Below are 144,179 nucleotides of genomic sequence, written 5' to 3'. Positions count from 1 at the left end.
TGAACGAACAGCACAACTTGCCAAAGCAATGCAGGTTGTAGCAACAGGCAGTGCTTGACCTGCCTCAGGAGTAAAACGTAAAGTGTTAGTTTCTTCCTCACCAAACAGCAAAGGACCAGATCCCCAGCTGTATTCCTGCACTGATTTCACCCATTTATACCTGCTGAAAACCTGCTCCTCTCTCTCTTTTTATAACAACAACCAAAGAAAACCTGGTCAAATACTTCTGTGCTACTGTTGTTTGACAATATATTTGAGGAGGGATTTTCAAGTCAGCCATTGCAGATACTACACTGAAGGAAAATGCAAATAAAACCTATTTCTTAGCATGTGCAGGTGACAATTATTGCACAGCAACATTTCTCTTGGCTTCAGAAGGCAGTTTGTCAAATCAAGGACTTCATCTTCCCATTTTAAATTAGCAGTAGATAATTAGGAACCGCCCACAATTAAATATTAATGTTAAAAAATAAATAAATCCCAGCACTTCCCTGCTTAGACAGTAAGAAGGCTTTGCATCAAAAAACACAGAACACATGAGAATGTGAATAGTAAAAAGCTCATAACAAAGAAGGATAAACTCTTCTTTGTGTGCTTACAGCATTCATTTCTTTCTCTGTAACTGAGAACCTATACAAACAAATGGGATAAAAAGACAACATATACCTCGATATCAGCTGTAATCTGCCAATTCTTCAGCCAAACCTACTGGAACACAAAGGAAAGGGGCAAGGTTTACACAAGGTGCACACTGAGTCAGTTCTTGTCTCAACAAAACTGCTCCTCAGCTCCTATAGCTGCAGCAGGACAAGTCTAGGTAGGACTAACAAAACCACTTGCCCGGCTCTAGCAGTATTTCAGCCCAGCTCCTCGCTCATCCTCAGAGTTCACTTGAGACTGTGACTCACTGTAGGTGAATCCTTTTCCGGCTACACTAGCAGCAATTTCAAGCCCTGCATCATCAAAATTCCTGAGCATCCTGCAGCGTGGGAGGCATGGATCTTTGGCTGCAGAGCACACGGCATGCACAAGGTAGTTTCAGTATCTGAAGAGAAAAACAACTGAGCAAGAAGCATCTGAGCCTGTCTCCAGTGCACATGGCAGGACTTGGACTCTGTAGGGCCATCATTCACTCTGGTTTGTACTCCCTGAGCTTGTGCCACAGAGGATGCTTATGTTCACAGGTATGTGCCCACAGCCTGCTTGCAGCCATAGCAGGGGTAGGGCTGCCAGGTGGCTGGAAATCCTGGGCAAATGGGCAAATGCTCCAAATTCCTCCTTAAGAAGTATTCTAGGCAGGGGAAGAGAATCAGCCACACAGAACCATCTTTGTATGGCCTTATGTCCTTTGTGGGAGTCCCCTCCTGGAGCTAGGTACCTCCTCTCAGAATTCCTACCTCCAAAAAGTACTGAAGAATTCCGCAAGCAGCTCTAGATCAATCTCACCGGAGGGCAGGGGGAGACCCTTGTTCCATTGTAGTCGAACACAGAGAACTGTTAGATTGAAAAAAGAACTCTTTCTCCCTGACCTCATTGCAAACCCTTGGAAAAGCTCCCTTCCTGCGACTTTACATGCCTGGAGTGGGGGAATGGAAATGCAACATTGTTTCAGTGCATCACAGCGACTGTGTTCGTAGCAAAGTTATTTTGAGAAGAAAAAACAATTCAGGCTAAGAAAGGTTTAGCAAAATAACAGCAGCAATTCATGTAACAGTAACAATTTAGAGCAAAAGTGCAAGATCATACCTGTTTCTGGCTCTGACACTTCAGGCAGCATTCACTAACAAGAGAAATTGTGATAGAATTACTGAACTAACATTGCTTTCATTCATTTTATGGGCCAAAATTATTGTCTCAAACCCTTCTGAAGCACCCAGATGCTCAGGGTACTTTGCAGTACTGTCATCCCACTCTGGGTGGATTTTCCACCACCAGGGAGAAGCCAGCCAGGCTTGTCTCAGTCAGTGATGCTGGCTTCAGCCTGGTGAGCTTGATGATTTGGCTTTGGATAATGGACCAGGCTTGCTTATGGCGCCATCTCACCCACCTGAGTGTCTCCAGAAGTCCTTAGAAATCAGTCACACAGCAGCTTAATGGAACAGTGGACATTCATTCATGATGGCAGCTTTCCTGCACAATTCAAGAGCTATAAGGAGGTAATTATTCACGGGTTTTTCTGTGTGACAAAACTATTTAGAAGGAATTGCAATTGGAGAAACACAACTGAGGGAGGAGTGCCCTCCTTTAATTCCCCAGCAAAATGGAGTCACCACCCAGCATCATTCTAAGCCTCCTTATTTCTCATTAACCTTAGCATTTCCTTTCTTGCCCCTCAAAAAGCACAATTACTGACAGTATCTCTCCTGCTCTAATGCCTCACTGCAGCATACACCTTTTCTTTTGACCCTCTCTCTTGAGCCAGATTCAAGCCTCTGGTAGGCTTCATGCAGACACCTCTGTAAGAAAAGAAGCACCATTTAGGAGACAGGCAGAAGAGTTATCAAATAAACTTTCCATTTTATTTACAGTTCAGGAGCCTTGTAGAATGACACACACTTATGGTTTGGGATCACTAGCAATTATTGTAAAGGTGAAAGCAGATACTGCAAATTTAACAAGCCTTTTGTATGAACTAATTGCATTAGAATACATTAGTAAGGGTGCACATTGTAGGTTTTATGTTTCATTGGAAAGGTCATCCTAGATTCTGGTTGAATAGTGAAAGAGAGGAAACCATATTAGCAGTTTATCCAGCAAGTGTCTCTAGGATGAATTTCCTTCAGGTCATTTGCATTATTTGATTGTAGCTGAATAGTTCTCCCTCTGCTAAGCAAGTAGGGGAAGACCTACAGTGACAATAGGGGAAGTTCAAAGTCTTTGAGCCTTATTAGAAGGCTCATTTCCTGCACACATTTTCATGCGCTCATTTCCCAGAACTAGGCTAGCAGCTGTATAATCAGGACAGCAACTTTACATGCCTCCTGTAAAATATGAACCTCCCGGGGAAAGCTGCTGTTGGTTTTCAGGAGGCAAGAGGGTTCCTGCTTCTTCAGAGGTGTGACACCCTGCTATGCCACACCACAAAGCCCCCCTTTCTGGTCCCTCTGCAAATGATTTGTGCCAGTTCCTGCCCCACTTCAGCTACCTTGGGTGTCTCTAAAACACTGTGTTGGGGACAGTCGCTGCAGCAGCTTTGCCAGCCCCCAGGGCTCTAGTGGCTTTGCAAGCCTAGGGGTGGTGGCAGCCCTGTAGAGGCCGCAGAGGGCAGAGGGTGGTAGCAATAGAGCAAACATTTGGGGAAGAGAGAGGGAGAGGACAGCCCCCAGGTCCTGAAGGGTGGAGAAGCTGAGCCCAGTAAGGCACAAAGTTTTCATTCAAAGAGAAGACTCCTCTTCCCAGTCAGGCGGAACTTCTGGGAAACCATCTTCCAGTGCTGCTGCATCCTGTGGCTGCAGGAAGGGGGTTAAGTGTCAGCCAGAGAAGGGCAGAGACTGTGTCCATCCAGACATTGTTGGTCTGACAGTATAAAATCTTGTGATTACTCCATGAATACCCATCAGGATTTCCAGAGTGGCTGGTGTCCACTAGTTTTACTGAGCCGTGTATTTCAACCAACCCTTCAGAAAACCTCACTGTGTAAAAATCAAGAGGTGGCATTCTGCTAGGCTGGGCAGCACTAGCAAGGTTAGAAGAAAAGCTAAACTGATGTTAAAATTGCTCCCATCCTCCCCAAGCCTCTCTCTATTGTGTAAGTGGCACAGAAAACACAGCCCCCTCTGGGAGGCTGCAGTGGCATTTACGCTATCGCCGGCCACCTTTGCTCTGAAAGGAGGTGGCTTCTACCCATCTGCCACTCCCAGAAGATGTAAAAGAGAGGAGCATATGGTTTTGAGAAAATGAAAGGTCCTGGTATCTCAGCTTGGTAAAGCTATTGACTTACTGTCTGACCTCTGGCAAGACACGTGCCCTCCATCTGCCTGGCTCAGGCTGGCTGCAAGACAAGCAGAAGAGACTCTAGCGCAGAGATGCTGAGTTTGAGTTTAGCTTGTCAGAGCAGCTGGTCACCCCTTTGATGTTGACAAGCTACATTAAGGCCCATTTCAGCCAGCTCGTAGAAGCTGGGTTCTCTCACCCCACAAATTCAAACCAACTGTAAGGCTCCCAACAACTTCCCAAGCCCAGGAGCACAAGGAGTGCAAAACTATGCATAGCATGACTACTGCAAGGGTGAGCTGGGATCCCCTGGGCCCCACTGCACCTCTTTCCTCAGCTCCACATCCCATTCTCCAGCTGCTGAAGCCCCACAGGCTCTCTGCATCTGCTGGGACTGCACACTCCCTCCTTGCCTATGGCTCCTTTATACAAATGCTTGCACTCAACCACAGCCAAGGGAGCGAATCAATCCATTCTGCATTGCACGTCACCTCTGGCAAGGTTAAAACTTCGGTTCAGCAAAGCCCTTGTGCACTTGGCCATGGGGACTTGTCCTGTGCTGCAGTGCATTGTGTAGGAGAGCTCTGAGCATGCAGAGGATGACCAAGCCCCATCAGAAACCAGAGGCACCTCAGCCTTCCAGATCCCAGACACCAAAATCGTAACATGGGAATAGCCAATATTGTCCATCCTTCATTAAAGCTGCATAGCAGCCCAAACAATAATTTTTACATACTCCACATTAAAAACATAATAGCTCAAATCTTAGTGTCCCATAATTTGCATATTGAATTCCAGGGAGGATATTTGATGGAGTATGTGCCACAGCTCCTCTATGTACGTACTCTATCCAGAGGACATGACAATCTAGCATAACATGAGGTAAGTCCTAATAATAGCCATATTTTAAAGCCCATTTTAAATATTTAAATATACAATCTGAAATAAAAATGGAGTGTGAAACATCCATATTAATAATATTATCATCAACCATTATTAAAGTCAAAGGCTTGGGTTTACAACCCTGCTACAGTCCCATTAATAACTTTATCCTGACAAATGCACCCAGGACCTATATTTCCTTCTTCTTCATCATCCACTTTATCATTTCTTTTCATAGGGAGCTAAAAGCTGCAAGTTCTAGAGGAGGGGTAAAAGTTTCAATATCCCATCAGGTCCCATACCCTGAAGCTGCTCCTGGTCCCTTCTTTGTGCCACTGAAAGAAGCCTGAAAAACTCCATTACTCAGCCACCCACCATTTTCTTTTCCCCCATCCTACACAAATACGCGTTTTCACTGTCCTCCAAGTTTCCCGATAATTAATAGCCATGAAACTTACATCTGGAACCTGAAAAATATTTTTAAGCACCTTCCTCCAACATGACTGATGCCTACCACCTCCATCACCCCTCTCCTTGTTTACTTCACCCCTCTTAGATCCTGGTGTTTCTCTCCAATTCAGGAGGAATGGGAAGGGACAGTGTTCCTGACTGCTATGAATATGATGTGGATGAGGAAGAAAGGAAGAAAGGTGATATGTGGGTTAAATATTCATTATAGCAACGTCTTTACACAGCAAAAAAGTAAATATAGAATTTTTAACAATTCTGTATTTTTTGTGTTTTGAAAGGTCACGAAAATACATTGAAATACATCAAATCAATAACAAGAACTTCAAACTACTCTCGGAAAACACTAAATAGCTACATATAAGAATGATAAGCATTGGAAAGAACTTCATATAAAATCATTTCTCACTTCAGTACCCTCTCATGGTCTGATGGAAAGATTTTTCTGCTCTGGAAGAAAATTATTTGTTTGTAATATCAGTCTAATACTATTAGTTATATCGATTCATGTTAGACTACAGACCGGTGAAGTTTTCAAGGCTTTAGCATTACACAGCTTATGAAAACCCCTCACAGGAGCTTTGGCCTGGGCAAGGTGCAGAGCAGGGTCCCCCATATGGTGTATGGATTATGTTTAATCAAGTCACATAATCATTACTATAAAGTGTCTCGATTGGTTGAAATAATTTTATTAATACATCAAAATCTTGAGCGTGTTTCCTTGAACTACTCTACAATTCTTTTTCTCCTACTATTCTCATATTTTTAAGAATTTAAAATTCAACACAATTGCACCAAAGTCAAAATCAGAGCCTACTTTTAGCTGGTACCCTTTCAATAAAGAGTCTTGGTCTAATCTTCCCAATGATACCAAAAGGTTTGGAACAGGCCACAGAATCATAGAGTGGTTTGGGTTGGAAGGCACCTTTAAGGATCATCTAGACCATATGGTTCCCACCTAGTTCTTAAAACTCATCTATTTCTCAGTCCAGTTCGTTTGAATAAATACAAAATTCTTGGTTTACTCAAGCACCTGGAAAATGCTTGCACAGGACAGTCCAGCACATAATCATTCTCCTCCTTATATAAAGGATAAATGCTGCATGGGGCTTCTGTTTGCCAAACCTCCATGACTTTTCCAAAGCCTCCTATGGTATCACTACAACAAATTTGCTTCTTGGGAAGATCCCTTAGCCCTTATGTCCCAGTGATGCATGAACTCCAAGGACTGGACATATTTTGCAGGGGGTCTGCAAAGGAGGATTACTTTCACCTCACAATTCATAAACATAAAAGCTTATCTCCTGTGTATCTGCTTCTCTGAAGTGTTTACTGCCTTGGTTTGTATTAAAAGAGCAATAATAATAAAATGCCTTAAAATAAAAAACAAAGATTCCTTAAAGTCTAGAAGATTAACAAAATAGAAACACTATTTAAGGTGATGGATCATGTAAGGTAATCACTAAACTCTCAGACTGTAAAATAGGATTACACACCATTTCTTCTTTTTTATTATTATTTTCTTTCTTGGACACTGCAGTATCAACTGCTGTAGTCCTAAATTTAGCCAAACACTGCAATTATCAGATGTGTTCAGTTGCAAAAGCTTTTGTCACTTTTGTGGTTGTCTGACGCTGTACAGTTCAGTCATAAAAGGGCAAATGACAGGCGGGTGTAGGAAATGAATTTTCTTCTTCTTCCTCACATACCGGGGAAGGCCCCCTGCTGTAATATGGAAAATCTTTTATGCAAAAGAGCACAGCAACTTACAGCACACAATCACTGTGCAGACTTTTGTTGGGGTATTTTTTCACAATTCGGCAAAGAAAAGGGAAGAAAAGGCGGCCTTAAAATCAAAGTTAAAAGTTCAAATTTGCTTTTAGCATTGGGGTATATTTATATGTTTAGGGATCTGGTAATTAATAGGCAATAAATAAATGCTCCTTCTAAGTATGAACATTCCTTCTTTGAGCGATGCTGCTTTTCTGGTGATCCCGAGGCCACAGCAGCAGAGTTTTTCACACACAGCTGAAGCAAGGTGAGAGGCAGAGAGGGATGCTGAGTCCAGCAGGGAGCAGGCAGGGCCACCCCACGTTGTCTAACAGGACAACAAAGAGAAGGCTTTCTATTTAGTATTTATACTGGTATTTCTGAGCATAATGCAAACAAAAATCTGGGAAAACATAGAAAAATAACCTTCCTGCAGGTTTTAAGTAAAACTGCCTTTGGATTAAATAATCTCTACTTCTCTCAACAGAAGGGACTTTAACACCTTCTGGCAATAAAATAATTCTTAAAGAGAGGGCAAATTTAGCATTTGCCATTTTAAAGTCCTGGTGTGAAATGGAGTTACAGCAAATAGGCATCACTCACATTATCCACAGTGCTTCCAAATGAAAACAGGTATGGCATAAAGGTTTATTATTTGCCAAAAGATACACTTTGGCTCGTGATCACTGCTTAGCTATATGAACCACAGCTGGCAACTTGGAAGTAAAAAAAGGCCTGCTCCTTACACGGAGGCTGGCAGTGGCCACTGTGGCAAATTTTCTGGGGTTTCTCAAGTCAGTGACTCTTCAGCTGAAGGGAAATTGGCCAAAACCTCAGGGGCACAGCAGTGCCTCCTGGGCTGGCCTTGCAGACTGTGCTCTCTCAAGGATCTTCACAGGCTCCTGTCCTGGTCAGGGTGCAGACCCTGAAAAGAGAGGAAACAGAGGGAAAGTAGAGGTTTTACACCCCCAAACTTCCTACACCTCCCATCAAGCATTGGCAAAGCATTTCCAGATCAAATGTGGGGTCACTTTCAGCTTAACTTCTTTCAATCTTAATAAAAAATAATACCTTTTTTTTTCAAAACATCTGTTTACTTGGCAATGTTTTTTCCAGGAAAAGCTAATGTTTTGCTTCTAAAAATCTTTTTTTAGTTAAGAGCCCACATTTCTAATGAAAAACAGTCTCAATGAACAACCTCTTTGAATTACTCACAGAAAACTGAATAAATACCAACAGCAAGACATTTTAAGAAGGAATATTTCATTCCTTAGGCAAAAAAGTAGCCCTTCAATAACCAATGGCTAAAATACAGCAGAACTGGTCCCAGTGAGTGCAAATCAGCTACTGATTTCAATGAACCTGTGTCAGTTTACCCCAGGTGAAGTTCTGGCCCACTGAGCTCAGAGAAACAAAATGTCACCTTTACTTTCTAAACACTCTTTCTCAAATCATATTCCCCTTGTAATAATGTGCAGCGAGTGTTTAGCTCAACATGCCTCTTACAGTTTCTGTTTGGGAGATGATTTTTCTTTTTAATTTCTCTGTCAGGCACACTTATTGAAGCGCACACACTTTAGACAGATGCAATCTGCAAAAAAGGTTTGAAAGACAGTGATTTATTTATGAAATTCCTGGTTGAGAGGGTGAGGTAAGCTACACAAAAATTTTTAAGCTTCTCACTAATGTAAGGCATATGTGTTATATATGTAAAACATAGGGAGGGAAAACATTTAGAATATCTGGGCACAAAACCTTCACCAGGTAGAACTGCAGTGGGAGAAAAGGGACAGCAAGTGAAGAAAAAACCTGTAAGGACAAGTTCTGCTCTGCCTCTAATTTCACTCTGTTACCTCAGGGCCAGCAGCATTTATTACATGGGCCTTATACATACATCAAGGTTTTGTTCTTGTGTGTTTTATGCTGTGTAGTTGACACAGCGATCGAACCTGAAGCTCCATGATGGGAGTTTAAGTTCACTAAAAGCATAAATTCACGAAAAGTCCCTGCACTAATGTGTTTCTTCTAACTAAACTCTTCTCCATGCCAAAATCCTTTGCTCCAGCTGGAAGATGTTTTAACTTGCAGATGCCTTCCAACAAAGTGGGCACACCAGAGTCCAAGGTGTGCACTGGGGACACAATTATTTGGCTGTGCAATTTGACAGCTGCCAGTGCCAGTGGCCTGGGGTAAATGTGCTCTCCCTCCACAAGGTTGCTCTTCTCGGCACTGTGGAAGGTGGGAGGACGTGCAGACACACCCCAGCAGTGCCACTCTGCAGCATTTTAAGAGGGATTTCTCCAAGTCCATCTCCTAGCACTGAACGCACTGCATCACGGCTGGCTGAAAAGGAGGTGCATCCCAACCCCTGAGGAGGAGGAGACTGGGAGGAGCCAGTGGGAGCATGCTCCCTTGCCGTGCCAAGCCGTGAATCGCCAGATTGTCCATGCTTACTGAAATGAAGTAGTTGAAGGACGCCCACGTGGAGAGGAAAAACACCTGTTTCATGCAGGTTGCAGCTAAAAGGTGCAACAAAGCAGCCTGAATTATGTGAGGGAGAATGATGTAAGGAAGAGCTACAGGAACTGGGGTTAGAGAGATTCTTCTGGAGGCTAGAGTTAGCCAGGGATATATCCAAACATCTTTTGAAAGCACATCCAAAGAAAAGAGATTTTTAAATTGTTTAATGGTCCTAGCTGTAAGCAGGTGGCAATTTTTGCAGGCTTTTCAGCTGAAATGGCATTGAGAATTGTGGAGGTGAGGTGGCAGTGGCTGAACAAGCTGGCTCAGAAAGGACTGCCCCTGCACAGAGGCAGGACCATCAGACTGCTGACACTGCCAATCAGGAGCTGCTAAAGTAAGGCACAACAGCGATCAGGAAGGTATTGGAGCTGCTCTCTATCTTATGGAGGAGAGTTGCATTCAGTAAGGTGGAGAGTGGGGCTTTGGTGGAGAGATTCAAGGTGTGAGGTGAAAGGGAGAAATGCAATGTGAAGGACCTGTCAGAAAGATGATCCTAACAGGGATAACTGGGATACATGGCCAAAGGCAGAGGTCACTCTTACCACACAAGGGAGAAAATCTGTATTCGTTGTAAAATCATGCTCTGCTCCACCATCTTGTCCATCTTCCTGGCGCATAGTATGGAAAACAACGTCAAACTCCATGGGTACAACACCAGCCCAGCACCACACAGGGCACCAGTACCAGGATAATGCAGAGCTGGCAGTGGAGAAATCAAGCCAAAAAAGATCCAAGCAACTGTCTTAACAGTGGGCAAGCCCTTGAGTTACCCGACCCTGCTCCAGTGGTGAGGAGCAAGATCCTTTCTGCCCTCCAAAGGGAAGAGCAGTGACTGAGGAGGCTGCCAGTAGCTCCCCACCAGTGAAAAGGGTTAGAAAAGGAGTCCTCACCTGCAGTGTAAGAGCTATCGCTGGCAAGATCAGAGCTGAGGAAATTAAAGTTTCAGACTAGATAAACTGTATTTCTGGTGTCTTCTTTTTCTCCCTGAGGGGTGGGAGAGTTAGATGGAGGGCAAGGTGAGGAGATGCTGAGTGTTGAGAGTTGCTATGTGGATGTATAAAGGAAAAGATGACATTAATCAAGATGGGAGATGAGAAGAGTTTTGGCAGTGCCCACAGTGTAAAACTGAAAAGGAAGATATGGCAAGCATTAGAGAGGACCCCAAGGGGATGGGACTGGGGGTGGAAAGGAGATGAGAGAAGAGGCACGGAGAGATACCAGATGCACAAGATAACAACCTAGTAGAATTTTGCCAAGAATAAAGGCTTCTGAGCCATCACTTTGAACTCACATGTCCACCCTCTACTAGTAAAACCATCAGACAGACAAGAATTAAGAGGAGAGAAATCAGTCGCCTGCAAACAGCTCGCTGAAGATATGACATTCCTGAAGAAAAATGTACACAAGCCTAAGCAGCTTACAAGAGCGAGCTATCTCACCCAGCTCACCCCCCACGAACACTATTAAATCCATGAGAATCAGAACAAGGAAATTGTCAGGGAAAGGCTGCGATTAGCCAGGGTCTTGACTAGAAAAATAGTTTATGAATTGTCATAAAAATTGAAAGCTCAACCTCACATTAGCTGCTGCAGTGTCTCTGCTCCCACCTACAGTACAGTTCGTCTCCCTCTACCTTCATCACTGACTGTGCCAGTACAAGGGGGAAATCTTCTGAATGTTTCCCCAAAATTAAATGCTGAAACAGCATATCATTATTTTTGATATTCAAATCTATTATTAATAAGCTATACACTACAAAAAGATTCTGAACATGAGTGATACATCTCATAATTCTGACCTATTAACAGAAGTACATGAGTCTCCCTGGACCAAAAAAATAGTTGTTAAAAAAGATGAATCGCTTACTCAAATCAAAATAACATGACAGTTCCATGAAAGATTTCAAAATAAAAGTTAATAAGTTAATGGATTCATTTTACTGCTCCTAAGACGCAAACAGAAAATGCTGAACAGTCAGTCATCTTATTAAATAATATGAATCAACACCTCCATCATGTTTGTATTAAGCAACAGGCACTAATACTCTCTCTGATGGTGTATTAGGGTGAGCATGTCAGTAAGAGGGCAGAGCCAAAGCACATTCTGAATCTTCTTTAGTGTCAGTGACCAGATACTTAAAATTTTGTCATATATGTAAGTATTATCCTGAATGCAGGGGCAGAAGCATTGCCCCAGCTGAGGACCACCCTTTAAGCCAGCAAAACCTTCCTAATTTACAATTGCTCCTACTCCACGTGGTTTGTGTGAGACTCACCTTAGCAACTGGCCTGTTACCTGCCATGCATCACAATGCTGGGAGCTCCCTTCTCCTAAACGCCTCTCCCACGAGAGAGGGCACTTCCCTCCAAGAATACCCAATAGCTTCCGATGGAGCCCAGGCAAGTGTCTTGAGCCAGACTGCTGGCTTTTCAGTAGTGAAAGTGAGGGGAGAGGAATATCATGCTCAACGTGCACTAGAGGAAAATGTTTCTGAAAATTTTGATTTAAAAAAAGTAGGTTTTTTTCCAGTATGAGTAGAATAAAAATAAAATGGCATTTCCCTGACATAACAATAATTCTTCTGGGTTCTTACAAGTGCTGAATCCCTTGTAGAAGTATTCCTAATGAGAGAGAAGATACTTGGGAAGAACATTGCCCTTAGGGAGTGGTGGAGGGGCTTTCTCCAGCCCCATGGAAGTCCTGTTCAGTTTTGGCTGCATTATGTGGGCTTGATAACCAAAGTCTTTATATGCACAGGAGTTACTTTAATAGGAATGAGGGGTAACAAAATTTTCCATTTGAAAGTGGATTGCCTTGTACAGGCATAAGGGATTTCACTGCCTGCTCAGAATAGATAGATGGGAGGGTTTTAATGTAAGAAATCAGGTGGTCAAAGGACAGGAAACAAGTGACTTGTGGCTCCTGCCATTTAAGCCTGAAAGGGGCACGTGAAGAGGCATTAATTTCAGCCATGCTGGGCTGAAGGGTAAGGACTATTCACACAAGTAAGGCTTTGGAGGACTGGGCTTGTAAACCCCAGCTGCTTAAACAAAAGTCTGAGGCACCTTTTTTCAACCAGACCTAAGTCTGGTTTTCTAAAGGACCTCTCCCTCTTAAGTCACTTAGGATATATCTACCCCTTCCATGTTGGATAATAGAGGGACTGTGCCTGGGCTGGTGGGGGAGGAGGGATGAGGGAGACTGTCAGTGAATGGGGCTGTGGGCTCAGCAGGACCTCCACAGGCTGCTGGTGCAGGGCTGGATGTACTGGCACAGGCAGGGTGCTGGGGCCTGCTCACCATCCCACATTTTTCATTCCCTCAGGCACTTTCAAAACTGCTACCTTAAGCCTGCAGCAGGATTTCAGCAGAGGTCTCTTAGGCTTTAAGCAGCTTCTAACTGTATTCATGTGCTTTATCCCTTGAGTAGGATAAACAGGTTAGCAATTAACTCTGGTTTTCTGACCTCTAGCTGGATAACCAGATCTCTAATTATATTTTCAGTGGCAATGAATCTCATGAGTTGTGTGACACTATCTGAAAGTTTCCACTCCCATGTAACATCTGCAGCTCTATGTGGAAATTGGCAGCAAGAAATTATTGGCAAAACAGAAACCAAATTTTTCCCCTCCTTGGTACTTCTGCCTCCTCAGCACTTCCAATCCTTCCACTGTGTTGCTTGGAAAATATTTACCCTAATATGTAATTCCTGCTATGCCAGACAGGTCATATTGAAAAACAAAAGATTCTGAGAAGTATTTTATTCAAAATTCCATTTTTTAATAGGATCCTTCTGGTAGGCAATATTCACAGGAGTCAAGAAATTAGAGGCAATGATGAGCCCCATGCCTTGATAGGTTATTTTCTATTGTTTCTCAATAGAACACTATTTTGCGAGAGAGGGTGTTTTTTAGTGCTACAAAAATACTATTTATAAAAAAGAAAAGAAAAAAAAGAAGAAAAAATGTAATGTAGCACTTACTGTAGAAGCACAAGTGACCTTCGGAAAGGTGATATGATTGGAGGGACAGCTCTGGAACTGGCAGAGCACACCCCAGGAACAAAGTATTTAGGTGGCCTAATGCCAGGAGCTAACAGTGACAAAGCAGAGCAATTTGGAAAATCAGCTTGCTGTCATCCTTTATGCATGTAACTCTTGAAATAAAACACTGATCTAATATAAAGGAAGTATATGGATTTACTCTGACAGCAATGCCAAGCGTTTATTCTAATCAAGTGCCACACATATTCTCACTTTAAAAGGAGTAAAATAGACAGCAGATTAGCTATGTTCACATCTTCAGAATGAGTGGTCTTTGCACTAATTTTTCCATGTGGATTCCTACTACCTGTACAGAAGATTCATGTCTGTGTCTGAGCCCACCTCTTACTTCACTGCCCATACAAATTATCCTTTCTGAAGACAGATGTGAAAGAACTGTTGAAGGTCTGCATCAAACCAGAAGAAAAATAAACTCCTACTTACTTACATAGAACATGATAATTTATTGTAATAAAAGCTGGTTTGGACTCACACCACAATCACTTCTGCACTTCAGGCTTCTCTGCTGCAAAGACTGTTTTGGAGAGCTGTGCCAAATTTCCCTGTCATTAGGACAAATGGGCAGTCAGACACTGGTAGATTCCTTCTCAAGAAGGTGGAAACTAAAGTAAGATGTGCACACCATCAGATAATAACCTACAGAAGTAAAAGCCAAGAGAAGAAAATACAGTTCACACATCAGCCGGAAAGCTAATTATACAGGTCTAGAGGACCATGACAAAGTCATATTTTAATTCTCTATGCAAAAGACAGAGGTGAGCCGATTAGTTCCTGCTTAGATCTTTCCCTTCTCAGTGGCTTCCTAGTTTCTCACAACTTGCCACCAATTCTGTTCAGCAGAATTTTCAGTGAGACAAGTCCCCAGTACCACAAGAACCACTTCATGTTAGGGTGGCCAGAAAGGCTTCTCCCAGGATGCCATGTTCTGTTATGTTAATCTACCCCAGTTTGAATTCCCCGTCTGGCTGTTGGCCTCTAGCCCTTGTCACTCCCCCAGAGCTCCCCACTGGTCCCTGTTCCCTAGTCCTGCCTTTTCCCCACCCCCAGATAAAACTGTGAGTTTTGGGATCATGTTGGTATTGGCCTCTGCAACCTTGGACAGTGTAGCAGCAATAAATGCTCCTGCTGGAACGCACACAAAGGCCCTTCTCGACTCTTTGCTACCGACTGTAACACTGAACCCACCCGTGCTTCTGTGGGGGCACGCGGGACCCACGGAGCCGGGCAGGGACAGTATTAGGAATGTAGCACAGAAATGATGAGATGCATTCAAAGGGATACACACCTGAAGCAGTATTCAGTAAGAGAGAAAGAGAGAGAAGATCAACTGAAATTTTAATTGGTCTTATCTTTTAAAATAGGAGACTAAATTTTTTCATGGAAAATTTTCTGACAAGGACTTAAAAGAATAGGCTTAAGCATCCAAATAAACTTTGTGGAGGATATACCTAGAAGTCACTGTACCCAGAACAACTTAGCAAGGTATAAACTGTGCTGCATGAGGCCAGACTTAGCAGAAGGACAAAAGCACCTATAAACTTCATGTCTATTCCTGTGTTGAGCATCCAGCCTGTCCAGTGCCTGCTCGGCTCACACAGCACAGCTGGAGCTATGTAGTTGCTCTTCTGCAACATGCAGACAGGGACAGAGAGATAGCCACAAGAGGAACAAGAATACAGGAATGAAATTGTTGCAGATCACAGATTCAGGGCACAAAACACTCCGAGTCCTCTAAATAAAGGTCTGAAAGAAAAAAAAATACTATACTGTATAATTTATACCTCAGAGAACAAAAAGATGGGGATGATTCTGTTCTTTAGATGCCTGAAAGACTCCAAATCAGTCAAGAACAAATAGGTAGGCAGGCTATTCCGAGCTGAGCTTGAAGGGTAATGTGCAAAAAGAGTTGTTTCATGACTGAGCCTGCCCCACAAGTGTGTTCTCATCCTCTATAACCTGCTTCTAAGCTAAAAAAAGACTAGACATCCTTTCTGTTTCTAGAAGTTCTGCCCTGTTTTTTCTTGGAAGAGGTTATAAAGGCTGAATTCTGCAACTACCTGGCCAACCACAAATACTTTTTTGGTGGTAAAGCAAAGACAGGAGATCCAGTGGTTGCTGTTGAATAGCCAACAGTAACAGTGTATGCTCTCCCGAGTGCATTCTTCTCCAAGAAGCTTTGCTGTTTCCCTGTTCCTAAAGTGGAAAATAATTGCTTCATGAGAGTGTTGGCTTTTTACTGGCAAGTGATATATATACACCAATATTCAGATAGTCTGAAAATTAATACTATTCTCTTTGGCAGTTTTAGAGATTTGTTTTTCCCCTTTACAGTTTATGTGTTAGTTTCTGCAATCCCATTAACAAATCTTCTAGAAAACTAAAAGTGATCCACACACAGTTTAAAGCTACTAAGGAAAAGTGGCACTTGTCCACTGACATGGTCCAAAGATGCCATCACACCTAGTCACACTTTTAACACATAATAAAACAACACTTCACACATTTATGGAGGGGAATAAAACCAATCTGTTACTGGTGCCTTTTAGTTTGGTTTAGTTTGCTCAGAAAATCATGACTTAATAAGAGCCCTCCTCACAGAAAGCATGCAAGTCTGAATTAGAAGTGTGAAACTGAATTTATGAAATAACCTTGGCAGTAAATAATAGCACACCTCAAACCAGGATTCATCACACACCTGTGTGGTAGGGAATGGAAGTCAGCTTCATCCCACTGAGAGTATCAATCACTCCCAGGATGCAAATTCCGTGAGATACAGAAAGATTACTTTACATAATCTGCAGAAAGCATTTGAATCAATGTAATAAAAGCTTCAGCACAGCGTTGTACAGCCTACAAGTGTCCTTATGAGCACCCTTATTTCATCATTTTACATATGAACATAAGTATGGTATGTAGACAGATGAACTAGCCTGTAGCTGCAAACATATTAGGCTTCACTCGAAGATTTATTCAAAGCTTTCAGTAATGACTCTTCATCAGAAGAAGCCTCACCTTCCTTCAAATTAGCAGCAAAAGTCCTGTGACCTTCACTCAGGGTGGGTGTCCTACCCTAAATGTATTTTGAGTGCTCCGCTTCTTTCTGACAACCACTGGCATTTCTGAGTGGTGCCCAAAGGAAGCTCAGCCAGCAGGACACACAGCACCATTCATGTGTGTGTACCATCCTGGCTGGGACTGCTGTTTTGGAAGTGTTCCCTCGGGACAGAGATCACTTCGTGGACTGCAGCTCTCCATAGGCCTGCCTCTGTCTATTCGAGTATAGACACCCAAAGGAAACATCTGCATTTCCAAGCAGCCCAGAGTCCACTAGCAAAGCTCTTCTGGATATCCAGCCCCTGAGTGAGATATATAAAGTCAAATTCTTTTAAAACACCTGTCCCAAGATGTTGGCCAAACCCTTCTAAACCCCTGTCCTTGGTGGCCATGCCACGTGCCAGGGAAGAGGGAGCCAGCACAGCAGAGTCAGTCCAGACAGCCACCGCTCCCTGTGGTCTGTGTGGCAGGCACAAAGTTAGCCAGGCATTTTTCTGGGAAGGCAAACCCCACAGCCAGAAGGAAACAGCCTGTCTTATTTTTAACTTCTACTACATAATATAATACTTGGGTTCCATTTACTGCACATACAGTCTCCTAAATACTCTGTTATTTGGTAAAACTGTGTATCAGAGCAAATCCCTGGATCACGTATATTGCAAGGGATTTCTGACACCAGGATTCCTTAGGAAAAAAATGCATATGAAATGCACAGCAGAAAAAAAAATGAAGGTCGCATCTTCATTCTCATGTTTCTCTACTGTCATCAAAGTATAAACACATAAACATAAAAACATAAATCTTATAGCTCATTTTATGTGCTTTTTTAATAGATTAAAAAGAACTGTTTACCTTCAGTTTCTTATTTTATTCCTTTTGAAAGGAGATTAGTATAAAAAAGTTTTAAAATTAGGTATTCCACTGCCACTTCTTTTCTATTGCACTATTTATTAAGTCTTTGAGACTGCAGAAGAGGGATGCAAATGACGCTTTATTCCATAAGTCTTCGGGTCAAACTCAGCTGCCTACCATGCTGATCAGATTTCCTTTTTTTAGTTTTGGCAAGGACTAGATATAACCCATCTTCATATTAGATTTTGCAATGTAATCCTTGTTATCTAAGCCCACCTACACCTGTCAGCATACAGCTTTCAATTTTTCTTGTAATTTCTTTCTTTTTTTCTTTTTTTTTTTTTTTTTTTAGATTCACACATAGAATCCCTACCCAAACTGATATATAGAACATCAAGGCAAGACATAATAAACTTGTTTGCAGCAGTTTGGCAAAGCCTGAGAGGAAGCATGGAGCCAGAGAGCTGAGGAGGTCCAGGTCCTGCAGTCACATCCAGAGTTAATTGAAGTCACTGCCAGCCTCAGTATAGCAGAACTGGAAGTCTCTATTCAGAAAGAAAAAAAAAAAAAGAAAAACACCTTAAAGACGTGCTTAATTCAGGGCACATCGGATCACCAGCATCACCCACCTGCTGGAAATCAGGCCCACATCTAAACCTTGAGAGCAGATCAGCTCTCATTGCTACTACATTGCCATTCGGGGGGGCTGGGGAGGGTATGTGGAGGCTGCACCCCAGAGCACAACAGCAACATTCACGGCAGCCTTCATTCCCTCCCTGCAATAATTCTTCTTCCTGTATTCTACAGAATAGTCATTTAATATTTGTTTCTAGGTAATTAATTTTGGAAATGCTCTTCATTAAAATTGAACAGATCACCATGTGTTCTGCATGTACTGCAGGCACCCAGGTAACCTGGGGCTTGCGCTGTGCAAAGCTGGAGACAGAGGAGCAATAGGTAGGACGGAGAGAATGCAGATTTATTAGATTGTTTTTAAAGTGTGAATGAACTGACAAACCTAATTTTCCTCGGTGCAGCAATGGCTCATCTCTACTTAAAAATTAGTAGATGCTGAACAGTGTTGAATATTCAGTGTGCAACCAAGACTTTGGTCTTTGCTGTGCCCTCACTGGAAATTATTAAGCTTATAAGGCCAGAAGAATAATAAACCTCTGTTCCCAAGAGTTACATTCCCTCTGCCCACCTCAAACTGTCATTTTGGAGCTTGACTAAAAAGTGATCGAGGAGACAAACAGCTGTCAAACCAGGGCCCGGGCTATGAGGCTCCTGCAGCTGCTCCTTGCCCGTTCTCATGGACAAGTAGGACCATCAGAAACTTCTCTCCATCCTATTCCAGCAACCTCATGTCTTGGAGGACCAGGAAGGTCAGGGTGAGCACCAGCCATCATGGCAGGCAGCAATATTGTATTAACCAGTGTCCATGGCTCATCTACACTTAAGAAGTTTGGGATACCTGATGAGGATAACTCATTGCACAGTGCTGTTCTCTATTCTCCCCAACAAATTAAAAAGGTGAGGGTTTCTTCACTTCCAGCCAGAAGACTGAGTATAATGAGCTTGTGTTCCAGCAAATAACAGGTCAGATTTCCTACCCTGATGAGGACTAGTAGTGTTCCACTCACATTATAAAGGAGGCTTTGGAATAAAAATAATACACACACAATGTATAGTTATTATCTATAATTGCCATATACAATTAAAACCTAAAAAGAATTTGGTCATTTGATCAATTCCTCCCAAGAGGTCACTCCACTTTGGATGTCCAATCTTAGTCAACTGAGCCCACATATGTGATCACACAAGCACATTTTAACTTATATATACAAGAGAAGAAACTTAATTCTGACATTCTGTAACTTTTGAAGGCTCAATTATTCAACCTTCATACCCCTCAAACAGATGGAGTTCAGGAGGAGGAAAACTTTATGACTTGTTTTAAAATAAATGTATCACTGGGTAGGAGAATTAAGTCCTCCACTCATAATTAAGTCTGTGACATCATTCGTTGCTTGAAATAATGGCAGTAACAGGCTGTTATCTTTGAAGTGCTGCTCACCAGAGGTGTATTAGAGCATGGGTGTACAGGAGCATCTTCAAGACTACTGCATCCACTGCTACTTGCAAGTCAGGACACAAATGCAGAGAGGTGGCACTCTTGGATCCTGCTGAGGATCCCTTAGGGAGCTACAAGCCCTTTGGCCTCTTTCCCTCAATCCCCCTTCAGCGTCATATTCCATCCTACTTTGGGCCCTGATGTTTCCCTCATCCTCTTAATTTCATCCTGATCTTCCACCTTCCCCCTCTTTTCCCTTGTCTGAACCCCCATTCTCCCACCATCTTTCCACACTTCTGGTAGTTCTCCCCCTCTCAGTACTCCAGCCTCCTGCCATAAGATGAAACACATAAGATCACAAGAGAGCGACACTTACTGGCAGTTCCCCTACCCAGAAACACAGAAATAGAACACCATCACAAACAGGGGTTGCAGGGAAACCTCCCCCAACCTTTGGGTTGGGGTTCTCTTTCTCCATCCACAGCCTGGTCGTGACCAGATCAGGGGAGAAGGTTCAGTCTGATAAAGGTACAAAGAGCCTGCAAGGACTGTGTCTGGCCCAGGACAGACAACCAACTGTAAACTCACATTTTCAGGAATATCAGAGTTTGGTAAAAGGCACTGCAAAATTCTGCACTTCTGTACCAAATCTTGTGCTAGACTTTCACAATGAAATAATAGTGATTTTTTTTTTTTAGGGTGTTCAAGTGTATCAGTTTCCCTTAATTTCATTCTCTGAAACCATAGAACCATGAAACTGACTGCTTCCAGGTTAGTTTGCCTTGAGTCAGAGATTAGCCAAAAAAAGCTCTTTAATTTTTATAAGTTTGAAAGAGCTATAAACAATACTGCCAGTCCTGAGCATTAAGAAAGTACAAATCAGGCCATGCACAAAAAGCCTTATAGATTAGCTGTAAAAGTGAGAACTGTATTTTTTTTTTTAAATAGCAGTAGAAGCAGACACCTGCCATTGAGGTGCTTTAGCTTTCTCATTGCATTTGCAAGGTTGCCCTTGCAAACTTTGCAACTTTACAAACTCAAGAAGCTTTTCATTTGAAATGAAAGATAGGCTGCTTATATTTTCACTTGTCTCCTGGATCTTGATCTGGATGAAAACATCAAGCACCGAAACACTCAAATCAAGACAGATGGCACAACTATACAAGCAAGAGGAAGCAGAATTTTGTGATGAAAAGCATCAAGGAACATATCTATAGGTGATATCACCAGTGTGTCTATCACGCTCCTCGTATCTCTTATGATAAAATTCCAGCCAATGAATCTCAACTCTGTGGTTGGTTATGTGCTCCTTTCCAGTGATTTGGATGAGATTTCACTACATGACAAAACAAGTGATTTAGGGGTAGCAGTACTCAGTACAGTAAGAAGAGAGTTCAGCTTCTTGCCCTGATCTTCTTCTTTCCTTGAATCATGTCTATTTTTTTACCTAAAGCCATAATAAAAAAGAGCTCTACCATTTCTAAACCAGCAGCAACCCTAACAAGTCCCAGTCAAGCACAGGGGACCGTGGCTGAGGCAGCAGCTTACATGAGCAATGCCTGAGAGGGTCAGACTCTTTTGGGGCAAGGCTCCACATAGATGTGTGCATCAGTGAGCACATCTGTGTGCAGCCCCAAGCACTCCAGGAGCTCCCCAGCACCCCAGGCTACAGTGAGGAGAAGAAGCACACCTGTCTACCACGTTTGCAAGAAAGGATGCTGAAGAGCTTGCTGTAAAAGCTGCTTCCAGATATATCACACTTGGCTGCCCTGGGAAGCAGGGTGAAACTCAGTGGAAGAGGGGCTACAAAGGGATGTCTCCTGGGTTTGCCCCTCTACAGTCCCAGTCTCCATCACACTGGCTGCTGTGGGCACTTCTGCCTCTGCTGACCCTTCTCCCAAAAAGTGAACCTATGCATAGCACTGTATGTGCTGACTTGATGCCCTGGGGATTTGTTGAGAGGAAAAAACAGATATGAAAAAGGCAATTAAGTGGATGCTTGTTCCTGTACTTCTGTATTCCTGTAGCTTCCAGAAGAGCTTCCTGAATATGTACCTAACCCCTTGACAGCTTTTTAAACAGCACACTGACTATGGCAATGCAAGGATGATGCTAACATATCCAGAACTTCCCGGGACATATTTGTGTGGAACTGATAGCACTGTCAGCAAGATATGGGACAAGGCTCCGTTAATAAACTGGGCTACATGGGCATAGAGATGGAAAAAAATATGCAAAAAGTAGAAGGCAAGAATCCCAAGCCTTCTTATTTTTAAAAAGGGGAACATTTCAAAGTGAGTATCAGGCACCTGTTGTTATGTGCTAATGGAGAAATCTTTCCACCAGATCCACAGGGCAGGTCTGAGATAAGCAGCTGGAGAATGATAAGTTATCTCTGTTGCGATTCAGGAAATATAGATGCTTCAGATGCTAATGGTGTGTCAGCAGGGAACCAGACACACAGTGAACTGGGGTTAAGTAAGCCTAGGAAGGTGTTTATTCATGTATAACATTTGCAGAGAAGGTGACTCCCTACCTCGCTCCTGCCTGCCCAGAGGAACTGCTTATAACCAGAAGTACACTCAGAGAAGTCAAGCAGAAAGGTCAGGCAGGGCGAGAGGTGAATCCCAGCCATGACAGCCCTCCCATGAGCACTGGCACTCCCCAGCTCTGCACATGTCCTGGGAAGGACAGGGGTCTGGCCACCTGCACCTGCCAACCACGGCACCTCGGCATAACCCAGGCAGGCTCCGGTGCCGGTGCCGGCAGAGGGGCACTGCCAGCGCTGAGGGACCGTAAATGTGCTGCAGCTCAGAAGAATTAGAGGTCACTTGTGCATCCTTTGGCACTGGGCTGGATCGAGTGTAGCTAAACTATTCCCAGCAGACATTTGTCCAATCTATTTTCAAAATCCTCCCACTGTCACTCTAGGCAATCTATTCTTGTGCTTTCCAACTGAAAGTTAGAAAGCTGTTCTTAATGTCTAATCTAAATCATAAGTCAACTTTAAAAATGACAAGTATGGTTAAAAGTTTTAAGATTTTTCCTAATAATAAATGTGATTTTCATTTTATTTCTCTGTTGGTTTCTGCACATTCAGGGTACTTTCAAATCACTTTTTAAAACATCCCTCTAGAATCATGATGTATAGAAACCGTATTTATTATTTTTCACAAGAGCTGAGATTGTCATTTAATTACATAAATCCAAGAGTAGGAGATTTAAGGAGGAAAAAAATTGCAATAAAGTCCTGAGAGAGATGCCAACACTTAATTTAGCTGTAAAAGGTTTTTGGGATTTTTTTTTTTATCTGTATGCCTCACAGACCCATTGCCCAAAAATGTTCTGAAATGATAGCAATGTCAAGCAGAAAAGATATCTCACCCATAACTAATAGAGAAAAATATCTCGGGTGTAGGAGACATATTCCTATGTATTTGGATACATATTCCTTCCTTTACCACTCATCAAAATCCCTTCTAACTATCCCAATCATGTGAACACTGTCTTTCAGTAGATAGTTTGCAAGACCCCATTCAAACCAGTTAATAGCAAAAGAGGTAGTTTCCTCCTGCCTCACTGAAGATGAACCCTTAGAAAACTGCCACTTTTCTCTGGTGCTTGAATTCCAAAACATTTCTCAAAAAAACCTGGACTCACTTCCTGATTCAAGCTTTTTGGAAATGCAGCTAAGGTTGCTAGCAACCCTGATTCAAATGCAGAAACACAATAAAAACACAAACCGGAGCTCTGATCTTTTACATCAACAGCACCAGACATGAGGGAAAACTACACTGGCTCAACTTTCTAGATACACATGGCTGGGCACTGATTCATCCCTGGAGACAAACATGCTCAAAATTTACATCCTCAAAGCTTGTTATTTATCACTGGAAATACCCAGCTTTTTAACTAGGGTGTCACATTAATTTTGTTTAACTTTACATCCGTGGCATAGTCAGCTGTATCTGAGTGAGTTACCCTAGGCACTGCACTTCCTCCCAGAGCAGACACAGAAGCACAGCAGATGAGCTGTGCCTCCCCTTGGCTGCCAATGGCTCCTGCACTGCAGACATCTGAAGTTAGGCCACATTATTGTCACCCTCACTGCCTGCATCCTTCTCTCCAGAGCTACCCAGGGAAGAGAAGAGAGCAATTCCTGCTAAGAGACAAGTGTCTGTCTCTCCTTACCATTTCCTGTCAGCCAGCTCAGGCCAGCCAGCCTGCCCTTTTCAAGGTGCCTGCTTATCAGGATTGTAATTGTGATAACGTGGAGTGCACTTTCGGGCTCTGAATTCCCTTGGAAAGCCAGGTATCTAAAAATTAGGTATTGTAACCCTGAGTTTCAGACCCCTTCTATGTATCTAGCCTGAAGGCATTGCTAGTCTCTCTTCTGTACCTTCAGCAAATGCAAGGGAGGGAAGAGGGCTTCTGGGTGTCCTAAGCTGTTTATCTTTTTCTTTTACCACATCACACTGGACCTATATGTAGGATGTGCCTTTTTCGTTATGGATATAACACATTATCTACAAATTACATTGAAATCAAGAAGCAGTGTCTATGGTCTTGTCTTTTGCAGGCTAATCTAAGACAGTAAAAACAGTCGAATGAAATGTCCAGGAGAGTTTCACTCCTAGAAAAGAAGAACAACCATTCATACTCATTGTGTCAACCATGCACTTAGAATGTGAAGGCATGTAATTTCCAAATGGCCCCAATTTCCACCTTCAGCATTCCTACAGGGCATATAGCATCAAGCTGGATGATCTCAGCCATGCCTGGAAGGGCTAGTTCTGCTGTGCTATGCGCTGCATCTGAAGCCAGTCCCTCTCAACCTGTTCCCCGCTCCTTAGACTTTTTTCTTTGCCCCACTGTAGATTAAAATCTACAAGATGAAAATTTTTGTCCCCATTTCCAAAGCGCTGTGTGGTGATAGAAAATCTGGGCCTTATTGATGCAATCTAGCAACATTATAACCAAAAACTTGTAACTGGAAGTATCACACAACTATAACAAGGGGCAGCTCTCTCATTCCCGCCTGTAATGACCAGGACACGTTCAGATAGGAAGCAAAGAAAGAGTGAAGTCTTCATCTCTCACCCTTAAGACCAAAGCAGGCAGATTTTTTAATGAATGCATTTATCTTTTTCAGCAGCTATAAATATGGACCTCTTTCTAAATAATGCATGAGCACTGGATGTTGACCAGGCTTTTCTGGATAGTTACTGGATAAATATGTTGATATAGTATAAAAATGCCTGTAAGAAAAATGAAGAAAGGAAATAATGGGGGGGTGGGGGTGGCAGTACAAGAAGCCCTGCAATAAATTTGTGAGAGCTGGTAGAAGACACTACACCCAAATTGTCCTTGAGTAGTCCAGCCTAACCATGGCTCACCATCCCAAAAGGTTTGAACCAGCAATGCCAAAACTCTGGAGCAAAAGGACTAAATCAGAGACCCTTTTGGTGGCATGAAGATCTTTTATTTTGAGCAGAGATCAAGTTGTCGTGAAGCCACGGCAGGGAAAACACACTGACACAGGGTCCCCCAGGATTGCTGGTGCCAAACACAGAAGCTACTGTCAGCTCACAAAATGCTTTACTGACATGCCAAAAATAAAAATTCTGTATTGCCAACTACCCTTACCACACAGCCCAAAACCTGCCATATGGCCGAAAGTACGACAATGGATTTTGCCATTCCTCGGGTTTGGGTGTGAATTGACAATGAGTCTAACATATAAATTACATCATCTTTTAACTTTTTGTGATATATAACATCAGACAGCTTTGTCTGGGACAATCCATCATGAACTAGTCTTGTTGACATTCTGGATTCTCTCTTCTGACCTTGTCCTTTCAGCACAGGCATAATTGTGCTTATGATAATTTTATTCCCAGTTAGGCAGTGATTTTGCACACCTTTGAGTTACAGAATAACTAAGAAGCCTGTTCTCTGTACGACTGCTGAAACAAGGCACCTTGAACCAATTTATGCTGAAGCGCAGTCCGGTAGTGTAGCAGTAAATAAAAGTGGATAAACTCACCTCTCTCAGTGCGCATAAGTAGGTTAACTCTCTTTAGTCCTGTTTACTGTTGACTATACCACAGGTGCACTCTCAGCTGGGGGCTCCCCACTGAGGAAGCACCAACCATATGTTTGCGCAGCAGAAAGTGGAGGGGGGAGATGTAGGACCCAGTCTTCACGGTGTGAAGGGTCTAGCAGGCAAAGGGAAGGAATCCAAGCTCATTTCTTCCACCCAGCTCACGTGCAGAGAGACTCCCATTTCAGCCGCGGAGCTCTAGGCTCAGTTATCATCACTAATTTTTCTGTACTTGCATATCATCATGGGGGTTTAGGGATTTTTTTAGAAATGTAACACTTTAGCAATCATCTACGGTGATGGGCAAATCTTTTTTGTTGAAGGATCGGCTGTTCGGTGTCACTTTAGTGGGAATATACAATTATTATGGTACATGAATTATTTGAGCTGTTCCCTATGAAGACTGATTGCCTTTCATGAGCCGTGTGTGGGAGCAGCAGAGAAATCCCTGCTGTTCCAACTGGTGTCGGCACCCCCAGACAGTCAAGCATAGCTGCAGAAGTGCAACTGTCTCGTCACCTGTAGCAGTGCCTGAGTCATGGTCCCTGCCCACCCTGCACTCAGAGCAAGGGAGTGATTTAGCTTGTTTCAAACCACTGGATTCACACAAATGTGAGAAAATAAGTTGGACTGCAAATACTTAAAATTAAACTTTGTTCTGTCACTCACCACAGCAGAGAGAAAGGGGCATCCCACCACATCCATGTCTGCATTTTCAGTGAAGAAATGGTTATGTCAGCTGTAGCCTCCTCTCAATATGAAATGTCTGGACCAATTACTAGATTGCTATAACAAATAGGCTATTGCACTCCCACTGTGATAAACTTGGTAACCAGAGTGCTGGTGTGTTTTAGTTGAAGACCACTACCACCCAGTCACTTCTGCCCTCTTCAACACCTTTTTCAGCCCCTTCAGCTCTGCCACTGAAGCTGACAGGAAGATATGCAGGAACACACATCAGCTTGACCAGAGGCAGAAAGTTCATTCCTAAAGAATCAGTTGTTCTAAAGCTGGAAAGAGTGGCAAACTGCAGGCTGCTACGTTTTTAGCTGCATGCCACAATATTCTTTTGTGTGGTTTCTGGATCTGCTTCTGTTACATGTGTTTTTCAACTGTTTCTGGTGGAGGTTCTTGTTACTGAAGTGTGGATATTTTGTTGAAGATGCTGTTCAAGTTTGCAGACTGCTTGTGTGCTACAAGCTAACTTTTACTGCCCTCAGTGCCTCTGGTCCCCCGTCTATCCAACTGTATTTGCCATCAAATTTAAAATAAAAGGTATTTTTTATTTATTGGAAAGATTAACTCCCTGGGGAGTAATGACTTGTTTTTAGCATTGGTTTGACTGCTTGGCCTAGGCTTCAGACCTGAAGGAGAGCTGCTACTGGAGATCAGGGCTGAAGAACAAGACAATTAACTCTTATCTCCTCCACAGCCTCCTCACCTACTCCATTTCTGGAAGCTGTTACTTAACATAGCATTAAACATAAATGGTTATCAATCCAGTCCAGAAAGTGGGCACAAGACAGTAATAGACAAGAAATTGATGTTTTTGACAAATACTGAAGCTCATGGAGGAGCAGTAACACTGCAATAACAGAAACTGAGTTTCAATTGAGTTGAAAAATCAATTATCTGGTACTATAGAATGAAGTGAGAACAAGAAAACATTTTATGATGTTATGATTCCTCTTCCTCACAGTTTTTCGAGGTGGGGAGGGGGTTGCTATGAGTTTTGCATTTAACTATGAGGCTACCAAAGGCCACCTCAGCTCTGCTGCCCAGTTGCTCTCCCAAAACAGCCTCTGGGTAGTAACATTTGTCCTAGTCGGGCTTCCTTGGACTTTTCTTCGGGAGCTTTCCTGGAGGCTCAGTACAAAGGCAGACACAACGAAGAACCATCGAGGCACAACCAGCATCCCACCACCAGGCCGGGGATGCTGCCGGGACAACGGAGCCGACATGGTCGCCTGCCCCCGGCATCCTCCGCCCCGAGGGTGAACACCCACGCATCCGCCCCCCACATGCTACACCCCCCCCCCTTTTTTTTTTTTTTTTTTGTCTTCTATTTATTTTTCCCCTGCAGAAGTCGAGGGTAAAACCCTGAAACCCGAAGCCGTGAAACCGAGCTGCTTGGCCCCGCCGGTGGCACGGCCCCGTCACACACGCCCGTGTCCGCTGCGTGGCCCGGGCGCCGCCGGGATGGGAAGGGAGGCGGGGGAGTGGGGAGGGGACGGGGGCGCGGGCGAGCGCAAGCAGCAGGCTGCTGCCCGGGGTGACCGTGACCCGTGGGTTATGCGTGGGTGACCGCGGGGCTGGAGGGGTGAAGGAGCAAGGGAGAGGGGGTTTCTCATGGGCAGGAAAAGGCAGGATCCCGTGTGCCTGCGTGGAGGAGGGAGGGAGAACCGCTGAGGTTTTATTCTTGAGAGAAGCAATTAAACTCAAATTAGTTGCACTCACGAGGTGGAAAGACAGCCCCATCTCTCTGGCCTTTCTCCTCGGGGCGGCCGACGGGGGCAGCCTCTGGGGCAGTGTGGGTGCCCGGGCCGCTCCTCAGAGCATTCCGGGGCGGCGGGCGAGGCGCCCCCGCATCTCCCTCCGCACCCGCGCACCCTCGGCTCTCCCCCGCCCCGCCCGGCCTCGCTCGCCACCCCATCCGGGGCGGTGGGTGAGGGAAATTCAAGTTAAAAAAGGGCTGACCCAAAGCTGCTCCCCGGCCCCGGTCCCAGTCCGCGGTGAGCCCCCGGGGTTCGGGAGGAGTGGGACGGGGCCGGGAGCTCTCTGTGAGGCCGCTGGGTGCCGGCGACCGAACAAGTCCGGTCTCCCCAGCCTGCATTTTAATCCTGAAATCTGGAAATGGAAATTGTTTGATGTATGAGGAGACGTTATCTAATTAGGGCGTAAGAAATTTAATCTTTCCAGCAGGCAGGTCATATAATTAATGTTAATTTAACGCTCAAATTCTCAGTCATTAATTTTTATTCTCTTAAATGTAGTTTGGCAGGGCCCCCTGATCCATGGCAATGGATTTTACTGAATGTAAGAGCACACTTGGTCTTTGGAGTGAATTACTGGAGCCCTTCCTATCCCAATAACAAGATCACATCATGTATGCATTATTAAGCCATGTAATTGAATGGTCCATAGTTTGCATATCAGACTATTAAAGTAATGTGTTTTGCTTTTCTTCCAACACGTAATGTTAAAGCCTTTGCGAATATTTGGTGATTCTGATAATTATCACCAAATTACTACAAATGTTCTCTTCATTAACGTGATTTCTCTCAAGCATTTTTAAAAAAATGTGAATAATGCATTAAGTGGTGGCTTGTAAAGTGTTTTTTAAAATAAAACTTGTCGACTACAATTCGAAAATTAGAAAAGAAGAAAAAGAGAGAAAGAGAGAAAGAGAGAAAAAGAAAGAAAGGAAGAAAGAAAGGGGAGAGAATTAACAGTTGCACAGAAAGAAAACAATTCTCCTCTAAGATTGGAAAAGACGACTTTCCTTTTTTCCCTATTTCAGATAAGTGACTATACACCTTAAAAGTTTCACTTCATCGGGAGCAAAAGTGCATGCAATCTAAAGAACTGTCGATTGCAGATGATACAGAACAGATGGAGGCACAAAGTTGGAGCTTTTCCCTTTACAGGGGATAGATGGGGACATAGGCAGACAGACAGAGAGATTGATTTGAAAAGATACTGACCTCTCTCCTTCAGCTGCAATTTAACTTGTCCTGGGGGAAAAAAAGAAAAAAAAAAAAAAGAAAAGAAAATCTCACAAGTGAGACCTGCCTCCTCCCCTGTCGGCCTCCTGCCTTCCCCCGCCCCAAGTTCGCACTGTCATCTGAACAAACTGCTGCGCCGATCTCAGAAGGTGAATAATTCTCAATTAACTAAGTAACTAACTTTCTTTGTGCAATCTTGAGTCACTCACTTAACTAAATCTTAAGCCTTCGAGACCCTTCATTATTGCCTTCCCCCGCCACACTATTTTCAAAGTTCAATAGCAAGGCAACAAAAAACACTGCTGCAAAATAAGAGTCTCTTTTAAAATTAAAGAGCTGCTCATTTGCATCGGAAGAAGTTATTTTTTCCCCTGCTTTGAATTATTTAGGCACCAAAAAAAAAAAAAAAAAAAGAAAAAGAAAATTAAAGGACACCCCACAAAGCCTCCCGCAGTCCGTGTCAGGATCAGTGTCACGGATGCTCTGCGGGGTGCGAAGCCACAGTGACCAAGTGGGTAGGCGCTGGATCAGGTGTGCTGTTGGGCTGTGCGACTCGGGGCATCCCGCCGGGCTGGCAGGTTGCTGCTCCGCAGCCAGCAGCGCTCGGACCCCGCCGGGCCGGGCCCGCCGCTCCCCGCGGCCGGGCGGCGGAGAGTGCGCGGCGGCGGGCGCGGGGCGGGGCGGGCGAGGCGGCCGCCCCGCGGGGCCGGGGCCGGGGCCGGGGCAGGGGCCGCGAAGGCTCCGAGCCCCACCGGGAGCCCGGGTCGGTCTGCGGCCCACTCTTATTTTGGTTGGGAGCGGGCAGCGCTGCCGGCTGGAGCCGGGAGAGCGAAGGGAGCCGAACTGTGCTCCTCTGTTTGGTTTAGGGTCGGGTATTTTTTTCTTTCCCTCTCCCTCCTCTCTCTCTCCCCTTCCCTCCTCACTATAGCAACCAACGCCAGCCTGACAAAAATGCACCCTCTGTGGACAATGGCCCAGCCTTCCTGCTCGCCTCGCTCCTCTTCTTCCTCGCCAAGCAAAAGAAAGTTTCCAGCCCCCCCGGCCCGTTCTCGCCTCTCCTCCCGAGGCAAGTTCCTGTGCAAATCCCGCTCAGCCCCGCCGGGACCGTGCCGACCCCCACGTGGGAGGCTGAGGGCGGGGGGACACAGAAGTCGCCCCCCAGCCGGGGCCCCGATTCCCCAACCCGCCTTGGCAGCGGGCTGGCAGAACGCCCCTGAGCCACCGCCAGCCCCGCGTCCGTGTGCGGGGCCGCCCTGCGCGGCCAGGGCCGGAGCGGTGCTGCCCGCTGCCCCAGCAGGGCTCAGCTGCCGGCTCCTGGGTTCGCCTCTTTTCTGGAGAAAAACAGCATCCCCCAGTCTGGAGCGCTCCGCACCGGGGGGACGGAGCGGGGCAGTGGCGACCGAGAGCCTTCTAAGAAGGCGCTTCTCAGAGTGAGGAGCGGGAGTCGTGCCCAAAAGTGCCCCGAAAGTTGTAAGAGGGGAGGGAGGATCACGTCGCCTGGTAAAGCCGGGGCACCATTTATGTGAGCTCTTCCCGGGGATGTCTGCTTGTCTCCATCAGGCACGAGCACTGACAAAACAAACAAAAAAGCAACTGTTAGATTTGTCACAGAAAGCCGGGCACTTCTTTTTTTTTTTTTTCCCTTTCTTCTCTTCTCTTTTCTTTTTTTTTTCTTTCCCTTTCTTCTCTTCTCTTTTCTTTTTTTTTTCTTTTTTTTTTTTTTCTCTTTTTTTTTTTTTTTTTTTTCTAAAATCTGTTGCTGTGTTTCGTCCTGCACAACTCTCCGAACAGAGCAGGCTTTGGAAAGACCTTTGTGAGACCGCTTTCCCGAGCCAGAGAGGCTGAATCGCCTCCCCTCTCCTTCCAATTCACCTGCTTTTCACGCCAACAGAAACGCCCTTCCAGCTCCAGCACGGGGCGGTCATTTCCCAGCCAGGCTTTTGAACACTAAATTGCAAACTCCGTTGCACCAATCGCATCTGGGTCTGTCTCCGAGAATTCAATAAACAAGCTGTATTAACTCCAACCAGAATTTATCTCATAGACTGATGGAATTCGTCTTTTTTTTTTTTTTTCCTTTTGCTTCTTCTGCTTCTTTTTCCCCCAAGGCCTCATATTCACCACTCAAAATTTAGCAGCCTGCCTTTGATAAATTACTCAAAGTAATCCCTGCAACAGCTAAGTCTGACTGGTTGACGTTGCGTTAGAAGTCTTCATAGCGGTATCTGTCTATAAAATATTCACTTGCGGACTACAAAGGGTGGATCATTTTTAATGACAAGATTCAGAACTGGAGGATGAAGGGAAAAGATTAATATCCGTGAATTCAAATAATTTAATTTCAAATACTGAACTTAGAACATTATATCCCACTAGTTTAAACACTGATGCAGATAAAATACCAGATTCTCAGATGAATGAAGCGGCCGGAAGAATAGAGTTGTGGGGAATGTTGGAAATGAACATTAATACAAACTTTACAGGAACTTTTTTTTTTAATTCTACACCTTTCTACGTTCTGTCTTCTGGGATAATCAGTATTCTAGCAGGGCAAAATGTGCATGATATTACATGTGCACGTATGTATATCTATATACTCAGGGAGAGAGATTTTATTTTCTCTAGAGATAGGCGGAGAAATCTATTTAGATGGCAGATTTTAATTTCAATGGGTAATGTGAGCTTGTGCAATCAAAGTTATCAATTTCTGTCCTTTTTGTTTAGATTTCTTAGTTAAATGTGTTTGTTATATCTACCCCGAGGAGAAGCAACTTGAAAGTGTAGCTTTTGAGTCATCTTATAAATACATCCCTGAGGCTGCAGTTCTTGCCGCTTTAAGCAGTTTTCATTAAAGCAGCCAGCTGCCTCTTTGTGTAGACTGGATTTTTTTAAAGCAATCACTTGTGAAGCCCCGGCCTCAGTTTTGTCTCTCCGCAGGCCCTTAAAGTTGAAGTTTCATTCATGTCTTGGGTCTCTCCGCCGAATCAGACTCCTCGGAGCAGCACTGGAAAGAGCCACACGAAAGCACAGGCTTGAATACCTCATAGAGAAAGGTTAAAAAGGAAGCAGAGATCAAAACAATCCCATCTCACAAAAGGTGCATTAAATGCGCCCCAGCAATAAGCACAAATCTTCCAAGTTGGCCTTTAAAGCGAGCACCAGGAGTCTCACGTTTATTGCACCCAGCAATTCTCTGAGCGACTCTCCGCGTCTTTGCACTCCTGCCGCATTTCCTCCTAAAACAACATCTAATGGGTAGATAATAGACACGCGGAAAGGAGGCGCGGGGATTTCTCCCCCTCCTCCTTTCCTTTTAGCTGCGTGAGTCTATCTCAAGGTTTGGAGAGCAGAGTTTAAAAAAAAAAAAAGCTTTTCACCTCTAAACACAACAGGCATATGCAAATATATATTCCCCACCCTAGAGCCGCACGCATCCAAACGCACATAGGAGCGCGCGTTTGGGGACCATTCCCCCAGCCCCCCGAGCCGGGGAGGCTGACGAGCAGCGGCTGGAAGCCGAGGCTCGCTAGGAACGAGCCGTGCTCGTTTTGTTGCTGGAAATGCAGCTTTCTCTCCGGCACGCACGGAGTTGAAACAACAGGGAGCCCAACATCTCGTCAGCCGGAGCCCGCCGCGGCAGCTGGGGGCGGGTGGCGGGCAGGGGACCCCTAGGTGGGGAGCTGGGGGGGCCGGCGGGGGGTGGCCAGAGGACTCCCGCAACCCGCCCGCGTCCTTCTGGATGCACCTGATGTGTATGCAGCACCTCGCCTCCCAGCCAGGAGTCAGCTCCAGTTAAGTGGCGCTCTATGTATTTTATAGCGAATATTCTCGAGTAGCTGCACTGCAATGAAGGAGATATCAAGGAGGCCTGTCAGTTCAAAGCTTTTGGGGTTGTTTGAAAATCTTCTTCACGTCAAAGTAAGCAGCCCTAGTATTTGAACAGCTGCTTTGAACAGTGAAAAGGGCTGAGCTGAATCAAAACACTGCAGTGTCTGCCCAAGACACCGCATCACCTTCAACCTGCTTTTATGCGAGCAGAGAAAAGGAAAGAAAGGCTGGTGAGACCTCTAATCCCGCGGGGTCAGCTCCGCCAGAAAGGGGCCGCATGACTGTCTCTTTTACATCCCGAGTGGCCTGGACCTGAGCGGCGACCAGAGCCGGAGCCCGCGGCGGACAGCGGCGAGGCGACAAGACCGGCGGTCGGGCGCTCGCTCCCCGCTCCCCGGCGCTCCTCTCCACGGGGGGAGATAGGAGCGGAGGATGCTTAAGGAGCGGTATTAATGACAGGGCTAACAATGATGGGGAGGACGAGGAGGTGGAGTCTGCGGCGGCTCTGAATGCACCGTCCTCGCTGCTCCCAGCTGCGCCTCCATAGGCGTGCGCTCCGCCGGGGAGGGGGCAGGAGGGACGGCGGGGGGCTCTGCCGGGGAGACGGGGTTTTGTCCGCCTCCTAAGGCCGCGGTGCTACTTCGGTAACTGTGATTACCGTCAGGCCGTGAGATCTGCCGCTGGGGCGGCGGGGGTGAGAGGCACACAGGACGGTGCCCGCAGTAGGCAGCACCTGCCAGAGGGCCGGGCGGGACAGAGACGGCCGGGGAGGGTCAGGAAATGCACGACTGGGCAGGCTGGAGCAGGCCTGGAGGGGTTTTTCCCCCCAGAGAAGTGTTGGTTGAATCTCGCTGACCCCGTGTCCCTTCTCCTGGTCGCGGCAAGCCGCGAGGAGCGCGGTGCCGCCGGCACTCCACGGGGACGAGCTGCCCGTGGGGCGTGCACTCGCCGTGCGGCCGGGCCACAAGGGAGGTCCCTCTGACGACCACCGGGGTAGGTCCGTGCTCGGCGAGCTGGAGGCGCCCGCGCGAAAACCTCGCTCTGAAAACGACGCGTGGCGTGGCCCGTCGTGTCTCGTCCACGCACGAACTTTTGGCAGCGGACCTGGAGGCGGGCTGGCTGGAAAGCCGCCCCCGGCAGAACTTCGGTGGCCCCAGGAACGGGGCGGGAGGGCTGGCCCGGGCGCAGAGAGCGGGGCGGCTCTCCCAGGACGGTCCCCGCGATGCCTTTGCAGAAGCCTGCTGCGGACTTGCCCTGTTGTTTTGTTTCAATTCACTGGTCTACACCTAATTGGGAGGAGAGAGACGAGAAAATGAGCATCAAATTATAAAATTCCTGGGTGCCCAGTTGTTTACACACGGGAAACAAAAGACAGAGCTTCACTTCACAGGCACTGACTTCCCTCTCCACAACCCTCGCAGAACAGGCAGTATTGTTCTTCCCTTCGCCTGCACCTCGAAGAAATGGGGAAAAAAAACCAAAACAAACCTTAGGAAGAATCTCCACTCTTTCATGGACAAAGTTTGCGCCCTCCCCTCCTCCTCTCCTTCTCCTCCTCCTCCTCCTCTCTCCCTCCCCTCCCCACCCCCCGGCAGAAGGAGCTCTTGATACGCCGCTAAACTAACGAAACGAGGTAACTCCTGCTGCGCCCCTTGTCTCAGGGCACTGGATATCCTGTTTATGCTGCTGCTGTGTATATGTTTATGTGCAGGAGCCCATCCCCCTCTCCTCCACACCCCCACACAGAGGAATATTTCTAGGCAAGGAGCCTTTCCAGCGCTCACGTTAAATACGATGATTTATAAACAACTCGCTGAAGAAAGCTGTTTCTTGTTAGTAGTAATAAATTCCCCGGTCCGCCCTATTGTGTTATTTCGATGAAGATAGCGGGAGCCTGCGACGCACACCTACCCCCGTGAGCAGTTTATTTTCGAGACAAAGCTATGAGGCTTTCAGCTCAAAAATGGGCAGCGAACTCTTTTCGCGTCGGCCAGGCTGGCGCTGCTCATTCCTAGGAAATCCGAATCCAGTTCCAGGGTCTCCTTCCTTCCTGTCCGGGCCGCAACTTCTTTCTTTTTCCCTATCCCCCTCTTTTTTCTCTTTTTTTTTTTTTTTTTTTTTTTTTCCTTTCTCCACCACCCTCTCATCCCCATTTTCCGCATCCGTGCAGAGTCGCCAGCGCCGCTCAGGCGGTCCCGCAGGCATCCCGTCCCCACGGGACGAGACAAGCGGAAAAAAACCACCTCCGCAGTGCCGAGGTGCGAAGCCCCGACATCCCCGGAGGAGAGGTGTGCTCCGGCGACCACCGGGTGCCGGGAGAAGGGCAGAGCCGGCGAACAGGCAGGGGGCCGCCCGCTCCCCGCCCCCGGGGGCGCGGCGCTCCCCGGCCGCTCCGGCGGGGCTGGCTGCGAGGCGGCGCTGAGAAAGTTGGGGGCGGGCAGGCGGGCACCCCCCGGCCCGCAGCACCCACTTCGGGGCGGCGCGGCCGCGCTCCGCGCAGAGACGCGCGTCGGGGCGCGAGCAACAGGAGCCGGCGGGCGGACCGGCGGCGGCGGCGGCAGCAGCATCCTCCCGCCGGTGGTGCGGGGCGGGCCGGGGCGGGGCCGTCGGCGGCGGCGCGCCCCTGCGCTCCCCCCGCCCCGCGGCCGCCGCTCCCCCGCGCCCCGTTCCCCCTCGGAGTTGGGTTCCAGCGGGGGCGGGCCGGGGGCGGGGCCGGGGGCGGGGCGCGGCCGGCGGGGAGCGCCAATGGCGGGCGGCGGCGGCGGCGGTCGCCGGGAGCGCCGGCGTCCGTCAGGGCGCGGGGAGCCAATGGCGAGCGGCGGCGGGGCGGGGCGGCCGCGCGTGCCTTCGCAGTGGGCCCCGCCGCGCGGGCCGGGGGGGCGCGGGCGCCGCGCGGCGCCCGAGGCGAAAAAGTAGCTGTCAAATGCGCGGCGCCTTTAACCGGCGCGATCAGTGCGGCTCGGCGAGTCATGGCGACCGCAGCCTCCAACCACTACAGCCTGCTCGCCTCCGGCTCCCCCATGGTGCACGCCGAGCCGCCCGGCGGCATGCAGCCCGGCGGCGGCTACCGCGACGCCGGCGCCCTGGTGCAGGCGGACTACGCGCTGCAGAGCAACGGGCACCCGCTGAGCCACGCTCACCAGTGGATCGCGGCGCTGTCCCACGGCGGCCCCGGCGGTGGCGGCGGCGGCGGCGGCGGCGGGGGCGGCGGCGGCGGCGGCGGCGGCGAGGCGCCTTGGTCGGCGGGCGCGCTGGGCCAGCCCGACATCAAGCCGGCGGTGGTGCAGGCGGGCGGGCGCGGCGACGAGCTGCCGCCGCCGCCGCAGCACCCGCCGCCGGGGCGGGCGCCGCACCTGGTGCACCACGGCGGCGGCGGCGGAGGGCACCACGCGGCGGCGGCGGCGGCGGCGGCGGCGGCGGCGTGGCGGGCGGGCGGCGCGGCGCACCTGCCGCCCGGCATGGCCGCGGCCAACGGCGCGCAGGCGGGGCTGCTCTACTCGCAGCCGCCCGGCTTCACCGTCAACGGGATGCTCGGCGCCGGGCAGCCGGGGCTGCACCACCACGGCCTGCGCGACGCCCACGAAGAGCCGCCGCCGGGGCCGCCGCACCACGGCCCCGAGCACCCGCCGCCGCCCCACGGCCCCCACCCCGGGGCGGCCGGGCCGGCACCGTCCGCCGCCGCCGCCGCGCCCCCCGGGCCGCCGCCGCACCACGACCCGCACTCCGACGAGGACACGCCGACCTCGGACGACCTGGAGCAGTTCGCCAAGCAGTTCAAGCAGCGGCGCATCAAACTGGGATTTACCCAAGCGGACGTGGGGCTGGCGCTGGGCACCCTCTACGGCAACGTCTTCTCGCAGACCACCATCTGCCGCTTCGAGGCCCTGCAGCTCAGCTTCAAGAACATGTGCAAGCTGAAGCCTTTGTTGAACAAGTGGTTGGAGGAGGCGGACTCCTCCTCGGGCAGCCCCACCAGCATAGACAAGATCGCGGCGCAGGGCCGCAAGCGGAAAAAGCGCACCTCCATCGAGGTGAGCGTCAAGGGCGCGCTGGAGAGCCACTTCCTCAAGTGCCCCAAGCCCTCCGCCCAGGAGATCACCTCGCTCGCGGACAGCCTACAGCTGGAGAAGGAGGTGGTGAGAGTGTGGTTTTGTAACAGGAGACAGAAAGAGAAGCGCATGACTCCCCCGGGAGGGACGCTGCCGGGCGCCGAGGACGTGTACGGGGCCAGCAGGGACACGCCGCCGCACCACGGGGTGCAGACCCCCGTGCAGTGAACTCGCGGCGGGGGCGCCCGGCCCCTCCTCCTCCTCCTCTCCTCCTCCTCCTCCTCCTCTCCTTCCCCAACTTTTGATTGTCCTCCTTTTTTTCTTTTTTATTTCTTTTTTTTTAATTTTATTTTCTCCTATCTTAAAAAAAAAAAGACAAAAAATCAAAAAAACGAACAAACGCGAAAAAAAGAAAAGAAAACAAAAAGCGAGCGAGCGAGAGGGCAAGCGCGAATCACAGCGGACAGACAGATAGACAGACAAAGCACCTGCACCACACTGTCCCATAGACGGTAGGAGGTGTGATGCTGTATTTTGACCTTTCCAGGCGAGTGCCCGTGCACGGGAGTGGAGTGGGTACCGCGCACGGGCAGGCAGGCGGGCACCGGCAGGGCAGCGGCAGGCACCGGCAGGGCAGCGGCAGGCACCGGCAGGGCAGGCGCAGGGCGAAGCGGTTCGCACAAAACTCCCTCGCTCTCTGGCCAAAACATACGGCGCTGCCCTGCCGGAGAGGGGGCGGAGGAAAAGGGGGGGCACAGCCACCGCGGGTCCTCTCCGCAGCCCCCTCCCGCCACACAAAGGCAGATTGCATTGTGGAATGTCGCTCGGTGTTGGCACATGCTGCTGTGTTTATTTTCTGTGGATCCCCTGTATGAATATATGTTAAAAAAAAAAAAAAAAGGAAGAAAACCGAAAAGCTATCCCTTTTGATGTAGACAGTATTTAACCGTACCAATTTGCACTGCAAGAAAATCGAAGTTTACATAAGCAAAATGTTTATTTTTTCTTTTTTCCCCCCTTCCTTTCCGACCTTAATTTTGCAAATGACTTGCATTTTCCACAGTGAGCGTTAGTCAACCAGTGACCGGTCTACAATATGTTACTGTGTTCTAGCCTTTGCTTTATGTGTATATGTGAACTTTTGTTATAAACAAGTATTCTTAAATACGTGTAATGCTTATTTTCTCCTTTTACCATAGCAAAAAGGATTAGTATATGTGTGTGTATGTATACATATGCATGCGTGCATAGACATACATACGTACACATATATATAATCTCTCTATATACACATATATATGCACCTCAGCTTCCATTCTCCAGAGATGTGACTCTCGTAATTGTTTAATATATGCCTTCAATGGCAAGAGTCGAGTTTGGAGAAGGGAGAATAATGCAAATCAACAAAGTAAACTTCATTTTCAGGCAGTGTGTCTGGGGGTCGAGGCGCAACCAAAGGGGGAGGAAAAAATATGTGCAGCCCTTCCAGATTGTGTCAGTGCGGGCAAGCAAGGCCTGGTGTGGGGAAGGCGGAGAGGGAACAACATGTTTCCAGAGTTTTCCCAGAGAAAGTGGCATTTCCTTGAGAGGGAAAGGGGATTATTTAGCTTCCCCACCACCGCCCCCTCAGCGCCCTTTCCTTCCCCTCCTCCCCCCGCGGCTCCCCTGCATGCCTTTGGCATCCCCAGTCTTGTCGCCCAGGCCGATATCAGCCTCCAAACTTTCTTGTATTGAGAAGTTTTACGTCAAGGCAGAGCCAGGGAGAGCCTGAGGAGCTGCTGGGCCCGAGGTGGGGGTCGGGTGCTTACACCTGCCTGTAAACACTCGCTGCCCCCTCCTCTCCACAGAGACTGTGTGCATTTCTTTTTCACTTTACTTTTCATATTTATTTTATTTTCTATTTGTATCCAGCCCCTCTCCCTCCCCATCCTCCCCTTGTCCTTTGGTCAGATTGCGGTATAATTTATTGAAGGAAAGGACCAGTTTTAACTTGGGCAGCCTTGTGTCTTTCACTGGGGAATGAAATGAAGTGGGAAAAAATGCCATTTTTCAATCCGTGTTTCCTCCCCCCCCCCCCCCTTTGCTAATAGTTTTAAAGTGCATTTCGTGACATTATCTTGATGAGAAATGGTTAACTTTCCAAAATAAAAAAAAGAGAAAAACCCACGGGGACAAAAAGAAAAAAAAAGGAAAACAAAAAGGAAAACAAAAAGCTCTGAAGGGAAGCAGAGGAGCGGGACCTCGGAGCAGCGCATGTATGTGCGTGTGTCTGCGTGCGTGTTTGTGTACTTATGCACACACACAGCTATGCATATACATTAGAGGAACTTTATGATAGTTATAAATTCATAAAGGGATCATTTAGTCAGCACAAACGGGTGCTATAGAGACAAAGCATTTTTATAATCTAAAAGTTTACTTAGTTGAGTGTTGGACAATTATGGAGAAAAAACAGTGGAGCATTCTCTCGCAGAACTCTCCTATAAATATTGCATTCAGTAGCTAAGGCTTTAGAATATGTTTCTCATTGTCTTTTAAAATGCCTGTGACACTGGGTTTTCTTTCCTTCTTTCTTTCTCCCTTTCTTGCTTGCTTGCTTGCTTTCTTTCTTTCTTCTTGGTAAGACAGTTGATGATTTCTAAGAGGCACATGCATTAGCCTTTTTCCTGGTTTTCCAACAATTGTTAAAAAGATACGGGCACCAAGCTTTTCTCTTTTCTTTCTTTTTTTTTTTTTTTTTGGGGGGGGGGTGTTTGGTTTTTTTTTGTTTGTTTGTTTGTTTGTTTGTTTATGTGTTGAGCTGCTTGTTATTTAAAGTGTTGAGGACTAGCGCCTAGTGAAGTGAATCAGATCAGGGCAGATCCAGTGGTAAAGGGAGGAAATGAACTTTCAGACACTTATTAATATGTGTGTAAGGTCAGAAAACGGAGTCGAGAGGGTGTTTGAAAAAGCCTCAAACTCCAAATAGGTTTACTTAAAAAAAAGTTACCACGCAAACCTTACCACTATGTATATATGTTTAATATTTGTCTTTTGAAATGCAGAAATAGTTTCAATGTTTTCTTTGTCTATTTTACTTTTTTTTTTTTTTAAATGCTACCCAGGGAAATATTTTCATATCATTTTTAAGTGGCCTGCCTCAATGTATATTTATTTCTTTTAAAGCAAACAGGTTCTGGAAACTGTTTTTCTGTAGCTTTAAATGAGTAGGTGAACAAAATCTATATGGGATGTAATTTTTTTTTTGGTTCAGTCTCTTTAAAAATACTTTGTTTTGGTACATTTGGATGTGCTTGTGGGGAAAAATAAAAACGCAGAGATCCTTATATATTTATGTTAAAGTAATATTTTATTATCTACATAAAACAGAAATGCACAATACCTTCATAGTTTCTTCTAATTATTGAAATATCGTTATTTTATTTTTAGAGATAGCACAGATTTGCATAGTTCTTAAGATTTGGAGGGAGAAGACTTATACTGAGTTGAGTTCTGTGTAAAAGAACCACCGTTCCTTTATATTTCGTGGAATTTTTGGAATAAATTTGATGCCTATACCGAGAGGTTCCACGCTCATAACTTTCAGGGTCTTGAAGGAGAGCTTCGGGAGCTGTGTTCATTGTGTCTCTCTGCAGATGAACCACAGCCGTGTGTTTTGGAGCATTGATTTCTGTGCGGATAGGGCTGTCCTGCCTTTGATGCTGGTGGGGAGATCTGCTCCTCAAGTTTGTTGCATGTTCTGGCGGAAGGCATGGGGGAGAAGAGATTCGAGTCTTCTCGGTCTCTTTTTATAATTTAACATCTGACTCCTTAAAAAAAAAAAAAAAAAAAGAGAGAGAGAGAGAGAGAAAGAAAAAAAGCAAAACAAAAAGGCGGGGCTTAATGATGGGAGTACCGTTTTCAGGAGGAAGGAAGAATGCGGCTGCCCAGCGGGGCTGCGCACCCCCGGGCCGGGCCGGGCCCCGGGCCCCGCGGCTGTGGCCCCGGTTTCACGTTAGGCGTCTGCGGCTCCGTGCGTGTGACGAGCCGGTCGGTGTTCCCGGACGGGTACCGGCTGGGGACCCGCGGGGCTGGCGCGCTGACAAGCGACATCCAACTGCGCAGTGTTCGCACACGCGGTGGTGTGTTCGGGTCCTTCTTGGCTTGCTCAGTTTCCTAAGTGCGATATCCTGCTCTTCTCCCCCCTTCCCCTCCTTTACGATAGTTTCTGGGCTTATTAGATTTAATCATCTTTTCTAACTTCTAGTCAATATTACACTCATCCCGAACAGATTCAGCTAAATGATCTTATCAATAGTTTCGAAGAGAAGTGACAGAAAGAAGAAGTGTTTTGTGACCGCAGACGTGCTGACGGGTAAAATGTTGAAGCTGGGTATGGATTTAAAAGTCCTTGGTCAATAGCCCGCGGAACGGGCTGCGGAAAGCGAGCAGCCTCTGCCCTCTGCAGGACACTCGGGTGGGCGCCCAGGGAATATTTCGCCTTTGACGACAGGGCCCCGTTCTCGGGGAGCGTTCCCGTGTCGGGTGGACAGGAGATGACTTGGATGGATGGTGCCTCGCTCGGCGGGGCAGGCCCGGCGCCGCGGGGGTGGCCGCCTCAGCCGGTGGCGGGGTGGCGCGGCCGGCCGCTGTTCGGGGCCGGGCCGTCCCCGGCGGGGGTCCCTGCGCTGCTCCTCCGGGACTCTTTGCCCAGCAGGAGACTGAGCTTAGGGGAGCGACTTCGCTCGTCCTTCCGGACTGGTTGTGGGGAGGCCGGCTGGTTCGGGGGTCATTCTTTTTATCTCCTTCGTTTTCGCTTCTAAGAGAAAGGAGAGGGGGAAATGGAGCAGCTATAGGATGCTCCTTCTGCAGGTGGCTGTCAGGGTGCGCGGCAGCTTCTCGGGCTCCCTGGCTCTCATTTCCAGTAGGGACACTGTCGTAGGTCAGATGTCAACAACAAAAGCCCTATTTCCTCGGTTTGCTCTCTCTCTGGTGGAGGCCGAAACTGGAAGGCGAAGGGAGACTGCATATCCTCAAGTCTTCCAGTCTTGATTATTACCCCCAGTGTGGCCAGCCCCGCATGGGCGAGAGGCAGTAGTCGGTGCTGCCCGACCCGGGGAGCTCCCGCCGCCGCCCAGCTGCGCCGTCTCTCTTGAGGGTGGGCAGTGGGGGCCGGAGTTTGAAAAGAGAGAAACGGAGGAAGGGGAAATAATCCCACAAATCCCCCAGGCTGCGGGGCAAGCCGGGATGGTGTCTGGCCAGGTGATCTCTCGGGCCGGGCAGCCTGTGAGAGCCCCGGCGGGGCCAGAGGCTCCGGTTGGCCCCGGCTCCGCCCCGCCGTGTCTCTCTCCGTCGGGCTTTGTTGGCGGCAGTTCGGGGTTCCCCCTGTGCCCCCTTCTCCAGTGCCCCGGCTTCCGAGAGCGCTTGTGACTGTCGCGGGGCCGCGGGGGTACGGCGGGACTGTTCCGGCTGCCTGCGCCTTCCCGGTCTCCGGCCTCAGACCCGGCCCCAGCTTGGGGCTGCTCCCTGCCCTCCGGCTGATCCGATGGGGGGAAATCCTCTCCCCCGGCTGCCTACCCCTGCTTGCCGGGCGGCCCCAGGCCTCGGGGTTGTCCCAAGACGCGTTGTTGGTTTAGTGGCTCTTTGTTGCGGTGCCGTCGGTGAGGGGGGAAGAGGACGAATGTCCCGGCCGGCGAGGGGAGGCTACGGCCTCCGGTGGGTGATGAGGCGCGGTGGACAGCGGTCACTGGCGGGCGGGAGAACTGGGCTTAGTCCGGCTTAAACCTCTGGCCTTAGGTAGAGCACTGGCGGAGGGTGGCGGGCACGGAGAGTCCCCCCAGCCCGAGCTTGCGGAGCAGAGAGTGGGGATGGGGAAGGAAGGAAATTGCCTGCGGCCTCTTGGCAGTGGATGGGGCAGCCGCGGCCTTCTGCTGCCTCCAGAACGGAGGCTGGACGTAGGGGTCTGTCCTGGGGATCGTGGCTCTCCCGCCTCCCCTGCTCCTGCGGGCGGCTGTCTATTTATTGTGCGTTTCGGAAGGGACGCAGCCTGGGCTGCCTCTCTGGCTTTAAATCTCGAGACGGAAAAGATAAAAAAACAAATTTTCAGAGTTGCAGAGGCTAAATTGGCACTCTGTGCTCGGGCTGCCGTCGGGGATGTAGGAAGATGCTCCGCGGAAGTGAGTTTGCCCCCGGCTCGCACGGGCGATGCTGGGGGAGTGGGCACTTCTCCGGGGAAAATTAGTTAGAGCAAAGGCAAAGCGTGCTTTAGCAGAAATAGTAAAACAAATAGCAAGGACTCGTCCTCAGACCCGACTTCTCATCAAACTATAAACCAAACAAGTGGGCTTTTCAGCAGGCTGAAAGCTGCAGCGCGTGGATTCTCACGCCCCAGTCGGCCTCAGCCCGTGGCCTGGCCCACGCTGTGGGTCTCTTCCTTCGAAGAGCTTATCTCTCCCGGCCAACTCCCTGTAAATACCTCCGAAACTCAGCCAAGTGTCCCGAGTATGCCGGGATTTCGCGCAGGGCCCCCGGGGCCGGGAAGGCCGCCTGTGCCGGCGCGGAGACCCTTCCCCCGCAACCCCGGCTCCGCAGCGGCCCAGCGCCAGCGCCGCCAGACCCGAGCATCCCCGCGGGACGCAGGCATCCCATCCTGCCCTCCTGTCGGCAGGCAAAGAGAGAGAGGGATGAGGCAAGGACAGTGGCAACGGAGCGGCCGAAACTGTGCCAGCGTTGCCGGGAGGAGCGGCGGGTCGGCGGCGGGCGCTGCTCCTCGGCCGGGGCCCGGGCGGCGGGGGAGGGGGTCCGGGACCCTTCCGCCCCACGGAGGCGGCGGGTTTGGCCCGTGTCTGTCTGGCCTCGTCCGTGCCCCCGCCGGGGCACAGCCGCTGCCGGCCCAGAGCAGGAGCTCTTCTTCCCTCCGTGAGTGGGGATAAAGGGCGTGGGGCCGCCCGGGGAACCCCATGGCTTCTACGGCAGGGCCGTCCCAGCGCCGGGCTCCAGCTCCCGCCCGGCTGCAGCTCTCCCGGCGGTCTCGCACCGTCCCGCCCGGCCGGGCTGAGCTGTACCTCTCCCTGTGTCCCTGGGCCTGTCCGCACAGATGACATTTTTAAGGATTAAAAAGAGCAGGCCGGTAGGAAGCTGGCGGCCGGTGTTTCTCCCCCCCCCCCCCTCCTTGCACGACGGTAAATCCTGGCAGGCAGAGGTAGCTCGTAAAAGTGATGACGAGACCACTCTCCCCCTCCTCTTCCCCGTCCCGTCTCCTCCCGTCCCGGGAGTTTAAGAGGCGCTCGTCTAAAAGTTAGGACTTGTTTTTAGCCAGCCTGACTCATTCATTAATTCTCTTTCCCTCCTTGATTCATTCATGTCTACAGTCATTCATTGCCAAGTCCATGGAGGCATCAGCTCCTTGGTCAGTAGGGGAGACGTACAAACAAGGATGGTGCTATTTATTTCCCTCTGCCTGTGGATTTCTAAGACGTTCAAGCAGGCACAATCATTAAACTAATTTGTATTTGATTGTTTGGGCGGACGGGGGTGAATTTTATTGCAGTAAGCATTCAAGCACGCACGCATCGCTGATTACCAGTATACATTAAATAAAGTTGTTTGTACACATTGTCTTACCACATATAGGCAGTCTTATTATTCTAATTACTCTAATTAGTGCATTGAAATGTTTTCTACTTGATTTGAGGAGACAGTGATTAGTTCTATTACTTCTTTTAACTCTTATTTCATGGAAAACTGTTGATGCATGTTCCAATTACCTTGTTTTTCTCTTTAATACAGCGTGGGCCAAAATTATTATGAAATGATATCGTTGGCGGGTAGAAACATCCATCTATTTTCCCTTTTTAAAAGAACTTCAATTTTATTATACTCCCCCCACACCAGATAGAACACCCCCAAAGCGTTCACAAGTAATTATTTCTAGCCAAAGCAGCACGTTTCTCCTTTACAATTTCTTCTGCTAGTGCTTTAGTACTTTATATATTTTTTTTTCTTAAAAAGAGAGAAAAAAAGAGTCTGACATATACTTCACGCAAAGCTATTTGATAAGTTTTAAATTAAGGTTACTATTAATTGATAGGATCAGTTCATCAAACATGTTACTTCGATAGGGAATTGTAATTAAAACCTTAATCCCGTTTGAGACTTAGTTTTATCTTAAACACTTTCTTGAGGGATTTTTCCCCCCTTTTCCTTGGCGGTTGGTGCTTGAAGCACGGTGGGGGTACAGAGCGGAACCCAGACCCCACCTGAACAGGGAGGTTATTTCGTTATCAAAATACCCATCTTCGCTTTTGAGCCAGTTGAGGTTTCGTGTCGAGTTTTGGAATGTGTGTGTGTGTGTGTGTTGGCCTTTTGTGTTGATGTGGCGGCCACTTAAACCCAGACGGTGACAAAGCGGGAGGCGAGGATGGAATCTCGCCTTCCTTTCACGTTACAGACAGGGAGACTGGCTATTTCTCGGTTATAAAAATACTGCTATTTTGTTGGCGTTTCCCCCTTCCTCTTCACGTTAGTTTGTTAAATAAATACGAAGGGATGGGGGAAAAATAAAGAAGGGGGGGGAAAAAAAAGGAAGAAACGCAAACCATCCTTTAAATTCTTAGAAGTCCAGGTCTGGAGGGAAATCTATAGAGTTACATAGGTAAATACTGGGCCTAGGCTGCTTATACTTTTAATATTTAAACTGGGATTATAGGGGATCTAGAGACGCCTTCCTAACCTTTGCCAATTGCCTGTGCGAGGAGAAATCCCGCAAGATGCACAAAGGGGTGAGACGGCTTCCCACTGCCTCTGACAAACGACTCCGCCGCTGGTGTGGCTGGGGACCGACTTTCCCCCAGGGTCGACGTTGGCGGGGGACAGGCAGCGCTGGCTTTGGGGGGTGTTTGTAGGTGGGGGTCCTGTTTCTCCTTCCCGCGGAGCCTGGTCTCACCCCTCTCCGTGGACCGGGCTCAGCACTGGCAGGGCTGCGATCCGAGGAAGGCGCCACGGGCCCGGGGCCGGGATTGGGGCCGGGAGCGGGACTGGGGCCGGGAGCGGGACTGGGGCCAGGACTGGGGCCGGGACTGGGGCCGGGACTGGGGCCGGGACTGGGGCCGGGATTGGGGCCGGGATTGGGGCCGGGAGCGGGGCCGGGAGCGGGGCCGGGAGCGGGGCCGGGGCCGCGCGTGGAGTGCGGGCGCCCCCCAGTGGCCGCCGCCGCCGCCGCGGGGGCTCCCCCGGGAAGGGCAGGGCAGCATCCCGCATCCCCCTCCCCGATCCCAGCCCCCTCGCTCTCCTTGCGCACAAGGACGACGGGGCTGGCCTCAGGGACATCCGTCGGAAAGGTCGCTGGAGCCCGTGGTGCCTCTGGGCGGGGGATGACAAAGTCGTGAGTACGCTCGTTGTCTTCCCTTCCTTTTTTTTTTTTTGTTTTGTTTCTGTTTTTTGGTGGTTTGGTTTTGGTTTGTTTGAGCTTTTTCGTGTTTTTTATTTATTTTGGGGGGCTTCTTTTCTTAAATATACACACAGCAACATCTAAATGTCACGTTAAAAGTGTTTCTTGTCCTGTCATCTGGATGGGATAAAAAAAAAAAAAAAAAAAAAAAAACCACCACCCATGGTTTATTTGCAAGCCCCCGACAACTGGGAGAAGATGCTATTTGCCTCCGCTCCTCCCGCTGGGGAGTTGTGCAGTCCCTCAGACTGGCAATCCCTCTTCCTGCGTGTTGGATAGCAGGAAAAATCTCTGTCACTTCTCCGTGGCACAGAAGCAGACCCGCGTGGTCCCATGGAGGGGGACACCTGTGGGGCTCGGCTGTCCTGACCACGCTGCGTGGGCGGGGTGTTGCTCCTGCTCCTGCCCTCAAGCTTGCAGGGAGGTGCGAGCCCAGCGCCAGGCATCCCGCAGCCGCCGGGAGCTGTTCCCGCCCGCCGCACATCCCCCGGCAAGCGAGGGCACAGCCGGGGCGGCGGGAGTGGGACAGATCCCGGGGCCCTGAACACACCTCTGCCAGCGCCTTCCCACAGGGCTCCTTTTTTTCTGGGAAAGCAATAGGCTCAAATCCCTCCATTTCACCAAATGGCTTCTGTTCTTGCTGAAGTCAAACCACCCCACATGCCAGACCGGTGTCACCAAACGCCTTCAAAAAAACCTCAACAACCCCAAAACTCTCTTCCAGTGGAAGAACCCCCCATTTCCCAAAAACAGAGATCCGGGGACAGCCCTGGTCTCTCACAGAGCCTTTTGGATGCTGGCTGGGTGCTCTCTTTTTACACCCAAGCTCACGACAGCCTCCCCAGGCCATCTGAGAGCTGTCAGGAGTTCGTATCTGTATGGGCCCAGACCCTGCAGCAGCACGGGCTGGTACGACCACACAGGTTTACATCTTGTGTTTATTTCAGTGCTGCCGGTTTGTAACTACCACTTGCCACGCTGTGTATGTAGGTGCTGAAAATGTTAAAATATTGTGAATATCAAGAACCCAAGACATTCAGACATTCTGCTACAGCAGACTTCATTGCACTGAAAACTGATACATGACATATCACGATCTCAGAGTCTCTTGTTAACTCAACAAGAAAATTGAGCTGAAACAAAATAAAACAAAACACCCAAGACAGATTAAGTTTTAGAAAGAAATAAGCATTCTGCACAGAGCTAATCACGCTACAGGCAGCCAATACTGTAACACTGAGCAGACATGGGAGAAAATAATCTGTTTTCCAGCTGAACATCAATGCTGGACTTGTTCAGATAACAGAAATGAGATGCTGTGGTACAGCAGGACTTGGAAAGGTAAGCCATGGCTACGTCTTCAACTACAGACCAAGCCTGTGTCCGTCCTACCTGTGGAGATAGCTCTGTTCACAGTAGGCAAAAAGCTGTAAGAAAGGTTCAGCCTCTTAAGGGAAAAGATGGCTTTGTTCCAGGGACCCTTCCTAAACCAGCTGATAAGTAAGGATTGATTTATTTGCTAATAGGTCTGAGGAGCTGGAGAGCATTGGCCTTTTGCATACTAATTTTGCATACATGCTCAGTATATAAATCATATCCCAAACCAGAGGTTTTTAATTTTGGGTGCAATCGAGGCCTTCAGCTTAAAGCAGTGCGTCATTTAATCATGCAAGTCTGGCCCTTTGAATTGGGCAAGAAAGGGGACAGCCAACCCAGCGTGCCCACATGCCTTGTGCAGCTAGCCAAGAGAGGCGAGTGTTTCGGAGGACCTGCAGAGAGGCCTTCAGTCCATTCAGCCTCTCCAGCTGACCGTGCAGAAACACAGGCCCAATGACAGTAGTGGCCAGGCTGCATGAAGTTTCGTATCTATAGGTTAGGTTTCCCTCCCCTTCACTTCCCACAGGCTCTACCCACAAGGCTGAAATCAATCTCCCTCTCCCCTGCCTGGCTCGGCACCGTGACTCTTGCCCTCCTGCGTCTACATCTCTAGTGAAAGGGCAGAAGGGGGCTCACCCCAAGAACACACGCATAACCCGGTGGCTAAGCCTCAGCTGAACTTCAGTTAATTCCCCTTGGCCTGAATCCAAGGCTTCCCACATTCTAGCACTGCTCTACTGCCAGACTTGGACCTCTCACCAGAGGAAATCAGGCTAGCTGCAGTAGGCTCCTGCTACTCCTAAACACGCAGCCTACATGGCCACAGGCTGTTACAGGCAGGGGAAAGCCCCGTCATTTATATGTGCTGAGTGACTTCTAGTTAAGGTAAAATTCAGCAGTGACCAGAGAGTCTGAGGTAAGAAGGACACACTGTGGAGTTTGCAGGAGTCCTTAGAGGCAGCAGCTGCAGCAGCTGTGAGTGTTGTAAAACACGAGTAACAGCCTCATTGAAATGTTACAATTCCAACCTGTTACCCAATACAGAAGAGCATCCCAAGGGAATATGGGCCATTTTCTCATATCTGTTTTAAGACAAGATACAGCACTGCTATTTCTCAGCCAGAGGGAACAGCCTCTGCCTTCTCTGGACAGATCCTGCTATTGTGTGTGAACAGAGCCAGAATAAAGGGTTCAGTAGCAGATAGAAAGATGCAAGAAGCTAGAACTCCTTCACTCTTCCAAATTTAAGCTCATTATCTTAGGAGACTCCAGGGGAAAAGTGTTTTTTATAAGGAGACAGTGCTGTTCTGAGGAAAAAGATATGCTAGGGAGCAAGACAGGACATGTACTTCCTTGCAAAGAGAGAGGAGAGTGTCTGAGTTCACTTAGTCTCCTAAATATTTAAGGGAACTGAAAGGTGTAAAAACTGCCTAAGGACTGTATATTTACGAAAAGGCAAAAAGAGGGGTTGTAACCCCACACCCCCACAACTGACTTCTTCCTAGCAGGTGACAGACAGCACTCAATCTTTAGCTGGAGATCCTTAATCCATACCTCCTTTACGAAGATCTGCCACTTTGGGCAGAGGAGACACAGACGTGAAAGCCTCTGCACCTTTTGGAGAGCAGCAGAATGCCCACGGATCAATATTTTTACTTGAAAGCTGCCATAATTCTCTGAAAAGACTGAATTATTTAAAAGGATCTATATAAAAAAATCAGAGCAGCATTGTAGATCTCTCAGTTTGATCAGTGCCCACAGTATTTTGATCTTACAAGTCTTTTCTCTTAGCCAATTCAAAGATAGTGATTTATTCTTGCATAACATTTAAGTTCTCCAGGAGTCTCATTAGTAACAGATACAGTAAATACTACCCAGTGACACACAAATGAAAAGTGAATCAGAACTTCTTAAAAACTCTTCCCCAGGTCAAGCAGCAGCCACAGCACTGATAAAAACATAATCCAGGGCACCTGAAGGCTGTGTCCCACCATTTCTTTTCCCTTCCACAATCACTTAAAAAAGAGGAGCATCTTACATTCAGCACTATGTAGTGGTTCTAGAAAAGATATCTGCTGGGGGAATGAAAATTCCTGCAAATCATCCTATCATGTCTATCAATGAATGATATGGGAAAAAAAAAAGATGTGTTGAAAATAGCGTATCATCACCTTCAATGAACCAGATAATTTTGCAGACAAACCCTTTGCAATTACTAGACAGAAGCAACGGAAAAACACAATGAAGAATTCTCTAAACAGAGACACCACACAGTAAGTTCTCTGAAGTTTATCCCAAACACAGTAATTTTCTTCCAGATTCTTCTATGATAGGCCTTCTGTGCTACAGTAATGTTAACATTTATTATTAGATACTGGTACTAGAAAAGATAACCTAAGTAGATTGCCAGTTACATCTTTCTGTCACAATCAGTATAGTTCTTAAATAGAGACTATTTAATTTTTTTTTTTTTTTTTTTTTTTTTTTTTTAATATTTTGCCTGTGGTGCACCTTGAGCCCTGAGCTTGTAGCCAGTTAACAAGGCTACATCTAAGCATGATTCATCCTTTTCATAAAGAAACTATGCAGACTGCATCACGGGGTTCCAACTGCATTTAGAGACCTCTTGGCCTGAAGTTTGAACTGAAATTGTTTGTGCATTTGCATCCAGAGGGGCGGGCATGACCTTGCTACAAAAATGCTGCTGCATTTACTTTAACTTCTGAAGATATTTGTCAGTTCAAAACTGCCTGGTCACGGCATCAGGGCATTTTTATTTCTAGCTCTAAAAAACCGTGAGGGAAAGCATTATGTTAAAATCTGTTTGTAATAATAAATGCCTACATTGTATATAATGACATTTGATTTTACCAGTGAATAAAAAACTGCAGCATGCATGGTATCAGATCTGCAGCATTCTGTTTAAATTTCAATCAAGATTGCCAATTGCATTGCAAAGTAACAGAGACAAGTTTGCATTTTTTAATGTTTTCACAGAACACTAAGCTCTCCTTCACCTGTCTGGACATAGAGCAGGTTAAAGTATGGTTATGGAGAACACATAACCCCTTTCAATTGCCCAAATAATGCACATCTGCCAAATAATAATGTAATGAAGTGTATTGCAGGCTCTCAGGCATTAAAGTCTGCAAATCCTGAAATATTTTGAAATCTGGCTTTATCTATGTGGGTTTTGAAACTGTTTGCATTACCAGAAGTGCCACACAGAGGAAGACAGACACCTGACACATTTCAGATTTTTTGGTGTGAATTTTCAATACTGTTAAACAGGTATCAGCAGAAACAGGGCCATCAAAAATGATGTCTGAAACTGTACTCAGCAGGTGTCAAAAGTCAGCTGTGTTTTGTCCAAATGCACAGAACCCAGGTCCAGTCTTGTTCTTACACTTCTGGATAACTGGAAGCACCAGCAGCTCTAAGTTGATGCTAGAAGACAGTTTTTGCACATTTGAAATTATACTGGCCTGAGGCAAAGCTGTGATACAAAAGCTGAACCCTTTAGGAGGTGCTGGAGATTAAAAGTCTTATTAAGAGTTTCTTTAGAGATGTTAGAAAACTCAAAGCTCTGTATCTGGTTTAGTTAATTGCCTTGAACAATTAACACTATCAAGAGAACCTAACACTCGAAAAATTTGTCAAGAAGAAAATGGGCACTGATTAAACCAACATCAACTTTGGAACCCACAAAACCACTTTAGATAATTCATCAAAAGGAGGACAAATTCTAGCAAAGCAGTTGCTCATTTTAAATTCAACATTTGGGTTGTTCTTGACAAGTACAGTCCAGCTGATCACCTGTCCCCTTCTGGTGCCCATTTTCAAAGTTGCAGAACTCTTAACATTTTTGCTAAATTCAGAGTTTATCACGTTACTTAAGTTCCACATTTAAAAGCAACTGTACCAGTACGTACATAATTAAAGGGATTAAGAAATACCTTATGGTAACATAATTTGTGCTAGAGTAGGAAATTATTCTTGAAAGAAATTCAACAATTATATTTTTCTTGGAGGTCTCTCTTGGTACATTGTAATCTCCATATTCTGCTTTATATCCCATCTGTCTACATACATCTGTTGTCTCTTGCTCTGTACCACAAAATGTTTCAGGCAGTGAAGCATCTATTTTGTGTAACACACCTAGTTCCGTGTGCTTTCATAGGACTAGAGGAAGCTAACCATTAAACAATAATACACTTTTCTAATAATAATAATTTTTTTTAAAAAGCTAGCTTACAAATTTATATCCAAAATCATCCAGGGTGTCTTATTTCAAAATGAACAGTGATAAAAATATTACCAAAATGTTCCTCAGAATGCATCATATTGTGTTGTATTTCATTGTTTTCTAAAAGGAATGCACAAAAGGTCAATGAATGTAGACAAATAATTTATTTTTTATTTATTCATTATTTTATGTACACTTGGCATTTTGCAACAGAGTCAAAGGGAAACAAATTAAATGCAAAGCAAGATAAATATTACAGGTTGAATATATTCTAACACATTTCTGTCATCTCTGAATTAGCAGACACTGACAACTCAGGGAGAACATTAATTTAAACTTCTTTATACTGGTAGTAATGGAGTAAACTGCACAACACAGTATTATGACATTTTAAATGCTCCAACACAGCAGAAGAAAACAAGCTTAATTTGCTAAATAGAAATCATTGGTTAACTTTTAAAGATAAGAAGAATTTACCTTTGAATTAGCAACATAAGGCATTAGATAATTTCTCCGTAATAAATGAAATCCTTCATGAATACAGGGCTAACATCTCTGTTTTTTGTGTATGTGTGTGTTCAAGTAAACCCCGACCTCATACCCCAAAAGCACAAGTCAAAGGTATTCAAATGAGGAGGAGCCAGGTATCCATGCCTGAGCTGTGTCTGCAAATGCAGACACCTTTGGGTTTACACACAGAAAGAAAATACGGTAGCCAAATCAGAACAGAAGGAATACACCAATAACATTATCTTCCACTTACTCTCAGTCAAGCAGAACACAGATCGGGGAAAAACCTTGTTTTGAAATGTAATCAAGTACTTGCCTAAGTGTAAAAGGAAAGCATGAGTCTCAGAGAGGAATATTAAAAACAAATATACAGATGTTAAGATAAACACTGCTAGTATACTAAGAGGAGCACAAAAGTAAAAGTAGGGCTAATTGCTTAATAGGAACACAGAAAACAGATTTGGGATCTAAGACTGCACATACAGAAAGAGCTCTTGGAATACTGACTATATTTAGGACTGCAGTGGTGCAAAGGAGTGGATATTAGCTTCGTGGGCCAGTGTAGCTTAACATCAGGAAAACAGTTCTGTAAAACACATCCAAGAACTGCTGCCCCTCCCTCCAGCTTGGTTTGGCTAACCACTGCCTTCACCATACTTTAAATACGCTCTTATTAGCCTTTCTAATCTAAACCTTCCAACATCTGTTTGGGAGGAAGGATCTCTGTTGAATTTATTGAAGCCAGTCCTAACCTGAATGCTCTCATATGTTCACAGAAACATTTTATACTTTAGGGCTTGAGCCACCATCATGAGGTGCAAATAAACAACCTCACTTTGGATATTTTTGTGGCACGGTACTGAGATGAACTATGTAAAAATTAAGAAGCTTTGGACCACAATCTAGAGTGGCTATCCTCATTTATGTTAATTTGAATTAAAACATTTGCACAACCAACATGCTCCCACCTGCTGCTTGTTTGGGTTTTTTTTAACTGAAGCTAAATGCCCCCTTCCTTCTGCTGGCTTTAACAGCCAAATTGGGAGGGTAAAAAAAACCCCAAACAACCAAAAGGACAACCACTCAAAAACATAATTTTCTAGTTTTAACCAAGATATTTTGTAGGAAACAATCAAATCCAGTTCAACTAACAGAGCAAAGCAAGTGGTGGCCTTTGGTGGAAGCAAGCGAAGCTAGGGGACTAATAGAGAGCACTGAGGGGTAAGCAACCTCTTACTCTGAATCCACTCGTGCTAGCTTCCAACAGAAATTTTATTTGGTCTACACAGACCTCTGCTTTTCCAAAGGTCAATTCAAGACCTCAATTTAAGACTAATCTGATCTGAATTACCCTCTAGAAGAACCCATCTACCCAGTGACAGGACCCTAGGAGGCTAGTTTCCTAACTTTAGTATCTACTCTAGAGATTTAAAATTCAATGATATAAATATCCTCCAGCTACAGAAAATGTGCTTGGAGGCAATTATCCCTTTTGTCCTTCTCAACTTGTTATTACAAAAAGGCATAACTTGCTTCTGGTGCTTACAGGCATAGCATGCACAGCACAGATATTTACAGATAGTGTCTGGAACTATTCCCTCTATTCCTGCTCTTGCACCTTTATAGAAATTAGTTTCTTTAAAAGGTAACACAGTAGGAGTTTCTTGTTACATTACTCAAACTCCTATTGTTGTGGCAGAAAATGGAGCATAGTATTAAATAATAAATACAATGCAAGTATTTTGTTGCTGGTTATGTGACGGGGGGCAGGGAGAGACCTACTATGTTTAAATTACTCCAGGTGCTGGGTTTAGGTATTTAAATGTGAAAGTCTGGAGATGCCCTTCCCTCTCCTGCACATATGAGTAAATGTGATCAGGAAATTTCCCCAGGCAATTCCACACCTCACTTGCAGAGATCAGGCCAATCTCCACAACCCCCAATTCCACCATCTGCCTGGCAAGGACATGAACGCAAAATGCCACAAAGATGCTGAAGAGATGCAGTGGCTTTATGTTCACTAACAAGATCCAGAAAGATCACCATCACATAGACTTCACTGTGACAGCTGAAGGGCACCTGTAACTGTCTGTATGCCAAAGTTAAATCAGAAAGTGCAAGGTCTCCTTGTGAACACATCAATTCCTGGTTATTTTAGTTTATTTTCAGTAACTATTCCAAAGTAACTTCAAGTACAGTCTAGCCATTAGTTTCCAAATTACAACCAAACCAGCTATTTTAAATTCATTTCTGTTCGTTTCAGAACAGTGGGTATGTGCAGAAATCTGTGGCACTGCCCTAAAGAAAAATCTAGAGAAACCAAGGTCTGATAAAAGGGAATCCATCTTCTGATGGTGAGCAGACAACTCTTGACAATGGTAATATAGTAAATATACAAAAGATGGGAATTCACCACAATTATACATGGTATCTCCCTAAAACACTCAGACATCTCAGTGTTTTTGGTCCTCTTTTTCACCTGAATTCAAATGTTTGTGTTTGACACTATGAACAGGTAACTCCTGTACTCAGCTTCCAACAGAGTAAGCAGGAATAACTGGCACCTACACCATGGCAATCTCGATTCAGCGTAAGGTCTATGTAAGCCAATACTAAAGATACACCAACTAAACTGTTCCTAGTGTATTACAGACAACTCAGTTTCTAATCAGAAACTATTGCCAGTGCCCAAGAACAGTGTTTACTTTTCTTAGTCGTTGGTGTAGCTTTCAGACTTTGGAGTGACAACCATACTCCCATAAACCAATTGTGTGTTTTGCATGTTACAAAACTGCGTTGAAAACGTTACCAAAATTTTATTTCAGTAAGTTGCACTGCTAACTTAAACTGAGAGAAATGTTACTTCTAAAATAACAAAAAAAGGAAATGTCCAAGATTCTTATGTCTGTTCTCAACACCACAAGTTCATTATGATAGGTATTCTTTCCTTCCCCTCTCCCTACCTTCTTCAGCACCCCTCTCCCTACCTTCTTCAGCAATCAGTACACTGAAGCAAAAAAACCAACCACAGGCATAAGTCGGATCATAGAACAAAGAATGGATGAGTTTGGAAAGGGACCTCTGGAGGTCATTTGGTCCAGCCTCCACCTGCTCAAGCAGGGCCACCCAGTCAGTTGCCCAGGACGATGAGTATCTCCAAGCATGGAGACTCCACAAGCTCTGCAGGCAACCTGTGCCATAAAATGTGTCATCCTTGTGTGCTTCAGTTTGTGCCCACTGCCTCTTGTCCTGACCATGGGCATCACTGAGAATTTGGCTCCCTCTACTTCATTCTTATATCCATCAGATATTCCTATACATCAATTACATTTCCCTTGAACCTTCTCCAGAAACTTTACCATTTTTACTCCCAAACTGCAGTTTATTTGTCCTCAGAAAAGGACCACTTGCAAAAGACCTGAGCAATTAAGTCTTACATGCACCTGTGTGTACATGCATGAAATAGTTACATTAAATAACAAAAAACATGGCTTCACAGTGGTAGGCAAAGAAAAAATATTTTTATGTAGTTGATAAAAATGAAACAAAGAGACGTCATGACTTACTGCACAAACGTGTGCAAAAGGTCAATATTAAGAGCATCTAAATGGTAACTCTTGATTTAGAAGTATGAGCATGTCATAGTATGTGGAAAGCTATGTTTCTGGGAAAGATAACAGCTGATCTAGAGCAAGGCACTTACTTTCCTCACATCTATAAGTAGCTCTGGCTACCCTACTATGAGTTTCCAGATAAAGCTGGATAAGTACCCCTTTTTTTCTGTTCTCAACCTTCTTGACATTTGCATTTCTTCAGAATCCAAGGAAAATGCATTTTCAAATAGTTGAAGGTATTTTTATTTTTTTTTATTTTTAGAAAAGGTGAACAAAGCATGCAAGAGCAAAACTTCATTCCTCACAATGGATCCCCTTCAATTTAGGACGTCTGTCCTAACTGCGCCATTTACCATCCTTAAATGAAAACAAGACAAGGAGAAACCAGAGCTATGTAACTCAAACAAAAGTAACAGTATTTACTCCATTAGCTGAAAAGGAAAATCTCACCACTGCCTCCTATTACAGAGGCTGAATCTTCTTAAAGAGACTCCTCCTGCTGATACCCTTCTCTGAAGCTCATGAGGATCTGTAACATGCAACATTCATTTCTCAGCCCTTCCAAATGTCAGTTACCACAACTTGTCCTTGCCTGGTAACATTTAACAAAGAGCACCTTCTTGCATTTCATTATCAAGTCAGAAATCTAAAAATCACAGAAATCATAATCTCAGTGAAGGACTAATGCCTTCATCTGGGAAAATATGTTGACTGCATCTGACACAGCATGTGCAGATGCATTAAACCAGGAATTTTTAGTCTAGCAATTTCAAAAGCTACAACTTACAGAATCATTGTAAAAGAGCAATAATGAACATGTAAAGCATATATATAAAGTCACTCCCATAGTCCTCATAATAAAATGCTACATTTTATCTAGTTTTTGTAAATTTAGCAGTCCTGCAGATGTGACACAGGAAATATATCCCGTAAGATGCAATAAGTACACACAGTAAGAACCAGGACCCAGCAAACAATTTTTGCAAATGCACAGTGGGTGACACTTCTGATGAAGTAGAGCAGTTAAACTACTCAGTCTTAATTATAGCAATATGAAAAATTATCAAAATAGTGGCAATACATTAATTACGTTTGTCTGTTCATTTCATGCATTTACAGAACTATACATACAGCCAGTTAGGTACACGACATTTTGGAACAGACAAAAGGGATGCATTTCCAAAAAAGCCCAAAACCAAAAACCAAACTAATTAACAAAGTAAAACAAATTACATACCAAAGGCATTGGCAAGGGGCAGAAGCAGATCCTGCAATTAAGAAAACTTCTCAAGTTGTCAGAATTATTTTATTTGCTTCTCTCTTGATGGAATTTGGAGGGGTTGAAGGTTTAAGGATGGATGTTGTTTGAGTCTTATTTTTCAAGACAGGTAGTACAGCACTGGATGGAATTAATCTCAGTTTTGTATCTAACCTGAGCTAAATCATAGCTTCCAGAGTCTCCAGAGAGGTTCTCTAGAACATGATTCATTCTACTTTCCTTAAATGTCTGTCTTAGGAGATTAATAACTCCCTAGAGGTGCCCAGATTTCTCCCTTGAAGTAGATGTCTAACTTTCAGAGAACTAACATTCAGTGAGATGAATTCTACTCATTGTGTACCACGATTACTGCACATCTTGTGTCTGGAAAACGTAGCATTAAGAGCTCTAAGGAAATACAAGGGGTTTGGTAGGTTTTGTTGTTTGTTTGGGGGTTTTTGTGTGAAACTTGAACCTCCAAGTACATGGGGGATTATAAGGTCCAAACTCCTATGCAAAACTGTTCTATGTAAGTCGTGCTCACTAATGGATTTAATCAGGTATATCATTTAAAGAGCAGAAACCCCATCCATTTCCATAGAGCTATGTAGCCAGACAGCTCAAAATTACGAATACAAGTAAGTACACTACTGAATTAAAGCCTCGAAGAGTTGAGAAGATGCTTTAAATGGTAAAGTTATCATACTAGTTTTTAAAACTACCCAAGGAACTGTATCTTTACCTATAGGCCATCCCAGATCAATTTCATACAAGAGGGTATGGAAGGCCCCCTTTAGTTTACAAACAGGAGCAGTTTGGAGCAAACCTCTTTTTGTGGACACGTTAGCCATGGGTTTTTAACATTTGTTGCCAAAGCACATATTTTACAAAGCTTCAGAAAGACAGATAATCGAACAACAGGATTAAAAAAAGGAATATCCTTAACAGCAGAATTTAGATAACATGACTGAGGGACAGTCTAGTGATGAAGATAACAACCCAATTCAAGAGTAATTAAATTCCTCCAATGGAGGAATTGACATAATTAATTTTGGATTACATGAAATTAGAGTATGTTTCCCTCTACACAACTGCTTTGCAAGGAGACAGTCCACAGTAGTTATCGGACTTGGCATTCGCTCTTTGTACCCTGTAACACCTTTCAGGAGCAGACAAACCAAAAGGCACTTTGGCAAAGCAACATTGGAAACCCAGCACATCTCCTGTCCAGGCTTTTCCTGCTGCATGGCTGGAGAGGAACTCAGGCTCCAGGTACAGTAAAGCAACAGCTGAAAGCAGAACTGCTATGAAACATCTTTTGCTATTACACTCACTTCACAAAAGTAATTCCTACATGAAAAACTTAAAGATTCATACACATTTAAGTTTGTACACACATCCAAAAAGATTCATACATACACACGAAGATATGTGTGTATATAAATAATTTATGCATACATATGTATAAATAGACACACTTAAGTAGAAGATAGTGGAGCTAAAGAGACAGCGACCTACTCTTGCTTCTTTGTGATGTATAAGGAAGGTCTAAAAGCAGGTTGTTTTCTTTATCCTACAAGTATTACAAATGTCAAGTCTGGTCTAACTTCATTTTGCTGGAAGACTTCTTGGACTTATAAGGCCATAGCTAAAAGAGCTTCTTACTTCTCTGACTGAACGTTGAAGTCTACAACTACAGATGGAAGCCATTCCCAATCATTTCTCAGCTCTTTGAGTTAATTATATATTGGCAATAGCTACGTTTTAAACAATCCAAATAAAAAGTCAACTTCAATTTATCTTCCAAATAACAACAAGAGAATTCCTGAAAAAACCAATTTCAAACAGAAGATGCAATATAAGAAAGAAAAAACCTTCAGTATGAAAAAAAATTCAATTTAAACCTTCTTTACGCTACCTAAAAAGCAACAGAGAATGAAATTCATTACATGTACATGATTACAAAAACACTCATTTGATTCACTGATGAGAAGTTAAACTCTATTATCTACCAAGTTTACCAGTTTGAAGGCACAATGGCTATCACTTCATCCACATCCCATTCTATTTACAGTGAAAAACAAACACAAAGGATCTCTACAGAAAAAAAGGACATAAACACAGAACAACCCCTGAGAAGTGAAATTTTACAACAAAAACATTTGTTTTGAAATTCTGTTCTTTGTAAACTGCCATTATTTGAACCTGTGTTCTCCTGTAACTAGAATAATAATGTTTAATACTCAATTACAATGAAAAATATAGACTAAAAAAGTTAGAAGTTCCCAGAAAAATAAACAAACCCCAAATTGATTGAGAGACATGAGGTCTCACAGAGAATCATACCAAAGCTGACATCTTTCAGTGTGGAAAAAAAAGGTAAATCAATCTTAAGTTCTCTGACAATGCCCAGATTTCTTAAGAAAAAAATGGAATGGCATAATCTAGTTGGAAATCCCATAGTGCCATCTGTGTGGAGGAAAAAAATCAAAAAGCCAACTGTGCATGCCCTTCTTTGGATCTGGAATTCCCCAGAGATTCAGCAAATTTTAAAAATCAGAAGAACTGGGTCTTTCAATAAAATCCGGTAAATGTTTTGTAGCTGTTTCGTGACATGGTTTATAAAGTATTGGCACCAGCACAAAAAGTTCAAAGCAGTCATTCAGGAGTCACAGAGATTGTCAGATTTTTAATGATTTGCAGCAGTCCTCTAGTAGCAGTTCGTTATTTACTGCATGAACTGAAGTGTTCTTTGTCACTGATCTTCAGAACAACACTGTACTTCTTGCAGACAAAGTCTTTTTCTTCTCATCCCAGTAGGTAATAAGTGCCATCAGTACAAGAATAACAGAACCAGTATCAAATGACAGCCTATATTTTATGGTCCATATTCATCAACAATGGTTAAAAAGGTAAAATTCTAAACCAAAGCTATACATAGCAACATACTCTAGCAGTGGTATTTGAGTGGAAAAAAAAAAAGAGAAATGCTTCATCCAAGAAAGTGCTAAAGGAAGAAACTTCCAGAAATTGTCCATCAACACAGTTTATCTTCTCCAGAGGCTAAGCAGTCTTAAAGAGAAAGTGCAATAGTACTTTGAGCTAATCTCCTCTTGGAAAAACAAAACAAAAATGCCAAACAAAACAAATCCAGTACTAAGGTTTAGTGATCATCAAATCATCAAATCATATTGCCCTTGTTTCAAGCCCATTATATTTTCATTGCTGTTTTACTGAACAAAGATGCTTGTTTTTACACCTGACAGTAGATTTGATGCCAGTGAAAGGGACAGTTGCTAAGGCATTACCCTAAGTTCTACTTTTCATGGTACTCTGCATCCAGATGTATCACAAATCAAGTCTTGACCATGACAAAAATTTAAAAAAGAAAACTACTCCAGAGTTTTCTACACATTACCAGTTACAACATTAAGTACCTGGCTTAAACTTTGTATCTCAATACCAAGAAGCAGCTGTTAATTTTATCTTTCATTTCTGCTCCAAGTTCAGGTGGTCCGGGTTCTTGCATTTATCTGTTGTGTCACTTAGGCTGGACTGTAAAACACCACTACATCTATTTCAGGTGAAGGAAGGGAGAAAGACGTAACAGATACAACTCACTGCGAAAACTCGAAGAAGACAAAGTGCCTTTTCTATCTGTTCTTATACACACTTAAACTGGCTTTCAAATAACTAATTATAGGCCAGATCATAAAATCTTATGCTGCAGGCCAAGCTAGAATGCTACAATACCTGTGTATGTATATACAAATACATATGTATACATTTATATATACACACACACACGAGCACATGAAAAGGAAGCACCCATATTTTCCTTACTGCTAAATATTGAACTTCTGCTTTCACCTGGATATTAACAGTGTACTGTGTGTAACACCCTGTGAAGGGACATTTAAGAAGACATTCATTTGCTTCTCATTAAAGCCAGACATATGGCTAGTATTTAAAACATGCAGTGCCACCAATTAACAGAGTAAAATAATTCTTAGGTACAATATCAACTTTAAGAAACATAATATATTCAAATGTATTTTACCCATTTGTGTAGATATTTAATAGTTTCCGCTATTTCACAGCAGATTTATATTCTCCTTTAAAAAATCACCACAAATTTACAGGAAAACAACTCTGTCAAACGAGTTCCACAGCAGCATATGTAGGGAGTCATTGGGTGAAACTCTTTTTTATGAACACATTAGGAAAGTTGGCATTCAGTTCTAGCACAACTCTATTATCAATCTGTGAACAGAAGGACACATCGAGTAAAGAAAGGTCTTTACAAGACTCCAGCAATTTTCTTAAAGATGCAGGGCTCACCATCCTCGTTCCTGTTCAAAAACAAAACAAACAGAATTGTAAAGTTACCAGGAATAGTGGAAAGTTTCAAGCTGTTAATACTGTGTCATGAAAAAATGCTACTAAACTACAACTTTTATCTAGAGAGTTTATATAGCCAACACTACTGCAGAAAACTGCTGGCAGACACTTCAACTCACACAGCTCCATCTTTGGCTAACTAGCACCCCAAAAAGCCATCTAGTTCAGCATCTTGTCTATGTCAGGGCCAATTATGTTCCCCACCCTCCTTACCTCCCCTGCAAAAAAAGCAGCAGAGTTTCTGAAGTAGCTTTTTGTGGTGGCCAGTTAGCCTGTGGTACAAGGGATAAAGAGTCCGCTGGTGGGACAAGTCCCTAGTACCAAAAGAACCTCCTCAGGTTAGGGTGACCAGAAAGGCTTCTCCCAGGATGCCTTGTTCTGTTATGTTAATCTACCCCAGTTCTGCTTCCCTGGTTGGCCCGTGGCCCCTCCACCCCCTTACTACATGATACGTTTCATATCCTAGAAAGTTCTCCATTCCAGGTTCCCCCCACTGGCCTCTGACCCTCACCACTCCCCCACAACTTCTCCATCACTCCCTGGCACTTGCCCCACTCCCATACTTAAACCTGAGCTTTCCATTGTTTTCATCTTTGCCTCTGGAGTCCTTCACAGTGTGGAAGTAATAAACCGCTCCTGTGGAACTCCACGCAAAGACCCTTCCTGCCTCTTTGCCGCTGACCCCTATCACTGAAGCTGTCCGTGCATTTCTGCGTGCACGTGTGTGTGAGAGTGTGTGGCTGATCCTGCTGAGCGGCTTCGCTAAGGAGACGCTTTTGGAAGATCGCTGCGCCTCGTGCTCCGGCACAGAAGCAGAGAGCCCAGGATAGCGATAGCTTTTCACTGGTGAATCTTCTCAATTGCCAAAATTTATCATTTTAGGGTTTTCTAAAGTTATCCTTCATGAATTCTACCACTATTCTGAATTTCTTCATACTTACAGCCCCTTCACAAGTTCCACAGTTTAAGTACATAACGTCAAAAAAAAAAAAAAAAAAAAAAAAAGAGAAAAATCAAAACCTCCAGCCTATTAATTGCAATAATTAAGGTGCAATGGAAAAAAGCAGTGAGATCATTCCCAGTTTACTATTTCTAAATCATTCATACTCCCATGCACATCTCTTCTGTTCCCTCAAGGCCATCTGTTTTCCAGACTCCCTTGCATCTCAAAATGACCCTTGTTGTGTTGTTTCTGCACTAATTTAGTACTTTTGAAACTGGATGACCAGAACAATACAGTACACTGAGCACACAGTCAGTAATTTTATAATATGGTCTTATGGCATTTTCTCCATTTCTTGTCTCCCTAATCTTCTCTATTCCCATTAGAATGATGCTGGGTAATGAGCTGATGTTTTCCAAAAATTGTCCACAGGATCTCTTTCCTACATAACAGTAGCTAATACAAACCCAGCTCCCTATATATTTAGCTGATGTTATTTTGCCTCATGTGATTTGCATTTGATTCCACGCTTTCCTCCTGCTTTATCACCTGTTTAATAAATATCACAAGATCATGCTGCTGTTTTTCAGTGTTAATTCTTCAGTTTAAGATTTTTCAACTCTGAATACCTGTGTGTTACCCTCTGGAATTATTCACCCCTCTGCCTGGATTAGCAGACCCTTGGCGACCACAGTAGTGACATAACTTCAGTGTGAAGAGATGATACATTCTTGTCCTCTGCTGTTTCTAAAACACTCAAAATCCAGAAGACAGCTAAGTTACAAAAGCAGCACAACCTTGGCTAAAGCTTTTGAAAATCCAGTGCTCTATGGATTGGAGTAGTGCTCACATTCACCAAGAACTCCAAGGAATTCTAAATGACTGGAGAGGCATCCTTGCTGCGATGCAGCTCTCCTTCCAAATATGGTAATGTCCCCTGTATGTCCACTGACTGACTTTCTCATGTCTGCCACTGGTTTACACAGAGCAAAAGATGATCTTACTGTTTTGTAGCTCCTAACCCAAGCCCTTTACAGAAGGTTGTGCCATGTTTGTAACCCTGCATTACTCTAGCACCGAGGCTGATTTAGGAGACAGATCACACCAGAAATAAGATTTCCAGAGCCCTGTATTTGAGCTCATTTAGAACCACTGCATAAATACCATTTATTCCTAACAATTTATTATTATTCAATGTATTGATTTATTCAAAAGCTTTCTGTATTGGCATTCCAATTTAAGGCAGCTTTCCAGGCTAATCTCCAGGAAAGAATGGCTCTGATGTAGAAGCCTGCTTGATCCCCTCCGCCATGAACACTAATGGACAGACAACAGTTCTCCTGCAACAGCCTGGTATAGGGGTGAGCTTTCACATCTGGACTATCTACCAAGCTCAGTCACTCCTGTAGATGTCTAACACATCTAGCTGAAGTACAGGATCATTCACCTCTAGCCAATGGTTCCTAAATACTTCATATTTACTGCCTTACTGTGATTTCATTTCACTTTCTAGAGTTCATCTTCCTATTTTCATTCTCTGAATGGGATTCAATTTCAGAAAGACTCCAGATGGTTTCAGTAGTCTCCAGTACTCTTCTGCATAAACAAAGGGGTATCTAAATGTGGTCTTCAATTATCCTATGTCAGGCTCTCAGATTAGTTGCTTTAAGACCTTACTGAACAGGACCCAAGGACAGTCTTTGCTATCATGTCCCCAAATTTTACCTCCTCCACAGAGACAAAGCTTGTCATTATCATTGTGATTTTTAACTCCTTTATCATTATATAATCACCATCATCAGAACTGTCTGGTGGTTCATGCAACAGTCCCTAGGGCTTTACATAGAAATTCTGTAATATGCTTTATTTATTCACTTCATTTGACCATGAACTTTACCACAGCATCACTGTTCTACCATAAGGACCTGCTCTACCATTCCAAATGCAACTCTAGGAACAACACATTATGCTACTTATCTTTTTTTCCACCAAGCCTTAAAATTGCTACTACATCAGCACCTTCATCTAAACCCAGTCTCATTTATGCATCACAGCTCTTATGCTTCAAGATCCAAACGTGTGTTTCTACAAGAATGCTAGATTTAGATGCCTAGCTACAGATTTTTTGTGTAGGATGTTCTTCTTTCCTTCCTACCTGAACTTTGATAGTTCTCCTACCATTTCATCTAAGACTTTTAATAGATTTGCAACTAAGTAGGTCATCCTAAATTGCATGTTTTATTGCATCTGGGTTTTTTTCCTCCTCAGACTCAAAATTTTATGTTAGGAAATACCTTCTTCTAAAAGCAATCCAGTTGGGGTTTGGTTATTCAAACCACAGGATAAGTGAACATTATCTGTAGTCTTACTTTTATTTATACAATGTACAGTTAGTAAGGTATGTATCTTAAAAGCCCATTCAAAAGCATTTCAGAATTTTAATACAGCACATTTTCCTTTGTTTTTGAAGGACTGACAACGTAGCCTGCTAGTTAATTATCTATATAGTGCATTTTTCTTCTAGAGTTTGGAGGCTTTTGGACCTTTATTATTTACTACTTCTCCTCCATGGACTAATTAGCCATTTCTCAGAATACATACATAACCAAAACATTAAAATCTGCTATTTACTTTTGTTGTTCAGCTAATTCACGGAAAAAATTCTCTTGCATCACCATTGCAAAAATCACCTCTGAGTAATGATCTCTTTGCTAGAACAATTATGTTTATTAGCTGTAAATAATTTAATTTATATCCATCATATATCCAAGTCTTCAAATTCTATAGCAGTTTAGGAGAGCTGTGCACAACAGCTATAAAAACTGCCAGAACCCAAATTTCTTGGGTAAGGGATACTACTACACACAAAATAGTATTTCAGAGTAGCAACCTTGAAAATAACTAGCACTCTTCCCTCAATATTCTGACTTTTTTTCCCTTCTTCCCCTAGACCAGCCAGACTAGCCTTTTATTCTTTACATTTTATTCCATCTATTGCACACAACTCAAATTCAAAATTTTAATGTACTACACATTTTCATGTTTGAATTGACTAACTATGTGTTGATGTTCTCAAGATAAAGCTGAAAAGTTTGACAGCTGGCAAGGGGGCAGTTGGGTTTTCTGTTGCTCAGGAAGGTGTGGGAGGTGTTGAAATGTAGATAGGAATACATGAATTTTGTGGTAACGAGGGTGTCTACTTTTCATTACTCTTCTTGTGCAGGACAGAGGCAGTTGGAACTTTTGGGGAGCGAGGTTAGTATGATTTACTCTTCACCCTTGACAGCAGCTGAGAACCCCACAGCAAGAGAACTAAGCAGCTGATGTGATGTGCAAGAAAAGCTCTTGGCACTGTCAATTCAGGTTGCCATCTGACTTGTCACATTGCTCAATGCTGATCACAGTTTGAAGACTAGTTTTTTAACTACTGGTCTAGAGGTGTCCACTTAACTTTTGATAGCACTGGCTGATGTACTGCGTCACTACAGAACTGTCAGATGATCATAACTGGATCATTCTGACAGAGGGTGGAAATATGCCATGTCAGTCAGTGGAAAAGATGTGGGCTGGGAAGGAAATGATACTTGTAAGCAGCCAGTTCAGGATGTAGCGGGTAAAAACAAGCTCAGAACTAAAAGTTCAAGAGAAGCACATTGTCATGCACTCAGTGACACACTTGCACCATGCTTCCTCTTCCAAACTTATGATACAGCAGATATGATCAGCTCATGATTTTTTCGAACAGAAATTTACTTTCTATGTTTTATACAGCACAAACACAGCCTGACATCCAACAATGCTTTACATGGGCCCTTGAAAACCAGCAATTTTAATCTCCTACAGAGTTCTCTGACTCTGTAAAACAAGGAAATTGCCAAACAATTATGGTAAAGGACAGATGGGTAGCAAGCCCAGGACCTATCACCTTAAAACAGCATCCAGGCTATATATAATGCGTATTTTGCACCACTTACAGCTCAACAAGATTTCTTTCAGAAGCTCAGACTCCTCCATCCCTGAAGCTATTATGATGATAAATAACCTATAACTGAAACAAGAAGTTTTCTCTGACAAGTTTGTAAGTTCTAACAGCTGCAGAGAGACACTAGTAAAATATCTTCAACACTGGTGACTACAGTGAAGACACTCTGACCCTTACTTAGATAAGTGCTTGTATACAGCAAAAACCATTCCTTTTACACAGCTTTGTTGAAGCAAAAGAAGTTCCTTTACAGCACACAGTGCTAACCTAGCAGCAATACCTCTAGACCCTTCACAATGCATACACAAGCCAGACATTTCTGTACTTGGGAGATGACAAAGGATATAATGAGAGCACCTCTCATTCGTTCACATCACAGAGAAGACCCACTGTTCAAGGTTACTCTTGCAAAGCTGAGTACTGACCTCTGGCCTCTTACAGCTTCAGACCTGTTGTCACACTTCTACTAAAGGACAAAAACATACTACACATTTATGTAGCTTAAAGTAACAGGATGGCCCTGTATCACATGCATGAAGTAAGAGCACAAACAGACATTTATGACTTTCTTGGTACTCCTGCACAGTGAGAGTCTCACTCTTTAGTTCAGACAACAGAGACTTCTGCACTTACATGGGAACACCTGGCATCTCTACCTCCAGATGACACGATGTGGTTCTACTTGACAGCTCTTTCTTTTAACCATAGACTGTAGTGGTTACTATATTCAGACAAAAAAATGAACAGTTTCCTGGCCGTTGCCAAAAAAGCAGGGTAGGTCCTTCACATATATCTTATCACCTTGTACTGACTTGTTTACAGCAGAGGACAACCCTTTTTTTCATCCTACCAAGTATTTCTCTGAAGGAAGAAAGTAAGATTTTTTTTCAGATTATTCATTTTGCAGATAATTCAACTGGCTATCCCCTAGAGAGGATTTATTTGAACCCAGCATGCAGTCTCACTGGAAAACTTTGACTACAAATCCACCTAACTCAGGAATATTGGTAAGCACTCAGGGAACAGAACAAACTCCTTTTCCACCTTCACATGGTATTTTAAAAAAACCCCAAAACATTAAGATGTCAAACTGAATTAAAATGTGAATTCAAACACTAAAAAAACATGGCAACAAGCCTTCACTGCTGTCAGAGAGGCAACAGAAGTAACAGACTATCCACAGGCTTAACAGAGCCAAACTATTCCCTGGGGAGCCTCTGGTGCAGTAAGGAGGTCTTTGCCCACTTTGTGGGCAGACACCAGGTCATTGCATAAGAAACACATGGAAGTGGGTGGTCAGGAGCACATAAGTGTTTCTGAAAGACTTAATTCACTACACCACTTGGAAACTTTTGATGTCTGAACAGGGCAATGTGCCCCTGATAATTTCACTACAAAGCAGATTCTCTTAAAGATAGGCAAAACACAGTACCCCCAGTGGGCATATAGGCTCTACAACTTGTACTAGGGGGAGGTTTTTTCTGTTTATACTCCTTCTCCATGTTGCTCAGAAGGTAACTTTCTCAGTCAGAGGTGAGCACAACTCTTCATCATGACAGAAGAGTGTACTGTGTGTACAATCTGAAGCCATATGCTAAACACTTTGCAATAATAAATGCTGATAGCCTTAAACTTGCTTGCAACATTACTCACATTGATGTCTCTCAGTTCTTTGCAGTATCCCTCTCAACCTAAATGCAATATTTTCATTATAATTATTAAATGTTAGAAGTACACAGAGCTGTTGCAGTGCATGTGGCAGTGGCCACTACAGCAGAGCATTCAGAGGACTGATGGACAGGCCTCCAGAACACAGAGGTCTGATTCTCACCGTGGTTACAGCGAGCTCCCCTGCTCCACGTGGTTCCTAGTTTACATGTTTTAAGTTTATTGGTTCAGGAGTTCCCCACCCAGTTTTATGTATAAGTTCATGTTTATGTATTTCCCTTAGCTGCTTATGTATTAGTTCTGGAAAGTTCTCCCTTCTTCAATGCCCCATTGGTCTACTGATGTAATTCCCTCCCCTAAGTTATCCCCATTGGTTATTCCCCTGTTGTCTGCTCCTCCTCAGTTGGTTCCCATTGTTTTTTTCCCTTTGTTCCACCCCCCCGTATAAAATGCAGTGCTTTCCCCCTTTTCCTGGTCTTTGTCCCTGCATCTTCCACTGGCAATAAACCAGCTGGAAGCTGCACAGAGACTCCTCTCTCATCCTTTGCCTCTGCCGATGCTTTTACACCACCATTGTTTGGGGCTCGCTCCTTGCGAAGGAGCCAGCTTTCCCTGCAAGCTGCAGCCAACCCCTGCCTGCAGCAGCAGAAGCCAAGGACATCTGCAGCTGGACGCTGTGCTGCCTCAGGCAGCCCCAACAGTGTCACAGAGCAGCTACTTTATTCCCTTCCATTTAAATCTTCCTTTTTCAGATAACCTGTGAAAATAAGTTGGTAAAAACACGAAGAATTTTCTCCCACATTGATGCCACAAACATCCCTGCTGTCCTACATTATTATAAAAAGAAAACCTCATATGCCACCATAAAAGAGTAAATTCAGTATCACACAAAACTATACTTCTCAAAGTCCTTACTTGAGAGTTCAAAGTATATTTACTTTAGATTTCTAAAAATACTTTCAACTATGGAAGTTGCAGAGGATTAGAAATTTCAGATTTGCTATGCTTTTTAACCCTCATCACTTCCTTCCCACCTTACTAGAAAGTCTATTTAAGTTTTGCTGTTAATTACCCTTTCATCTTTATTAACTCAAATTCACTTCCTGATAAAAATGATGAAGAAATTCAGTATTGCATAGTATATACCTATATAATAGAAATAGCAAGTATTTACTGCACAAAAGCAAAATCTGTTTATTGATCAGAGACTCATGCTATAAACGTACTTCATCACACTTCACAGAAATAAAACCACAAAAGCAGAAGGAATGATAAGAAATTGGATCTTCTGATAATCAAAAGAGAAAGGCTTCAGTTAAAAAAAACGATGGTCATGAAAATAAAAATTACTGGAAAAAATCTTGCACTTAAATTCTAGTTTAAGCAATTCATACTCAGCAATCAAATTATACGGCTGGTATAAATCCACTGGATTCTGAGTCAAAATTCATGCAGTGAGTAAAACATCCCTCTTTTTTTTCCATGTGCTAAACCATAATTTTAAGAAATAATTATTTAAAAATTATGTTTAGAAGACAGTTTTGTCTTAATGACTCCTCTTTAACAGAAAGGCTTTCAAGACACAGTAAAACAAACACCAGTATTCCTACATCCTCTTACCCAATATATCCAGCTGCCGTAAGTGCGTACAGTTGGCAGCGAGCTCCTCGATGTCTGTGTCACACACAGACCTGTTGGCCGTGAGAAAGAGCTTCTGCAAATTGGGGAGTTTACGTGCAAGGTTTGTGAAGCAGCCTGTACTGCTCTGTAGCGTAGGGCACCAACCAAGATCAAGTTCTTCCAAAAGCTGGCAGCCTGAAGCCAATTCTGCAATCCCGCTTTCAGTTATGTTTTTACATCTCCACAAATCCAGACTGCGAAGCTTTTTGCATTTTGCTCCCATCATGCTTGCTATAAGGTCATAGTCTTCAATCTGCAAGGAAAGCAAACACTCGGTGACGTGTAGCATCGTTCCAGATATACAGAGGTGTTTCAAGGTTTGCTTCCTAATACACATAACAGATGTCTGAAGCATTTGTCATTTCTCAAGAGCTCTGAGAATTGTCCATTGTATGGTACAGTGAGATCTACTTTTATAAAAGACAAAAATAAAATAAATTTCCTATAAACCCCAAATATAGGTGTTTTTAAATTCACTCAATACTGAGGATCAAAATGCAGCAAAAGTTGTTTCTTTGGAGAAACTTCTTTTGCACAGTTGTTTTCCCTTAAAAAGATGATTACAACAGCTTTTATGACCACAGAAAGTGTAAGCACTGAAGAATGCTTGAAGAATTTACTTATTTCCATTTTACATTGATCAGTTGCTACATCTCCTTATGAAAGTCTCATTAGCTACTTATTAAGTGATTACGCATATAGAGAATGCCCAAAAACCTAGAAAGAGGCTGAAGAACTCTGAGAAAGCCTACAAGCTATGTTTTAGGCCTACTAAACCAGTACGTAACCCTTAAGTATATGACCAAGCTGCATTCATCTTGAACCTTCCAAAGAGTAGAGTCTTATATCACCCTCACATTTAACACACCTTTGTGAAACAAACCCAGACGGAGTTCCAAAGCAAGCAAGTGCACACACCCACACCCACCCTGAATGGGTGGTGTCACTCACCATGACACAGCTGCCCAGGCTGAGGTGCTGCAGCTCCGAGCAGAAGTTCAAAATACTGAGCAGGGCTGTTTGCTGCCACGGGGGAACACATCAGAAGGAAATATGGAAAGTGAAACAGAGAAGAGGTCAATTAGACATTAAAGGCTGTCACTGCATTTCCTGAAATACAGCTCAAAACTCTTTTACAGATGCCTCAAATGCCACCTAATGAGTCTCTGGGTACTTTACCCATTGATTGGCTTAAAGAAATGGTAATCATTACAAACCTTTATGCAAGTCACTTTGGATGGGGTTCTGTGCTGCCCTGAAGATACCCACACACCACTGACCTATCCGCTCATTTCCCATAGGAGAGCTTATGAAGAAGTGTGGCAAGATCAAAAAACAGGCAAGGCCAGCCTGCAAACACAGAGGGCTGGGGACACACCAGGAGAAGAGGGCAGGCTCTGACATTCACCCATCAGCTGCAGCCTGATGGAACTGCCAATAGAGCTGCACAGCATTAGGGCTGGGCTGGTGACTTTAATGTCAAAGGAGGCTCCGTGCTGACAAGGATGCTGACAGCCATTGGAGCACTTGTCACTACTATCACGCACACTGAAACAGATATAATGTGTATTTTACAGTCCTGTTCCTGTCATTTAATGTGGCCATTCTTTGCCAAAAGTACTGCACATTGCTCAGCCTGAAATTGGACTGCAACATCAGATGCACCTTACATAAAGTGCACAGCTGTTCTGTTCCACAACAAAAGAAACTACAGATTTTTTTTACCTGTGTTTCTAAGATACAGTAAAGACCCTTCTGCATTGTCTGTAGCCATATTTTGTTTTGTAGTTGGAAACACACACAGTGTGAAAAAAAGAACATAATCTGGGATTCACATCCCAAATATCTGTGCATCACACTTAAAACATCACTTCATTAGGACTTTGTAATCTATATGAACTTTAAAACAGGACTAGGCTTCACAGCATATTAACAACAAAAACGTGGATTTCTACAGGATATCCAACAATTTCTAACAGAAATAAACCCCCAAGCAATATACAAGTGACAAAGTCATCGACTGCTGTTAAGTGTAATTACAACAAGAACACTAGTCAACAATGTTTGTATGCAGGGGTAGTATAATTTATAGTTTATTTAAATATAAATTTACTTGTTTTCAGAAAGTTTATAGTTAAATGCTTTACTTAGTTTCCTCAGTTTGTTACATTCCAATGAAACTTAGCAGAAATATGATCCTTCATATCACCAAGAAGAAACATCTGATTCCTTGCACTGGAGACATGGAACAGGGACACAGCACGGGGTATTCACAGAGACCATTTCAGACATTTAATTTAGGTGTCTCCAGGGAGCAATTATAAACACCCAACACTTGACATGTATGGAATCTCGATTCCAACCTGGCCTTCTAAGATTTGATTTCCCAAAGGCAGCCTAAAAGTAGATGCTAAGAGTAAGCCTTCCTCACACGTATCTTGGTAGAAGTCTAGAAACTCACTGTCCCCATGAGTGCTTGACTTTCATTTTTAAAGGAAAAGGTAGCTAGGGAATGAAACACAAGCATTAAAAATTCATTACTAAAGAGGTTATTAAGAATATTTTAAGGCTGGTAAATGTGTAAATATCCAATTCATTTTAAATTGCGCCCTTAATAAGCAAATGGTTCATTTGGATCATTAAAGAGGAATAAACAAATAACTCAAAGAGAATGAGACATAGTCTTTCCTTTTCAACTCAGTGAAAGCTATGAGCTTTAGAACCTACCCAGACACACAAATTAAAAGCAAAATCCCCAAACTGCTGTCTGCAAACCTTACATATCGGAGCTAAACAGATCAGTCTCTGACTGCACACAGAGCTCCAAACAAGGTTTCTGCAGGTATTCAGATAACTCCACAGGAAAGCTGAATATACTGCTGCATTCTACCAAGTTTTTTAGTAATGGTTTCCAGACTGGAATTGAAACACTGGCCTGAAAGGATGGGAAACAGCAATCTCTTTCCTTAATTGACACAAACAGTATAAAAGTGAACAGTCACTCTGAATAGCTTGTACGATGTAGAATCAATTCCATGCTTCTTCAGAGAGGGGTGAAATAGAGAGGAAGACTAGTATTCTGTTATCTTCATAGACAACTGAGCTCCTTGTGTTAACATGAACAGGAATGTCATGGATCTCTCGGAGTACCTTTTAGTCCCTCTCTTTTATTTGAAGACAGTCCTTCCTGTACCAACATGCACTGAGTCCACATTTTCAAAGGTCTTTTCACAATCTATTATTTTAAATCATTATTTAAAAAACCAAAACAACTTAAAAAAAACCCACTAGAAATCTGAGTAATCGAAGGGAGCTTGGTAGAACACCATGTCATACCATCAGAAATCATGCCAAGTCAAGCTCAAGAGTAAACAACTACATACTCAACATTCATTTCACTGGCTATATTAATTCCTCTTCTGGGGCGCATACATGCCCACACACAGCAAACCAGATTTCCTTCAGACGCAGTGTCTGTTCTTCTGTAACTGAGGTGGGCTTTGCATATGTCATGTAAGAAGAAAAAACCCTTTGTGCATGCCTAGCTGTGTCTCAGTCAGTTGAGAACCCAGGTGGCAAAAGACATGAAAATAGCTGGAGAGAATGGCAGCTCACAGAATCCATATGCACTACATATAGAAGGACTATCATTGTAATAACCTGTCTGTGTCGAGCCATCTGTCAGTACAACAACATGAGCGACAACACTCTACTTAAGCAAAGGAGATCAGCAAGGCAATCACACGATCCTGGAGCTGTAACACAGGCCAACTTCCAAATGTTAAAGTGCTTCACAGGAAGAGCTAAGAGGCCACCTAAACTCCGGATCAGCAAGCCTTAACCTGGAGTCTAACTTCACTTTCTTGGCCAAGCACAGACAGTCAAATCAAAGACTGTCTAACAACATCAAAGACATCTAACAACATTCTTCAGCCTACTAGCCAAGACATGTATAGTTTGGAGATTTTTTGAGTTTCCCTTGAACCAAAGGCAAAGTTTAGCTTCATACATGCTCCCTTTTACAGTGATTGAGAGAAGAGTGGATGATTATAAAACCCCAAAATACACTAAAACAAAGAAACACTCTGGAAACAAACTTTAGGTAAGATTTACTTTTGCTTTGTGGAGTCATGGCTTCAGTGGTCTGAATTTCTTATGCCATCCAAGCCAAACCAAAACCTACCAAAACAATTAATTTTTATAAGACACCACAGACAACAGGAAGAGTTCAAAGTGGGTGAATAAAATGGTCTGCCCTATCCTCTATTCCCAGGAAAGATGTTTTCAGATGAGGAAAACATACAGTGAAGAAGTTGCTTTCAGAGAGAAGACTTTGACGTCAAACTCATCAGAAGGATATGACAGTGCTGCTAAACACAACATTACAGAGCAGATTTCAGAAATATTTTAGGGCATAGTAGTGAGTCATAAACCTCAGAAAAAGGGAAGATGGTCTGAAGATTCTCTGAAATCTTTATATACTGGTACAACAAATGTCTGTCAGAAAGGACATCAACAGGGCTGATCCTGGCTTGAACTAGAGGTGAGATTACCACTTGAAATCCTACTTTACTCCACACAAGACAGGTGACAGGTCTGCCCAAACATCAAAGTCCTCCACTCTGTAATGCATGCCTGGATACATACAGTAATACCTACTGGAAGACAGTTATGTGCTGTGTATACTTCAAATAAATAGGTGATATTGGACTAAATTGTATCCTGTCTTTGTAAAGGCCTCGGCCATCACACAGGTTTTGCCTTCGATGTTGCAAAAGCCTTGCTGGTTTGAACAGACAACCCACCAGCAGAGAAACCAAACACTGATGCCAGAGGATTACACTAGGTAAGACTGAATCTTGCTTGACTTTTTTCAGGATTTTTTTACATTCATGATCCAGCAGAAAGCACAAATCATTTCTGATGTTACTATGATAAAGAAAGCATCCAACTGAGCTTGAGCTCAATGTCTGTTCAAACAGAAAGCCCTTCTGTCTGTGGCAGATGGGACTCACCTGTGAAAGATGCACTTTGAATATTTGACTATTTACTCATTGCAGTTTCATTGTCAAGCAGTCAGAGATTAAAAAAATATAAAAAGGGTTAAAAAATACAAATGATGCAGTATAATATCACGTAACAGCTGCACTGCCATACAAGGTATGAAAACAAGTGCACCACAGTGTGATTCTGGAAGATTAAAGGAAGAGCTTAAGAAAAACAACAAAGTTTTGCTTTGGGTTGGGTTAGGGAAGAAATAGTCTGCAGCTTTTAGTTAACTTTCTATAGATAAATCTTTAAAGATACTTTAAAATTTGTTACTTTTTTACTGGAGACAAACAACAGGTTGTTTTTTCCTCTTCTCAGAAGAACTTTGACATAAATTGGGAATTCTTCCAGCCCCTCAATAAAACAAGAGCCTAAATCTTTTACAAGATTTTTATTCTTCTGCAATTTTTTCTTCAAATTTTTCAGTGAAGTTAATGCTAAGACAAAGGAATCTAAAGTATCTTAAGATAATTAAAGACTGCTTCCTCCCTTCCCTTGCTTGCTTTTAATCAGGGTTACTAATTCTCCAGTTAACCTTTTTGTTGAAGCAAAAATTGAATTATGCAGGATTTAATTTTGTATTTTTAGCATTAAAAATCCAAGTTACAAGTGGAAAGTATTTCCTTCAATACCCACCCCACATCCCTGCCTCAATGAGGAGAGGTAAATGTGGTGGTAATGAGGAGGTAGCTCTGCAAGGTACTCTAAGTATTCTGTCTTCCTAAAAACTATCTAAGTCAATAACTTTTGAATTAATTCCTTAAAATTCTTGGAACCTGAGATACTGAAAAAAAAGAATAACTTGAGAACTGCAGACTAAGGCCAGGCCAGTGAAATCTCTGTCTCTCTCAAGCCCACCAATCACATCCATAATTCTCAGAAGCTGACTCTTTAGCAGAAAAATCAGAACATTCTTAGAACTGTACAGAAAGGCTCCTCTTTCATGATCTGGGCAGAAGCTTCCCTTTTGTTCCCAAAAGGTTTAAATTTACAGCATGGGATGTTGGAACTGGCTGACTCACCCAGAGAAACACACAACTGTGGGAACAGATTAGCTCAAAACATCTCTAACTTCAGCACACACACCGTGAGTGCTACTTGCTGTTTTTAAATTAAACTGTATTTTCAAATAGTTGATGTATCAGTCTATCTTAAGCCAGTGAGCCAGTGAAGTAGTATTTCATAGGTGTCTTGGTTTGAAAGACAGGTGTCTGCCAAGGAAGGCAGAAGCCTCCCTTGAAATGAAATATGCAACCCCCTTCCCTCTGAATTATTATAATTTTGAAATTAAGGGGTTTCAGGCAAATATATGAGGAATAGGAATATCAGTTCTTTACTAATGTATAACCAGTCAAACAAACAACAATAACCATGGCAGTAACAGCAAACAATCCCAAACCCAGTGCCAGCCTTCTCGGCTGTCGGGCCCTTTCCCCTCGGGTGCAGTTCCGCTCGCAGCCGGCAGGGGCGCTGGCGGCTCCCGGTGAGCAGGGCAGGTGCGATGGTTCCCCCGCGGCTGCAGGGGGCGCTCCGGAGCGAGCTCGGGGAGCACGCGGCACCGGTGGCCTGGGATCCGATCCCAGGAAGGGATGGGACAAAAGCTTCACAAACCCCTGGGCAGCCGATCCTGGTGTCCGGCCGGACCCTCGGGAACAGCAGGCTGGAACAGCAGGGACGAGCACAAATCCCGAGTGGCAGACAAGATGTATTAAACTCAGGAGCTGCAGCAGGAACCCCTGGAGGTCTGGGCAGGCAGGGCGTGCAGGGCTACAACGTAGCGAAGGCTCAAAGCAACGGCAGGGGCAGGACGGCTGCAGCTCGGCTCCCAGCGGGGCAGGGAAAGGCAGGCTTGGGAGCCCCGAGGTTTTTCCTGAGGCACCCGAGCAGATGGTGAACAGGTCCCTCTTTTAGTAAGGTGGGCTGTTAGGGTCCCAGTGCAACAGCCACTCCAGTGAGCAAGCTCCACTCACAGTAGAAGGAAGGCAGCCAAAAAAGCAGAAGCCTGCAGTGCTGATGAATTCCCTCCACCACGATGGCAGCTTCTCTCTCCGTCCGAACACCGAGAACCACAGCCCACAAGCCCAGGTGAAAGAGAGTAACCCGCTGGACCTCTCCCTCTGTGGCCAGGTCTTTTGCTTCTCCCAAGCACCCAGCAATTTGTTGCCCCAGTAACATATATGGGAAAAATTCCTCAAGAGAAAAAAAAGAAAACAGAAGGGGAACTCCCAAAACCCCAACAATAGGTACCACACCAAAAAAAGTTTCAGCGTACTAGAACTACCTGTAGTAAAAAACCCAATCAACCAACCAAGGAAATCCTCAGAAGAAACCAATTCTATTTCAATCTGAGTGCCACTATTGCTATAAATATTTGTAATTACAAACACCCCATGCAAATGTAAAAGATGATCTTGTCAAGACTGTCAAAAGTAATTAAAAATCTATAAAAAATTCACAATACTTATTTTTTCCTCCCTTTGGCATTATACAGCACTAGAAGAAAGACAAAAATCAACTGTTTGGGTGAGGGGATTTTCTTGGCACAGTCTGTGAAAGAACTAAGTCAGAAATTACTTGGCATGTGCTGTTCTACCACAACGATTAAAAACCTCTTTGGATGCGAAGCCAGAATTCTGCAAACTTCTATTAAACTATGCCTTTTGGAAGGTACAACAGGGCAAACCAATACTGCCTGTAAGTAAAAAAAAGGTCTACTTAGTGAATTTCAAGGTATCATACCTCCGCGTCTAAAAACCTACAATCATGCTGCAGTAGTCCCCAAAATCTATTTTTTCTTACAAAAAGAAGAATGTAATACATTAATAATGCAGAAAACCAAATGTAGAGTAATGGTGAAATACAATTTTCACCTAAATCTGCTCCAACAAAGAAACTGTAAAACATGATTCCAGGATTATTTCCTCTCCCATTCATTCCCTGCCCACACAGTATTTTAAGGCATCAAGATAACTTCAGTTACGGACTTGTTGGTATACGATACTTCAAAACAATTATGCTAAAGATACAAGGTACTGTGAGAGATTTATAGAGATGAGATGAGATGCATGCTTATAAACATGTAAGAGTCAGTGGTTTAACCAGTTAAAAAACCCACAAAGTTAGTTTTAGATAATTATAAAGTACTAGCCTTAGTTTTCAGAAGAAGTTTTCATACCTGCTGGTTGCCCAGAAAATACCCATCTTTAGACTACTTCCATGATTTTGAGTTCTGAGGATAAATACCTATACTCAGTAGCTTTTTTTTTTACAGAAAAAAAACCCACATCCAGGGATAGTACACTAACATTCAATAACACACAAAATACATAATATACTATTTCTTGAAACTAAACTTGGATCTGTGGTCTACACAGCTAGTCAAATCGTTCACCTTCTTTTGGTCTGCTTTCACTTCTCTATATGTTAATTTTCAGCTAAATGAAATGTTACAGAAAATGTCAGTTATAGAAACTGGCAGGGAATCATATGTCAAATTAGAACTAAATGGTGGCCAAATTTATTTAATGCTTAAGTCCTTCAGTTCCCCAAGCAATTTTATAAGGAAACAAATAGAAGTGATCACCTCACCCTTTACAAGGTAGTTTTTGTGGCCTTTTGGAAGAACAAGATGCCTATGTAGTCCCAGACAGAGATATCACTGCAAGTATCCAATCATTTTGTGCCCAGAAATGATTATACCTCTTAAGCAAGCTTTAACAATCATTTTCTCAAATTTTCCAGAGGAAAAAAGGTAAAGCTTTGTAACAAACTGAACCTCCGGCAACTTAGAAAACCTTGTTATGTTATGTACAGTATTTCAAGTCCTCACACACACCCCTGTACAGAGTATCCTATATAGTACCACACATGTCAGAGAATCTCAGCCTTCTTTATATTTATCCTCATACCACAGCTATAAAATGAGTAAGTTGCTACTACACAAATTTTACTGATGGAAGAAGTGTGGCATACAGAAACCGTGCACCTTGTAACTGGCCATGGTCCCGGTCAGAGATCAGGAGAAAAAAGCTCCCAGGTTAAGTCCTCAGTTAGTGTCATCAGCACCAAATCAGAGAAGCACACAAGAGCTAAGTGTGGGAAGGAACTTCTGGGAACTGTTTAGCCCAGACCACCTGGCTCCAGCTCAGCTGGCATCTCCAACCTGACTGAAAAACGCTGTCAAGAGATGTAAGACCCAGTCCCTTTCTGGGATGAGCCCCCCACCCTGTCCTTAAATACCACAATCACAAGTCTATTTGAGTGATACCTTCTTATAGTAATGCAAACAATTTTCATTTATAGATTCAAAATAAACATGGCAGCAAATAATTTTCCTCCATAGTAGAAGCTGGCATTAGAACAGGAATTCTGTTCTCCCTCAAGCATCCATCAGCTATCACCTTGCAAGATACAACATGGAAAGAAACATGATGAAAAGGGAAACAACTGAAATGTATTTATTAAAAATCAGCTTCCCGTCTTCCCCTAATGCACTTGGATTACAGGATCATTTCTGAGATATGATTTTTGAGACAATGATAAAACTTTTGTCTCCAAAACTTTACAACATGTTTTAAAAAGCTGCTGCAGTATGAACACTTATAAGGTGGAATGAGCCCTACTACCAAGTGCAGGTGTAGCCTTTCAAAAGTCAGAACAACCTGGCTCCTCAGAAACAGACCCAGTATAATTTGCAAGCTGGGATTCAGAATATACAGGGGCACCTTTTTGTTCTCTACAGCTAATTGGCAGTGCCAGGGGCACAGCAGAGACTGGGACACAGCAACACAGCAATTACTGAATTAATTCAATGAAAGTAATAGTCTCAGCAGTTAATTAAATTACTGTATTCTGGTTTTGCTTTATTTGGTCAAATTATGTCCTCCCTTATGTCTGCAAATCTGTTTTACACCTTCATTCTTCCCCCTCACTTCACGTTACAGGCTCAAACAACCAAATTCCACGCTATCAGCCTGACATGAAATCAAAAAGCACCATCAAGGCCCTGTACCACACGATTATTTGTCACTGACTCAACTTGATTCCAAGAATCCACATTCCAGCTAGAGCCTTTCAACTTTTTTTTTCCCCCACTATTTGCTTGCAACTCTTCATCCTAAAGATTCATACCCAAGCCAATGGAATTTTGTCCAAAGTGAAAACCCTTTAAACAATAGCTCTCAAAGGTATGATATGACCCATAACAGGTTATTTCTGAAAACTCTCTAGAACAGTTTTATGGCAGCATTAACTTATATTGCTCATGGCACAAGAAAATAAGAGCTAAAATTACTGCTACAATTCTTCTGCTTCTTTTTGGTATCCAAGATTCCCAGTGTCCTCTCTCACAGCTGCCCAAGTTCCAAATTTGTTTTTGGTCAAAATTATCAGAGATAAAATCTATAAATACAAAACTTGCTTTAAAATGTGTGAAAAACAAAATCCTTTGTCCATTGTAATTGGTTTTGAATTTAATTGATTTTGTATCTCAAATATAATTCAAATACAAACTTTAAAAACTTCTTCTTTACACATTAGAAAGATTTCAGAATGTCATGCAACATGAAATATAGAATCTTACATTAAAACTTACACCCATCAATAAGAAGACTGACAAGTTCTCCTACTGTAATTGTGGTTTTGGTGTCTTTGAAACACAATTTTGGCTGCATTATTTATATGGACTAAATACTTCACAGTAAGCATTAAATTAAGACAATTTCATGCTTAAGGATAAAGATATGCATTGCCAATTACTATATACAATAATACTTCCACTGTGTGGTAGCCAATTGGCCTGTGGCACAAGGGACAGAGAGCTCTTGGTCAGACAGTCTCTGGTGCCAGACTTACTGGTCAGGGTTAGGGTGACCAGGAAGGCTTCTCCCAGGACGCATTGCTCTGTTACAGTAACCTACCCCAGTTTAGCTCCCCCGCTTGGCTCTTGGCCTCTACCCCTTGTCACTCCCCCAGAGCTTCTCCATTGGTCCCCGTTCCCTGGCCCCGCCTTTTCCCTGCCCCCAGATAAAAGCCCTGAGTTCGTTGTTGTTCTCGCTTTTGCCTCTGTAACCTTTGACAGTGTAGAAGCAATAAATGCTCCTGTTGGAACCCCCACAAAAGAACCTTCCCATCTCTTTGCTGCTGACTTTATACTGAAGCTAGCCGTGCGTTTGTGCGTGCACACGTGTGACCCCACAGGGCCAGACAGAGACAGTAATACCTCTGTTTATTGTATTCTTCAAATTTATCAATGCCAACAAGTGCTTAAGTTATGCTGTGAATACACTCTCAATGAATAACCATGAAGGAGTTATGTATTAGTGAATACCAAAAACACCAGCGCAAAAATCCCACAAATACAACGGTGGTCTTCAGCACAAAGAAATTACATTTATAAAAAGTTGAGATTAGTTTCTCAAAGCAAGATACAAATTATTCAAGCATATACATAATCAAACAACCTTTGAGAACCTTTAATAACGAACTTATAGCACTGGAAAAATAAGCTACATTTTGTGGGGAGGAGTATAGCCAGGTAGGACACTTCTTTTAGTTACTAAAGAGTTACTGGAAGTCACTGGACTTCCTTTCTTCTAACAGAAAGGTTGAAATAATTCAAAGGCATTGGAAGCTTCAATTCAGAGGTTTGAAAACAATTTTATACACACAACCTCACACTCAATATGTCAAGGAAATAACATTATACACCAATTCAGCTCTATTCAAAAAATGCAGGGCTCACCAATTTGCTTCTTGAAGAAAATAATAATTGCTTCAATACAGAGAGCAGCTACCACAAAGTAACAAGTTACTGAGGGGCACTGGCTTCACAGTGACTGCACACTCCACTGCAAACCCCACAGTAAGCACCAATCATCCCAGGTAGTCTAGCTTTTAATCTACCTACCTTGTGTTATCCACTCACCATTACAGACACCTTGGGCACAAATGTACTGGGGATTCACCAAATAAAGGACAACAAGACCCAGCTAACTCTAACACGCGTCAGGTGGGAACTGCTTATGAATGCAATGTGGTACTCTTAACTTCAGATGTCCCTTGCACATCTGGTTGGCAGAACCTACTGTTCCAGCTTCATTCCTTTTATTACACTACAGATTAAGACCCCACAAAATCGAGTGTCACCACCTGGCTTCCGTGTACCAAAAGCATAAGCACAAGTAACACACACAACCAAACTCTTCTTAAAATGTTTAATCTAGGATTAGAAGTAAGGAAAAAGCCTGCAGAGACATGGGGTTTCCCCCGTTTTGGAGCACCTTTTGCAGCAACAGAAGTACATGTACAACAGCTTCCAAGTAAACCACAGTACTAAGGTTGTAACATATGAGTAATGGAGCTACTGAGAGGGAATGGAATTTTTCTGATTCAAAATCCCGAATTTACAAGGATACAACATTTGTAAAATGTAGCAAACTACAAGAGACTTCTCAGCTATAGCACACAAACCCATTCCATCCTAGAAGGAAATGTGTTGCACCAAGCAGTAACAACTCTGATTTGGGCAGTCAAGTAACTGTACAAAGAAGTAATTTTTACATCATAAATGAAAAGTTTTACAAAAAAATTGTGTTCTGTGTCTCAAATGCTGCTAATATACAAAGACTGTAGGAATCTAGTAACTAGCAAGTCATTTTAAAGGAGAGAATGTTGTGAATTAAAGAAAGTTACTAAATATTATAATTTTACAATTATATTTACCAAATACAGTTTGTCTAGAGTACACTTCAAAATAAGAGAAGAGCATTAAATTTGTAATTTTACCACATTGCTTAAAACAGCTGGTGAAAAGTCACCAATGTACCATGCAAGTTAAAACACGCAGGCCGAAAGCTATTTTGAAAATAAAAAACCATCCTAAGTTTTTTGAAACTACCTTTGGATTTTCTGGATTTACCTCTGAATTTACACTCAAAATTCTAATTTACTTCTTCATTATTGGGAAAAAAAACAAAACCCAAAACCAACTTTATCAGGATTGAAAATATTTATTGCAAAGGTTAGAAATAATTGTTCCTACCTCCACTTTTGTTCTGTAGAGAATGAGACGCTTCAGGCTGCCCACTTTGGCTATGTGGTTGAAAGCCTGAGGTGGTATTTTATCACATGATGAGAGATTTAATTCCTGAAGATTTGGACACATTTCAGTGATGACCTCCAAGCACGTTTCATTGAGGAAATGGCCACAAGACAACTCAAGACGTACTAGTTCAGAGCCACAGACTTTCAAGAACCTGTAAAAGAACCCCATGTTTAAAGTGAAAAATTAACATACTTTCAGGTGAGAGTCTGCATACTGTCAAAACCTTAACCACATAAACCAGGAAATAATTCCTTTCAACAAAGAAAAGACACTAGTCTTAAAAGTTCTGTTTTGGTTTAGAAGTTAGAAAATGCTTTGTTCTTAATATTAACTCTGAGACAATGGAGCAAAGTAAAACACTGATCATGTTTGAAAAGCTTTTAAACAGCTGAAAGCCAATTTTGACAATGGCCTGCAAATTTACACCAATAATTTCATATTTATCTCAGAAAAATCTGCAAATGTAAAAATTAGGTTAAAGAAAATACTTTTAAATAGATGAAGTGTTTTAAGACTTCCAGAAAAATAAGGTCTCATTCTTTTCATTAACAAGTCAGAATCAACACTTGCTAGCTGTTCTAGAACACAAATTCCTAAGGAATATTTGACTTTCATTGGAATTATAGAGAATTAAGACAACAGATGACAAAAGACCTGAAATTCAGAAACTTTGATGGACTCTATATTTTGCTGTCCTGTCAGAGATCTCGTGTCAGAAACTCAAGCTCTTTTATCTCTAATCCAAGCTGTAACCAAAACCACATAAGCTTAGTCCCTTTTCATTGCAAAGATAACCTTCAAACTATAAATTAATCACTAGGCTTGTAAGTTTGATACTTAATAGGATAAAAAACCACACACATTTGCCATGTTTGTGTTATATTTTGGTAGTTTCTCCAGTAGAAAAACTAGTGTCTTAAACTAGGGGCTGTAATGAGTTTCCCATGTTACTTCCTAGAATAATGGAGCTACTTGCCAAAGAGCATGAATTAGTTTCTCATAATAAATGTTCTAATCTGCTCTACTACCTACAAAAACATTCATGCACACAAAGCAGCTTCAGGTTCTGACACTTCCACCACAAAGTTAGTATTACTTCTTGGGTTTAACTCATGTAATAGAAATGCCACACAGACACAAGGCTCCTGCTTGCACAAAAATTCCTACTACTAAAATGAAAGAGTTATTAGCCTTCCCAAGCATTTGTTCATGCTGAAGCTTAGGATGAAATTGCTGCTGGTCTTAGAAGAAGACACATTCAGGGAGGCATTCCTCAATGACACCAACAGTAGCTCAAGACTTTAAATCCATCTTTCAAGATCCAAGTTTTCAAGCCGCCTCCTTTCCTTATTTTTTCATTACTCACTCAAGTCATACTTGCCATTCATCATCACCTTTCTTCATTCCTTTCACCTTGCATATTACATGGCCTTAGTGTGATTATGCATATCCTAAGTAATACAGAGGGAAAAGGAGATTCTAGGGTGGTATCTCCATCCCTGGGTGTTTCCAAGAGTCACCTGAAACCTTGACTGACCTGATCTAGCGTTGGGGACACTGGCACTTCAAGTGGGAGCCTGGAGTAGACGACCTTCAGAGGTCCCTAACATCCAACATTTCTATGAGCCTAAGCAAACAGAAACAAAGAGAGGGTCTGAGACACGAAAGGGGAGACATAAGCGCCAGAGCCACAGGAGTTCTGCCATGTATGGTCTTGAAGTCTACTCCTCCACTGCTTTTTTCTAACTCTACAGTCTCTATCTAGAATCTATTTTAGCTTTTAAAGTCAGAGTTTAGTCAAACACCAAGCAGTTTCCATACTGGATACAGTGAATTCACAAAGCCTTCCTGTGGGAATGTCAGAGCTGAAATGACATGACAATTCACAACAATTAACATCGGGTATTTAAACATTTAACTGCTATTTCAGACTAGCAATAGAGTTCAACACTGTTATGGAGAAATGCAGGATGGAAATCCCCTGGAAATCAGAGTAAAGATATATGGATACATTGCTGATTACCAATTAGCCAATTCCTCTATTTAATGAGTGCTTTAACAATACATTCACACAGCTTCTTTCATCAACAAATTATCAGGTTTGTTTGAATGATGGTAATTTTCCATAAAACTTTGTCAGTCACCACTTATTATACCTCTAGCTTTTAATTTGCTAACAAATAAATATTTTATGAATTACTCCATTATAATAATGGATGTTAGTTTAACTGCCATATAGTTTAACAGGGCTTGGCTGTTATAAATGTTAGTAGAGATCAATGCTTTTCTCTTTCTAGGACTATTAAAAGTTAACATTACCAGGTCAGGGAAACACTCAGTTAACCCCCTAGACTTGGAGAAGAACTCCAGGCTCACCAGCTTGAGGAGTTATTATCCTCATAACGTTTTATTTAAACTCATTACACTTGAAAAACACAGGCAGAGAGCAAACACAGTGACAGCAACAAGCATTGCCCTTCATGGCTTTGCTGCCTTGTTGGAAAAGGTTATTTAAGAGACATGAAACAGAAACAAGAGGGGGATAAGGAATATGCAGCAGGGTGCAAGAATGAGCGGACATGCACGTAGGAAAGAGAGGAACAGGAACAGGAGGAGGAATCTGAGGAAGTCACCAACCAGCACAGGGCAGAGAACATCAGGCAGAAGTGCACAGTCCTCTGAATGATGGGGACACTGCGATCTTTGCATTAAACAGACTGCTCAGTACAGAGGTTTTTGCTACTTTCTACGTGGATCTCCATGTAGAGCCATATGGCAAGGTAGAATATGAGTTCTTGTGCTTTCAAAACAAACGTGGTATGGTCTTCATACTTCTCAGACTTAACAGTATCTGACTGACTGCCTCGATTTAGCTAATTTGAAAACAAACAACACCCAAAAAAGTACCTTCTACCCAAATCAAAATTTCTTCACATACCTCTCCTTTAATCACTGAGGATTGACTGGTTCCTGTTCTCAGTCTCTCCTCTGTTCTGCAGTCATCCATCCCCTTAGTTTTCCTTTTATTATCAATATTTTATACACACCATTTCTGAAGTGATTTCTCTTCATCCCTTCATGTTTACTATAAAATATGACTAAACAACCTAGAATAATGTGCATTTCTTTTGCTAGACACTGGATTGGGCCTTTCCCTTGAAGTTTATCCTCACTCTAGACAACAGTATTTCAGCCTTTTTAGTTATTCAGTTTTGGTTTTTTCAGTTTTTGGGTTGGGGGGGCTGTTTTATTTTCCTGGGGGGAGGGGATTGTTGTAAGGAATCTCACTTTCCATCACCTTCTGCCTACTGTCAAGAACTGCTGCTTATTTTCAACCCCTTCAGCTTTTGGCAATGAATAAGTCCTAGTGAAGTTTTTCTGAAACATCAAACATATTTATTAGCAGGCAGGATGATATTTGCTCATGGTGATGTTAAACCCATCATGATCACAGGGTCACTTAGCCCACTAACAATTTCCAATCTTGTAATTTATGTCTGCATCATAAGCATATCTCATGATACAAAATTAAAATCCAAGGTACAAGAGAGAGTACTCTTCATGTCAGAATATAAGATCCCCCAAACAAAATTCTCAAAATACCTTTAGACATGTGCTTATGCAGATACTGAACACATCACATTTGCTCCAGTGGTTTCTGGTGGAACTGCACTGGACCCAGAACCTACACTTCACTGTTAGCTTAATGATCCTCACTTACTCTATACTGCCCAGTTCAAAGTTACTGAAAACTCTCCAACAAGCAGGGATCACAGTCCTGTTCCCTTTCGTGTATTCATCCTCCACGAACACAATTAGCTACCTAGTTTTATATTCCTTCAGTGCAATTAACACAACAGCTTTCTATCATGCTGATTTTACCAAATCTTTTTTTCAGTTAAAATCTTCAGTACTGATTTTGTACTCATTGACATATATTTGAATTTGGTATCCAAGGGGGAGGGTGGAAAAGGCAAGCAACTTCCATTTGTGAACAACACAGGGTTGGACAGAACTTTCTCTTTAGCACCTTCCCTTGCAGTGTTACCTAACATCAGCATCCACGCTAGGCATGTTACGTCTGCTACTTGACAGATATAACACTGCCCCATTTGCCAGGCCTTCCTTGGTATCAGCCTCCTAGAATCAGTATTTTACAAAAACTACCATTTCTGTTTGCTTCAAGCCAACTACATGCTCCCTCCAGTTACTCAGGTCTCCTGCTTCCAGAGCCTGCCACCAGACAAGAAAAATGTCAAAATCCACTTGGATTTTATCCTTTCTCATTTTACTTCCAAGATCTTGAGGTCCCCTCTTTCTTATTTAGTTCTATCTATATTACTTGCACACACTCACAGAGGACTTTTTGTTTTACAATTACAGTCTTGCATTTAATAAAATGGTTTGTGGAATTATATTTTAATATCCTTCTTGTTCATGTATTTTTAAATTCACAGTGATGCTTTTCCTTTCGAGACTGCCACATTACATGACAGCAGCAGCATTTAGCACGGGTAATTGTAACAAAAGTGTTAAGGTTGAGAACAACTGGGTACACAGAGGTGTAGAAGCAGGAGAAAGAACAAATGGCAATACAAGGGCTGGTGGAGAGGTGTGTGTTGGTGGAAGTCAGATTAGCAGGTCACCGACATCCGTGAACGTTTGTGCACACAGTTTCTCAGGGCACACAGCTTAGGAGATGAAGGACAGGAGCAGCACAGGACGGTGAGACCACATGCTAGACAAATTTATTTGGACACATATCTTGGTTCTCTTGGTGCATGCAAGTATTCATGCTTGAGAGTGAGACTTTTGGAAGTAATTTGGTTTTAAAATTAAGTCACTTTCCCTTGCTCTAGCTATTCTAATTGGTACAATGTTATTTTCTACTCTAGCATGTATTACACCTTTTTGGTAAGCAAATCCTAAAACATGGCATGTAAGTAGGAAGAATATTAAGTATCTGATCTTGTGTTTTTCTCAACACAGATTAAACTATTTCAAGACAAACATGCAAAACAAACATTATACCTTACTCTCAGCTACAGCCAACCCTAGTTTTACTAAAAACCTCTGGAAATTAAAGCAAGAGACAGACCTGATTTTTAAATTGAGAATCCCTGTGAAGTCACACATTACTCCTATTTTCTGTGACTATTTGATGCACATTTCAGTAATTTCTCTGACCTTCCTGCTAGTTTGACTCATAGCAAAGCCTCATCAAATTGAACGTTGTCAAAACACACATCGACTAAAGTCAATGAAAGCCTTCAAACGTGAACAACAAAACTGTTAAAGAAATATTCCTGGATGTGTTTGACATGCAAATACTGCATCACTAGCCTGAAAATACAACACTATTAATTCTTTTTTACAGTGTAAAATGTCAGACATAAATAAAAATCCTAATTCCTCATATATTTAAAGCAGAAGAGTTTAAACAAGTTAATGACATTATCAGTGATCCAAGGAAACCTGCATGCAGAACTCTGTTTTTAAACTGTCATTGTCCTTGAGCTGTTTAAACCTCAGAGCATTTATTCAGCACCTCAGTATTTAGTACACCTCCAATCAACTCCCCTCACTCTTCCTATTTAAGTCCTATCCTCCCACGCTGATATTCCCCCCTGGCATGAAGAGATTCACCAGACCTCTAAAGCCAAGAAATGCAGTGCTGCTTATGTAATGCTTGCTGTGAAATCTTTGCTTATTCCCTGTCATTTTGCATTTCAGACTCCTGAGACTGCTCAGATACTCCTTTCACTTTTTTTGTACACTTTTAGTCCAATCTAATATAAAGTTTAGTTAATTTATATTATATGCTGAAATGAAAAATTTATTATAGTAATTTCTAGCCCTAAGGAGTAGATGTTATCAATAAGTAAAATACCTTCAGCTTTGCCTCAGGATGTTCATATGCCTGAAGCATTCTGTCTTCTCATGAAATACAGTGTTTGCTCCAGTCACATTTCTTAAATTACTCTTAATTTTTTTCACTTTAATACATTTTAAAAATATATATTTCCAATAATTTCTTACTTTTTTCAATAATTTCATGCACATATGAACATTTTAAAATAAAAAATTTACACAAGCTACTAAGTTTTAAGACTGTCTTAAGAAAATACAGATAGAAACATTTTTGAAAGATATTTTCCAAAATAAGATTTAAGCATGAGTATCATTTAAACATACCCCAACTTGTAGAAATCATAACTTAAACTGTACAACTGTAAGAATTAAACCAACTCCACCAGTTTTGAATTCAACAGTGCCAACTGTAACTCCAAATGCTGAGAAAAATGCAAAAATATAAGTGTCCTGCTTTTGGACAAAGGAAAAATGGTGTGAATTCTTGATTATGTGTCCTGGATGCTGTAATATCCCCAGGCTGGTGATATCTTAATGACAACCAGGGCAATAGAACTAAAGCATTTATTAACAGATTTTTCTGTCAAGGAACAATATCTCTTACCAGGAAGCTCCTTTTTCAACAAGAGTTAGATTAACGCTTTTGAAAAGAAACTCTTGTTCTAGTAAGTATCCTCTATTAGTAGATACTTTCATAGCAAATGAGCAGCAAATTTTCTTCTCCTGGGGGCCATCAAATTTGACAAATATGCTGGTAAAGATTGTCAAAAGAAAAAGTTACGTTGGGGAAATTTGACTAGAAAAGACTTCTACAGAACAGAGTTGCAAATTTTTTTCTGTAGTAGAAAAAAGTTTAAAGCCAGACCTAGTTACAGTGGAGAATTTTTGTTTCAGAAGGGAAAATAAGCACAGTTTAGACATGAAAATTATTTAGCTTATAACTTTGCTTCTAAAATTTACAACTGAACTGCATCTCCCATTCCCAGACTGCATTCATCTCTTCCGAGAAATATTTTTTCCTAAAACTAAGATAACTTCAGAATTGCATCAGTGTCAAAAAACTTTTTTCTCCTTTGTTACAAATAAATATAATCCCTTAAAACAAATATACACTGAAAATATTTACTCACAGATTATTAATAGTCAAATAATGAATATTTATTATTTAAAAATGCTGTATACACATGTTACTTGTAGTTCAGCACTGAAGCAAAAAAAAAATTAGTAATAATAAAGTCATTTTCAACTAAGTGGAATTCAGAAATGCCAGAAACTGTAAAGTTTATGTCTGAATTTGGCATTAATTTCTTTCAAGACTAAAAGGATTTTTAGCAATACTGGATGCCAAAAAAAAAGAATTAATGGAAATGAAAGAAGTTGCCACAAAGATGCACGTATGTTATGTTTTCAAAAGACAGACTTAATAGCTAAGCATCAGAAAACAGGCACTTCATGATTTCAGAGCTGAATTCTCAATTGAAGTGTGTGCATTTATCCTCTGCATAACGTATCTAACGTGAAATCCAAACTTAGGAGAAATTTTTGTACCCAATTCAACAACTAGCCAATGTCTGTTTTCTCTTTCTACTAATAAGCACAAATATGCATAGGGTTATTGCATTATACTGGAGGGTCTGGAAAAACAGAAGTGACATTCCCATCTTGACAACGTATTTCTTCAAAATATTTTACTTCCTCAGGTAAGGAATTTAGGCATGAAAGGAAAGAAAATGTCTGCATACTTGATTTAAACTTTTTATTCAGAAAACAAATGAGAGTTAAGACAACTTTTTCAGATATATTAAACATTTCTGTTTCTTATCAGTCAATTTCTGCTTTCACCTGCCATTGCTGATTACCCTTTAGTTGAAGCAGCAACTTTCGCTTAAATGAAATGCATTGATAGAAGCTGTTTAACTAATGCAAACGAGCAAAGAAGCAAGAAATGATATCTTAAGAAAGCAGAGAACATGGCTGTTACACAGAGAAGAATCCCTGCAAATTTGCTATTTTAATGACCTACAGTACAGCCATATTTTCAGCTCATTGGAATATGCACATGCAACCCCCCTGTTTTCCAACAGGGCTAATGTTTTAAATCATTTTTATGAAAATATTTGCATTTACATTGGACTCCAGTGATTACTCGGCTCATACCATGTGAGCATGCAATCAGTTTATTACTGCAGCCATTCTAATACAGTCCTACTGATGGCTCATCTGTACAAAGAACAACCACAAACATTTTCCTTGCGAGATGGATTTTTGACAGTTCTAGCTGAGTGTTTCAGAAGCCCAGAAGAAAGCAAAACACTGCTCCCCCTGGAAGAAGTCTTTCAGTCACAAGCAGCTTGTAACATGCAGACTGTACAGATTGCAATGGACTTCTGCTGCTATACTTAGTATCTCTTACTGTTTTAGCTGCTCCTTTTCTCTACGTCATAGCAATCACACCCTTTATAGTAAATCCAACACATTTCTTGCCTTTGTAACAAAGTTTCAAATACTTAGTGAAACTACCATGCAGCAGCTCTGCAAACAGAGCTTGTCAAAACATTTCTGTACATTTAACACTGACCTGCTAAATCCAGAAACAGAGATGGCTCCCCTGTTTCCAGTCCAAGATAAATTCAGCCACTGGATGAGAGTGCAGCGAGACTGTAGGTACTCCAGGGATGTGTCATTAATCCTCGCCCAGTAAGGTTGTAAACTGAGATGAATGTATTGTAGAGGATCACAGCAATGTTGATACAGTAGCTTACAAGTTTGTGCTAGTCTACACAGGTCTGGTACTGTAAGGTGACTCAAAATCAACTGGATGAGCTACATTAAAAACAGGAAAAAAAAGTCACAGATGGTCATATGGCACTTAAAACATTAAGGGAAAACTGCAAAGAAATAAGAAAATATGTTCTAACCTCAAAGAAAGCAAAACCTTTTACTTAAAAGTAACTTCTCCAATCAATCATTGATTAACTATTAAATAGAACTGCACTGGCTTCTCAATTTGACAACATGCTAAACAAGAAAGGAAAAAGCAGACCAGCATATGAAAGGGACAGGAAGCTTTCAAATTAGAAGTTTCTTTACCCATGCTAATTTAAACAGTGATATATATGTAAACACTATGTTTATATATGTCCTTTCACTAAGTCTGCTCTTTCACTGAGCAGAAAACAGAACTGGCATCCTCCTTCCTCTCCATATTTGGTTTTTAAGATGGGAAATATTTGCAAAGTACATGAGAAAACCATACCATGTCCCAGTTTTCCCACACCCTGAACCAATTTCAGATTTATTCCTCTTCTCTCTGCTTTAAAAATCAGTGTTTTGTCTTCCATATTATATCCTCTCCTCTGGACTATGCAACCAGGTAAAAAATTCAACATAATCAGATCTCCTTTTACAATGTCTTCATTGCTGTAATACCTCGAGAGCATTTTTGTTCTACACGAGAGTCAAATCTGAAAGGGAAAAACCCCTTTTTAACTGTATCAGTTGAATCATCTCAGCTTCAGAATAATCACCAGCCTTTCTGACTGCCATCACTGTAAATGCTTTTGTAATGACTTATGTCACACTCAGAAGGTAAGAAATATTCCTTCCTTCCTATCACACTCTGTTTTCCTTTCTAAGGAAAGATCAACACGCACACAGACATAAATACTCGCTTTAGGAAATAACAAAAATGCCCAACAAAATAAATAAATCTCCTTTGGCTTAGGAACTGAGAGAAACTGCACTCAAAAAGTGAAATCTAAAAATTAATGTTTACTTTACCAGAGCTGTCTCTAGCAGATATAAGTACCTGCACTCAAGTTATATAACTAAAATTGACTGTTTTCAAGCAGAGTGGGAAACAGTAACTCGCTGAAATGAATCAGTGTAAATTACAAAAACCACAACAACTCACGAATCAACTTAAACTGAACAGAATCCTGTGGACCTTTCCAAATACCAACATGTTTCATTTTAATGTCTTAGAAGGATTCATAAGACAAATCCGCCAAAAATCAGAATAAAATCTGTGACGTAAAATGAAAATGGAGCTTTTTTGAGATCCAAACAGATTGTACTTCCAATGCACCAGTTTATTATGCAGCTACTTTCCACCTCCCCCCTTCATTTTTGGAACAACAAAACAATTCAACTTCCTGCAAAATGGAGAATGTTACTTCCTACTCAGCTCCAGATTTAGTATTTAGATTTCCAACAAGATCTACATCTCTTAAAAACTTGTAGTTCAACTGCAATGCAAAAAGTACAGTGTCTGATACACTCCAGCTTTTTTCATGCTTGATTTCAAGCCTTTCGTGTTCTCCTCTCTTTGCTTGTCCTTTTCCCTAAAAATAGCCCAGGCTTTTGTCTCTGCAGGTGTCTGGAACTCTTACTCAGATTGATGCAGAGGACCTGCACAGGCATTTCAATGTAACAGCATTATATAATTTCATATATATATATATATACACACACATACATATAATAACTGCAGTTATGTTATAATCAGAAAAGTTTGCACCCAACTGACATTTAGGAACTTGTTGACATTTTGGAACCTAGAATATCCAAAATAACTAGGAGCTAACAAAGACATAATCCCAAGTTAGTAGCTTGATTTTTGCTCGGCTCAGTCCCATAATTAAGCTTTAAACTTGTCTAAAACAGTTTTGTTTGTCATTCTAATAGCAGATACCTAAACATATACCTGTTTTTCTGAGACCACTTCTGTATCTGAGTCCACTTGAAATAACTTTCAATATTCTGAAAGACAGCTTCAAACTATTTCGCAAACTTTCAGCTAATCTACACTACAGAAGTCAGCTAAATATCTAATTTATTAATGCCTTTTCCCTCCAATTTTTCTCCCATGGTTACTTACTAAGTTTTCTAGAGCTGAAAGCTCAGCAGAGGCTGCACAATCAGCAGAATTTATGTCTACAATTAATGTAACATAATAACGTCTGATAAAAGCAAAGTAACACAAATTTCATTCAATGAGAAAAAAGTAATTTTGTAACTTCTGAGCAATACAGAGAATGGTGAATGAAACTATTAATGACTGAACAATGTGCCTTTACACTAATTGATGACTTCAGTGAGTGTTTTGTAACACGCAGGATGTCTTTCCACACCTGAGATGAAATCTCTTATGTCTCAATCAAAAAAATCATCTTTACTTTTTACTGAAATTATATTACTTCATAATACCTAGAATGAAAACACACAACAAAATGTCACTCCTATGACATTGTATTATAAAGTGCTTTTTCCTGGCTTTTGGTTAAACAAAAATAACAAGTTCGAAACATGCAGGCTAATAACCATTAATCACCATTAGCCTGGAGTCTGGTGTCTGTCAGGAACATGCTTTTTTATGTCTATGTATCCTAGCATAAAGTACAATTTGATACCATAATGAGTATGTGACATGATGTGCTGTACACAGCTATGCTGTGCTCGTGGTGATTCCAAGAATGCTACAGAACTGAGTATCCGCTTTGAACGCGAATTTCATTATGCAGTTTCTCACAAACAACAGTTCTTACTGTGCTTTTATGAAAAATTATGACAATCATTATTATTTCACACTTTCTTATAAATCAATCAGTAAAACCAGAGTTAATTAGAAAAAACAATAGAAAGAGGAAAACAAAATATAATTTACAACACTGATTGCCTTTTTAGGCTATGATGGACTAAAAGTACAAAAGTACTCCCTGTCCCATTTCCAGGGCAAACATGGCACATGCCAGCTTTAAACATGTGGTAAGAGCAATGCCAACTGCAGTGAACACCTCCAAAACCAAAGGTTTCCAAATCGTAATTCCCCACAATTCAACAAACAATAGTACACAAAATCATTGTGTGCTGAGCACAAAAAGGATCCTGATTCATACCCAGTCCATATTTTTAAGATCATGGCAGTCCCTGATTACAGCATCTCACATACATGCATATTTTTTGAACTAACAACTAAAAAAATATAACATCTTAAAAAAAAAAGAAAAAAACAAACAAACAAACAAAAAAGCATCTCACCCACTGCAAAGTTTGCTTATAAGCCCCGAAAGAATTTCCACACTTCAGTAGAGAGGGCAAAACTTTACCAATGGGGTAGTTTCTAATAATACTTATTGAACCAAAAGTTTATCTAACTTTTTTAAGCTTTTTTGCTGAATAACAGCAAGGAACAACCATTTGTACCTAATAAAACACTACTTGTGGTAGAGCACAATAAGGCACAACTTGGTTTGCTCAGAAAAGAATGCCTGGATGCTGGTCAAACCTACAATAGCTGTACTTTCTACAAATTCCCTTTTTCAGTTCTTGCACATGAAGATGAAATTGTTTTCCAATAAAAAAATACACTGGCCTATGCAAACCACTCATTCAGAAACAGACAAATAGCAACTTGCAATTTTTTTACTCTGCAGCTAGAGGAGCTACAGCTTAGAATCCATTTAATTAGAACTGATATTAAAACATGCTCAGGTAAAGGACAAAGGATATGTGCACAAAGAGGCAAAGAGAGAAGGCGGGAAGAAGAAGGTATTCTAGGGCTTTTGACATTTCTCAGCATAGTTTAAGAAAACACACATCTCTGGTTCTACAACAGCGTGACTTGCACCAGCAAATGCACACACATTTGACAGTGCATGTGAACACCAGCAGACACCAACAGCTCATAAATCTTGTAGGCAGTTTTTGAAAAATCAGCTTCAAGGAATGACAAAGATGTCATTTATATCTTTCTATACCAAAATTTTTATAAAAACTATACTTTGGACTGGAGCATGCAGAGTGTCCTGACTCTCCTTTCTGGAGAAAAATAAGCTGGGTTTTTAGTAGCCAGCACATCTTGGTGAGTCTCAAACTGCACAACATGTATGCTGTGGCAGGTATTCCTCAGCTTTCCCAACAGCTTTGAATTTCTTCAGGCCTTCAGGCCTCAAGTATTCCTGCAAAGCCAACTAAGACTAAGGCCTTACTCCTTCCACTTTACAAGCAGCACAAGCTAGTCAATTAACTGGGAAGAAAGACAAGGACATGAAGTGTCTCCTCTAAAATCCTTCCTCCATTTTAAGGTAGTTCTGGAGAAGAGATAGTACAAGTACTTCACAGCTCCTAAGGGCTGGTTAACACCATCCAAGATTAGGGAAGGAAAACTCTCTCACCTAGGTCATCCAAAAATTTACACTTTCTTCTACAGAAGTCTGTGCCCTGGGAAGTTGAGCATTTTTCTCTTTTTTAGACAGAAGCAATTTTACAATGTCTTTAGAGCTCACGATGCAGCAGGCCATTCCTAATGCCATTTTCAAGAACACCAGACTCTATGAAAGGATAGTCTATGGAAGTTTCAGAAAGACAACAAAGGCAAAAAAAAAAGGCTGGAGGAGCTACTATCTACTTAGCACAACCAACTCAGCTTGTGTATTTTGTGAATTACAGAGGGTAGTATGAAAAAGCTTCAAACAGCTCAAATAAGGAATAGGCATGTGCGTGAAGACTTAGGACAGTTACACATTGACAATCAATATACACCTACAGAAAAGATACAATTTTTCATGTAATGTATCAATCAAAACTGGAAGGAGTCGGCAATCGCCTTACTTCATCCATAGTTTGAACACTTCCCATAAAAATCTGACATTTGTCAGCCTTAAATACAGCATGCAGAGTGTGATAAGAGTGTGTGGAGCATATCCAGTGTGATAAAAAACTGTCACACTACCAAGGAAAACATTTTTGTTGTTCTGATGCCCAACCCTTCCAGCTGGACTACAAAGTAGGAAACTGGGATTTCTGCTGTCACAAAACCAGTCCAGAAATAGTCTTTTATAGTTTTCTGATGAATATTCCACCCATATTTTTAGTTTCTTTAAATCAAAGCAGAAGAAAAAAAATGTTCTTGGTATTGACAGACCATGTAAATTTATTCATGAACCCAAACATGCTAAAAAATGGATAAAAAAGGAAGCTGGTAGACAAACAGGAGAGCAGAAAAACACAATAAAGTACATGGAGACAGAAGTTCATAGGAGTAACAAGACTACACAAATACTTTCTAAATTAAAATTTTAATATGTGTAATCAACCATTTATGGTTGGATTCAATGATCTTGGAGGTCTTTTCCAACCTTCATGATTCTGTGATCACATGGAACAGAAAAGAGATTGATTAATCTCCCTGATATTCTACTATACTAGAAGTCAATTTATCCAGCCTTTTCAAACAAGAAAAATTCCTACATTTAAATAAAGCTTTATCTACAATAATTTCTTTGAATTACTTAGACCAACATGTTTTCAAACTTTCAAACAAATATGCAAAGTACTTTCTTTACTTCAGTACTGCTATGTAAGCACCAACAGTAAAATATATTAAACACTATGTGGACTCCAGGGAAAAACCAAACAAACAATCCAAAAAAAACCAAACAAACAAAAAAAAAAAAACAAACAAACAAAAAAACCCCCCACCACTACCTCATTTATTATTCCACTGCATCAACAACAAAAAAATCCCAAACCAAACTCAAGAGGTTTGGTTTCAAGAGAAGTTTCAAGAGAAGACAGATAAGAAATGTTACATTCTCTTCCTCACTCTTTTGTCTTTACAAGCACAGCAAATTTCTGCAGGCTACTAGGGTACATGGTCACCCAACCATGGCCTTCATGTGTCAAACTGGGGTACTTAGAGTCAAAAGATGTGGTAAGACCAAAATACTATTTGATTAGATCAGGTATTTCTGCAGGCACCCTTCCATCAGTGGCAGCACCTCACCACACTCCCTTCCCTTTCCAAAGCAAGTCTGGTTAAAGCCACAAGCACTCTGAGCATTTGCTGAGTTACCACAGTAAATGAACACTTGCTGCCTCTGCCAGACTGCAGCACACTGAAGAGCAGGAATAATCTTGTCTCTGACCAAGTCCAAAGGTCTGACCAGTAAGTAAAGGCTCCTTTCCACTATGTGCCAGCAGTTTATTTCAGGAGAGGTGAAGGTAATTGTTTCGTCTCTCAATTCTTACTCCAGTCAGGGTACCAGCCTCCATAAACAGCTACACCCCACTGAGAATTGCCTGGCTGGCACATAGCATTCAACAATCGTATTCCACAACTTCATTATACTGGAAATTAGAGGAAAGAAAATTCTCATCTACAGACTCTGAGCACACTTGCAACTGTCAGGGGATCTGAAAGGAGTTTATTCACAACTGTTTTCTCTGCTAATGATAGAACAGAAAGTAGCAAACATAAAAAGAAGACAGTGTGCAGAAGTCCAGCTATACGATACTTTACCTGCACCACAATTCACAACTTAGCTGGATGGAAAAGGCTCATTTAATAATAATATAAAAATATTATGGAACTTTCAAGAACAAAGCTCTGTAAGTTTTGTAAGACAGGGAACAGGAAAACAAACTTTTAGCCTATTACAAACTATTTCCACTTCCAGGTGTCGACTGAATCTTTTCATATATCTTCTGTATATTTTCTTTGTCAAGCATGAGGACTAAAATCCTATTGGGAAACTGCTAAAAGCTTCTAAGTTCAAGAGCTAGAATAACTGGTGTAAAAACTGTGTGTGAATGCACAGATTCTTGAGAAGAGTGCAATAACTATGCAAATACCTAACATCCACCCACGTAAGCAAACAAACTTACAGAATTCAGGCATACCTAAACAGTAAATGCAGGAGATTCACAAGGAATGCAAGGAACTGAGAAAAAGCAACTATCCTGACCAAAACCCTGTAAAGCACTTTTGCACCCTTAATGATCAAGACAATTGTGATTACATTTTGTAATTTTGACAATTACAATTAATGAGCATAAACATGCTTTTCTTACCTCATAAGGCAGTTTATCAAAATATCCATTAGTTGGCCATTCCCTGAGGGTAACAATGCTGAACTGTTTATTAAGGGTGTCCATTCCACAGCCAAACTTTTCTTCATCCTCATCTTCATCTATATCATTCATATCAATCATTGAAGTCTTAAGTGAAAGCACAGGTCTCTCTTTCACACCATGTAGTACTACTGCATCCAATTCAGTGTAATAGTCCAGAAGAGAGCTGTTCACTTCCAGTCGGATTAAGTTTGTGGGAAAGTTTATCTGTTTGATACAAGGTGTGAACTGCCGAGCCTGAGGACCATTCACCTTTGTAGGTGCCTCAGACCAAAGTATTTCCCATCTGTGAAAAAAAAAAAGGACACACATACAGTACAGGAATTAAAATCAAAGTTACTAAAGCAATTCCTGAGCAGAGTAAGACAGCAGCATCTTCTGTCAGAAGTATTTAACAGGCAAGAAACATGGCTGAAAAGATGATTTATGAAATCTATGTTTTCCCTAGATTTGATAAATGGATGAATTTAGGGATGAATTCAACAGGACACACTAATTCATGACCTTAGCATATTTTCTCCACATTGTTAAATAACAAAACAAGCTGTAGACTCAATCACTTGTGTTAGTGTTATCTGTGCTCAAGCTTTTCTAACATCTCACAGGTAAGGTAATCAAAACAAATGGATTACTGATGTCTTCACAATGTTAGTGTAAGTACACAAGGAACAGTCTTGCCATGTAACCCAAACAGAGTCATCTGACCTCTCATTTCCTACAAAACAAAGAGAAAAACCCCACTGCTCAGACTCTTTAACATCAAGCCTGTCCAAATTACAGTATTACAAGTCACTTAAAAAAAATTAAATTTTACTTTGCTATCTGTCTAGGCAAGCACAAAGTTCCTTTTAGAAGTCATTCACTGACAAATCAGCAAAGAAAGTAGAATCTTCAAGTCAGTTTTGAAAGGGTCCTTTGCAGAAGACGTCAGAATTTCCAAACTGCCGAACTGAAAAGCCTTTCTCCTCTTTGGTCCAGTGACAGAAGTCCAGGGCATGCACAGAACTACCATATGTAGTTTCACAGACACACCTCAAATCTCCTCCAGTAAGTGACAGGAAAACTTGCTGCCAACTGAGTAATCTGGAAGAACCAAATCTTACATTCCTTAGATCTTCAGCACTCCCAAACCTGCCTAAAGGCCTCAAAACAGAAACATGCTGTTTACATCTGCATGGGTCCTCATTCAGTGAATGGAGATCCCTCTGTCACTGATGCCCATATTTTTCCTCCTTCAAGTCCAGTTAATTCTTAAAGAAAGCCTCCAGCAGTTACTACTGCTATTCCCTTTGACAATATGTTTACCTCAATACTAATCCAGACACTTCCACATGTGCTCCGTCTCCTTCTGATCACCCTAGTCCCAGCTTCAAGGATTTCTCTCAGAGTACTTATCCTGTCACATGAATCTCAGAAGCCCTCTATCTGCTCCTCAGTATCTCAGCATCTTGGCTTTCCCTACTAGATACCACTACTTTGAACTTACAAGTATTGTCCAACACTGGTACCTACTGCAGAACACTTGTGGGGATAAGAGGGGAAATATTAATTAAAAAATAAAATCAATCATGCTTTACTTTCAGAACCAAATGCTTAAACTTTTTCCATCATAACAAAGTAAAACAAATATAGGGATTTTCATTAAAACACTGCACACAGCATAAGTAAGGTTGAGAAGTTTGATATTTGCTAGTAGGAAAATCAAGAAAATTAATCCATATAGGATGAAACTTCCATTTCACAACAGACATTTTCAGGTATGCACAGATAAATTTTCCTATCCTACATCATGCTGCTCTCCAAGTACCTTATAGTAGAATGGGAGACTTGCAGAACTCTCATGTCCAAAGGAGAAAAAAAAGAAGTAATGAACTAAAAACAAACATACAAGACTAGCGAGCACATGGCATATCAAAGTACTAACGTAGGAGAGTGGACAGCTCTAGCCTAAAATTAACAGTTTTCTTAAGAGAGACATAATAGTAAGGAAAGATTTCATTAATTTACAAAATGAATGTCAACTCATGGCAAAGTAACAGCTGTAGTCCCACTGTCACACCCTCTCACATAGGTCGATTCTCTAAGCAAATACTTAATGCTGGCAATGCACATGACCTTCCTTGAACACATCCAGATCACCATCTGACAATTTGCTTAGACACTTCCATATACCCGCTCAAGTATCCTTAGGGAACTCAAGGCTATTTTATCATTAATCTAACACATATTGGACCATCAACTTCTAGCAGAATGTGTCTGTTATTGACTTCTCCTTTTGTACCCTGGAGAGAGGATTATCTAGCAGCAGTAGAGCTCTGGAAAAAAAATAATGCATCTGGAGATCTGGGTTCATCAAATTGCAGTGCAATAACCAACTCCAGCAAGCAGTATCCAGTTTCCAGTCTTTGTAATGAACTAGAGAAACTGGAAGACATGGAGCATGACTTCACAATCTTGTGAAACTCCACATTACATACCAAATGCTGATGAACAACAAAACTGGTGACAATTTTCCACTGTCCCTGTCATACTGTCTACTTTTTATCAACAGCCCACCAAACTAACTTCAAAAGAATTAGCTCTTGGTTTGTCTGGAAAACCTCAAGTCTGCCAGGTTGATTTGATGATGCTCTCTGCTGTGGTGGCACCACACACAAGAACAGACAATAGCAATTGCTCTGTGTCAGGGCTGGTAAATCCTTCCCATGTGTAGGCTTGCTCTTAACCCATAGCTGCAAGTGGAAGTGATCTCCTGCTCTACGATCACCACTGTGATACCTAAATGGGCTGCATGTAATCTGAATGGGAGTGAAGAATTCACAATGGGATCTAAAAAGTCTAAATTTCCAAGAGGCTTCAGCAAGAACATTCTTCTGTTCTGGAACATTCTTTTATTACGGTAATCCATTTAAAAATCCTTCATAAGAAAGGCATTATTGCAGTCAGTCCTGGTTTGGGGATATATATCAAAATCAGTTTCCCTAATAAGGTTGCCTGCCATTTGTTCCAAGCTTACAATGCCCAATAAACTATTTAACCCAAAACAAAGAGAAACTGAATCCTAATAAACCTTTAAAGAAGTCAAAGGATTTCTGTCTGCCCCACATCCCAAGTTAATTAGGTAGCTCTCAAAAAATCAAGTAGAATCAAATGAATGCAGGTTGTACATTATTTGTCCTCCAGTCTTGCAGATATACAGTAACAGCTGATCAAAGATGTCACAATGAGAACACTTTGATAAGAAGGTTTCATCAGCAATGTGCTAGAAAGCCTCAGTATTTCCAACAAGGAGTGCCAGGCAAAGCCTGAATAAGAGTCAGCAATATCTGTATTATTTTCTCTAGTCATTGAAGAAAAAGAGGACGTTAAGTGAGTTTCTCCATTCAGCCTTAATGGACTCAGTTTTCCTATTAAATTTCTGTCTCATGAAGACAGACAGAAACTCAATTTTCTCTGATACTAAAGACTCCATACACCTATGTGGTAAAAAAAAAAAAAAAAAAAAAATCCCATTTCCCTTCCTTCACCACGAAAGAAAATACAGTTTAGTGATTTCTAGGCTGAGAATCGTAAGGTCTGTGTCAAACGAGAGCATATATTTAATGCTTGCTTAATTTTTTTTTGACCTAATGCTGTTGGAAAGGTTTTTAATGGTTAAGATGATGCCTGAGCAGACCTGGTTACTTCTGAAGAAATATATGTAATAAGAGAGAGTCTTTGGAAAAAGGGCTTCTAGGAAAAGTAATCAGATTTCTCTCCAGCAATACAAGATTAAACTTTGCTTGCAATTGCTGAGGTTTCTTGTATTGTCAAATCAAGATAGGTGTAGAAAGTAAAAAAAAAAAACACTACAAGGAATCCAATAAATGCCTTGCCTCAAGACACTAATAGCTGAGTTAAAAGCCAAAAGAAGGGAGAGTTCCAGATAGACGAACAAGGAGAACATAAGGAAGCTCAGAGAATATTTGATGGAAATGCACCTTGATGAAAATGCAACGCCTTTGATGAAAATGCAACTTCTGCAACAATTATTATTATATGCTGCTCTTAGCCAAGCAACTGCACTGCAAAGAGCAAAGATCTGTAGATTACCTACAGGAAAACATCTCCTGCCTGCAAACACACCAGGGATGCTCCAGCACACTAGTTCAACCCAACCTGGAAAGTGTACCACTGACCTCAGCTGGGAACAGAAAACTGGGAAGATCATGAGCATAATTTAAGAATCATTCAGATTAAGCTGATAAGCAGAGTTCATGGCAGTCTAATTATTATGGGAAAATACACAGCAAATTTTAATTTCTACCAAGAGATCAATTCTGAAATACCAGAGACAGCAGACAGGACTCCAAGAATGCTCAGGACACTTAAAACAGCAGAATGGACTTCAAGTAACTGTTCTGTCTACATGAGCTTTTTAGGCATTTCTCAAAAATGACTGTATTCCATGAATCCAGAATTCATTTTTCTATGACGGACATCAGAACAAGAAAAAGCTGCTTGCCTGAAGATGTCAAAACAAGTTTTAAGTAAGGATGCAAATGTCTAGAACTTGCGTGTTACACATAGGTGAGATACAGGCCTGAAGGTTCCTTATCACACTCTAATGTGTTGATGGTATCAGCAGTGTTTTGGGTGTTTTCATCTGAGATTCACAGGGAATAAAAGGTAAAGTGAAAGAACCATCTGAATGCCACTCTCTACAAGAACTCATGATATTTTACATTCAGCACACCGCCTTTCTGGTTTCACTCCCTTTTTTTAAAAGGGGGGATTTTTTTTTTAATCAACATTTTGATCCCTCCTGGCTGCTTAAATACAATAAACTTCCCATTGGAAGGGGCGGGACCATCTTATTTTGTCATCTTCATTAGCCTGACCCTCTTGTTCGTAGCAGCTTCTGCCTCTACATGACTTAAGACTTTCAGAAACAGAAAGAAACTTTGTATACAGCAAACACAGCAAAGCTTGGAAACACTGAGCCACGCTTAATTTTCTAGCAAAATTCTAAACGACATGATTCTAAACAAATTAAATAGAAATAACAGGAATACACAAGGCACAATGGAAATGGTCCCAGACAAATGATCATGGTATCTCACCCGTGAGAAAAAACCTAATCAGTGTCACACTTTATCTGTAGAAAACAAGAAAAAATTAATCACAAGATAATCTCTAATTATTGAAGAAGCAATCATTGCACAGCAGTATGGACATATGCTATGAAATACCACCCCAAGTATAGCCACACATTCCAGACTAGTTAGGAATCTCTGATTTTGAACCTTTGTAAAAGCACATGAATATACAGTGTCACTATGACATATATGACTTAAAAACAACTATCAAATTAAGTTAAAAAAGACCACAACAGGAGAATAGGGACCAATTTTTTCTTTCATGTTCCAAACTTAAAAACCAGAGTTATTTTTATAAACGGAAAGAGTTGAAAAACTTCCGAAAAAATTATTTTTTATTTGGTGACTCCCACTTAAACAAAGACTAACAACAGCTAACTATTAAGAATATCAAAATGTTTTCAAAAGGGCTGACACTGAAGAAGCCATTAGGGAATCACCAAGAGTAAGACTTCTGGGTAAAAAAGGGGGAAAAAAAGGAAAGAAAACATTTTTCTCAACACAGAAGCTAGCTGTATCTTACCCATCAATCTAATACACTGTGAGAAACAAAGAAAACTCTCTTGGTTGGGTTCAGCTCATGCTGAACTATCAGCTGCATTTGTCCCCACCACATGTGTGTAGAGCTCTGCCTCTTCCAATGGCTGAAGCTTGGTGACAACTCAGCATTGTCACCAAACCCTACAAACAGAGAACATGCACTACAGTACAAAATCCCAGGGCCACACTAGTATAATAATCATAACGCAACACAATCAAGAATAGGGATTGATTTCTTCACCATATAAAAACTGAGACTTTATGTTACAGTATTTTCTTAATCTCAGACTATTAATTTTTTCTTGGGTTTTCTGCACTCAGGTAATTCATGCAACAGATCTGTACATGGAATGTTAGTATAGTTTAAGGAATTACCAACACTTCTCACCAGCCAAGGTATGACAGGCACAAATGAAAACCACAAAAGATTTCCATGTGCTGTAGAACAGCAGTTTCTCTGATATTTATGATTTTTAAAAATCGTTTAATGTGGAGAAAAGTGATACAATGCCTTCTGTGTTTAAAGCAGCAAAAGATATGAGGACAGAGGATCCTCCAATTGCTGGATGCCAGTTAAACCATAACGAAAAAAACTTTCAAACTAACTGCTGTGTTCTAAGCATTAGGATTACTTAGAAACAATTACATGCCCTCTGAGAAGTAAATGCTTATTCCCATTCCATGAAGATCTGACCCCACCTCTAAAGACACTCTGAATAAAGCTCACCAGCATCATACAAAGCTGTGACAGCAGTACTCAGTGCACCAGCAACAAAGGAACATGACCAAAGACCATTTTCTGAAAACCTGCATGAGTTGTACTTTCATGCAACTGAAGCATAAAGTAATATATTGACCAAATATGTGGATGTTAGCCATTTTTTAACAAGAATACATAAAATTCTCTTCAGCAAGAACTGTGATACACTAGCTCCTTACAGAGACTCTTGTAGCCTAGAAGTTTTTGCACACAGCAAAGTTTTGAATGAGCGGTTTTAAATACTAGCCAAAGAAAAAAAGATATTACCTAGTTGGAAGTACATACATAACATAACATAACATTTAAGCAAGTCTGAACAGACTTTTTCCTCTTAACAGTTCTGCCTTCACTGTTAGTTTGGCCTTCTTTGTATATCAAAAGTAAGAACTGGTGAAAAAGAACTTTGCTAACGACCTGCCCTTTCTACACCGGTGTTCAGAAACAGATACAGCTGATAAAACAAAGCAGCACTGAAAGGTTTCTTTGGTAATAAGGTGATTTAAAACCAAGTATCAAAATAGTCAGAAGAGGAAAACAAGGTTCTAAGTGTCTTTTGAGTAAGTAGGTCATGGCCTTTTTTAACAGAAGAAAATAGCATGGCAGTGCTTCAAGACCAAAACATCAGTTAAACAAGGAATCACCTGAGATTATAGCAGCATTTCATCTTCAAAAAAAGAATTCTTAGCTGGTATCTCAGAGAATTTTTGCAAGTCAAAACAAGAGACCATGAACAAAAGCAGAAAAGAGACTGCACTCCTGCAACTCTTCCTATTCCCCTCATAAAGGTGAGCAAATGAACAGAGAAAAAATATTGTGTACCTCATGTGGAGAAAGGCTTCCTACATCTTCCCTTCAAGACACCATACATAAGACATTTGCCTCCTTTAGAAGAAAGGAGACAAACCAAATGTGCAGCTCTTAACAGACAAGTCTTGCTGAGGAAAGGTAAGCCAACAGAAAAAAAAAACCAGGTCGCTCTAACACTTTTCTAGCATCAAGCCTAAGAAGTACTGAAGAGGCAGCACAGACAACTGTTTCCAAGGATGCCTGAGACAACCTTTTTCTAACCAGAAATGCTGTTAACCTATGTAGGCAGGACAGAAGGGATTCTTGACTACAAATCAAAAAGCCATATCCTACAGAAACTTAATCTTCTCTTAAGAAGGGCATCTGAGCTTTCACTCAGACCACACCCCAAGAGAAGTCATAAAGCACATACCCCGAAGTTTTATATTCGTATTTTCACTTCATCTCCTTTTAACTCTCTGAACAACTCTTTTTGTGCACCTATTTAAATAGGTCCTTCAGTTAACATGTCTTGACCTTTGCTCCATTCTGTGCTCCATCATAAAGAAGTAAAATCTATATCATAAAATAAAAAAGAAAAATGAAAGTTCACAGAGTAATTGCCCAAAAGTCAATTCACATTAGGTTTTGAATTTAAAAGTCTTAAAGCTGCCTTCACCACATACCATTCTGTAAATAAGTTCTGTATTACAGCGCCAAACACTCTCATACTGCTAAAGTTAGGTGGCCTATCATTATTACTTTGACCTATCACTGTTCCTTGAATTTGGATATTTACTTTAGAGCTATATAACATATTCTCATTTGACCTGTAAAACAAGCAACTGCACTGAACCACAGTAGATGACAGAATCATACAAAATATATTAGTCGGGAATTTTGAAAATAAACCATGACACCTGATTTTCCAAGGGTTTTTGAATGAACATCAACGGCCTAGTATTAGGAAGAAAGGGATACTAAGTTAGACTCAAAAATATACTTTTTAGCTGCATCTGTAAAAGGTAAGTCTGGAAAAAAAAAATCACCCAACATCCATACTAGCACTGTTTATACCACCAAGGTGTGTATATCATAGCAATATAGTATTTGTTCGCATACTAATTTTTGCAGGATACATTTTGTTAAGTATTTCTTCTATCAGCTCTGCCTTCCTTTATATCTTTGGTATCATTTAATCTCTTTTTGATATGGAATGCTTCAGTTGCATACACTGGCAGTTTTTCCCAGTTTTCCCCACCATGTGCTTTGACCTGTTCTCTTTCTCCTTCCATTTCTATTTCCTCACCTCCTCACTAAGAGCTTCGTACCTCATACACAGTGTTTTTCTTTACTATCTTACCATTCCCCAGGTTACCACACTCCTGACCCTGCAACTGGAATTTCATCAAGACTTCCTAGCATAAGTAAAACCAAGAGCATCAAATCTGCTTCTTTTAGCTGAAGTGAGTGTAAAAAGAAAGTGCAGCTCACACCCTTTGATCAGACCAAAAATAAAGATCAGACAAATGGCACCTTTTGTCTGAGTGTTCTGTGCCTCTGGTTTCAGCTTCATTTCCATACGAATAGTTACAGTGCCTGATTGTACTATACATGCAACCTAAAGCATGCAGAGAAGAGTCTATGGCTACTTGAAGCAGGATGATACAGCAACCATAAATCCTCAGCCTCTTTTACACAATTTCCTCTTCGTACTGGAGGAAGAGCTCAGACCTACCATTTCAAAAGTAGTGCTTTATACAGACATAGTAATTACTGCCCATAAAAATTCCAACACCAAAACTATCATTACACAAATTAAATTTGACATTAGGGGATGCATTAATTCCTACAAAACATCCACATCTCTGAAGTTGCTATCAAAACGAGCCACCACAGTTTTAAAAACATGAAAAAATAAAGACAATTTTAGTGGGTCAGATACAAAACTATGATAAATACTAGGAAGTAAGGTTCACTAAACAGCCCTATTTGTGGCATTTAACATCTTACAGGAAAGCATAAAGGAGAAAAAAATTACCTTACTTCAGCTGGTGGATTTTGTGAGTAGGGATTTGCAGAGCATGCCAAAATCCTGACTACAGCTCCAGGATGATAGGTTTCCAGAATGTGCACTGCAGTGGGATAAACTGGTTCTTCAAAAGCAAGTTCCACATAGTCTTGGCTACAGAAGGTGGACGGTGTCCTCTTGAAAGGCAGCCGAGCGCTTGGGCAACGATCCCACCAGGTCCCATAAGTTCGAAAGACAGCAGTCTGGGTAAAGTCACCAGAACTAGGGTACACGTTGGGAATACCTGCTAAATTCCACATGGTATACGACATGCTGTTTTCACTGCCATAGTGAGAGCTGAAATCCAACACTTCTTTGGCATACTGAACTATTTCAACATTGATAGGTAAGGCTCGGGTGTTCGATTCGATAGCCCTCCGACTGTTCATTTCTCCTCTCGTCGCTGTCCTAGCTCGGCGCCGAAGGCACATGTAGTAAAACATGCTCAGAACTGTTAACATGGGAAACACTGGTGACATCTAGATAGGACTTAGGAAGACGTAAAAAGTGAGGAGTCCTTTATAAGGTGCATTAACTGCCTGTGGTGTTTTGAAAAAGAGCTGATAAAACAGAATGAATAAACACAGATGAGAAGATACAGCATTCTTAGAAAGCAAATTGTGCACTTTAAAATATCCTCTTAAACAAAGTACTGCTACTAAAATATTAATAAATTATTGTATTTTATTGTAAGACAATTGTTTAGTTGGAAGCTACTAAGCATGGCTTCCCACTTACTTTTTACCTTACTTCCCCTTTATTTTTTGTTTAAAAAAAGAGAAGACTATGAAGAAATATTAGCCAAAACCAGCCCTCAAGCAACAAAAAAACTAATGGTCAAAATAAGCATTATCTTCAGAGATTTATTAAGAGAAAAAAAAATTGCACTGACTCAGGGAAATGAATTCAAGTATGAAATGAAATTTGGCTCTCGCTGTAAACAACTTTGAAAGCATATCTGAAGATACACCTTCCCATTGTGAAGATACAGCTTCTTAAAACCGTTGTAAATGGTTTTACTTTCTTAAAATAACATTGTAAATGGTTTTAAGAGTGAAAAGAATGAGCTTTCGGAGTGTTAATCTAAAACCAGTGGTTCCTCTATGAGAGTGCTAATTTGAAACAGAGTTACAAAAATACCGCCTTTACCTTTTGAAGTCGTCCATGACAGCACACACACTGACAGAAGGGTCACCAGCCTCCTGAAGGATGCTCCAAATTCACTAACAACATCATCTTCCTTTAAACCATGCCACAAACGAGGTCTTCAAAAGAGTCCTGGCATCAGAAGTCCCCACAGAAAGCATTTTAATTCTGAACAAGAGAAAATATTTTCACTGAAGTAACAAGTCAGTTAAACACAAAATGTACTAGACCTGCATACCTAAAAAACCCAAGACAAAATATACTATTTATTAAGGATATCTTTGTGTTTCACACAGCCTACACCAACACAAGTAAAACAATCAAATAAGCAGGTTTAACAGTTAGAAAAAGCTAAATTAAAGCTAAGTTACTTTACTAAAGTTTTCTATTTACAACAGTGAAGAAACATTTATAGCTGAATGTTCTCTACAGGACACAGGAGGGCTGTATCATATTCCCTACTAATAAAGATCCTCTTACATATGCTTGTCCCATATTGAGCAGCTGCTCCATACCTGTGTGATGTAAACTGTGAGTTTTACCAACACACAACAAAATGTGGAGCATATTCTCCAATTTCCGCTGGCACTACAACACACTTGGGCTATGAATTCACATCCTCCAGCACCACAAACTGTTCCTGACAAAGTAGCCTTCTCATTAACTTGTCCATCAGCTTTACTAGGAGAGAATAAGGAGTAATGCCTGTAACCCGTCAGAGACCAAAACAGGGATGACTAAGAATGTCTCAAAATAGAATAAACGTTTCTTCAACAGCCCGTGCTGGAGTTGCTGCTTAGTTTACCACAGGATACACACTGTGGTAATCTCTGAATCAACAGATGTGACCCTTCTATTGCAGAAGACACCTCAAGTAACAACTAACACAATGTCTCACACTTCTAGGCAGACAAACCACGTATTTAATGTTTGCAGTGGGTACAAGTGAGACCCTATTATAGCATTTTTGGAAGCATAAAGTAAAGTAGGGTAACTAATTAAACAAATTTAAACTTTTTAAAGTCTCTACACAAATCCACAGTGTATGATTTTTGGGTCAGTCACTTGCTCCCATATTCACAAACACACATATGTACAAACAGCTCTCTTTCACCACAACGTTTTCAGCAAGAAGGCACTTGTGGTAACAGATAAGGACAGGCTGCACTATTTGCCCCTCTTATCAAGACAGAAAGAAAGTTTACTAATGAGGCGCTCAATTCTCACTTTCTTGCCTCTTCTATTATTGGCTTTTTGTTTAGTTTCACATGTTGATGCAGCTGTCAACAACGTGAATTACTCCTGATACTCAGTGCAGAAGGGAATATGCTGGATTTACTACCAGATCCCCTAGAATGCCAACAACCAGTAATGTCACATTTCCCCCAAACAACCTGAGCCACCTTTTAGAAAGGACACTGGTAAAAAACATAGCACAACCCTGAACCTCTCCTGAAAATAAAAAAAAAAAAAAAATAAAAGAAACAACTCCAGTCTGAAAATCGTTATTTTATTTTTTCAAAGCAGAGATGCTACAAGATGTAAGTAAAGATTACAAATACATTCTCCTTCTGGATTTTTCCCCTCTTAGAAAGAAGGATCTATTTAAAGAATATGCCAACAGACATTAAACTTCAACAAATGTACTGCTATCAAGCCCTGGAATCATGGGTAGATCAGCATATACACCACCTGCAAACTCAAAATTTTACTGATTAACATGATTTGAAGCCTGCTCCATGGAAATTATGGCTTTACAGACCTCAGTTTTAAGAATCATTCAGCTGTGGTACTTCAAGATGAGGTGGGAACCACTTATCTCACATATACAACCTACACAACTTCACATCTGCACTGCAAAGTCCAGGTTTCCTCTGGCCACTGCAGCTCTTGTGGTGCTGCTGTAAAACCCAGCAGTGCTCCTTATCTAAGCTTGTCCAAGACCAGCAAAACCATCCAGCGGTTCAGAGCTGTACATCAGGTAGCTGGCCAGTTTAAGCCAGGTCTAACAGAGGAAATAACCTGAAATCATGCTGAAGATTTTCCATTAGCAGTAATGTTAATTTGGGTCATTCTCCCTCTAGCAACTTGACGATTTCACAAAACCTGTAAAAATTTCATATCCTTTACACTGACACAATTTTGTCAATTTTGGCTGGCATTGGTCAACAGGGTCAAAAGTAAGTAAGCAGGCACAGAAAGCTTTCATGAAAACATATTAGTCTAAACAATACAAGTGGAGGCAAATTAGTTTTAAAGAGTTCAGAACAATATCGGATTTAGTAGTTTATTACAAGTAAGACAAAACAGAAAACTATTATAAAAGAAGGATTAAATAAGCGTTAGGACTACAATACAAATAGGAATTCTTCTTCTGGCATTTAAAAAGAATTGTGTGGAGTTAAAAGACGAATGAAAAATTGCTCCAGAGGTTAAAGGATAATAAGCTAGTGTAAGAATTACATTAAATACAGATCAGTAGGGCCAGATGATACAAAGAGATTTTTTCAGGAACTACCAGAAGTCAAGCTGATTTCTAATTAAGAGGATTTAACTTTGCAAAAAAAATTAAAACTGCAGACTCAGGTCTATGCAAAGTATCGAGATAAACAGGTCTGGAGTTCACGTACATAAGTTTATGTCAAAAAGTCCCCCCTGCCTCAAACTGCTTGATTATTTTTAAAAGATACACTTAGGCCGATGCAACTACGCCTTTCAATCTCTGGCTGTGTCTTTGGCCTGTTGTATATTATTAATTTTTTTTTGTACAGGCATAATAATGCCAAAGTAAAGCCTAATAAAGGTTTCTTATAAGTGTGTCTTTTTATCCTCCTCCCAAGCAGCAGCCTTCTACATCTTTTCTTTCTTTCATATCATGATTTTTTCTGTCTATTCCATTAAATGGACTGAAATTGTGCTATTAAATACCAGAACCTTCAGCAGCCACCAGAGACTAGCACAGAAGGTACCAACAATTTGGTTAGAAACAAAAACCAATATGCTATGAACACACAGTGACATTGTGAGCTATTATCCTGTGCCTACGTGTCCATCTTGCATTTGAGGCTGGATCCAATTCCCAGCCTCTCTCTGGGGCTGCATGAGCCCTGTCCTCCCATCCCGTGCACCACGCAGCCCATCCCTCTCTGCTTCACAGCCACCTTTCCAGCCAGCACTGCTGGAGGGCCAGACAGATGAGCCTTGGGGCTTGCCCAGCCAGACATGAAACACTCCTGCAAGCAAGTGTAGTTTTCAGTCTGTTCTTCTCCCCAAACCAACACATGAAGTCAGTGCTGGCTTGAGGGGGGAGAAAGAGTGCACAGGCCCCAAGTCAGACCGGCTCAGAGGACTACCAAAATGTTATCTCTACTTTTACAAGTTAGACAAAACTCCAGGAAACCACCTGGGACTAGACCTGGAATAAAATTTTTTTAAGAGATATTTTCTTTCAAAATACATTAGAGTCCAGCATATTATTTACAGACTATTATTTAATTGACTATTTCAATTATATGGGCAAACTCCCTTTCTCTATTCCAAATAACCCTTCTTCTCTTTGTGCTATACATACAGAAAGGCTTCTAAGACTGTAATTCACTATTTCCTTCTTCCAAGCACAGCAAACCTTGATAAAGTAAAATGTCTTACAGTTTCTGTAGAGATTTCAAGGGAAAACACACTAATTAAGTTAAAGCATTCAAAAGCACTAGATCTCTTCAGTCTATTTTGCCTCTTTTTACAAGGAGTTTTTGTATACAAATCTACTTTCCAGCTTTGAAGCAACCTATCCAATTAATGATTATTGTACTTGAAAAAACAGCATGAAGCTGAGTCAGGGCAGGTTTAAGCTGGATATGAGGAAAATGTTTTTCACCCAGAGGGTGGCTGGGCACTGGAACAGGCTCCCCAGAGAAGTGGTGACAGCACCAATCCTGAGTTCAAGAAGCATTTGCACAATGCTCTCAGGCACATGGTGTGATTGTTGAAGTGTCCTGTGCAGGGCCAGGAGTTGAATCGTATGATCCCGAAGGGTCCCTTCCAACTCAGGATATTCTATGATTCTATTTATTCATTTTGGTTGTTTTGGCAAATGCAACTCCTCAATAATCACAATTTTATCCCATACAAGCAGAAACAGGACAGAGTTATTCACCAACCAGACTGCTGAGAAAAGGTGGGAAATACACAGAAAAATACTTGAGATTTCAAGGGGCTGTGAAATGAAGGATGTGTGTGAAAACATAACAAGTAACAGATACTAGATTTAGAAAAAAAAAAAAAAAAAAGAAATATGGCACATTTCATCCTTGAGCCATCCCTGGAAAAGCACATGATAGGCAAGAGTTTGTACTATTTCAAGAGAAGCAAATGTTGTACATGCAAGTCATGCATTCACCAGGTTTGATTTTTAAAGCCAGTGAAGTAATAATTCCTGTTTACACCAGCTTGGCTAATCTCACATTTGGGAGCACTGAGCAGGGTTTTCTTTCATTTGAGTATAAAAGAAACAGAAACCTTGACAAATTACAAAGAACGTATAAATGACAAAAACAATGGACTGTCCTATCTCTCAAGAAAGATTAATGCAATTTAATATGTGTGTCTTAGATAAAAGATGGTAAATGGGAAACCTCTTAATTATCTTTGTACATGAATGCACAGAGGGAATACTGGATCCTTACATTACAGTCTAAAACAGAGTACTTTTACCACAGGTTAGCAACTCTTGCTGTTAATTACCTAGATTATACCAACATCTACACTCAACTTGTTGAAACTAGAAACTATTATTAATTAGAAATTAATAAGATCTTACAGTATACTTTAAACTCAGACCTCATTTGCTGTATTTCTTCCCATAATATATTCTGGCACTAAAATGAGTCATTTTATACATTTCTAACTTATAATTTTACTGTTTGAAAAAAAATTGGCATATATGGCAATTTTATCTATCTAAAATCTTGTGTTGCCTTCATGAGCACCAAAACATGCAAAATCCAAGAATTTCAGACTACTTGACTGACTGCCTTCCTGCCAGGACCAGACTCATCATGTGGTTTACCACTGAGATATAATGGAGACAAAAGTTACTTTGGCATCTATTACACATTCCAAGTGGCCACCCTGTCTTATGGAGGCAGCTTTCCCAGACAAAAGAAATTGTTTCTCAACATGGGTAAATCATCAGGTAGCCCCTTCTATTCAAAGTCTGAAGTTACCAGCACTAAACCACTTCATTCTGACCAACTACTCTTCCAGCTGTGGTGAAACTCTCCTCTTCATGTCAAAAATAATTTTTTTAATTCACCATACTACTTTTAAAAAGGAATTTGCATGCATTTGTCTTACTTGTCTTTTCACTTTTCTCTTGAGATATCATACTGCCTCTCCATGCAGGCATACTCTGTACAGCATTTACTTGCTGGTCAGCTGCTTCCTCAGTGCACTGATCGCAGCCACTAGGCCATGTAGTTGTTACTGTCCACTGTCACAGAATCACTGAATCAACTGGGTTGGAAAAGGCCTCTGAGATAATCAAGTCCAACCTAGGACCTAAAACCACCATGTCATCTAGACCATGGCACTAAGTGCCATGTTTCCTTAAACACCTCCAAGGACAGTGACACCATCACCTCCCCGGGCAGCCCATTCCAATGTCTAATCACCCCTTCTGTGAAGAAATTCTTCCTCATGGCCAACCAAAATATTCCCTGGCACAACTTAAGACTGTGTTCTCTCATCCTAATCATGCCCATTCACATCCAACTGGTGTCCATTTGTCGGACTACACTGGTTGCAAATAACAGTCCACAAGAAGTGAAGCACCCCAAAGTACACACCCAAAAAATAAAAATAAAATAAAATAAAATAAAATAAAATAAAATAAAATAAAATAAAATAAAATCGCTAGTTCAACTCCTATCCTGCTTTCTGTTGTGTTGTGATCGGGCAACTGGGTGAAGCCGTGTAAGTGTGTAACACCGCAGGGACAGAGCAGCGGCGGAGGACCCGCAGGAGAGAGAAGCACAACCCGTGCCCAGCCCTGCCCGCTTTGTCTGGTCCCAGCACTGTTTCCCCTCCCTGCTCCATCCCATCCCTACCACTTCCCACTCCCTGGGCGCCCGCGCTCTCTACCGACAGGGGCAGTTCCTCTCCCCGGGGGCAGTTCCCGCCGAGGCCCAGGGGCAGCGGCGAGCAGAGACAGGCAGGACTGCCCAGCGCCGCCGCTGCCTTCCGCGTCCCTTCCCCGACAGCACCACCAGCCCAGCCGGGCCCGGCCCGGCCCCGCAGCCTCCCACGGGCGGGCGGGCGGGCGGACGGGGAGCGCACACCCGCGGCCGCCCGCACCGGCCGCCCAGGGCCGGCCCCGCACCGGGGCTGCTTCAGGGCCCGGCGCTGCGGCCCCCCCGCGCCCGCCCGGCGCCGCCGCCGCCGGAGCCGCCACCCTACCCCGTCCGGAGGGCGGAGCCGCCCGGGCCGCCGGAGCCGCCGCCGCGCCGGGCGCCGCCGGAAGCGCCGCGCACGGAGGGCGGCGGGGGCGGGAACCGGGGGAAGCGGCGCGGCGGGGGCGGGGCCGCCGGCTGCGCCTGCCCGAGCCCCGGCGCGGGGCGGGCCCGCGCGGTCCCGGCGGACGGCGGGCGCGGCGGGTTTGTTGTGGGATAGCAGAATCATGGAATTATATGGGTTGGAAGGGCCCTTAAAGATCATCTAGCCCCGACCCCACTGCCATGGGTAGGCAAGTTGGTCAAAGCTCCATCCAGCCTGGCCTTGAACAATGGCAGGGAAGGGGCGTCCACGATTTCTCTGGGTGATCTGTTCCTGTGTCTTACCATCCTCATGGTTAAGAGTTTCTTCCTAATGTCTAACATAAGTTTCCCCTCTTTCAGTTTGTACCCATTACTTCTTGTCCTATCACTACGGTTCGTGATGCAGAGTCCCTCTCCAGCTTCCCAGTAGACCCCTTCAGATACTGGAAGGTTGCCATGAGGTGTCCACACCGCCTTCTCTGGTCCGTGCCGAACAGCCCCAACTTGCTCAGCATTCGTAGGGGAGGTGCTCTAGCCTGGACTTGCACCAATACTTTCATGTTCTCCTTACGCTGGGGACACCAGAACTGTCCACAGAACTCCAGGTGGGATCTCATGAGAGCAGAGTAGAGGGGAAGAATCACCTCCCTCGCTCTGCTGGCCACACTGCTTTTGATGCAGCCCAGGACTCCATTGGTTTTCTGGGTTGTGAGAGCACATTGCCAGCTCATGTTGAGTTTTTCATCAGCCATCACACCCAGGTCTTTCTCCACAGTGTGGTTCTGTCTCTTCTCCACCCACCATGTAGGTGTGTCCCTACAATTTGTGGATTGCCACAATCCAGGTGCAGGACCTTGCACTTGAGTCCATTGATCTTCATGAGGTTCACAGAGGCCCACCTCTCAAGCATGTCAGGGTCCCTCTGGATGACATCCCTTCCCTCCAGGGTTATTGCTGTGTTGTGGTTTGCGACTCAGGCCTGCTCTGCCTTGTGTCATGTGGCCTCTGCAGATACAAAGGCTGCGGTGAGGTGGGTGCCATGAGCCCACCTGCCCGTGACGAGCCCCAGTTTGGGTTGTCCCAGCGCTTTTTACCAGGCAGCATGTAAGTCTTGCCCCAGCCTCAGCCCGATCGGGTTATGCTTTCAAAGTCAAGTTTGAGTCCCAAGCATGTCATAAGGGCAGCCCTGTTTTTAAGTGATCTTAATGCTTGCTCCAGCATACTGCAGTGCCTCTTGGGTTCTTACCTGGCATATTGCAAAGGAAGTGTCATGGTTTGTGTCCATATAATTTAATTTGGTACGTGTGTTCAAGCACTTGTGTTTTCTCTCCCAAACACCCCTTCCAGTCAGAGCTTTGGCAATGACTGCCAAAATTGCTGGTACTACATCTGGTCTCCTCAGGTCTCCAGCAATGCTTTGTGTTAGATGGTACCTGGGATCGTTCAGTTACAGTAGAAAATGGAGTTGCTGACTTGTATTAGGTGGTCAAATACAAATCTAAAAACCCAGAAAATATGCAAATGCTTGCTATCTAAGGTGCTTTTTGTATAATGCTTTAATATAAATTCTATGCATTTATAATAAATTGCAGATATAGAAATCTTTAAGTTTAGTATAGAGTACATCTCGGTTGCTAACTGCAGCGGCAGACAAGCCACCACACAACCCTGCTTTCCACAGGAGACATGCCAGGATGACCAGCTTATGGGTGATTCATACGCCTGCATGCACCTGTGTGCACACATGCAGAAATGCACATATATACACACATGTTTTATGTGCCTCAGACACCACTGTACTATTTTAAAATAACAATTTGAGCCCCAAATTTTAAGGCACTGCTTCTATGGAAGAGGAAGCTAGACTCTTCAGGTTTCAGTGACAGCAGTGTAAAGAGCCTTTTGGCATCATTTATCCTCACCTCAGTCCTGCAATTGGATGCAAGCTACTAGAGTATTTATAAAGGTGCTTTCAATAACCACCTTCCCAGGAAGTGTCCAGCTCAAAGTTTGAATTTTCAATACAAAATTAAATTGGAAACAAGACTATGAATAAGTTTGATGAGTCAGAAAATAGGTTAGGCATGAAGATGAATTTTTGTAGTTTATTTTGTTTTCATTTTAGGTTTTATACCTCTCATGCTATCCTCCCTTTTCAAATTAAATGAAGAGAGAGGGAATACTTGGAAGACACAATTTATCTAACCCATTTAAGACTTCTATATTAGCATTCAATCTATCACCTAAGAACAGGAACCCAAAAGTTTCTATTTCTGTCTATTGTCTGCTATAAAGAGAAAGGAGGAGACAATACATTTGTACAGAGGTCTATGTTTGGCCAAATCATTCCTATCCTGTGTTTATTTTAATACTGTATGGAGGTTGAATTCTGTATCAGTGCAAAAGGTAGATGGATAAGAAAAGTTTTTCCTCACAGTCCATCCATCTGCCAGCTCACAGAGTCTGGAACAGATTGCTTTTAAAATTACCATTGTCAAAGTTCGATGTTTGCTCTAGTCTGCTGGGCTTATTCTGTAAATCGTGGGAAGACATGGATACCTCCAGGTGATCCAGAAAATCCCATTCACTCCTATGGTAGGTGTCTAAGGGCACGAAAGGTGTCACTGGAGTACATCTCTCTTCACTTAGAACAGACCATCCTCAAGCTTTCAGACAGCAAATAGGATGTGCTGTGTGAACACATCCTTAACAAGCTAGAGAAATTACAAAACCAACGCCATCATTATTCACAGAGGCTGCCCAATGGCATTTGTATTTTAAAACTGCAGAGAGACTAGTATTTATTGAAGGGGATAGCGGACATTGGGTGACAGTGTCCTTTTTGTCTAGGCTGCTGTCTCAAAGTCACGCTATGTGCATTCAATATGTGCTCTAAATTACTGTCAAATTGTCATTCCACAGCCTTTGCAAAAATCAATTGATGATCTGTTTTTATTCAACAGTTATCCACATCTGGAGCCGACAGATAATTTCCAGTGAGCTATGGCACATGAACACTTTATACATATTTCTGTATCCACATCAGCAGTAAAATTAGGCATAGAATATGTCCCAGAAATAGTCCACTGTGTTGAAAGGAAATACACTGGTAGAGCAGTACAGGAAACCTTCTATTTGTAAAATAAGAAAGAAACTTGGCTTCTGCGTGTTAATCAAACTTTGTAATCACGAAATTCATGTCTTAATCACATCCTGCTTCTCCTTCAGGTTTTGTTCATTATTATAAGCAGTGGTATGTCTTGCTCATGAGGGGAAATCTTACTGCAGGCAATAGGAATATTGTTATTTCAAAAATAGGTATAGAGCATGGAAAGGCCATGTGAGTGGCATGGATAAATGAGAGTAAGTTATGTCTGTGTCTATACCAAAGGCACATAAGGGAGTGATATGGCAGGTGATATTTCAATTACTTTTGACTTCCAAGACAGGTCACTAGGTCTTGGGTTCACAGTCAGGTACTTTAACTCATCCCAAGGCACCATTGCTACAACCGATGAAAATGTCAAGAGGGAAACTTTCCACAGGAGGAGGTAAAGATCCCACACATCAGCTATTGGCTGTTGGAGGTCCAAGGCTCATTTATATTCTGCACTCACAAAAGATGTCCAGATCCAGTTTACCAGGCAAAGTGATTGTTGAAAAGGTATATGTAGCAAAGGGATTTATAGTGAGGACAAAGGATCTCCTGATGAAGCAGTGAGGCTTACCTGAGCCTTGTGTAAAGCCATAGGAGACAGCTCCTACTGAAAATAAGATAACACTTTAGTTAAGTTTGCAAACAAAGGAGGCTTGTGTTGCTATTTCTAACTTATCGTTTGAGAAAATGTTTTGTAAGTAAACAATTCATGCAGGAAACTAGCTGACTTTTAAGTCACCAGGTCCTGTTCCCAGCAGGAAACTAATCTGAATTTTATTACCACTTTGCAAATCTTTGTATGTTAAAGTGTTAAATTGAACCCTAAAAATAATGAAATTATTTTAATCAGTGAGTTATTTTTAATACAACAAACTTAGCCAACTGCTAACTGCAAAGCAGCTCTGAGTGCGTATGCATAACACCATTGCCACTGGTGTGAGTTGTTCTTTCTGGCTTCCTCTGCATCCCAGGATATTAACCCAGCATGGAAAACATCTCACTGCCTTTTGGACCGGCATTACTGCTTTTTGATATGTGAAATTACATATGTTCTTTGAAATGGAAGAGAAAGTATACTAAGTCAATGAGACTGAGTAAGTTTGTAGGTGTTTCCATGAGCCAGGCCTAACAATTCTTTGGCTTTTATGTTAGCTTGAAATCTTTTCAAAAGGAAATTTTTTATTCCCTGTGAGGTTTTTTCCCCATGTAACAATATTTTGTGTAGCATTCTCTCTATCTCTGCTATGCTTTATGAAAATTCTGTATTGTGTGGTTGATGATATTTACTGCATTTTATCTTTATTTTCTTTTATTTTTATCAAAAGATAAAAGAGAAGAATGTGCTACAGTACAAGTATGTGCTTAAATTTTATATGCTATTAAACAACTGCTGTGTTTCATCTGTGTCTCTGCTTCTTGTTACTAGTTCTTGGTAGATCACATAAAATTTAGGCTATAGACTCATAGAGCAAGGGTGGTGTCTTCCTTTGCCTTCTGTAAAATCCCTAGTATACATGATTTTATATAGATATAATTTATAAATTATATGAGAGTAACAGATTCAGCATTTGAATGGCTAAGCACTGCCTGTACTGTGTAAACACTCCACATGATATGTAATTAAGCTTTAAAAAAAGCATAAAGAGTGAGAAAATCCTGATTTATGAAAATACAGTATTACCTGGACATGTCATGGTTAAACATCTTTCTTCTTTCCTTTTTGTCTTTCTGCAGAAATGTGAGGAGTAATCCTAAAGCCTGGAAAGGATGTGCTGACTGAAGTCTTTGTGAGATTTTTGATGAGGATTAGCGAATCTGAGATAGCAAAATCTACCATATACAAGGAGGTCGTTGTGCAAGAATCTTCAGACAAGTTTTAGACCAGAATCCTTTGTCAGCAACAGTAGGATCCAGTAAGGATAATGTGTTAATTTTAACCAGCAGTAGGCTTCATATAGGGATCTAAAGAGACAGAGATAGATACAATCTTATTAAGCTTTTGTGTTGACACTGCACAGCTTGTTACGGCATTCTATTGAAATTTAAGAGCAGGACTGTAAAACCTGTATAACATTTTAGTAAGATATACAGTAACATTGAAACCTGAATAACAATTGAAAGAATAAGTAGGAAATTCCCTCAGCCCTTGGGCTACCACCATTTTTCTCTTCCAGCAGACAAGTAAATGCTCTAGGTGTCTGTGCCATAAAAATTTTCCCAGAGGCAATTCTGGCAAAGCACCTACTTTCTTTGAACCAGACCTGCTGCTTTAACCTTCTGAATGTCAGATTTCTAAAACTAAGTGCTCCTGGTGCAGTGCTTGGCTGTTTCTAGTCTAGGCTTTCCTTGCAGGCTGCTAGGAGTGCAGAGAGATATCACAGGCAGGTACACTGAAGGAACAGGGACAACTGATTCCCTCTTTACAGCAAGAGAGCTGTAATGTACATTTAAACAAGGTCTCATTGTAATTTCATGAAAATTACAATGAAAAGAAAGTTCTAACAGTCAGAAGGACAATTAGTGTTTTATCAGACTTATGATATTGATTGGGAGTAACTGTTAATCAGCTCAAGTGTCATTTATCATGCCATTACTTTTTCTTTAGAAATTTATCAGTGTTTTCATATTTTAATGTGGAATGGCTGTATGAAATGTCTGGCAACAAGGAGTAGGGGATGGGTAGTTTTGAGATAGATGTGTATAATGTCCATACGTGTGTTTTTTCGGACAAAAAACAGGGGAGTAGATACAGCTGCAGTGCAGGACTTCAGTGTTTGCACATCTGAGCCATATTGATCTCAATAGAGCTATGTCATTTAGCCTCACAAAAAGACATTGTCATCCTCTCATCAAGCATCACATAACTATTTTAAACTCTATACAATACCTTCATATGACCAGAGATATTTTTATAGGTCAGCTGTGTTCCATGGCTACAAAATGGACTGTGGCTCATCCACTGCTGCCGCCTTTCACAATGACATGATCAGTCAAATCAGAACTCAGCAGAACTGAAGAGTTACAGACGCTAAACAGTGAGATGATTCCACCCAGGGCTTAGAAACCTGGAAAGCATTGAAAAGTACGTGAAGTTCTTACTGCTGTTCCAATTGGATCAATGTTAGCATTGTTATCAGCAGCACTGAGTGGAGAAGCTGGTGGTGGTGCTTTGCAGATGATGTCTTAGGCTTCCGATATGATAGATCAGATGGGCAAAAGTTTTTCTTTCAGAAATAGCATATGCATCCACTGATGCAGAAAAGCTGTTTTCAGCCATATAAATATGCCAACAGTAAAACCATATGCTTATTTAATACCTTTCTCCATTGCTAGAGATATCACACAAATATGAAAAGTAAAATTGATATATTTAAAGACAGTATAAGAAAATATATCTATAAAAAGTTAAGGATGTTATAGTGCTTGCTGTGTTTTATTAAAAAAAAGAGGAGCAGAAATATACAAAGCACTTTGAAAAGCTTCTTTTGTGATGGAATATTTCAGAATATATATTAGAATTCAGCACCCTATTTTGTTGCCTTCTTCTAAAACAAAATTATTCCTGAATTTTAGTGAAGGAAAGTCTGGAAGCTCTAAATGTATGCAAGCTTTAAAAAGTCATGGGAAATCTACCACAACTTGGGCAGTTAATGACCTCATGACCTCTTGGTTAACCTAATGAGTCCTCTTCAGCAAGCAAGGGCACAAAAACGGAAGCTATCTTCTCAAAGAGATAGGGTCAGTTTGCCAGCAGAAATTCAGTCCTCTCAGAGTTGAGGATAAATGGTTTCTGGTTGTCCATCTGAGCTTGTCATTCAAGCATTCTTCCAGACTGTAGAGCAAACTAGGGAAATGGATTGAGAAAGGAGGGCTCATGTTGCTAGGGCAGGTGTTTAAAGCTGGCAAGATTTCTCTAGTTTTGATCTTTGTCCTTTTTGTTTTGAGCAGATAATGTGTAAGTAAAGAAACTGACACTTCCCTAAATAGATAAGCTTTTAGCAGCCAATTTCAGGAAAGACTTAATGAGCTTCAGCTTCTAACTAGAAGCTTGTATCCACCTTCTTTTCCCTGCTATACCAACAGCTAAAAGGTACACAGTGTATGTGTGCTTGTAAATTCCATACGCATAGACACACACACTCAGGAAACACTTCTGAACTCCTTAATTTGTGAAAGTCCCTGAAGTATGGATATGGTACAAATACAAAATAGCACAGTCAGATGTCTGACCCAAGCATTCTCTGCTTAGTAATGAACTTCTTACAGCAATAGAAACAACTGGACTAAGTCACTTCTGAAATATGCATGGGTACCATGTTGGCATTCAAATGACCAGAATATAAAAGCCATGGGTCTGGGGTTTTTTCATTCTTGGCTAATAATTATACTGGAATTTTCTACCTTAGTGAGCTGGATGCTCTATTTCTGTTCTACAGCTAGTCAGAAACAAGCAAGCTGTTAGTTGTTAGTAAATTGTGTCTTAGTTTATTTAGCTATCTCCTTCTATTTTGCAACATTTTAGCTTTTGAAATTGACATATTTTCTTGCAAGAATTTGGCTGCTTTCCCTAATTGATAAAGTAGGTTCATGATCTAGGTAGTATTTATAAAGAGAAGGTTAATGGGAGGCAATATCAAGCAACATGGTGTCGTATTAGTACACAGAGGAATCATAATGGGCAGAACATTTACATGTAAGTTCTCCGTTCAGCATTGCCAGGGAGAAATACTGGAAAGTGGGAGTAAATGCTAGCTGATCCCAAACAAGAAAAACTAGGCATCATTTTCCAATAGTTCCTTTTCTACATCTGCACAGCGTTATTGCTTTGGAGGGGTCTTGTGGAGTAATGGGAGGTGATGGTTCCTGGCTGTAAAATTACCAGCACTTTAAAGACTCAGGTATGTTCAGGCTGAGTCAAACACAGCAGAGTCACACACTGTTAAACCTGCATGGTCTCTGATTTTGTCAGCTGTAGGTTGATTCCTGGTATGTTAATGAAGATCTAGGTACAATTTTCTTGATCAATGTAAGGCTTATAACTTGTAACTTAAGCACTAAATAAGATATAGTTTTTTGAGCTGTTGCATCTGATACTTCAGTTATTCATCCTGGGAATTAATATACAATTAGCATGAATTTGTGCTCTCATGGAAATAGATGGTTATGTTAATTTGGATGCAATTGTTGAAAGAATTCTGAATAATGAAAAGACTGATATTAATATCTTTCTATTGGACACAGCTCAGATTGTGTAAGGAATAATTTTTTAAATGTAGAAATATCTTCACTGTTTTATTTGTTCCATTGTCCCTTCAGTTTCAGGCTGTTAAGGACATGTGCCAATGACTTCAACTAATTATGACTGTTCTATAGTTTTTTACTACAAGTATATATAAAAGAGTTGGCCTGCTTCTGTACTGATTTTTACACTTTGAAGTGACTGGAATTAACCCATTATAAAATAGCATAAGGAAGATCTTAGGTAGGTCAGTTCTTCCTGGAGGTTTTTCCTCCAGCACATCATGAAATTTGTCAGTGAGTTACTGGTAATGCAATTAATTAGTTTATCCAAAAACAGGGTAACAGTGTGCAGTTGCTAAGAACAGTGGAATATGTTTTTCAGGGCAGAATGATTTTATTCTTAGTTTTTACCAGAGTGGTGTTTGGTTTGAATCTGTTCATTTGGGTTTTTTTTTTTAATCTGTTGATTTCTCTGTTCCTGCATCAAAAGGTTTCCTTACTGTTTGGAGAACATAGCTAGGGATCATCAGTCCAAGACTGAAGCTGCAATGATATCTGCAGCTCCTGCACAGGTTTGGGATGCACAGAAAACTGCTTATGTGCAAGCAGCCCACTCACCTCCACACAGAGGACAAGAAGTTATTTGGAATAACCAGCAAAATTAAACAGGTTTTTTTTTTTGCTGCCTGCTGTTAGCTTCCAGTTCTCATTAATGAAACATATTTAGCATTGTTTATGAAATTCTTTCCTCTTTATTATTATAACCCTTTGAGTGTTGTCCTGTCCCTGGCTTCCTGATAATCACTTATTCTGGGCACATAGTTAGTTCTGACAATGGCATTGTTATTGACTGAACCTACTAACTGCTTGAGAAAAATGTTGATTACTTCACATTCCTGAAAATTAATCCTGAAACCTTCCTGAACTATATTAATCAACTTTAACTTTTTCTCCAGTGGAGAAGGTGGAAGCAGCAATGTCATGGAAGAGCAGGTGCTCCTCCCTGCCTTATTAGCACCTTGCCTTCTTCAGCTGCAAAATTCTCAAGCCCAAGAAGGCTATTTATTGCTTTTGAAAAGCTCCCTTGGCCTGTCCTATGTCTGCAGCTAACCATTTGTCTGCCTCTTGCACTGTGTTAAATCAGCCCCTTGTGACAGCACCCTCAAGACGAGCAGAAGCAACGACTCTGGAATGACGTGGCAGGTCTGAAGGAGATGGATGGCAGCTGGAATGGGGGACCAACGGGAGCATTTAAACACAGCAGCTTCTGAGAGACTGAGTCAGAAATCAGGGGAATGAGGATGATCAAAGGGGAATGTGAAGGCACAGGAGGGAGGAGGAGCAGGGGCTCCCATGAATAAAAGCCGGATGTATCCCAAGACAGGAGGGTAATGTCAAAATGCCTGCAAAGCAGATGCTGGTAACAAATTACTTTTAATTTTTTAGTATGTGTGTCCAGAATGTATTACAATCAGAGTGAGAGAGAACATTTAGCCTTAATAATAGAAGCCATGTTAGAAAAAAATGGGAATATTTTCTTCCCTGTATTTGCAATAATTATCTTCTGACAGTCATCTTTGCATGATGTTTCAAAATCAAATACTACTCTTGGATTGTGATCAGCAAGACTCTTTGTAGTCCTCTGTCTGCAAGGTATATCTCAACAGATGTCCTTGTGGTTTCAGGATATCTATGGATGATTTTTCCTTCTATGTGCAAGGCAGTACAGCCTGACTAGCCAAGGATATTACTCTCAAGCACCAGGCCAACCTACTTCCACACACACTGGATACTGGGAATAAGAATCAGTATTTCAGGTTGGCATGAAAAATCCTGTGTTTCTAATGACAGTAGTGATAACCACGATGACAAGTGGTTTTTTTATGATGTTATAAAGCAGGAACCTTTAAATGTTGATAGTTGAGGTGTGCAGTGCAAGTTAATGCTGTGGTGACCCATTTTCAGCACGTAGGAAATGTCCCTGTACAAACTCCTGCTTACAGTAATAGCTAGGCACACACATGGAAATCAAATACTCAAGGTAGTAACACCCAGGCCAGCTGCAGCCAGCTGAGTGACCTTAAATATCTATCACTTATCTATGTATGCAGATGCTCCCCCTTCACAAAGGAGGATTAATGATGTTACTTCACGGAGCTAATGAGAGAATGAATTGGTTAATATTTGATTCACAAGAGCCGTAAAGCATTATATAGACGCTTTTTTAAATTCCTCCCTCTATCATTCTGGCTAATAGGTAGTATTTTTCATATTCATACTATTATTAAAATCACATTATATTTCCCAGATAACCCAAAGCAATCTTTCTGATACCCTTTTTCTTGCTTCTTTTCCACTTAGCATTTCTCTTTCAGGCTACCTGGGTTGCAGAATCTCAGCTCAACAATATACATTGGTTAGAAGGTACAGGCAGGTAGGCTCGTGTGTGTGTCCCCATCCCCCCTTTCTCTGAGAGTCACAATCAAAGGGCTTTATTCTCCTCTTACAATACCTAATGATCCCTGATTTTTCTTCAGTTTCAGGATCTCATTCTTGAGATCCAGTTTACTTTTCTGGATGGAAAGTGTTTCAAGGATGTGGCTCAGAATTTGTCCTCCTACTTCTATAAATCTGAAAGAGGTTGTTCTCAAACAGTGTACGTCCACATTTGGATAGAGCATATATGCTTTTCCATCTGGCCCTTGCACTGGCTAACAAACATGAAAAAGACATCATCAGCAAATGATATGAAGCATCATGTGTCATTTCTTTCTTGTTTATTACTGGAGGACTTAGAATTTTGTAAATATTTTTACAGGGTCTTAGAACCACCTGTATAAAAGTTGGTTCATATTCAATAATGACAGCTCACCTGTGCAAGCCTGTGCTTGTTAAAATAAAAGGTAGCAGCAATCACACACTCATAATACAAATAAGAATTTAATCTTATGTTCATATCCTTCTTTTTTGTTTGTTTTTATTTTTTCCAGTAAAATTTCTGGTTATCAAATCCATACATTCTTCAAAGAAGTCAGGCTATATCCCATCCTATTACAAGCATAAGTATTCTAGGAACATAGTTTGAGGATGAGGCAGGTCCTGTTTAGAACTCCCAAATGGCTCTTGTATTTCCTTTAAGAAAAAAAGCAATAAATCACTTTTTTATTTCCTTCTGTTACGTGCTATTAGCCTTGCCAATGTGAGATGCTTTCTTGAAGCAACTGAGACAGCAGTTCATTTGAAGCCTGCGTGAAAAACATCTTTCCACACTACTCTCGTTCCAGTCCACCCAGTTAGAGAGTTGCTTTTTACTTCTAACTTTCCATCTGGATTCAGAGCATTCTGAAAAATCAGTTCTCACTCTTCCAGGGGTTAAATTTCTGCTAACAAATATGGACTATTTGGTATAAAAACCATTATTGTTTGATATGTCAAATAAAACATTTGTCAATCAAAAGTCTTTAAGCACTGGGCTATGTGACATTTACTCTTTTATAAACCGAAAAAGTCCCTGGTGGCATGCCTTTCTTCCTCTCATTTAAATAGTGGTAGGAGAACAAATCACACTTCAGGGCAAGTTGATAACTGCCAGTCACGATTTCTGCCTTGTTTACTATAATGAGCAGGGTAATAAATGCATCTGACCATTTCAGCTGGCATTTGCATAGATGAATGATTTGTCCAGTCAGTCGCTCTCCAGTGATTTGGGCCTTTTTGTCAGCACAAAGAGCATTCAGTCTCCCTGGAATTTACAGCAGCCAAGCTCTCATTAGCAAACATCCTTTACCATGAATGATTCAAATAATTACCACTGAAATAATAAACTGTTTCACAAAAACATTTTATTTGATGGCTCCAAACATCAACTTTTCTGAATTGTTGACATTCAAATAAGCCAGAGAGCATTATTGTTGAGCAACAATGATCCCCTTGTAAAAGGGTGGGCATTGTTTTACCTCCAGCAGACCTTTAAACTTGGCCAGATATCAAATGTGTCCCTCAAACAGCCAGCCAACGTGCTGGGTAATTGGAGGGCATGTACCAGATGGAGCTATAGTAAAACTGTATGTTCAGGCTCCCAACTAATTTTCACTAGATTTACTTAGGATATTGTGAGCGTAAAATTCCAGACTAATTAGCAGCAAGTTATCCCTTTGCTTCTACAGGAGTTGTGTAATTATTAAATGCTTCTGCTTGCACTGAGCCCTCAATTCTGAGTTCTCTTCTGTAATGGTATTCTACTGCATAATTAAGTGTTATTTGATATAGTTTTGGAGTTCAATCAAATGAGCAAGCAACAATTATACCCCATTATGATCTCCTCCAGTGCCTGGCAATAGGAATGATGTCACTGCATTTCCAAACCCGTAGCATGAGGCAAAAGGAATTTCCTGCTATCATTCTCCTTTACCCTTTTACTATGCATAATTAGGAAAGTTTTATTAGTTAATTTAGAGTAAGGCCATTTACTTCAGGTTTTCATGGGCTGCAGGAATGTATTCAGTTTTCATTGCAGCATTGTTTGTATGGGTATGTGCATGAAATTATTATCTTAATATCAAGCAAACAGGATTCAATTGCACATTTTATGCTTCTCTTAACTGTAAGGAAACAAAATAGAACAACAGAAGGGGGAAATATTTTACTCATCCTAGCACATTCTTCATTGCATGATTTCACTTTCACATTATGGTTGGGTAGGTAACAATAATCTCAAACAGCCTAATACCTGAGACCTTGATGTTCAGAAATAGAATAACTGAGCCCTGATTTCCATTTACAGGCCCTTTATATTCCTCTGGCAAGATAAATTTCTTCTGCTGCCAAGGAGAGGTAGAGAGCTCTTAAAATATGTGAAAGTCAGGCCAGTAAAATTAAATACATTAAAACACATGACTGTTATTTGCAAGCCATAAAGCACAATCCCTAAGATATAATGTCTAATAATTGTCCTGAGTCAGGAAGGCAAATATTTAGAACTCAACTTTTCATACTTAGGTATTTACAATAGGATGAAAAAAATCTGCCTCATTTTTATTCACCCAAGGGTAATTGCCCATCGCAACACCCAAATTTGGGACTATATATCCTATTTAAGCACCAAGCTTTGTGAGCTAAATCCAAGTGAACAAAGTTACTTAGATAAATTGAACACCATCTTTAAGCTTTCCAAGTTTGTCCATGGACATTTCTTCTTCATCCAGCCAAGACCATTCACGTTCAGTCTAGTTCAGTTATTTTTTATTTCCTCCTGCTGTTTCTCTAATCTATAGTCAGTATCTAGATGAAATAGACTATTTCTCATCCTCCTTTTTGACTTCTCAGGTGCGACATCAGAAGGAAATTAAGAAATCCCTTAATAATTCACTTTTGACAGATATGTAGAGGGTTTTTTTTTTAATTTCTAATCCATTTTGGTGTTGATAGAGCTAAGGAACAAACAGAATTGGCTGGAGCTGTTTACAGATGACTGCAAATAACATTTTCTATGCCTTCTGGTCGTCCCGTGTTCTTTTAGACTGAGAGGAGCTTTCTCTCTTGCAATGAAGAAGAGTAAACACTTGGTTAAAAGCAATGCTGCTTTCCAGAGCAGTCCCCTGAACATGTCAGCAGGAAGAGAACTTGCATGCTCATATTTACCTCACAGTCTGCTCTCTGGAGTCTTCTGTAGTAAATTGTTCACACTATTACCATCCTGCCAGTGTGGCACAGGTGAATGTGCTGCTTCTGTCACCACCAAGCTAGACTTTAAAGTTGACATAATTAATGACCTATTCAATCTCAAACTGCAGACATCTTAGATATCATCACAATTTAAATAGCAATAAAAAAATGTCCAGTTTCAATGAGAACAAAAAACTACCAGAATTTAAACCAGAATTTAGAGTGGGATTGAGCTCCAAATAAAGGTGCGTAGGAGGCAGATGTGTAAGCTCTCATCTCAGTAAGTAGAGACCTTGTCAATAGTGTAAAAGGACCACAGAGAACAAAGTCAGGTCTCTGTTGACCTTAAAGAGTAGAACTCCACAGGCTACAAAGGAAGATTAGATATTTTGTTCACCTGCAGTGATCTCCATGTGGACACATAAGTCTCAGTTTAGTTACATAAATATAGGCACTTTGTGTTATTTGAAATATTCTGTGGAATCTAAGGCATCTGCAGAGGGCTATGAGCAATTTCCACACCTCTGGAACAGCAGCTGGAGGCTTAGTGCAAGCAAAATACCACTAAAACTCATGGCTGCAACTCTAAAAAAAAAGTATCTTAATCCTTCTTCAGGTCTACAAATCCATAAATGCTGGAAATTCTAGCTGTGACAAAGCTGGAGCACCCTGAGTAGAGTTGGTTTTAGACACAGGCAGAATAGGTGCCTGCCTAAATGCTGCACGCTGCTGCTGCCAGGAAAGGGACCATTTGTGTATTCCTCAGTTTCTTGGGAATGTGGCACCTTCCTCACATCTCCCCAGTCAACCTCCACTGCTGCTCCCATTTTTACCTGGTAGTAGAGTACAAAGTCTGGCCCCAGTACAAGAACTATTTACAGAAAGAGGTTGTATTTTATTTTGCCAGCTCACTTTGTTGTGCTTAGACAAGCTACATGATTTATCTCTGAGATAAATTGTAAAATGTAATTGTAAAATGCAGCTGCAGTTGATTAGTAAAATATTTTTTTAATCTCTTACTTATGTTTTTCTTTCTAATTAGGAGACTTCCTACATTATGTCTGACTGTTGTTTCCTTTTACACCAGAGAAACATAATAATATTAAGCAAGCCTAGAGAAATGAGTAAATCAGTGCCATCTGTAAGCACTGGGATGGTGTATTATAAGAAGATTCTTCAGATGGCCTTCTGTGTAACCCTTCATTGTGACAAGGAAACCCCAATTAATATCTATGTAACAGAAAAATGCCACTTTTTTTTTTAATCCAGTGCTGTGGCAAGGTTTTAACTGGTAGATTTAAAATTCTACCACACAAAAAGCTTTCTGTAAATGTGTTTTGTTTGCAGTTATATTATCTATAGCAAAATTGGTCAATCAAAAATGGATTTGAAAAGTAGCCAAACGCTATGAATCTGGAACTGTTGTTTTTAGAGTTTAATTCAGACTTTCAAGTCATATTTTAGTGAAGCAGACCCTAATTTTATCATGAGAAGGTATCAAATAATTTTCTGTCCCATGCAAGAGTGATTGTTCTGAAGATGGAAATGTTACATAACAAAATGCCTACCAACATTTTTATATGACTTCTCAAATGGAAATATCAATTTATTTTAAGCCATTTCCTATCCTTTTATTTCACTGGTGAGGTTCTTCTTGAGAATTGTATAGTATAATCACTTCCAGTTATTATGGCAAAAGTAAACTTTTCATTAGAACTATCACATATTATAATATTCCCAGTTTCAGACAGGCAAACAAACATAATTAACAAAATTAGTTTTTGGTGACATCCAGAGTAAGTTGGGAGTTTAATATGACACACATAGTTCGTACTGCAGTAAATGCTAAAACGACTTAAGGTATAAACTATTGCACAGAATGTGAAGAATTTCAAGGTAATGCAACTTTATAGAGTTATGTTCCAGATAGTCCACTGTATTACACCTTAGTCTTTGTCTGGCTGTTTGTACTGGATGTTCATACTTTTGTCAGCGTGGTCTTTCCCTGAACACCCTGGCCCTTCTCTGGCAGTATATTTAGAAACTGTCAGAGTAAGGAATACACTACAGTACATTAGGTGACTCTCAATTTTGTGAGACTGCTCTCTACTTGAACTCTTTGGCAAAGCTTCAATGAGACCTGAGGGGGAAAAAGAGACAATTCTCATAAGAAGCAAACTTCTATCTTTCAGGATGGATGCTTTCACAAATGATGTGTTTATAATCAGAGGCAAATGCTCAGCTTGCAATCTTCACATAAACAAGCACCAGGGTCTTATGATCTGGGCTACAATAAGATGCTAAAAACCTGCTTTCTCTGCCTTTGTGGGTGAGTCACAACAAGTGACCATTTATGAAGTTTGTCCTCAAACCTCATGACTCTGAAGTCTGTGTTCTTTGTGTATGCAGATCTACTGTTTAAGACCTAAAAAAAGCTCAACAGGCCCTGAAAAATAAATAAATCTCAGCTACTGAATTTCCTTGTAAGTCATGTCCTCTGAAAAACTGTCTGACTCCTCCAGAAGTGAGTCATTTGGCCTGAAATCTCTTTGTCAATGAGCCAGATCCTGCCTTCTCTTATATCCCTCTTGTAAAGATCTCTGGCAATTCCCCAGGTGCAGAAAGAGTAAATCAGCCCCATGGCTGTGTCTTTGCTACAGGGCAAGTGTTCTCGGAGGCCCTCCTAGAGAACATTATAGCTTTCTTGCTCATGTGCAGTCCAGACCTTGGTGGGATGCTAAGCCAGTTTTCTCATGCCGCAGAATCAACATTTCCTACATTTTTACTGGGTGCCATATAGTCTCGGATGAACAAATACAGTGAAGAGAGGGAGATGGTGGCTTGTGAGTGGGAGAAAATGTATTTAATGTGCAAAGTGTGTGTAGTGGCACAGACCATAGCCAGAACACAAGGTTGTCAAAGCAGAACAGCTACAGATGGCAGGGAGTGAAGGAGCCCCTGTGGCACCCAGATCGACCAAAATTAAGAAGGTAACAAAATCACAATGTTGTTTATTTTCATTCCAGTCCAAATACCCAATACTTCCTCATCAGCTTTTACAGCTTTTAACCTGACTATGGAGTCAGAGCAGTACTGGAAAATAAAAGAGGAGCTGTGCAAAAAACTTAACATGGAGATATCATGCCTTAGGCTTTAGATCTATAACAACTGAACATGCAGCCTATTAAGCCTGCAGAGCCCTCCAGCCTCAGAAAGGTAAGTGCTTCCAGGGAGTCTTCCCTATCCAGCACCAAAATTATAGCTGCTGTACAGCTGTTTTGCAGTGGTAGGAGTGGTGCTCTGCCTTTCTGGGACACAGCACTGTGAGCACAAATCTGCCCTCTTTCCAGGAGAGCAGCTGCTGTGGGTCTTTCCCTTGAAACGATCCCCCTGCACTGAACATCTACACCTCAAGTTCCCTAAGCTTGACTTTGTTTTAACAGAGACAGCAAGGAGTTAAACTCCCACTGTACTAAATGAAACTGTACAAAAAGGATGTGACTCCTACATATCCCAAACTTTCAGATGCCGAGCATATTTTCTTGAATGAAAGCTCTCTTGGTATTTTTCATTGGAGGGGTAAAAAGGCATTTCAGAAGAATCAAAACCAACAAAGAGATTACAGATAGCAAATATAACACTGCACATATTATGATGGATAAGTACAGCAAGCATGGATGGCTAATTAAGGGAATTCTTGAGAATGTCTTGAAACAGGATTGCTATATACATTTCTGATGAGCCATCCTTCAAAGGCATCGCATTCAGGAAGTATAATGGAAAATCTTGTTCCTTCCTACCAGAACTACTTTATCAAAAAGCTAGCCTCATTTTTATTATTTACTAAGCTTACAGTAGTGCTTAGAGTTTCCAGGTGTTAATCTAGCTGCTTAACAAATCTTGTTAAAGATGGCTGCTGACTCAGATTTGTCAGGGAGAAATACTCCTTTCATCTCTCTCCAGATCATCCACACAGCACCTGGGTGTCTTCAGGGCCAAGTAGCATCTTTGCAAATCTTAGATTTAGTCATGACTTCCTCTGTGTATTTCTTCAGTTTGAACTACTAGATTAATATGAAACTTGTGCTGCAGCTCGCTAGAGCAGTGCTTTTACAAAACTGAGTGCAAAATCCTCCACCCTGCCTTTCAGAAAAAGACCTGAGGGTGAATCCAACCAGGAAGCTACCTCTGCCTTGTCAGTGAATGACTTGCCTGCAGTGATGCCAAGCAAAGCCAGCAGTGAGAAGGCAATATAGCAGATGCATAACTGGTGCCGAGAGTGCATTTCTTTGTTCTTCATTCATTTAGTAGTACAGATTGACTCCTATAGAAATGCAAGAAGTTGCTGGGACAGAGTGGAAACTGAAGCTGCATGTCCTGAATCTCAGTCCTGTTACGCATCTACTGGAGAAGCTCTTCCTCGCTTCATCTACTATGAGAAGCCACCATACATTATATATATATATTAAAAAAAAAAAAAAAAAAAAAGACACAGTCCTAATTTCTTATTTAGTGTTTAGTGCTCTTGAAGGAATAAAACTCTTTCCCCCTTGCTGCTGTCACCACTTTAAGCTCCCCACTTCTGTCTTCCAGAGTTACAGCAGAAAATCTGTGCACAGAATGGATTCACTGAAGATAAATTATGCTTGACCAACCTGATCATTAGCAAAGAGAAAAATGTTGTCATCAGAATCTAAAGTACTCTGAGAATCAGCAAACATTCCTGCTTACAGGACAACTTTGAGAATTCTACCTGGTTTGCTTCTACCTTCTTTGAATCTAATGAATATAAGGGCCATCTAGCCCAAGACACTTTTTTCAGCAGATTGGAGGGCAGATGGCTGCAGAAAAGTATGAGAATAAATAAAACACATCATGGTATTTCCCAAAAATGCTCTCCTAGGAACCACAAATTGTCATCTCAGAGACTTTCTGAACCAGAGAGAGTGTTTGGTTTTCAACAGCCATTGGTGGATTTCTCTTCCATGAATGGCTCTGAAATAGAAGCAAGGAACAAGTCAGAGACTACTACATTTACCTATCTGAATGCAGGAGTCAATGGAGTAAAAATGTCACAAAACAAAATTCGGCCTTTTTTTCCTAGTGCAAAATGCACTGTTTTTCACGCTGATGGTACCACAGTACATACTCAGCTGAAAATTTAAGTCCATTTTGTTAATCTCCATCATGTGGATACACCAGAGGAGTCACGCTCGAGTAGTATAAATCACAAGAGTCTTTATGAGGTCAGTGAGTTTCCCCATGTAAACCACAGGAAAATTTGGCTCACCATAGCTTCCCCTGCTTGAGATTCTCTTGATTAGCAAGGCTGGAAAGAAATACTGCATGTATTCTTGAGTTGCAGATAAAAATGATGGAGGTTTTTGAAGAGAAATTGCTCAAAAAATGTCAAAGAAAAAGAACTGCATGCTCTATGTTGTATTTAAAGGAGTTAAAGAGTATCTTGGATAGCCTGGTATGATGTTAGATAGTACAATTTTATTCTGTTTAGGAAAGTTTGCTATCCAACTTTATCAGGCTCCATAAACTTTCAGTATGATATTTTAAAATCTATCTAAAACAGCAAGAACACAGATATGTGCAACACCATGAATATAAATGCAAGCCATTTAAAATATATCTAAGCAAGCTATCCAGTAACAGTCTGATCATGCAGGAGAAAAACAGATAATCTGAATTTGTCTATATCCATGTCTCTCTCTGTAAATATCTATCTATGCATACTCATAAATATTTCATCTGGATCTAGTTCGAATTTGGATTCAGCTCCTAACCTAGATGGGCAGAGTTCACAAATTGCCTGTTCAGTGATCCTGCTTTGTTTTGTAAGTGTGTAAGGATGTGATTCTCACAACCGATAGAGAATCAAAAATCCTCAAAGAAGGAAAACTCCTGAAGGACAATACCTTTGGTTCTGATTAGTCAAACACCCTAGATTCTTGCTGCAAGGTGCATTATGGAGGGTAGTCAATTCACTGCTCAATTTCATATTAGAGGGACTGAAGTGAGGGCCTGGTTTCTAAATAACTTTTTCTATCCACCTTTGTGGGTTACCACCCAGGGCACTCAGTTGTAATGCTGTTGAGCACCTCCAATGGCATGTTTGTTCTGTGCTTGGGAAGATTTTTCTTAAATCAGGAGCAGAGTGCATAAGATATTTTTATCCCCAGAGAGGTTTTGGGATTTTTTTAATCCTAAAAATCAAGCAAACCTGTGACATTTTTTATTTGCTTATATAAAATTAGTTTTCATTGGTATGAAATATGAAAGAAAGAACCACATATCTTTAGCTCATCTTTTCTATAAGATTTTTCTTAAAAACATTATCTGGTGCAACATATATGTTCACACATCTGGATCCAGGATATACAGTGGGTTTGCTTGTAAAAAGAATTTTAGGGTGAAAATCACTGGTTTTCTATATTCTGTCCATTCTAAACTGGCTTAGGCTGAGAAGAAATGCTTTAATTTCTTTCTAAAAGGTAGATTTTCAGGTAGGTGTTAGATCTTGAAAGCAAGAACTTAGCAGTACCTGTCTGCTCAAACATAGTTACAGCATTGCTACTGCAACATCAAAGAAAAGCCTTTCAGCCCTACATGACCAGCCTGACTTGGACTGCCAGCACCTGCAGTGCTGCCCCCCAACACATTGCCTTGGCTGAGCTAACGATTTTTTCTGAAGACTTCCACCAGATCTATTTTTATACATCACCTACATGTGTAACAATAAGCAAAAGTATAAATATCTAGAAAAACTAATTCAAACCTTAATTGTGTCCTCATAGAGCTTCACAGAGAAAAACACTTGAAAAAAAATTGCCCAGTTGTCTTTTTATAGACCAATTTTTAATGAACTTTTTTCTCTTCTTGCACTTTAAATCAGTTGAAAACAGACTGTGTGAAATGTACCTCCTGTTACATAGTACTACCGAGCTCTGGAGTAGCTGAAACGACAGCATGCATGGGTAGCTGCAGCACAGAGAACTCCAGGCAAATGTGCACACAACACAAATTTCCCAAATTCGGGTCCCAATTCAGCGAAGTCCCTAAAACATGAGCATAACATTAAGGATACAAATAGTCCCAGTGAAGCTAGTGGAATTATGTTCCTCCTAGTTCAGCACCGTATTCTGAGGCACACGTGCACAAACAAAGCCATATAAACCCCCATCTATCTTTCAAATAGCTGCTGCTGACAGCTGCTGAATGCGGACAAGTATGCCCAGTGCCACTCTGGCTTCTGCCGGCGTTATTGCTTGTGTCACCCCAGCGTGAGGCCAAGGGAGCACTGGCAGCTGCTCTCAAGGGCCAAAGGAGACTGTAATGAACAGGAGGGAAGCAGGCAGAAGGGCCACATGGAGCTGTAAGGAGCAAGGGAGAGAGATGTGTTGGCTGCAATAAATCCCCTCACTGAAGCCATAAAACTTGGATTTTTCTGTTAATAGGGCTCTGAGTTCCTCTGTAATGTCATCAGAAAAAAATTACAGCATTAGAGATGAAGAAAAGGGAGTTTCTTGAAGGTCTAGGCTGATTCAAACTAATTTGAGCAGACTGTTTCTTCATTAAGACAATATACTCTTAAATACTCTTAAATACTGATTCCAGTATTCTGTTCCTTTAAAAGCATACAGTCTCTTCCTAAGCTCATCTACATACACTAAGAGAGGAGAACTGGAAGAAAGATCTATCATAGTAATCTCTGAAGAGATACTTGAGGTAGGGTTGTAATTCACCACAGCATGGAGCAGTTACCCATGTGCCTCTAGCATCCCTGTCCCCTTAGGGAAGAATTAGATAAGGCTGCCAGGGCCTCTACAGTCAGACTCAATCTAATCTGAAGACTGTAGATATATGTCTTGAATGTATAGTGTGAAGAAACTCCACCTTTGCTGTATTACCCTTGTTTTCAAAGGAAATGAGGTCAATGTTGTCACATTCTGTAATTGCATGTGCAGCCACACCCTCTCTCCACATCCCAGCACTATCTGAACCTAAACAGTTGGCTAGTTCTGACCAAATTTAGCAGAGGGGCAATAGGCCCAAAGACGCAATCTGCTGCACTTCTCTGAAGGAAGGCACCTGCCCAAGGAAGGGAGATCCACCTGAAAGAAAGACAGGGGTGTGTGTTCAGGCCTTCTTCAACATGGAGAATCCATGTGACAGAGAGAGGCTCAGAGGGCTCAGCTGTGACAGAGGCTTGCTCAGTGCAAGTCCCTCAGTAGACACTTGAGAATCCAACCAGAGACACACACCAGTTCATAGGAAACCAAGCTCCTTCAGTCCTACTGGCCAGGGAGCTACCCTGCTTCCAAAAGGGAGAGCAAGGCACTGGCTGGAAGAGAATGACACTTCTCAACTGGTTTCATTTATTTTTACTGGTAAAATCTTAGCACTTGTCACAGTTTTAACTTTCTAAGGTAAGTCCTGGGCTCCACCTGACAGTGCTGCTCAGCCTGCCCACTGTACAGCCGGGGGAAGATAAAAGCAAGCATATTCTGCACATCAAGCTGGTTCAGTTCCAGTGCCGAGCGTGGACCTGCCTGAGTGCAAGTGGAGCTGTCAGCTCATACAGGCTTCACTGTCAAGGGCTGTGTCATCTGTCAGTGTCGGTTCCAGCTCACTGTACCACATAGAGGCGATGCACTGGTGCCTCCCAATTGATAACACGCTGCCAGAAGCATGTTACTTTCTCATCTGTCTTCTTGTAGCTGTCAAAACTGGAATCCATTAATTAGTTTGTTGTTGTGAATTTTATTTGTTCTGAAGACATGTAAATTTCAAAGTAAGACACGGAAAAAAAGAAAAAAAAGCAACCAACAAACCACGAGGAAGGTGCCAATGGGGGGTTCACAAACCCGAAGTGGCAGCTATTATGAACAGTAAGTGCTGGCTACAAGAGCCCCGTCTAAGTGAATATAATGATGTGGCTAGTTTCACCACATTGCTTTTAATGAGACTGAGCTGCTTACAGGGGGCGAGATGTAGTGACAGCTGAGGAAAGGCAAGAAAACAAGGCACGAACTAGGCAAGTCAGCTGGGTTAAGAAGACTCTGCTTATTGTTTGTATAGGGGGATTTTCCTAATTTACATTGTTACTTAGTGGAGGGAAGGTTTGACTGAGCTTCATTTCCCCATATTTTATATCTCATGAAAGACATACTGTGATTTCAGATGAGATTTTGCCAGCTCTGTGCATTAAAAATGAGATGCTTCTCAATCTAGTACTTGAGTGGACAGTGCCATCTCTAAGCAGAACGGCAGTTCCATTGAAATTTCAATATTAAATAATATCTTATTATTTAATATTTACATGTATTTATTATTAATAAATAAATAAATTTGGTTTTATTTCACAAGGGTGCCTTTGTCCGCTCTCTCATTTTTTCATGGTGTCAGCAAAGAAACTTAAGGTACAAGTTTCAGAAGCTCCCTAAGTGAGTCTTCAAAAGTGAGTAAGAGACTGGAGAGCCTGCATGACTTGAGAATTAATGGGACCTTAGTGCAGCTAAGTGTGGTGTAGCAGTCCCTGAAATGGCACCACATGAGCACAGCCTTGGAACCAGCCTCACCACAGGCATCAGAAGAGCTTGCTAGCTCCATCACAGGCACACAGACACCACCAGGCAGAGGCAGACTCAGGCGGACGCCGCTGCAGCCTGAGCTGAAGCAGCCATCCGGATTTTCCAAGCAATCACTGCCACATGCTCTCTTGGTTCTAAGCTCAGTCACTTTCAAATTTGAAATTATGTTCATGCACTGCTTAGTATTTCTGAAGTTCCCATCCTAAGGAATATCACACACAAGCTAACTTCAACTGGGCTGTCTCGCTTTCTACAAAACCCTACAAGGTGAACTACCTATAGGAAACCATGTGCTGAAAGTTTTGGTACTCTAATGCCTTCTACTTGAAGGGCAATTTACTAATGCTGTGACTAGACATGATTTGTTTTAACATTTTCTTTAAAGAAATGACAAAATACTTTCCTAGATTCTGTCCTCAAAATAGCTGCTTCTCTTTGAAAAATCAAGATATCTCCTCCTTTTTGTCCCAAATTATGCCAACCAAGGGCATATAAATATATTCGCCCAATGTAAAAGGTGGGACTATATATTAACAGATAAGACAAACCTGTTTCCAGGAAATCAGATCCTTTCTTTGCTTTTTCACTGGTTACAGAAAAGGAAATGAAGTCCAAATTTGCAATTCAACGGGGTTACTTTGGTGTCAATAAAATACCTTTCATCAAAGCTTTATGGCCATTGTACTTGGATATCTTCATTTGCATGCATTTGCCTCATGTGGCAATGCTCACTTTCCTAGGTATGTGTTCATCTTTTTTAATAGCCATTGAAAATTTGGCTTAGAATCAGCTCTTTAGTGGTTTCAGTTTATCCACTCACACAGGTAATCCATGAAAGAACAGGTATTTTAAATGCTCCTCAGAGAAATAAATAGCTGCTTTATGTGTGGTTTGGGTGTTTTAGGTACTCCCATAAAGAAAAATAAATACTGTTTATGATCACTGCTTATATACTTGTAGTAATCCATATCTGAAATCCCAAAATCTCACAGCCTGGATGATGATCTCAATGCTACATGCAGGAATGGAGATCTGTGTTGTTTAGCAATGCTTGAACTCTGTCAGAGCTGCTGCCATTGCCTGTGCCTTCAAAGCCACCCAAATCTGCCCAGAACAGCAGATTGCACACAGTCAGACCCGGGGCTGGAAAAAGAAGGCTAAAAACCAAATATTTGCACTGTGCCAGGGGGAAAGGGACAGCCAAATGCAGCCTCCTTAGTTCTGCTCTTTGCTTCTGCACTCAGGGCTATCAGTGCACCCCTTCTCCTTGCCTGCACACTTGGAAGACAAGGAAAGTGTCTGCCTGCCAGCCTCTACCAGCTTAGCTCCAACAGGCTGGCAGGCAGGGTCCTTCCCAGGCTATTCATCTGCTTGCAAAAGCGACTTAGAAAGCGACTTAGAAAAAGCAGCAAGCTGTATCCTCCTGGCTGGGGGACAAGGGGTTACCCCTCTAGGAGGGAAGAAAGCACCAAGCATAGCTATGAGGATGTGAGCACCAAAATGCCTCTCTACAGGGCTGCCTGGACTTGGCCTGTTAGAAGCATCTACATTTTTATGCACTGCAGTGATGATGTGTGGACCCTGTATTGCAGGTGCTCGTAAAAATAAGCAGCAGCTACTGTGGATATTTATTGCCTTATTTTGGGAATCTTATCTCTCAAGTAGCAGCAAACAGAGTCATTTGAATACAGTTGCTGGCTGAGATGCACATGAAATCAGAAGTATTTGTTGGACAGAGTCTTTTTAATGTTCACATCACCACAGGACTTTCTGGAGAGGGATAGGACAGAGGTGCGCTTGGGGAGTGGCTGGCGAGCAGTGGCCACCTGGCAGGGTGCTCTGATGGGAGCCCCCAGTGCTGGAAGACAAGACCCAGAGCTGTGGGGCTGTCTCTTCATCCCTCATGCCCTGTAGGCACAAGGGCAGGACATTTTACCTATGGGTCTTGTAGGGATCCTGAAGTGTGTGACCATCTTTGTCCAGAGTCAAGCTTTGCCTCTGTGTTCAGTGGAAGACTTTAAAGAAACCTGTTCAGTGGGATTTGTCCCGGGACGTTCTGCAACATGGAAATGATAACATTTACAGCTAGATTAGAGGCAATCTCTTCATGGTCAAATTGCATTGCATAGGTCAGCTATCAGTGATACAACCGATTGTTTTATTGTAGAAGGTGGAAACTAGATTGCCCTACAACACTTGCCCACCTCACTTCCCCCAGGAATAGAGAGGGATATGCACCCAGCTGGTATTTTATAATAAAGTCCTTCAGGACTGCGTTTGCCTATGAATACTTAAAGAAAGCTTCTGCTTTCTACAGTGGATAGAAATTCATACTTTTATTCTCACTTTTTTCTTAATGACCTTCTGCCATGAGAGCAATTTGCTTAGTCCACTCCAGGTGATTTTGCATGATTTGCAAATCTAATTTTTATCTCCACGTCTCACATTTGAAAATTTTTTGCCACCATATTAATTTAACATTTTTATCTTTTACCTACCCAGACAGCTCATCGTGACCTTTAAATTCACTTACAAAGGATAACCCATTGGTTAATCTGGTCCAATTGGCCTCAGTTACACACTTGGTGACAAACCATTATTTCTACTCCAGTTCTTTAATTGGCCAGAATGCTCTTTTTTATCAGATATATTAGCTGTCAGAAGTGTCTGCTAGCCTTTGCGTACTTCCTGGATGGTGTCCAGGTCATTAAAGCAACATCTTCTGTTCAAGTCTGGAATATTTATCCTGTGCCAAAATCCTAACTTTCTGCCTGCTTTTAATTAATTAAAGCCTGAAGAATGCTGGATGGGTCATTCTACAGGCAAGCCTTTTGAAATGGGAAAACTGATACGAAATGTTTCATGCTCTTTTTTCTTTTACTCATTCAGCAGTTTTGCTTCACAAATCACAATTTTATACTATTTAAATTTCATCTGGTTGAAGTATTTTACTTTTATTTCTGCTGAATTATTTTGCATTACAATAAGGCAGGCACAGTTTCATGGGCAAAGAGGGAACAGCAGGAGCCAAAGGGGCTGTAACCGCCAGCATATGATGGGAGAGCAGCATCCCTCTTGGTAGTCATTCCCCCATCCATAAAGGGATGACATCTCATCAGGAATGAATCCTCTGAGAATCAGAACCAGCTTTTGAGAAAAGATAACACCCCACAACTCTGGCCAGTTCTCACAAACCTCTACACACCTGCCTGCAGGGAACAGCCAGGCAGCTGAATCTCACCTCCCATGTGGTGCAGACCCTGGCACACCTCTTCAGGGTGCTCAAGCACTGCTTGTGCAACTAGCATACATGACCCACTACCTTTCTGTATTTAATGTCTGACAGAGATCCTGGTAACATTAATAGTCCTTCATCCCTTGCACTTCCAGGGCAGAAACATCAAGATTTTGACTGTCTTGGTACCATAAATATTGTATTCACCAGCCAAGAAGACCTGGTTAAAATAGACTTTTACAATGAAAGTTTATTTATTATTTTATACCACAGTGTTTATTGCCATTCATAATCTGTATTCTCTGTCAGTGACTCACAACAGAACAAAGGACTTCTTGACAGGAGATGTGGTTAAGTGTGGTGATTTCTTCATACATACGTTGTAAAATATTGTTCATTAAAGAAACATCTTGTAATATCTCTTGATATTTTCCTTTATGCCAGTCTTCAACATAAAATTCCAAGGTCATCCTATGATAAAAACAGATTGACAGTCTTCAAAATGTCATAAGTTTATTCTGGTTTTGTCACTGTTATGTGAATTTGAAAACAGACCTACCTCGGTGAAAATCTGTTTGTTACAAATATTTCTTGCAGCTTCATGTTCTTCCAGCTGTAATATTAACACTCTGTGAAGTGTAAGACTGGTGTCTAAAGGTATGCCAAATGGAGATGTTATTTGAATGGCAAATGATGAAAAATTAATGTAATACTTCTATTCTTGCTTCATATTTTTGGCTTATGGAGCAAAATCAATGTATTTTAAAAGCAATTTTTTTTTTTTTTTGCTGTTTCTCTGCTTTCTGTGTATTTTCCTTTTTATATTTATTTCTTATTTGGACTTAGATAATCTTTGAATAGTTGAAGAACATTTCTGGGAGAGCAATGTTCCTGTTTTGCTGTTTGATCAGGGATCAAGCTTCACTATTGTTTGGATTTTTTTT

The 144,179-nt window shown here is 42.0% G+C and overlaps 2 protein-coding genes across 3 annotated transcripts; one reads left to right on the top strand and one right to left on the bottom strand.

Moving 5' to 3' along the window:
- Positions 1-36,243: 36,243 nt before the first annotated feature.
- Positions 36,244-37,551, top strand: POU3F2 (POU class 3 homeobox 2; the record flags this gene model as incomplete). The annotated part of the gene is made up of 1 exon (XM_082276723.1): positions 36,244-37,551. The coding sequence occupies one exon, from the start codon at positions 36,244-36,246 to the stop codon at positions 37,549-37,551; it is 1,308 nt and encodes a 435-aa protein (XP_082132849.1).
- A 15,023-nt stretch (positions 37,552-52,574) lies between these two features.
- Positions 52,575-116,342, bottom strand: FBXL4 (F-box and leucine rich repeat protein 4). 2 transcript variants are annotated; one of them, XM_082303228.1, is made up of 9 exons: positions 116,260-116,342; positions 109,810-109,974; positions 108,631-109,220; positions 99,306-99,651; positions 92,032-92,276; positions 83,520-83,733; positions 71,381-71,452; positions 70,370-70,682; positions 52,575-62,107 (listed from the first exon to the last, which is right to left on the bottom strand). In XM_082303228.1, exons 3-9 carry the CDS (start codon positions 109,137-109,139, stop codon positions 61,944-61,946), a joined length of 1,863 nt encoding a protein of 620 aa, XP_082159354.1. In that variant the 5' UTR covers positions 109,140-109,220; positions 109,810-109,974; positions 116,260-116,342; the 3' UTR covers positions 52,575-61,943. The 2 variants fall into 2 exon arrangements, with proteins under 2 accessions (XP_082159354.1, XP_082159355.1); XM_082303229.1 differs by lacking the exon at positions 116,260-116,342 and adding an exon at positions 115,945-116,047.
- Between the last annotated feature and the right edge of the window lie 27,837 nt (positions 116,343-144,179).

Source organism: Coloeus monedula, assembly GCF_965178545.1.
Source record: "Coloeus monedula genome assembly, chromosome: 2".
In the NCBI taxonomy this organism is placed as follows: domain Eukaryota; kingdom Metazoa; phylum Chordata; class Aves; order Passeriformes; family Corvidae; genus Coloeus; species Coloeus monedula.
Note: the sequence above shows the minus strand (reverse complement) of the source record. Positions and strands in the feature narration are given on the sequence as shown.

What these genes read in the sequence shown, in the direction of transcription:
- FBXL4 (XM_082303228.1), bottom strand. Translation starts at nt 109,139, where the DNA reads ATGTCACCAGTGTTTCCCATGTTAACAGTTCTGAGCATGTTTTACTAC. An exon ending in TCTGTTTCTGGATTTAGCAG is followed by an intron (nt 83,734 to 92,031) that starts GTCAGTGTTAAA and finishes GTTCTTTTACAG; the next exon opens with GTTCTTGAAAGTCTGTGGCT. An exon ending in ACGGCAGCTGGATATATTGG is followed by an intron (nt 62,108 to 70,369) that starts GTAAGAGGATGT and finishes GTTTTTGAACAG; the next exon opens with GAACGAGGATGGTGAGCCCT.